Source organism: Bufo gargarizans, chromosome 11 (genome assembly GCF_014858855.1).
Source record: "Bufo gargarizans isolate SCDJY-AF-19 chromosome 11, ASM1485885v1, whole genome shotgun sequence".
In the NCBI taxonomy this organism is placed as follows: Eukaryota; Metazoa; Chordata; class Amphibia; order Anura; family Bufonidae; genus Bufo; species Bufo gargarizans.
Window position 1 is genome coordinate 7,580,905 of NC_058090.1, and position 122,543 is coordinate 7,703,447.

General features: G+C 45.6%; 1 protein-coding gene across 1 annotated transcript; it reads right to left on the reverse strand.

Moving 5' to 3' along the window:
• Nucleotides 1-22,846: 22,846 nt before the first annotated feature.
• On the reverse strand, nt 22,847-89,271 carry PPP4R3A (protein phosphatase 4 regulatory subunit 3A). Its single transcript, XM_044272109.1, has 15 exons — nt 88,478-89,271; nt 79,296-79,351; nt 77,070-77,168; nt 61,031-61,648; nt 53,759-53,836; nt 53,535-53,651; nt 50,325-50,441; nt 44,357-44,488; nt 41,361-41,463; nt 38,960-39,118; nt 38,429-38,598; nt 38,137-38,279; nt 36,441-36,631; nt 28,742-28,968; nt 22,847-23,790 (listed from the first exon to the last, which is right to left on the reverse strand). The coding sequence occupies exons 1-15, from the start codon at nt 88,617-88,619 to the stop codon at nt 23,674-23,676; spliced, it is 2,469 nt and encodes an 822-aa protein (XP_044128044.1). The 5' UTR covers nt 88,620-89,271; the 3' UTR covers nt 22,847-23,673.
• Between the last annotated feature and the right edge of the window lie 33,272 nt (nt 89,272-122,543).

A 122,543-nucleotide genomic window follows, 5' to 3' on the forward strand; every position in this document is an offset into this window, starting at 1 on the left:
TAGTTGGACTGATTGCATCCCTTTAAATTCCGCCCCATAATGCATTACTGGGCGGCTTATACTTCTTCCTGGAGTGTGTGTGCATGCTGATCCTGTTTCCCAGTCTGCTACTAAGTTAAGTGCTGTACATTTATCTGTTATCTTCTGTTTGCTGGATCCCAAGTGACCCTGACTCCCTCCGTGTCTGGTGTAGGGAGCCGGTGGTCGTGTCCCCTCACTATTGTAGGGTGTTCAGGGGTTATATAGTCGAGGTAGGTGGATATGCAACCATCCACCTTTGGGATCTTTGCATAGGCTGAGCAGCCAGGGAAAGTGCTAGGTCTTGTGCAGGGGTCTCCCTTTTGGTTCCTTAGCTTTGGATCCAGTAAGTTATATATGCATGTTGCTTTGTCTTGTTTCCTGTACACCGTCCGTGACAGGTGACTCGGATGAACTTATCCTCCGAAGCAGAGGTGACTCTTGGTCTTCCTTTCCTGGGGCGGTCCGCATGTGAGCCAGTTTCTTTGTAGCGCTTGATGGTTTTTGTGACTGCACTTGGGGACACTTTCAAAGTTTTCCCAATTTTTCGGACTTTATTTCCTAAAGTAATGATGGCCACTCGTTTTTCTTTACTTAGCTGCTTTTTTCTTGCCATAATACAAATTCTAACAGTCTATTCAGTAGGACTATCAGCTGTGTATCCACCTGACTTCTCCACAACACAACTGATGGTCCCAACCCCATTTATAAGGCAAGAAATCCCACTTATTACACCTGACAGGGCACACCTGTGAAGTGAAGACCATCTCAGGTGACTACCTCTTGAAGCTCAACAAGAGAATGCCAAGAGTGTGCAAAGCAGTAATCAAAGCAAAAGGTGGCTACTTTGAAGAACCTAGAATATGACATATTTTCAGTTGTTTCACACTTTTTTGTTATGTATATAATTCCACATGTGTTAATTCACAGTTTTGATGCCTTCAGTGTGAATCTACAATTTTCATAGTCATGAAAATAAAGAAAACTCTTTGAATGTGTGTCCAAACTTTTGGTCTGTACTGTATATAATTATATATAGGAGATACTCAGGTTATACCAGCATGCTCCATATCACTATAAACAAGAAGATGTATAACTTATACCAGCTGTACATATATAATTATATACAGGATTTACCCAGGTTATACCAGCATGCTCCATATCACTATATACAAGAAGATGTATAACTTATACCAGCTGTACATATATAATTATATACAGGAGATGCCCAGGTTATACCAGCATGCTCCATATCACTATATACAAGAAGATGTATAACTTATACCAGCTGTACATATATAATTACTACGCCAATGCATCGGCGATGCATTGGCGTAGTAAACAAGCTGAAGTTCAGTACGACTTCTCATGGTGTGACGTCCGATGTCCCTCTGGAGAATTTGATGCATGTCATTCCCATTTAAGAGGCTGTTATCGTTGCAGTTGTGCAAACGAGTAAAGACGTTTTAACAATGAGTGAACTTTAGGAGGAAGGCTTTGCCAAGTGTGGTGTAGATGTGGTATGTACATAGTTCACCGCTCCCTTCCAGCTCTTAGCAACGTACACAAGTGCTAAGAAATGGCGACATCAACAAGCGCTCACAGCAGTTCCTGCCTGCACGGTGTCAGATGGTCGGCTGCCAAGAAACTTCATTGCATCTAATTTTTTGAGAAATATGACAGATGAGATGAGAGCAGAGGCAAAGTATTAACGAAGTGCGCTCATTGACAAAAAAAAGTGTAAGTGATTACAATATCAGAGCGAAAAGTTCAAAACTGTACAATGAAAGGGAGGCTCTAGGACCCTGTTGGAAGTCTCTAGGCTGGATACAAGATGAGATATAGCCTCTAGCCTGGATAAGAGATGAGATATGGCCTCCAGCCTGGATAAGAGATGAGATATGGCCTCCAGCCTGGATACAAGATGAGATATGGCCTCCAGCCTGGATACAAGATAAGATACGGCCTCTAGCCTGGATACAAGATGCGCTATGGCCTCTAGCCTGGATACAAGATGAGATACGGCCTGTAGCCTGGATACAAGATGAGATACGGCCTGTATACAAGATGAGATACGGCCTCTAGCCTAGATACAAGATAATATACGGCCTTCAGCCTGGATACAAGATGAGATACGGCCTCTAGCCTGAATACAAGATGAGATACGACCTCTAGCCTGGATACAAGATGAGATACGACCTCTAGCCTGGCTACAATATGAGATACGGCCTCTAGTCTGTATACAAGATGAGATACAGCCTCTAGCCTAGATACAAGATAATATATGGCCTTCAGCCTGGATACAAGATGAGATATGGCCTCTAGCTTTGATGCAAGATGAGATACGGACTCTAGTCTGTATACAAGATGAGATACAGCCTCTAGCCTAGGATACAAGATAATATATGGCCTTCAGTACGAAATACACCTCCTTGCGCTCCCGGCCTGGGGGTCTGCAGCAAATCAGCCAAGCCTGGCTGATTCCGCGGCTAGGTGTCCGAAAGGAGCTGTTGTCCTCCTTGGAGTTAAAGGTATAATAGATAGTTATATCACCCGAAGGTGATGTTAGACACCAGCGCTGGAATGGCAGAACCCTCCTGTTATCTCCCTCTATGTAAGTAGATAGAGGGGAGGAAAAGGAGAAGGGGGGGGGAAAGAAGATACAGATGACAAGAAACCAGGGCCAGAAATAGACAATCCGTAGCGCTCGCTGTCTGCGCTAGGGATGCAGAGAAGGCAAGTACACACAAGTAATAGCGCGAGTATCCGGTGTGCAATATAGAATTTAACGTGTACCTGGTATGTTCCTGTTTGATAGAGTTCGGGGCTATGTCTTTTCCAAATTCTTTTTTCTTTTTTCCTTTTTCTAGTCCTGTAGAAAGTGCTGTAATAGGTCCGTCCTCCTTGCTCACCTACTAGCACGGACGCTGCCCCGGCCGGAAGCAAGCGTGGTGCGAGGGAGCTTGTTGTTACGGTCGTCCTGGAAACCGCTTCGGTGACGTCACCTCTGTGGATACCGTAGCCTCCGTGGGACAAAAACCTCCAACGCGTTTCGGAGCCTGTCGGGCTCCTTCGTCAGGGATCTTCAGCCTGGATACAAGATGAGATATGGCCTCTAGCTTTGATACAAGAAGAGATACGACCTCTAGCCTGGATACAAGATGAGATACGGTGGGGCATGGAGTCATATGGGTTTTGTATGGTATCATGCGGCACATTTGCGCACAGATGTTGCAGCTTGACCTGTAGGTCCTGCACACTTGTAGGCTGATGAAGCTGGCGCCCCTGCTGGTCCCATAAATCCTTGGTTGGCAATAATTCTGGTGGTGGAGGCCAGTGAAGTGTTGTAATTTGGTGGAGACATTCCTGGGAAACCCTCGCTGTGTGTGGGCGAGCATTATCCTGCTGATAAGTGCCAGTTGAAAGCCCTGCCATGAGAGGGACACATATGGCTGGCAGGATGTCTTGCATATATCGCTGAGCTGTCAGTGTCCCTCGTATCACTGCTAGGGGTGACAGACTGACGTACGCGATGGCTAGGCAGATCATCACACCAGCAGTGTGTCGCTCCACAGCAAGGGCAGGATTGAAGCGCCCACCACGCAGCCTCCACACTTTAACCTGACCATTGTGGGATCCCAAAAAGAAGCTGGATTTGTCCAGTCCGTAGCAGTCCCGGTTGGTCATTCACGACACTAAATGTGAAAAAAAAAAAAAGGCTTATAGTGGCTCACCCGTTTTAATTTCTGGATCTATGTGCACTGTTATAAGACTGCCCCACAGTCTATAGATAAAAATGTATTTCAAAAGAGTTAACAATACACATACATTAAAATATATATAAAAAATATAAAAAATAATAATAAAAATAAAAATAGAAAAATAAAGGTTAGTGCGGATACACAGATATCAGTTATGTGTTATCCTGTCCTATTCAGTCTTAAACAGCCAACTGCCTATACCGCAGAGGACTGTGACTGAGGAAGACAGGGACACATCCTGAACCAATATACACAATATAGTTAAATCCAAGTAGGGAGGAAGCTCAGTGTAATCCTAATTTATCTATTTCATCCAATAACCATGCTAATGAAATTAAATAGTCCTTTTTTATCCGAAAGAAGAAAAATCAATGTTCGTTAATTGCAAACAACTGTAAATAATGTCAATTCACTGTCCATGATTGGGTGCAATAAATGATTACTTGATCCAAATGATGTATATAATTTGATTTATGAATCAATACTCATTGTTGCAACAGTTACTGCTTAGTAGGTGATTATAATCTTCTCAAAATGCAGGTGGTATCATGACTAGTTTGATTTCATTCATAAATCAATGTACATATTTTTTTCTCCATTATATTCACTGAAGAAAATAAACTGTCAGATGGCATGCAGAATGTAAAAATAAATTCCCCATTAAAAGTGTCCTGTCGGACCCAGGAAGAAGTACATCAGCGACTTGAAAAGATTAAAATAGACAAATCGCCAGGACCAGATGGCATACACCCCAGTATCCTAAGGGAATTAAGTAATGTCATAGCCAGACCCTTATTTCTGATATTTGCAGACTCTATACTGACAGGGAATGTCCCACAGGATTGGCGCATAGCGAATGTGGTGCCAATATTCAAAAAGGGTCCAAAAACAGAACATGGAAACTATAGGCCGGTAAGTTTAACATCTGTTGTGGGTAAACTGTTTGAAGGTTTTCTGAGAGATGCTATCTTAGAGCATCTCAACGGAAATAAGCAAATAACGCCATATCAGCATGTCTTCGTCAGGGATCCTTCATGCCAAACTAATTTAATCAGTTTCTATGAGGAGGTAAGTTCTAGACTTGACAGCGGCGAATCAATGGATGTCGTGTATCTGGACTTCTCCAAAGCATTTGACACTGTACCACATAAAAGGTTAGTATATAAAATGAGAATGCTCGTACTGGGAGAAAACGTCTGTATGTGGGTAAGTAACTGGCTGAGTGATAGAAAACAGAGGGTGGTTATTAACGGTACACACTCAGATTGGGTCACTGTCACTAGTGGGGTACCTCAGGGGTCAGTATTGGGCCCTATTCTATTCAATATATTTAATAATGATCTTGTAGAAGGCTTGCATAGTAAAGTATCAATTTTCACAGATGACACTAAACTGTGTAAAGTAATTAACACTAAAGAGGACAGTATACTGTATATATACTACAGAGGACAGTATACAGCTACAGATGGATCTGATTAGATTGGAGGCTTGGGCAGATAAGTGGCAGATGAGGTTTAACACTGACAAATGTAAAGTTATACACATGGGAAGGAATAATGCAAGTCATCTGTACATACTAAATGGTAAAACACTGGGTAACACTGACATGGAAAAGGATCTAGGAATTTTAATAAACAGCAAACTAAGCTGCAAAAAACAGTGTCAGGCAGCTGCTGCCAAGGCCAATAAGATAATGGGTTGCATCAAAAGGGGCATAGATGCCCGTGATAAGAACATAGTCCTACCACTTTACAAATCACTAGTCAGACCACACATGGAGTACTGTGTACAGTTCTGGGCTCCTGTGAACAAGGCAGGCATAGCAGAGCTGGAGAGGGTATAAATATATCAGGGGTCAGTACAGAGATCTCTCCCATCATCTATTTATCCCTAGGACTGTGACGAGGGGACATCCTCTGCGACTGGAGGAAAGAAGGTTTGTACACAAACATAGAAGAGGATTCTTTACGGTAAGAGCAGTGAGACTATGGAGCTCTCTGCCTGAGGAGGTGGTGATGGTGAGTACAATAAAGGAATTCAAGAGGGGCCTGGATGTACTTCTGGAGCGTAATAATATTACAGGCTATAGCTACTAGAGAGGGGTCGGTGATCCAGGGAGTTATTCTGATTGTCTGATTGGAGTCGGGAAGGAATTATTTTCCCCTAAAGTGAGGAAAATTGGCTTCTACCTCACAGTTTTTTTTTTTTTGCCTTCCTCTGCATCAACTTGCAGGATGACAGGCCGAACTGGATGGACAAATGTCTTCTTTTGGCCTTATGTACTATGTTACATGATTGTCAACATGATAAGGTGGTTTGATCCAGGTATTATTAATCAATGTTCATGATTCATTCATATATTGCTTTTCAGATGATACAGTTAATAACACGGGTACTTTCACACTATTGGCAAGGAACTCCGGCAGGCTGTTCCAGCAGGTGAACAGCCTGTCGGATCCGTGCTGCCGCTAGTGCACGCGTGCCCACGGACTACCGCACTGGCCCCATTGACTATAATGAGGGCGGGCCGGAGTTTCGGAGGCAGCGCGGCAAACATGCCGAGAGGCGGCCGGAATGAAAGTACGACATGAGTTCCGTGCCGCTAGTGTGAAACTTGTTATCGTTATACTTTGGATATTTATATAAATAATGTAGTAGAGTAGGAGTAGGTCTTCTATTTGAGCAGTACTTTGCTCGTAGACCGAGTCCCCTGTTTCACGGCCAGTGCATCGCCTGTGTTCGGCGTCCCACGTGATGGGGCTGTTCGCTTGGTCTCAGATGTAGTGCGCTGTTAATTGGTATGTCTCGGATCCTTGTGTCAAGAATACTGATCTTGCACTCCTGTATCGGGCTGTGAGTACACCGAGGATATCTTTGGATTACTGTAATCGTATCATACGCGTTTCGGAGCAACTAGCTCCTTCCTCAGTGGCACTTATTTATATAAATATCCAAAGTATAACGATTAACTGTATCATCTGAAAAGCAATATATATCGTGAACCATGAACCACCTTTTCATGTTAACAATCATGTACATTGATTTATGAATGAAATCAAACTAGTCATGATATCACCTGCATTTTGAGAAGAATATAATCACCTACTAAGCAGTAACTGTTGCAACCATGAGTATTGATTTATAAATCAAATTATATAAATCATTTGGATCAAGTAATCATGTATTGCACACAATCATGGACAGTGATTAGAAAATGAAATGGAACCATGATGAGTTGACATTATTTACAGTTGTTTGCAATTAACGAACATTGATTTTTCTTCTTTCGGATAAAAAAGGACGTTTCAATTTAATTAGCATGATTATTGGATAAAATAGATAAATTAGGATTACACTGAGCTTCCTCCCCACTTGGATTCAACTATATTATGTACAGGTCCTTCTAAAAAAATTAGCATATTGTGATAAAGTTCATTATTTTCTGTAATGTACTGATAAACATTAGACTTTCATATATTTTAGATTCATTACACACAACTGAAGTAGTTCAAGCCTTTTATTGTTTTAATATTGATGATTTTGGCATACAGCTCATGAAAACCCAAAATTCCTATCTAAAAAAATTTGCATATCATGAAAAGGTTCTCTAAACGAGCTATTAACCTAATCATCTGAATCAACTAATTAACTCTAAACACCTGCAAAAGATTCCTGAGGCTTTTAAAAACTCCCAGCCTGGTTCATTACTCAAAACCGCAATCATGGGTAAGACTGCCGACCTGACTGCTGTCCAGAAGGCCATCATTGACACCCTCAAGCAAGAGGGTAAGACACAGAAAGAAGTTTCTGAAGGAATAGGCTGTTCCCAGAGTGCTGTATCAAGGCACCTCAGTGGGAAGTCTGTGGGAAGGAAAAAGTGTGGCAGAAAACGCTGCACAACGAGAAGAGGTGACCGGACGCTGAGGAAAATTGTGGAGAAGGACCGATTCCAGATCTTGGGGGACCTGCGGAAGCAGTGGACTGAGTCTGGAGTAGTAACATCCAGAGCCCCCGTGTACAGGCGTGTGCAGGAAATGGGCTACAGGTGCCGCATTCCCCAGAAACAGCGGCAGAAGCGCCTGACCCGGGCTACAGAGAAGCAGCACTGGACTGTTGCATGTCATTCGGAAATCAAGGTGCCAGAGTCTGGAGGAAGACTGGGGAGAGGGAAATGCCAAAATGCCTGAAGTCCAGTGTCAAGTACCCACAGTCAGTGATGGTCTGGGGTGCCATGTCAGCTGCTGGTGTTGGTCCACTGTGTTTTATCAAGGGCAGGGTCAATGCAGCTAGCTATCAGGAGATTGTGGAGCACTTCATGCTTCCATCTGCTGAAAAGCTTTATGGAGATGAAGATTTAATTTTTCAGCACGACCTGGCACCTGCTCACAGCGCCAAAACCACTGGTAAATGGTTTACTGACCATGGTATTACTGGGCTCAATTGGCCTGCCAACCCTCCTGACCTGAACCCCATAGAGAATCTGTGGGATATTGGGAAGAGAAAGTTGAGAGACGCAAGACCCAACACTCTGGATGAGCTTAAGGCCGCTATCGAAGCATCCTGGGCCTCCATAACACCTCAGCAGTGCCACAGGCTGATTGCCTCCATGCCACGCCGCATTGCAGCATCCTGGGCCTCCATAACACCTCAGCAGTGCCACAGGCTGATTGCCTCCATGCCACGCCGCATTGAAGCATCCTGGGCCTCCATAACACCTCAGCAGTGCCACGGGCTGATTGCCTCCATGCCACGCCGCATTGAAGCATCCTGGGCCTCCATAACACCTCAGCAGTGCCACAGGCTGATGCCTCCATGCCACACCGCATTGAAGCATCCTGGGCCTCCATAACACCTCAGCAGTGCCACGGGCTGATTGCCTCCATGCCACGCCGCATTGAAGCAGTCATTTCTGCAAAAGGATTCCCGACCAAGTATTGAGTGCATAACTGAACATAATTATTTGAAGGTTGACTTTTTTTGTATTAAAAACACTTTTCTTTTATTGGTCGGATAAAATATGCTAATTTTTTTAGATAGGAAATTTGGGTTTTCATGAGCTGTATGCCAAAATCATCAATATTAAAACAATAAAAGGCTTGAACTACTTCAGTTGGTGTGTAATGAATCTAAAATATATGAAAGTCTAATGTTTATCAGTACATTACAGAAAATAATGAACTTTATCACAATATGCAAATTTTTTGAGAAGGACCTGTATATTGGTTCAGGATGTGTCCCTGTCTTCCTCAGTCACAGTCCTTTGCGGTATAGGCAGTTGGCTGTTTAAGACTGAATAGGACAGGATAACACAGAACTGATATCTGTGTAGCCTCACTAACCTTTATTTTTTATTTCTCTTATTTTATAATTTTTTTTATATATATTTTAATGTATGTGTATTTTTTTGCTTGCATCGATTTTATCTATATTTGATACAATAAATATCAGTTTTCAGTACAGTTGCTGGTGACTGAGTGCCTGTTAACTCATTTACGACACTACTGCAATTGAAGGCGATGGTGGCTGGAAATGTCAAGGGCACTGTGACTCCAAAATTTCCTCCTGCTAAGCTCCTGGAAATGGCAGAGATGGGTGTAATGAAGGTGCCATCTCTGTCTGGATGGTGGACAATGAAACAGTGGGAGCCGCTCATGCTTGTCTCCAGATCACTGTCTTCTCTACTGGTGGTCTGTCTGGAGCCTATTCACCATGTGTGCATGACCTCACAGGACCACTGCTCCTAACAACCAGGTCAGGACAGCCTAGATGGCGGGCAGCCAGGATAAGGATGCTCCCTCTCTCAAAATCTATCAACTGGGCATAATGTCTTAAAAGCTCATCGCAGATGCATGTCTAGCAGTCAATGATCTCTCACCAAGAGGTACACTGCCCAAAAGTAGACTCTGAGAGCCTTTTTTATAGGGAAGTGAAGTAGGGTTGTTGCGATACCAAAATTTTGATTCGATTTCAATACCATAAAAAAGTATTGCGATACTCGATACCACGCAAAGAAATAAAAACACCAAAAAAGCAGCGTGCATTCCGCATGTAAAAAAAATGGCGAATCGCGCAGTTTTAATTTATTTATTTTTCTGTTCCGGCATTCACTGCATAGGAGATTTTTTAAATATTTTAATAGTTTGGACTTTTCGGATGTGGCGATATGCGATATGTTTATTTATTGTTTATATGTAAAATTGGGAAAGGGGGTGAGATTTGTACTTAATAATTTGGTGGGGTTTTTTTTTTCTTTTTATTTAATAACTATTAGGCCCCTTAGGGGCTAGAGGATCTTTTTATCCCTTTTCCTATTTACCCTAATAGAGCTCTATCAGGGTGAATAGGACTTCACACTCTCCCTGCTGCCCTGTGCATAGTACACACAGCAGCAGGGAGATTACCACGGCAGCCAAGGCTTCAGTAGCGTCCTGGCTTCCATGGTAACCGATCGGAACCCCAGGATTACACTGCTGGGGCTCCGATCAGAAGCTGCCACTACCACCAATGAGGAGGAGGGAAGGGGACCCTGTGGCCACTGCCACCAATGATTTTAATACTGGGGAAGGTAAGGGGGGCGCACTGCACCAGCAATGATAATTAACCTTTAATACAGGACATGGGTGCCGGCAGCAGAATCACATAGCTGGGAGCTGCGATCAGCGGCAGTTAACACCTTAGGTGCCGCACCTGTTAACTGCCGCTGATTGCAGCTATGTGATTCTGCTGCCAGCACCTGTATTTGTATTAAATATTAACTTTCATTGGTGGCGCAGTGCGGCCGCCCCTCTCTCTTCTTATTGGCTAGCGCGGCACAGGGGGAGGGAGAGAGTGACTCCTCCTTCCCTGTGCTGCTGAGGAGAACACGGTGCACGCTGACAGCAGTGCGCTCCATGTTCTCTGATGCTAGGCTGTGCATTAGCGCAGCCTACTATCAATAAATGTTAAATTTCGGTATCGTATCGATACCGGGACAAAAGTATTGATACAATCCGCAACAACCCTAGAGTGAAGGAAACCCTCTTGTGGAAAGACCCAGTGTCTAATCAGAACACCTGTAACCATTTACATATCTGACAGACATAACTACATGCACACTTTTGTAGCAATCTGACATTTCTATCTGGGTGCGGTATTATTATTATTATTTTTTGTCAATGTGTGTAGCTCAGGCACAGACGGCAGGTCTTAGAGGCTAACGCTACATGCGGCTGCACAGAGCAGCTTACAAAAACTATGAATGCATGACTCGTCCTGAACAGTCTGAGACTGATTTATCGACTTATTGTATTCCAGTTTTCTGGCCCTGTTACATTGCAAACAAGACCTAAAGTCCAAACACTGTATTTATTATGACCCCTCTGTGTGACGCTTCACACAAAGGCAAATCGTTTTTGAATATTTTCTGCTACCTCAAGTGCAAGAATGCAAAGTCAGGTCCAACCTGGCATTGTTTTTAGCCTTTGCTACTTGTACCTTGCGGATTAATGGGGGCTATTTAGAATAGTAAGGAGATTCGGGCCCACTTTTTACATGGTCCCCTAGAGTTCATATCACGATCAAGACAATTATGAACAGTTTAGAAAAGGACCACGCTAAGGACTCATGCATATGGGCGGGTTTCATGTGCGGGTACCATCACTGTTTAAAACAGCAGCTGCAGTGACCCATTAAGGTCAGTGGTTGAAGAAGATTTATCAAAACTGGTGCACAGGAAAAATTACTCAGCAACAAATCGATTGAACCTTTCATTTTCCAAATGAGCTCTGAAAAATGAAAGGTGGAATCTGATTGGTTTTTCACTTTTCCTATGCACCAGTTTTGATAAATCTCCTCCAGTTGTGTTTGTTTGTTTTTTTCTTACACAAGATCACTCTTGCAGCATTTTTCATGAAAGACTCCACAAAATGTAATTGGTCTGTGTGAAAAAACACAACCCAGTCCATTATGGAAGCGCTCACTAGTATTCCCTTTATAAGATGCTCTGCATCTTATAAAGGGAAAAGTACAGTACCCTCTGGCTTAGGGGCCCGACCCCTATAGCTACGCCACTGGTACTGACTACATACAGCATCAGGACGTAGTGCGCGTAGGCGCTCTCTATGACCTCATGCTGTGCGACATCAGGACACAGTGCAGCGCAAGCAGGAAGAAGTGGCAGCTTCATCAGGAACAAGCAAGGTGGTTATTTTTTTTTGTCTGATCTGAGGTTTGATGTGGGTCCGATCTGAGACTAATGGAGGTTGGGGGTCTGATCTGATGAATAATATTTTTTTTTATTTTCCTCCTCTAAATCCTAGGTGTGTCTTATAGTCCAGAAATGTGGTAATTTAATCTTCTGAGATACAGATTTTTGGGGTTTCATTAGCTGTAAGCCATAATGGGGAGGGTGCAACTGCTCTGGGGGAAAAATGGCTAGATGGCTGGAGGAGCTTTTAAACTAGGATATTTGGGTGGGGTGGGGGTGGGTCATATTAATAAGGGGGTAGATAGTGTAGATAAAGTGGGATATAGGAGGGGACAGTGGGGATTTAGCGGGGATTTAGCGGGGATTGGGGTTAGTGAGGAAAGTAGGGAGAAGACTGGGCAGAACTGCACGCCGATGAAAAATAGAGCTGCTGGTAACAAACATCAACCAAAAAATCCTGGATATTCACTTTACAGGTAATAGTAATCTAAAATGTATTTTCACAACTGCCAGAAGTCTAGCTAGCAAAATGGGGGAGCTGGAGGCTATGGTACTAGAAGAACACAGATGTAGTTGGTGTGGCATGGTTGGATTCTTTGCATGACTGAGCTGTTAATATTGAGGGTTTTTACACCATTTAGGAAATACAGGGTCAGTAGAAAAGGCGGTGGCGTGTACCTATATGTGAGGAGTGGTCTGAAGACAAGTGTGAAAGAGGCAATTGTGGGTAAGGATATTGAAACCTTATAGGCAGTGATGGCCAGTTCGCCAATGAACACATGAAGGCTGCCATCTTAACTCACCCGTCCGGCGATGCACAGGTAAGCCCTTACCTGTGCCTGCGCCTCGAGCCGGTCTGAAACAAATGCGGTCAGCGGGAGCAGGCAGTTCAGAGAACAGCCGTCAGGGGCCTTCATCGGGCTGTTCTCGGAACCTGCCTGCTCCCGGTGACCGCATTTGTTTCAGACCGGCTCGCGGCACAGGTAAGGGCTTACCTGTGCATCGCCGGACGAGTGAGTCAAGATGGCAGCCCGCATGTGTTCCTTGGCGAACTGGCCATCACTGGTTATAGGTGGAATTTCAAAGTGATAAAAACACTGAAAAAATAACACATCACAGAGGAGATAGAAGCTCAACTGTATAACCAAATAGAGCGGGCAGCACAGTGGTCATTATGGGAGATTTTAACTTCCCAGACATTGACTGGGGTCATAGTTCTGCCTCTAAGGGGAGAAGATTCCTCAACTTGCTGCTGGACCACTTTATGGGCCAGTCTGTAGAAGCTCCCACTAGGGGCGATGCGCTGTTGGATCTGGTAATTCTAATGATGCAGAGCTTGTTGGAAAATGTTACAGTTCGAGAAACACTAGGTAATAGTGCCCACAATGTCAATATAATTATATTCCCCCTACACTATAAGGGTCCATTCACACCTCTATGCGTTTTGAGGATCCGCAAAACACGGACAGCGGCAATGTGCGTTCCACATTTTGCGGACCGCACATCACCGGCACTCTCATAGAAAATGCCTTTTCTTGTCCGCAATTGAGGACAAGAATAGGACAGGTTCTATATTTTTGCGGAACGGTAGTGCGGATCCGCCAATGGGGACAGCACGTTCCAGCCCCATTGAAAATGAATGGGGACCTGAGATTGGACCCTTAGAAGCAAAATTCTGTCAGGCAGAGCAAAAACACAGAATTTTAAAAAGGCTAATTTCCCTGGGTTGAGGGCAGCATTTCAGGGCATAGACTGGAACCAGCTACTGTCACATAATAATACTGAGGATAAATGGGAGCGCTTTAAATCCACATTGAGCAATTACACCAAATTTTTTATTCCTTTAGGGAACAAGTATAAACGGCTAAAATGAAACCCCCCTATGGCTTACAGCTACTGTAAGAAGGGCAATAAATGACAAAAGGGCATTTTCAAAATACAGATCAGAGACGTCAGATGTAGCTTTTGAAGTTTACAAAGGGCTTAAAATCTGTAAAAAGGAGATACAATTAGCAAAAATACAACAGGAACAGCAGGTGGAAAAAGAGAGCAAGACAAACCCCAAAAAATTCTTAAATATATAAATGCTAAAAAACCTAGGTCTGAGCAGGTAGGTCCCTAAATAATGGTAAAGGGGGAAGGGGTAGTCACTGAAGAAAGGAAAAGGCAGTTACTAAATGGGTTTTTAGCTCTGTATATACAAAAGAATAGAAAGGAGCCTGGTATCTGTGATGCTGGGGCTGTTAGTACATCCAGCTGGGGCTAACTGTAGATACTGTATGGTCCAAGTTAAGTTAAATAAGGTAAATGTGAACAAGGCTCTGGGTCCAGATGGATTATACCGAAGAGTTCTTAAAGAGCTTAGTTCAGTCATTGCTGTGCCAGTTTATAATTTTTAAAGATTTCCTAGCTGCTGGTACAGTGCCAAGTGATTGGCGCAAGGCAAACATGGTGCCCAAATTCAAATAAAGGATCTAGGTCCTCCACGGGTAATTATAGACCAGTTAGTTTAACTTCTGTTGTAGGAAAAATGTTTGAAGGACTCTTAAGGGACTATATATAGGAGTATGTGACTGTAAATACTATTATAAGTGATAACCAGCATGGGTTTACCAAGGACAGAAGTTTCTAGACAAACCTGATTTGTTTTTATGAGCAGGTGAGTAGTAGCCTGGAAAGAGGGGCGACTGTGGATGTAGGGAGGTGAGTAGTAACCTGGACAAAGGGGCGGCTGTGGATGTAGGGAGGGGAGTAGTAACCTGGACAAAGGGGCGGCTGTGGATGTAGTGAGGAGAGTAGTAGCCTGGACAGAGGAGCGGCTGTGGATGTAGTGAGGCGAGTTGTAGCCTGGACAGAGGGGCGGCTGTGGATGTAGTGAGGTGAGTTGTAGCCTGGACAGAGGGGCGGCTGTGGATGTAGTGAGGGGAGTTGTAGCCTGGACAGAGGAGCGGCTGTGGATGTAGGGAGGTGAGTAGTAACCTGGACAAAGGGGCGGCTGTGGATGTAGTGAGATGAGTAGTAACCTGGACAGAGGGACGGCTGTGGATGTAGGGAGGTGAGTAGTAACCTGGACAAAGGGGCGGCTGTGGATGTAGTGAGGTGAGTTGTAGCCTGGACAGAGGGACGGCTGTGGATGTAGTGAGATGAGTAGTAGCCTGGACAGAGGGGCGGCTGTGGATGTAGGGATGTGAGTAGTAGCCTGGACAGAGGGGCGGCTGTGGATGTAGAGAGGTGAGTAGTAGCCTGGACAGAGGGGCGGCTGTGGATGTAGTGAGGCGAGTTGTAGCCTGGACAGAGGGGCGGCTGTGGACGTAGTGAGGTAAGTAGTAGCTTGGACAGAGGGGCGGATGTGGACGTAGGGAGGTGAGCAGTAGCTTGGACAGAGGGGCGGCTGTGGATGTAGGGAGGTGAGTAGTAGCCTGGACAGAGGGACGGCTGTGGATGTAGTGAGGTGAGTTGTACCCTGGACAGAGGGGCGGCTGTGGATGTAGGGAGGTGAGTAGTAGCCTGGACAGAGGGGCGGCTGTGGATGTAGTGTTTCTGGATTTTGCAAAGGCTTTTGATACTATCCCTCATAGACGTTTAATAGGTAAAGTAAGGTCTATAGGCTTGGAAAGTATAGTCTGCAATTGGATTGAAAACTGCCTAAAGGACTGTGTCCAGGGAGTTCCTATTCAGAATGGTGCCGGGTTATAAGTGGTGTGCCCCAAGGTTCAGTGCTGGGACCTCTGTTATTTAACCCGTAGGATACCAGCGCTGTACATGTACGGCGCAGAAAAGTGGGTCCGAAATCCCAGCGCTGTGCATGTATGGCACTGTGTACACCCGTTCCCTGAGCAAAAACGCTCGGTGACCAGGGTACGATGGCTGCTCTGCACGGCAGGCAGCCATTTTCCTACGGGCACAGGGAGGTTTTTTCGTGCCGATCACTGCCGATTTCTGCAAACCGGCCAATCGCAGCTCTGGATCATTCATGGAGCTGCAGGGGAGTGGTACAGGGGTGACTGGTGCTGAACTAGTCAGCACCAGTCTCCCCCAAAGTCAGGCAAGGGACACCAGTGTTTGGCGTCCCCTGCCAGCTCTGCGATTGGCTGGAACAACGCGCCAGCCAATGGCAGCGCTACAGCAGCACAGGAAAGGGCTGAACCTGTCTGCAGGCAGCCATGCTAGCTGGTGACCACATGCAGAGAGGTTCTGTGCTGCTGTTGGCTTGCTGGGACTTGTGGTGCACCACCACTGCTATTTAACCCTTTCCTGCCGGAAAAAAAAAAGTAAAGAACAACATCTGGAATTGCTGCTGATTATTTATTTTTTTTTTTGCATGTTTGCAGCAGTCCCAGACCCCTAAACCACCCTCCATCCCTGTCCCTTCCCTTGATTTAAAAAAAATACTTTTCTCTGAAGATTTTATAAATTTGATGGTAACGCAAACAAATGTTTACTCCCAGCAATTTATTTCCCAGAACCCCACAACGCCATACGGTAGACCCGAAGGTTGGACCCCAGTAAATGCAGCAGAGATGATGACTTATTGGGGCTCTTGCTGCATAAGATTAATCAGTATTGGAGTGCGGATGTCTTGTACCACAGTCCAATTTACAGTAGTGCCATGGCCCGTAATCGATTCCAATCAATACTTAAGTTTTTGCATTACAATGATAATGCACAGTGCCCACCCCAGAATGACTCCACATTTGACTGCCTGTTTAAAATTAGGCCCGTCCTTGACCACGTCAATGCAAAGTTTTCAGAAGTGTACACCCCAGAACAAATTGTCTACAAATTCAGGCATGTCCAAACTGCGGCCCTCCAGCTGTTGCAAAACTACAACTCCCAGCATGCCCTAATAGCTGTAAGCTATCCAGGCATGCTGGGAGTTGTAGTTTTGGAACAGCTGGAGGGCCGCAGTTTGGACATGCCTGGTACATAGACAAATCCCTATTACTTTTCAAAGGGAGGGTGAGATGCTTTGAGTACCTGCCCAGCAATGTATGGCAAAAAATGTAGTCTGTGAGACTTGCTCTGGGTACACTTACAAGTTCTGGGTTTTTGAAGGGAGGGACACCCAGATTAAACCCCCAGAATGCCCCCCCCCCCCCTTCCATATCCTAGGAGTTAGGCCTCTTGCACACGATCGTATGGCTTTTTCAGTATTTTGCAATCCGCAAAAAATATGGTTGACGTCCGTGTGCATTCCGTTTTTTGCAGAACGGAACAGCTGGCCCCTGATAGAACAGTACTATCCTTGTCCGTTGTGCGGACAATAATTGGACATGTTCTATCTTTGAACGGAACGGAAAAACAGAAACGGAAGGCATACGGAGTACCTGCCATTTTTTATGCAGAACCATTGAAATGAATGGTTCCATATACAGAACGCAAAAAACGGAATGTAAACTGGATTTTAAAAAAAACGTTCGCGTGCAAGAGGCCTCAGTGGGAAGATAGTGGGACTTACTGCACCCACTGCTGGATAAGGGTTACCATCTATACATGGATAATTACTGCACAAGTCTACTACAGTTCCGGTCACTAACTTCCAGAGGTACTGTGGCGTGAGGCCTCCTGCACACAACCGTATAGCCTTTTCAGTATTTTGCAGTCTGTTTTTCACGGATCAGTTTTTTTGTTTCAGTAGTGTTTTCGCTTCCGTTCGGTTTCAGTTTGTGATTAGTTTTTTTTGCAGATCGCAAACTGAAACGAAAGCATACAATAATGTTTAGACAGCAAGTACATAAAAAAAAATTGGGCTTGGCATAAAATTTTCAATAGATGGTTCCGCAAAAACGTAACGGATACAGAAGACATACGGATGCATTCTGTTTTTTTTAGCGTACCCATTGACTTAAATGGAGCCAAGTATCATTATTTGCGGGCAATAATAGGACATGTTCTATGTTTGAACGGAAGGCATAGGAGTACCTTCAGTTTTTTTTTTTTTTTGTTAATGGTTCCGTATACGAAACGCAAAAAACGGAACATGTGCAGGAGTCCTAAGAAAAGGAGACAGCCGTGCTCTCCTCAATGAGAACATGTTGGTGGTTAAGTACAAGAGGGATTTCCTTTTGCTGACCACCATTCACAGTAATGCCAGCTCCCCTGCCCCTGTACGTGGTACCACAACTACTGTCCCCAAACCAGACTGTATTCTGGAATACAACAGGCACATTGGGGAAGGGGGGTTGATCTTTCAGATGAAGTTCTGAAGCCCTACAGTGCCACACGAAAAACAAGAGTGTGGTACAAAAAGTTGTCCGTGCACATTGTACAGGTGCCATTTAGATCTAGAGGCCAGACAAGAACATTCCTACAATTTCAAGAGGGTGTGATAAAGGCTCTAATTCTTCCAAACCAAGCAATAGAGGGCCCCAGTACTTATGTAAGTTACGGCGCCCGTGTGTGTTCCAAAAAGGGGGATAAGGAAAGACACCATTTACCATTGAGAAACCTGCCCTGAAAAACCTGGCCTGTGCATCAAATATTGTTTCAGAATCTAGCACTCATCTATGGAGTAATTTCATCCTTTACCTGTACCCTGTAATTTTACCACCTTATATCTCCGATTTAGTCCGCATAGCTTACAGATCCACTTTTTACCAACCACTACATTTCATTTCTGTGAAACACCTATTAGGTCAAAAGTGCCCTTTCCACCCCTTAAAATTTTTGTGATGGGGTGCCCTTTCCAAAATGGGGTCACTTCTTTGGGTTTTTAATTTCTGGGACCTCAGGAATCTTTTAAATGCGACATGGCACCTAAAATCAATGTCTGCCAATTCAGGTCAGCAAAATCCATATTTTGCTGTTTGAGTCTAGAGCCCTGCTGTGCGCCCATACATCATTTTTTGAGCACATATGGGGTGTTGCTGTATTCGGGGAAAATGGGGAACAAAATGTGGGGTGCATTTTATTCTGTTACCCCTTGTGAAAGTGAAAACGGAGTGTAAAGCAACTTTTTCTTAAAAAAAATAAATAATTTTTCCTTTTCACAGCCAAGTGTTTCCTAATTCTGTGAAACGTCCGATGGGTCAAAGTGCTCACTTCACACCTTGAAATATTCCTTGAGGGGTGTAGTTTTCGGAATGGCGTAACTTTTTGGGGGTTTCCACTGTCGGGCCACCTCAGGGTGTCTTCATATGCGACATAGCTCCCAATTACCATTCCAGCTAAGGCTACTTTCACACTTGCGTTCGGGGCTCCGCTTGTGAGTTCCGTTTGAAGGCTCTCACAAGCGGCCCCGAACGGATCCGTCCAGCCCTAATGCATTCTGAGTGGATGCGGATCCACTCAGAATGCATCAGTCTGGCACCGTTTGTCCTCCGCTCAGCAGGCGGACACCCGAACACAACTGTATGTCCTAGGTGATGTAGCACTGGGAGAGTCACGTATAGGGAAGGATTTGAGTGTCCTTGTAGATCGTAGATTAAATTACAGCATACAGGCCACCAGGATATTCTCATGCATTAAACGAGGCATGGACTGGCAGGGCAGGGATGTAATATTACCACTTTACAAAGCGCTGGTGCGGCCTCATCTGGAATATGCAGTTCAGTTCTGGGCACCAGTCCATAGAAAGGACGCACTGCAGCTGGAAAGAGTACAGAGGAGAGCGACTAAACTGATGAGGGGCCTGGAGGCTTATAGGTATGAAGATTAAAAGAATTGAACTTATTTAGACTTGAGAAGAGAGATCTAAGGGGGGCATGATTAACCTGTACAAGTACACAAATGGGCCATACAAAAAATTCATGTAAAATGCCCTCAAAAGACAAGGGGGCGCTGAATCCGACTGGAGAAGAAAAAGTTCAGTCGTCTCCAGAAGCTCCAAAGCTTCTTTACTGTAAGAACTGTGAATCTGTGGAATAGACCTCCTCAGGACGTGGTCACAGCAGGGACACGGGACAGTTTCAAAAAGGGTTTAGATGAATTCTTTAAAGTAACCAACATTAATGCTTATGAAAACGTGCAGAAATCCGAGTCTCACTTCCTTCTGGGATTTACGTCCCCACCTATCCCTTGGGTGAACTTGATGGACTTATGTCTTTTTTCAACCGTATCAACTATGTAATCCTTAACATTAAAAGAAATAAATGCTTGAAATAGATCACTGTGTGTACTGAATCTATAGAATATACGAGTTTCACTTTTTAAATTGATCTACTGAAATAAATAAACTTTTTGATGATACTCTGCTCGTGCATGTCAATAAATTAGTTAAAAGGAATCGGTCATCAGTTTTATGGTCCCGTCACTAGTGACAGATGGGTGACTTTCTTTAACTCATCAACAGTCGCATTAAAATTGGAAAAACCTTTCCAAAAAGGAAATTTTTCGCCCTACAAGACTCACCTGCCCATAAGATGCACCTAGGTTTTTGAGGAGGAAAATAAGAAAAAAATATATTTTGAACCAAAAGGTGTGCTTTTGGTGGGGTTTGAACTAATAGTGGTCTGTGGATGACAATATTATGGGGGCATCTGTGGATGACACATATATAGCAGAGCAGCCAACCATTATAGCCATACCAGATGTGGGAACGTGACTCTGCCGCCGGCTCCACCCGACGCGATTTCGCCAGCCAGGCTTCTTCCGGAAGAAGCCTGGTTGGCAAAACGGCGTCGGCAGAGTCACATTCCCACATCTGGTATGGCTATAATGGTTGGCTGCTCTGTTTATTGCTCATTATGCACGACACAATATTGGTATATCTTGATGGTGCAATGTGTTCGGGACACTGCTGCTTACTACTTAATAGTTGAACATCGGGTATTTCTTTTGTATGGCCCCTTTGGGCCTCGAATACCATTATAGCTGTGTATCATTACCACATTGTGATAGCTACTGTCCTAAGTGAATACTGATTGTGATGGACAGATAATGCCGCCCCCTCCTTGTCCTCTCTAGGGGTTGATATTTGCTGCTAAGTTTTTAGGAATTTTCTTAATTTTTTTATTTGTATGTATTATACTCTATAAAGTTCAACTTATTTGTAACAATTGGAGGTTGATGAGAATTTTCTTTTTTTGGTGGGATATAATTGACATAAATCACCTCTGGTTTAAGGTTACATGACTGCTCATTAATCTTTTGGTGTATTTACCAAAAAATGAATTGCAAAATGTGGCATTTTTGAGAAACTGCAGATAAAAGTCACCCAAAAGGACCACTTTTTACCATTTCAGATGACCATCTTTTAATATGACAGGTAAAAAGAGTTATCTGGTAATTAGTATTGATTACTTATTCTCTGGATAGGTCAATATCAGATCAGCAGGGGTCTGACACCAGAGACCCCTTCCGATCAGCTGCTATAAGAGGCCGGTGCTCCATGAGTGCTGCGGTCTCTTCCTAGGCCATGTGATGTCACTATACATTGGTCACTGCAGTTGCAGTGAAGTCAATGAGGCTGAGCTTGTTAAGATGGCGGGAGCCGGCTGCGATCAACAAAGCTCCAGTGAGGGAGAAGACTATCTGTAACAGCTGATCGTCGGGTGTAGCAGGACTTGGACCCTCATCAATCTCATAAATGATAACCTATCCTGAGGGTAGGTCATCATTATATTTACCAGGATAACCCCTTTTATGGAAGTTTCTGATAGCCAATGGCAGACTGCTCTCTGCCAAAAAAGTGATATCTTATGTCAGAATCTTTCGTCCGTTCGTTCACTTGAAACAAGACATGTGTGGCATTGGCCACTTTGCACAAGAGCATTACATAATCCCTGTCAAGGGGTATTCCAAATAATAATTATTATTATTATAAAAAACCAGCACAAAGCACAGTGCCGACTGAAATAATGTGTTTCAAGCATGCCGGTTCCATTTGTCCCAGCAACATTGACGTCCGGTCCATCATTCCATGACTGATGACTGGCTGCAGTGGTCACGTGAATGATGGATGTGAAATGACTGCTGCATCACAAGCAGGATACAGTCCCTGTGCCAATTTTTTTAAAGCTCTTGGAAAAAAGCCTTTAAATGGCACGTCAACAGAGGACAGTGGGGAAAAAAAAAATAATCCATTGCAGATTTGCTGCAGAATCTGACAGACACTGACATGCTGTAGATTTAAAATCTGTAGTGCAGGTCAATGTGCATGCTGATTTTTTTTTCCCCCACAAAGTCCACATGATTTTCTGCCTGGAAAATACCCAGTGTGTAAACATTTGTAAACATATTGCTTTTCACTCCTGAGAACTGGAAATGTATCAAGCCATATGATATTTTTGGCAAATTCCACATATATACTGCATTACTGACACACTATTTCTATTGCCACAGCGGATGAGAACAACACATTTTAAGACAATTTTGTGCAAAACCAAAAGGGATCCATTGTGACGTTCCGGTGTCTGCTGGTTACAAAACATGGATCAATACAAAGACCAACGTAACATTTGTGAATGGAGCAGCGCCATTATGGTTAACACCCACAGTCTGGATGTGTGAGACTTAAAGGGAACTTGTCACCTCTACTATGCTACCCTCACTGAGCGTTTCTAAACGTTCATTGTGTTACCCTAAACATACAAATGACAATTTCATTTGCAGACAAATTCAATAACTATTATGCATTTTTGTGCTTCCCGCCTTTTATGCAAATTAACATAAAAAGAGTCATATCTTACTTGTGTGACCAGAGAAGAGTCATTTTCAAGCTCTGACTCATCTCATGCAATTTTTGCATATGTATCAAATCATTTTTTTCACACAATAAAAGCACACAGAGCTATGGGGATTGGGTATTGCGGATGGCCCATGTCCTCAGCTCTATACCCAAAATCCAGGTGACATGTTCCCTTTAAACCAGATTTCATTCTTCAACATCAAATCCTCTGCTACCGAAAAAACTGTGGAAAGCATGTAACCATCACAAAAAGAATCAAAGTACATGAAAAAAAAAATTTAATGGTCCCAAATATAGATTCAACAACTCAGCATACACCCAGGGTGGGGAAAAAGGAATATAAAATGATACATGACACGAGTTGACCACATCTAGAATTCCACTCAATTTTTTTTTTTTTAATCAACATGGGGGTTGAGATTTTCCCCTACACCTTCAAAAGAAAGCTGCAGTTTAAGGGCATATGGGGGATATAGAACTGGAAAAAAAAAAAATTGAGAAAATAAAAATATTGAAGAAAATGAATGATATAATCGGCTCACCCCACCCAAGGGTTTCTTTTAAAACCAGTTGTGGCAAATGCAATGACAGAAAAAGAGAAAAAAAAACAAAAACGTTCAGGATGTGTGAATCCTATAGAGGTGGAAACGATCCACCCAATCAGAAGTGCTGGCATCCATTGTATATATAGCTGCAGACTTTCCTCTTCTAAACGGCGCCATCTCAGAGCCTCTCTCCTCCTCTTGCGTTAAGCTTCGGAGCATCTGACCAGCCAATCGAGAGTTCAACAAGAAACTCCTGCCCTGTTGGCTTTTATTTTTATTTATTTTTGTTTGACTTTATTTCCTTCCCTGAGAAAAGGGCAATGTGTGGTCTGCGGGAGAGTACAAGGCGTCCAAATCCTTTCCAAATGTCATGTCTTCCCTCCCTCGTGCTCCTGGGAATTGGCACTTATGAGCAGATATCTACATGTTGGTTTGTGTCAGACCCGCTCACAGCGAGGTGTGCCCGGCTGCGGTGGATTTTCGGTTGTTGTGGGAGATCAGTTGTTTGATGGGATTTGTTCAAACAAATTGCTGGTATTAAGAGCCAAGCCTTGCTTTCTTACTGAGTTGTACAGTCTCTTCCTTCTCCTCCTCCTCTTCGTCATCTTCTTCCTCATCGTCATCTGGATAGTCTACTAGTCCCACAAGGCCTCCCTGTAAAGTTTGATAAGAATAACATTTAATTAGCACTAGCAGTCTGCCAATAAGTTGATAAAGAGTAATACCTTTTGGAGTGGTGGTGACGCAGCCCTGCTGCGGTCGGGCCACACTCAATGAGTCGTTTAGTTGGTATTGCGGACACAGGACGGCCAACAACAAAGCAGACAGATTAACCCCTTAACGCAAAATGCCGTGCATGTATGGCGGGGGATGCATTGCCAGAATGCATTCCGCCGTACATGCACGGCGGGCTGATCGGGCGGGTCGCGGAGCGGTGCGCGATCACTGCAGGAGCCCAGCAGTCCCTGGTAGCCGGGCCCCTGCTGTATCCACCGGCATCACTCTAAAAGCAGATGCCGGCAGATTAACCCCTTCTATGCCGTGGTCCGCGCTGACCGCAAAATAAAAGTGGTTTGCGACGGGTGAGTGAGCGCTGCTGTGGAGGGGACTCAATGTGTCAGAAGGCAGCCCAATGCCGTGCAGAGGCTGCCCAATGCCTTGCACGTCATCGGGACCTGCTTTCTACGGGTGCCAACCTGTTGGTGTACTACTTACTCACTGTAGTACACGAACAGGCAATGAATTACAATACAGATGTATTGTAATGCGTTGCAGAGGGGATCAGGCCCCCAAAAGTTGAAGTCCCAGAGTGGGACAGAAATAAAGTTAAAAAAGGGTTTTCAATAAAAAAAAATATTAAGTTTCAAGTTAAAGAAAAAAATCCCCCTTTCCCCTGATTTTATAATGAGAAATATAAAAAAAAAAAAAAAAAAAAAAAAACACACACACAAATTAGGTATCGCCATTTTGTTTGTCACCTTACTTTCATAAAAAGTGTAAAAGCTAGCCATCAAAAAGTCATATGCACCCCTAAATTGTACAAATCAAACCATGATCTCATCCCACAAAAATGATACCCTACATAAGAGAATCGGCCAAAAAATAAACTATGGCTCTCAGACTATTGTGACACTAAAACAGGATTTATTAATTTGTTTGTTTCAAAAACGATATTAGTGTATAAAACTTAAATAAATAAAAAAAAGTATGCATATTAGGTATCACCGCATCCGTAACAACCTTCTCTATAAAAATATCACACGATTTAACCCCTCAGGTGAACACAGTTAAAAAAAAAAAAAAAAAAAAAAGGGTAATAGCAAAGGGATCAGTCATACGCACCCCAAAATAGTACCAGTCATCTCATACTGGAAAAAAATAAATGAAACTATGGCTTTCAGAATATGGAGACACTACATTATTATTTTTTTCATCAATGCTTTATTAGTTAACACTGAAACAAACAACCCAAAAAAGTTGTCATATTTGGTATTGTCGTGTCCGTAACAACCTGCTCTATAAAAATAGCTCATGATCTAACTTGTCAGACGAACATTGTAAATAAAAAAAAATTAAAAAGTGCCAAAACAGCTATATTTTTTTTGGTTACCTTGCCTCACAAAAAGTGTAATATAGAGCAACCAAAATTCATCTGTACTCTAGGGGTGCAACAGGGGGTCTTCAAATGTGACATGGCAAGTTAAAATTATCCCAGTGAAATCTGCCCTTCAAAAACCATATGGTGTTTCTTTCCTTCTGCGCCCTGCCGTGTGGCCATACAGCAGTTTTTGACCACATATGGGGTGTTTCTGTAAACTACAGAATCAGGGCAATAAATATTGATTTTAGTTTGGCTGTTAACCCTTGCTTTGTTAGCGGAAAAAAAGATTAAAATGGAAAATCTGCCAAAAAAGTGAAATTCTGAAATTTCATCTCCATTTTCCATTAATTCTTGTGGAACACCTAAAGGGTTAACAACGTTTTTAAAATCAGTTTCTCATACCTTGAGAGGTGTAGTTTCTAAAATGGGGTCATTTTGGGGTGGTTTCTATTATGTAAGCCTCACAAAGTGACTTCAGACCTGAACTGGTCCTTAAAAGGTGGGTTTTGGAAATTTTCTGAAAAATTTCAAGATTTGCTTCTAAACTTAAGCCTTCTAACGTCCCCAAAAAATTAAATGGCATTCACAAAATGATCCAAACATGAAGTAGACATATGGGAAATGTAAAGTAATAACCATTATATAAAGGTATCACTATCTGTTTTAAAAGAAGAGAAATTGGGAAAGTTGCAAAATTTTCTAAATTTTGGGTAAATTTTGTTTTTTTTATAAAAAAAAATAAAAAATGAAATATTTTAATTCAAATTTACCACTATCATGAAGTACAATATGTGACAAGAAAATCTCAGAATGGCCTGGATAAGTAAAAGAGTTTTAAAGTTATCACCACTTAAAGTGACACGTCAGATTTGCAAAAATCAGTCTGGTCCTTAAAGGGCTTGTCCGAGTTATTTTTTTGTTCTTTCTATGTTCCTAACTAAGCAAATGTAACAGCTTTCCAATTAACTCACTTTATCTCCGGTGGCTGGTTTCTCAGATTTCACTGAGGGTCACATGACCTGTGATGTCCGCTTCTCTCCCTGCTCTGATAAAGGTCATTTACAAGCCTGTAAACGAGATGTCACTGTGCTGACCACGCCCCCTTCACTGCCAACTACTCTCTGCTAGGATTCTTAACCCCTTCAGCTGCACACACTGGGTAGCTCTGCAGGCAGTGAGGAGACAATGTGGGCACAGGATATGACAGACTAGAGAGAGCATTGCACAAGAAGGTAGGGGGAAGATCCTGTGTGTATCAGCAGTGTCATTATACAGATGGGACTTGTAGTCCTACACTTACAAGTTGCTGTTGATTCTCCAAGCATTTAGGGCAGCTCTTGTATCCACTCCCTTAGCAGTGTCATTATACAGCTGGGACTTGTGGTCCTACACATACAACATGCTGCAGAGACTCCCAGCAGGCAGACATGTCACTCAGGGCAGCTCTTGTATTCACTTCCCTTAGCAGTGCAGGGGGAGGGGCAGAGATTGTTTTTATTGCATGTAAACAAAGGGCCAGAAAAGAACCAGGGAAATGAGGAAATAGATATATATATTTTTGCATAAAACTTGCTTAGATCAGTTATATATCAGATTTTCAGTGCTATATTATTTTTTTTCATAACTCTGACAACCCCTTTAAGGTGAAAAATGACCCGGTCCTTAAGGGGTTAAACAATGTGGTCACCTTTAGTTTAATTAGGGCCTGACATGACCACTCTGGTGACATGACTACTTGGCGATATGCTATATATATATATATATATATATATATATTTTTTTTTTTATTCGTTCATACTTTGTTGTTAAAAGGTGAATCTAAAGGCATTCCGTTATGGTCCGTGGTAACTGAATCCATAATGCAATTTACCTTTAACCCACAAACGAAGTGTGAACTATATAATATATAAATAGAGATATATATATATATATCTATCTCTCACACACAAACACATATAGTATACATATACACACACACACACACTGTGCTGCTGCCAGGGAGTTAAGTGCAGCCAAAGAATAGCTGATAAAATGATTAGGGATGAGCGAATAGACCAGGGGTGGCCAACCCGTGGCTCCTTGCAACTTTATTTGCGGCTCGCAGGGGGATTTGTGTTATTGCGATACTAGGCTGCGTAGCCTAGTATCTCAAGAGAACATGGCGTGTGCCGCGCTCGGCCTTCTAAGCGGAGGAGGGAGGTAGGGAGTCCCTCCCTCATATGGAAAGCAGTGAAAAGAGCGGGCCCTAAAACTGCCCGCACCACTGCCACCAATGAATGTGCGGCTAATTAAAGGAGGAGGGACGGGGGAGGTAAGAAACTGTTGCGCCGTCTGAGCTACTGAGCTCGGCGAGCGGCAGCAGCCTCCTCCTGAGTGTCCTGTCCTCAGCGTCAACCCCAGAGTCGGTGTGCACTGAGCAGCCAGCATAAAAGGTACCCCACACTCACACAGTGCAAGAGTGATTAGCCTGCCTCAAAATAAAGGCAGGCAAAAAACATGTTTCAGGCAGCCAGCAAGAATGGTGTTAATGTGACTCATTAACCCCAATCTTGCCACTGCCATGTTTAATTATTTATAATGTCAGGCTGGCTACATGCTTTTGGACTGGACCCCATGTGAGATTAATAGTAAGTGACCCCCAAAGTACCATCTCACATAATGGGCAACATGGGGTTAATGTGAGTTACAGAATACAAGCCACTTATTAATATGAGGCACATGGATTGACTGTGCCAATACCAAGTGCCTGTTCATGTTTGTAGCTCATGCATTAACCCCATGTTGCCCATTATTTAAGGATATGGATAATTGATAGGGTTATTATGAGGCACATGGGGGTTATCACTAGTAACGGTTGGACCTGTGCCTCACATTAACCCCATCATGTATCACTTTGGCAGCTGCCGATCTGAGCGATTGCATCCAGGACGGTTACCATGGCAGCCAGGATGCTACTGAAGCCTTGGTTGCCATTGTGAACTCCCTGCTGCCCTATAGTTATTAAATAAAAAGTGAAAAATTAAAATTAAAAATTAAAACAAAAACACCAAAATATTGAAAGTTTAAATCACCCCCTTTCCCAATTTTACACATAAAATCGCCATGCCCGAAAAAGTCCAAACTATTAAAATATTTAAAAAATCTCCTATGCGGTGAACACCGTAACAGAAAAAAATAGTTACCTTGTCCCCCCCCAAAAAATAGGATAGGACTGTTCTATTATGGGCCAAATGTTCCATAAAATGTTTGAAAACTCAGTTGCAGTAATACTGTCGTGTGCACGCATATTTGTGTAAATGTATAGCTTGTGGCTCCTGGCAGTCATACGTTTTTTTTTTCTGGCTCTTTGTGTCTGTAAGGTTGGCCACCCCTGGAATAGACTTTGGATGAAACATTTAAAGTCGATTCGCATAAAACCTCGTTCAAATACTGCACGGAGCAGGAGCTCCATACAGTATTAGATTAATCGCTCAGTGGATCTCTAATATCTCTATCATTAAATACCTTTGTTGTAATAGCTGCCGTCTGGGGTGTGCTTTTGGAAATGGATCCAGGGGAATCAGGAGAACCAGGGGAACCGGGAGAGCCAGGTGAACCCGGTAAGCTGCTTGCTGTGGACTGGCTGGTGGGGTTTGTCTTCGTCCCTCCAGAAAAGGAAAGCTTAAAACTGGAACTCTGTCGGCCAGTGAGATTGGTCTTCAGAAGAACCTCTTTCTCTTCACTTTCCTTCACTGCAATTCAAGAGGAAAAATTGGGGTGAAAAAATGATCATATAACAGTCAGCAATAAATGCTGCAGCGATACACATGCCTTATTTCAGGAAAATGAATCACAGATAATGAAATTTCTTTGATATAAAATATACTGCAAAAAAAAAAAAAAAAGTTGCTTACCTTAACACCATAAATCAAATTTATGAAATAATTTTACAAGAATCTGCAGGTTAAACAGGGCACTTAGGGTAATTCATGTAGTTAGATGGCTACCAATGAGAATGTTGGCAAACAAGGAGATTTTTGTATAACTTACCAGTTAAATCTCTTTCTCGCTCTTCCTTGGGGGACACAGACCTTGGGTATAGCTCAGCTCCCTAGGAGGCGTGACACTAAGTAAAACTGTTAAGCCCCTCCTCCATCAGCTATACCCTCAGCCTGGAGATAGAGGCTACCAGTTGCGTGTCCAAGTAGTGAAAGGATAACAACCAATAACGGAAACAACCAGTCAGCAACCCAACGGGGCGCCAGACCATAACCCTGTAACCAAACACAGAAGGGTGGGTGCTGTGTCCCCCAAGGAAGAGCGAGAAAGAGATTTAACTGGTAAGTTATACAAAAATCTCCTTTTCTCGCCCATTTTCCTTGGGGGACACAGACCTTGGGACGTTCAAGAGCAGTCCAAGAAGGGAGGGACCACAAACCCAAGGCGGAACACCACCAGAGCATCAGGAAACCGCTGCCTGCAAAACCAGGCGGCCCAAAGCAGCATCCGCTGATGCATGCGTATGCACCCTATAGAACTTTGTGAAAGTGTGCAGAGAGGACCAAGTGGCTGCTTTGCACAACTGTTCAGCCGAGGCCCGATGCCTCTGCGCCCAGGAAGCTCCGACTGCTCTGGTGGAATGAGCAGTGACGCCGAAAGGCGGAGGTCTGCCCTTGGCTCGATAAGCCTCAGACACCGCCAGTTTAATGAAACGGGCAATAGCCACCTTGGAGACCGCCAACCCTTTGCGCGAACCCTCCGGAACCACAAACAGGGAGTCCGTGCGCCGAAAGGACCCGGTGACCTCCAAGTAAATCCTCAACGCCCTGACCACATCCAGACGGTGCAGTTCCCGTTCTCTGGGGTGGGAAGGAGAGGGACAGAGCGACGGAAGGACGATGTCCTCATTGATGTGAAAGGCGGAGACCACCTTTGGCAGGAAAGTCGGGACAGGCCGAAGCACAACCTTATCCTGGTGGAAGATCAGGAAAGGTTCGGAGCAAGAAAGAGCCGCTAACTCCGACACCCGTCGGAGAGACGTGACGGCCACAAGAAAGATGACCTTGCAGGACAGAAGGCGAAGGGAGACCTCCCGTAAAGGCTCGAAGGGGGCTGATTGGAGCGCCGAGAGCACCACATTCAGGTCCCAGGAAGGAACTGGAGGGCGGTACGGCGGAACAGAGTGAGCCACCCCTTGTAAAAAGGTCTTAATTGGCCCTAGAGGGGCCAGGGGACGCTGGAGAAGAATAGACAGCGCCGAAATCTGACCCTTCAGAGAACTGAGGCACAGCCCCAGGTCCAGACCCGACTGGAGGAAGGACAGGATTGTGGGAAGAGAAAACCGGAGAGGTAGGATGCTCCGGGACTCACAGAACCCCAGATAGGACCTCCAAACCCGATAGTAGATCCTAGAGGATACGGGCTTACGAGCCCGGATCATGGTGCGGACTACGTCCGCGGAGAAACCCCGTCGCGTTAAGACGGCGGTCTCAATAGCCACGCCGTCAAACGTAGCGAGCCTAAATGCTCGTGGAAGATCGGTCCCTGAGAGAGAAGGTCTTCCCTGGAGGGCAGTGGCCACGGTGCGTCTGCCAACAGCAACATTAGGTCGGCGTACCAAGACCGGCGGGGCCAATCCGGGGCGATTAGAATCGCGGGGACGCCCTCTGCCGCGATCCTCCGAAGAACCCGTGGCAGGAGGGGAAAAGGAGGAAAGACGTACAGAAGGGAGAATTCGCGCCACGGAAGGACGAGCGCGTCGGCGCCGTATGCCTTCGGGTCCCGTGCCCTGGCCAGGTATAGGGGGACCTTGTGGTTGAATTTGGAGGCCATGAGGTCCACGTCGGGGCGACCCCAGCGAAGACAAAGGGCTTCGAACACCTCTGGGTGCAGGGACCATTCTCCCGGGTCGATGGTGGACCGGCTGAGGAAATCCGCCGCCCAGTTGTCCACCCCCGGGATGTAAATCGCAGATAAGGCCGGCACGTGCGTCTCCGCCCAGAGGAGAATGAGGGTCACCTCTTGCATCGCTGCGAGTGCCTCCCTGATGGTTTATGTATGCCACAGCCGTGGCATTGTCCGATTGGATCCGAACAGGGTGGCCCCTCAGCAGATGGGTCCAGTGTCTGAGGGACAGAAGAATCGCCCTCAGTTCCAGAATATTGATTGGAAGTCTGGACTCCGATAGAGACCAAACGCCCTGGACGGACCGGGGAGGGAAAACCCCCCCCCCACCCCCGTAAGCTGGCATCTGTGGTAATCACCAGCCAGTTCAGTGGACGGAAGGACTTCCCCCTTAGAGGGATATGCAACCACCAGCCGAGGGAAGCCCGAGCCAGGGGAGGCAGAAGAAAGGTCCTGTCCAGACTCCTCTGTGATTTGTCCCAGGCCGACAGAATTGCCCTCTGAAAGGTGCGGGATCGGAATTGTGCGAACGGCACCGCTTCGAAACAGGCAACCATCTTTCCCAACAACCGCATGCTGGATCTGAGGGAAGGGCGGTGATGACGGAGGAGACTGCGAACCGACCCGCGAAGGGCCAGACGCTTGTCCGACGGAAGGCGGACCTCCGCCAACTCTGTATCCAGGAGCATCCCCAGGAAGATCAGCCGTCTGGAGGGGGTAAGGGAAGATTTGGGGTGGTTGATAATCCAACCGAACCGCGTCAGGGTCTCCAGAGTGAGTTCCACACTGCGGGATGTCTGAGAGAAGGAGGGTGCCTTGACCAGGATGTCGTCCAAGTATGGGAGAAGAAAAACACTTCTTGAACGTAGAAGGGCCAAGACAGGGGCCAGGACCTTGGTGAACACTCGAGGAGCCGTCGCCAGACCAAAGGGAAGGGCGACGAATTGGAAGTGATCGTCCCCCACCGCGAAGCGCAGGAAGCGGTGATGACATGGAGCAACCGGAACGTGGAGGTATGCATCCTGAATGTCAATTGAGGCCATGAAATCCCCTCTTTCCAGGGAGGCCACTGCGGACCTGAGAGACTCCATCCGGAATCTCTGCAGTCGGAGAAAACGGTTCAGGCGTTTTAGGTCCAAGATCGGACGCACTGAGCCTTCCTTCTTGGGAACCACAAAGAGGTTCGAGTAGAACCCCCTGAACCTTTCCGTCGGAGGCACGGGGGCGACGACACCCTTGTCCATTAGAGAGTGAATGGCCGCGAAGAAGGCGGCCACTCGTACGGGATCTCGCGGAGGACGGGATCGGAAGAAACGGTCTGGCGGAATGGACGCAAATTCGATTTTGTATCCGCAAGATACAATCTCGAGCGCCCATGCGTCTGAGATGTGGGCCCGCCATACGTTCCTGAATAGGAGAAGGTGGGGGCGCACCTTCAGGCAGAGGGCTGCTGGCCTGTGGGAGCCCGTGCAGGCTGGGACTTGCGCCAGGTAGGTTGCGTCCGAAAAAACGGCTTCTTGCGTCTATCCTGGGCTGGGCCAGAGGAAGAAGAACTGGCCGCGGGTCTAGACCCGGTGGGCTTGCGAAAGGACCGAAAATGGGACTAACCAGCGCGACCACGGGGGGCGCCCATTGGCCTGGACTGGGGGAGGTGAGTACACTTCCCACCCGTGGCCTCTGATATAAGTTCGTCCAGACGGGTTCCGAACAGGCGGGAACCCGTGAATGGTAGGCCGGCCAAAGAGCGTTTGGAAGCGGCGTCCGCCACCCAAACCTTCAGCCAGAGTTCCCTCCTGACAGAAACTGCCAGGGCAGAGGAACGGGCAATGAGGGCACCCGCATCAAGGGAGGCCTCACAGACGAATTTTCCGGCCTGAACAATTAGTTGGGCTAAGGAACGGAGGTCCTGAACAGGGACGTCCGACCCTAACTCCCGTTCCAGTTGCAAACCCCATTCAGAGACCGCTTTGCCAACCCAGGCGGAGGCAAAGACCGGTCTAAGGGCCGAACCAGAGGCAGTAAATATGGCCTTGGAGAGGGATTCCGTACGACGGTCCTCAACAGACTGGAGGGAAGATCCGTCCTGTACAGGAATAGTAGTGCTTTTGGACAGGCGAGCCACGGGAGGATCAACCTTAGGCGGGGATGTCCACGTGGTCACAGAATCCGCTGGAAAGGGATAACAAATGTCCAGCTTTTTGGGTGTAATAAAGCGGACGTTAGGCCGAGTCCAAGCCTTGGATACCACAGAAGAAAAATCAGCGTGTATGGGAAAAACCTTGGAGGCCTGTTTGGGGCGGAGAAAGGACACGCCGGCCTGTTCAGAGCTGGGGGGGTCATCGTGTAGCTGAAAGGTATCACGGATGCTAGTGACAAGATGCCCCACCGCGGACGCCAATTTGGACGGAAGCTCTGAGTCCATGTCCACGTCCGAATCAGCCAGTCCTCCCTCAGAAAGCGTATCCCTTTGAGAGGATAGACTTGACTGAGCTCGCACGCATGGCGGAGAGAGCGAAGCATCTGGAGAAGATGTGCGCTCAACCCTTGAACGTTTCTGAGTATGCCGGGCCCTGGAAGATTCGCTGGGAGGCAGGGAACCAGTGGGGGCGGCAGAAACGGTAGTCCCAGCGGGTGCGACAGGGATTGTGGCAGCCTGCGGGAGAGGCGGTCTATCCACGAGACGGCCCACTACGTGTGTAAGGCTTTCCACCGCCTGAGACAGAGACCTAGCCCAGTCAGGGGGTTCAGAGGCACCGGGGGGCGCAGCGGGAAGCGGGCCCTGCACCGGGGCCTGACATGCAAGGCAATGCGGCTCAGATTGCCCCCGCGGAAAAAGTTCCTTACAGGCGGTACAGGCATGGTACCAGGGTTTGGGGGCACCTGTGGGATCTGACATGCTGAAGTGTGGTTGTACTCTAATATAGAGACCACAAAGGGTTATAGCAGCTATGACCAGGAGGGTTAGGAGAGGGTTAACTGTCCTACCAGTGCCTCAGAAGAACGTCAGGAGATGGCCCAGATCAGCAGCAGCAGAGAAGCAGTGAACAGCAGTGAGCAGCAGAGAGCGCCCACAGAAGCCGAGCGATGTACACAGGAGGTTAGAGTCCCCCACCGTGTCCCAGCTTCCTGTCAGGAGTGAGGAAGCGCGGGAAACCTCAGCAGAAAGCGCGGGGAACAAGCTCCGCCCCCTCCAGCGCTTGAAATGTCTCCTGTGAAGGAGAACGTAGCTCCGCCCCCAAAATGACGCGCGCGTAAGCCCCGCCCCCTGCCGGGACCGCTAAGCCCCGCCCCCCGTTCTCGGCGGGAAGGGGGAGAGAGAGAAGAGAAAAATGGAGTCAGCCCCGAATGAGGGGGAGGGGGGGGAGAAAGATAGCAGCGTGGGGGGGAACGGCGTGGGGGTGCTGAGGATGCTGCTGTGCTGCATTGTCCTGCAGATGAGCGCTCAGAATGAGCGACCACGGGTGCCCCCCTTACCCAGAGGGGTAGATGCTGCAGATAGGGACGGGGTATGGGCTGGAATAGCCATCTCACCGTCCGACGTCTTCACCCTCAGTCCTTTCCAGCAGGGTCGCCCCTTCAGCCACTGGCACCGCAGTGGCAGGAAGCTGGAAGAGGGGCTTGGCGTGCGGGCGACCCCCTAGCTGGCGGGATGTAGGGGAGCCATTGCTGCCCAGATCCTCCTATTGCTTCTGTGGGGGAGGCAGCAGTGCAGATAAGTTGGCACTGGCGCAGCTCAACCCCGGGAGAGCAGAGAGGTCTAATGCGTCTCTGGTATCCCTAGGAAAAAATAAAATAACAAAATTAGAAGAAAAAGTAAAAATAACAAGGAGAAAACAGCCCTGCAGTAGCAGGGAGTGTCTTGCCTCCTTGGACACTAAGCTAAAACTGGTAGCCTCTATCTCCAGGCTGAGGGTATAGCTGATGGAGGAGGGGCTTAACAGTTTTACTTAGTGTCACGCCTCCTAGGGAGCTGAGCTATACCCAAGGTCTGTGTCCCCCAAGGAAAATGGGCGAGAAAATTACTTTTTGGTACATTTACTCGGTGTGGTCAGCTTACACTGTAAAGAGACACCAAAACTTCATACCTTTATTCATTAGTTAAAGGGGTTATCTTGGAACAAATATTCATGAACTATCCTCAGGATAGGTCATCAATATCAGATCGGTGGGGATCCTTCACCCGGGACCCCGGCCAATCAGCTGGTAGAAGAGGATGGGCGCTCTGTAAGCTCCACGGCCTCTTCCTAGGCCATGTGACATCACTGTACATCGGACACACAGCCTAATTGAAGTCAGCCCATTCAATGGGGCTGAGCTGCAATACCAAGCACTGCCACTATATGATGTACAGTGCTGTGCTTGGTAAGCACCCAGTAGACTGCCACGCTCAACCAAGCTCCGGTGAATGCTGCAGCTTCCCGAAACCGCTGATCAGTGGGAGTGCTGGAACTCAGACCCCTTCCAACGTGATATAGATGAACTATCCTGAGGATAGGTAGTCAATATTTTTCCCAGATAACCCCTTTACAGGGGCTGTCTGGAATACAGATATTCATGACCTATCCTTCAGCACCCCCACCGTCAAACTGTTTCGGGCATATTGTATACAGAGCGGAACACAGGTTCCCACGCCAGCATACTTGAATAGGAGCTCAGCTGCAGTACCACAGCACAGCCACTACACTGTGTATAAAGTTTCTTTATGTGCTGCACACTGTATATTTTCCAAAACTGGTGACTGCCTAAAACAGCCGACTGGTGAGGGTGCTTGATGTAGGCCCCCACTGATCTAAAACTGATGACCTATCCTAAGGATCAGTCATCAATATCCAAATCCTGGAAACCCACTTAAAGCTAAAAGTGGTTTTCAGTGCCACTTGGTGACCAATGTAAGACTGACCCCTCCCCCTTTAATACACCTTTCCGCATGCTCAGAAAGTAAAAAAAAAAAAAAAAAAAAAAAAAAAAGGTTTAAATCTACGGCTATACAGTAGTGGAGAGCATGCACGTCCATTAATTACCTGTCATGCTTTCATTTTTCTGCAGCAGAAACCTTTTCCTTAAGTTCTTATCACAAATTCTGACCAAACAAAGATCCTTGTTCCACAGCATGCGTTGTCTTGATATGAGCCAAACGAAGCCACAGGAATAGGAGCTCATATTTGAAAGCCCTGACTGAACAGTCCATGCTCCAATTCATTCCTTGCCACGTTGAAAGTTACTAACATATAGATCACCGAGTGTCCTTGATGAATATATGGTCTCAAATCCACCCCAGTGGATAAAATGGGTGATAAAGAGTTTCAAACCAAATACTTACATTTTTTTCTCTCCATGAACTTGCTGATGGGATCCATCAGATCATCACTATTTTTTATTTTCTCAGAAGGTAGCACCATTGGATCCCCATCCTCCAGGTCATCCTCATCGTTGTTAAACCACATCTCCTCCTCATCCTCTATAGAGCGAGCATCTCTCCGGTACCTGTGATTTCTGAGGATGGACCGCATGCTGCAGAGCAAATAAATGCTAATGCATTATCTATGCGTGAAGGATGTGTAATTAATAAGGTAAAGATAGGGGATGGACCAAGCACCGAGTCAAACTACAGTGTTTTAGAAGTCAGTTACATCACTCCAAAAGGTATGGCCCTGGATTGCAGCAAAATCTGCAACAAATCCACGTAATATTCCACATGTGGATTCTGCTGTGTTTTAATAAGATTTTCTATAATTTTATCCATTTTGCTGGTACTGTAATACACTGAGGATTTTCACATGGAATTTAGAGTGGGAAATCAGTAGCGTATCTGCCACGTACAAATATACCCTTAAAAGACGAACAACCCAAAAATGGCTTGCCATATAGGTCAGAAAGCTTTTGTTTACGCTTGCACTCTCTCACCGTCTTAGACTCCTACAAAAACTATGCCTATTGGTGCACTGCGTGAACCATTTTACAACATGCTAACTTGGAGAACTCCAAATAGGGCCAAATATTCCATTACAGGATTCCTTGTCGCTTCATGCAGAACTTTACTTCTGGGTTCACAAGAGCAAAGAGGATGCTACACATTGTATTCAAAATACTACTGACATTTATCGAGCTCTGGACTTCTGGGTTGCAAACAAATGCATCTCATGTTACATGATGAAAAAATATAATTCAATAACTGCATTAAGCTCAGACAGAAATTAATGGATTGTGGAGACAAGACAAATTAAAAGTGTTAGTAATAAACAATCAATCAAACCTAGAAATACTTAACAGTCAGCAAATATCTTTAGCCATTACTGGGTGCAAGTATTTTTTATAGGTTTAATGTGATTGAGATGCACACAATGCATACTTGTAGGCAAGGGTTAAACGTACTACACTGGTGGCAGTGTATGCCACACGGTGAGAACTGGTGAACCCACTGTTTAGCTTTAACCATATTAGCTGTTCAGTGACACTGGGCTGATACTCAATTTAACATTTTTTTTTAATAGTACTCTTAATGTGATTTAGTGATAATATTGAAAACATTCCTACTCAGCCAACACTGCGCTCTCTGGTGTAAATAGGTTACGGGGCACTGTGAGCAGTCAATGCCTAAAGCCTTGCAAGCCGCATACATTGGGTTGTAAAAAGGCTAAGATCCTCTGCTAAACATACGGCACATGATCCAGGAAGTGCCAACAACCCAATTACACCGGGGAGCGTAGCCCTGGCCCAGTAGGAATGTTTTCACCATTATCATTGAATCACATGAAGGTGGTACCATCAAAAAAATTGCAGATAACCTCTTTAAGAAGCTATATCTGTTTAATTACTATTAGCTATGGAAGTCACTCTAACAGATTCCTAAAAATTAACCCTAGTGTTATACACGCTGATTTCTACACGCCAAACTACTTAAAAACCTAAATCAGAAGGTATAAAGTGACAGAAAAAAATTCTGCAGGTTACAATGATACCGAGATCAACACTAAACTATACCCAATCCTCAGTAACTTGACTCTCAAGACACAAACCTGTCAAGCTTGGGATTGTCCTGTCTTTCACGCTGCTGATCATATCGCAATTTAAGTCCTTTGAAGGTCTGTACATAATCCACATCCTCTAAAGCTTTCCAGTAATTCTCAATGATATGGGCTGTTAATGATTTGATATCCTCCTGTAAGAGACCGGAATCGTGTCAGTCAACGGGGTTGAGGGGAGCCTGGATATACATAAAGGGATGACTATAATTAAGAGGTACCATATTTTCTTTTGATTTTTACATTCATAAATAGTTGAATTGATTAAATAAAACATGGTACTCACCACTCGGACATATTCGAAAATCTCGATGATGGCAGAGTTTAGAAGGTTATACCGAGAACCATTATTGAGAAATGCTTTAACCACAGGCTCAAAAAGGAAGCTTTTCACTATATATCTGTTGTAGAATTCATCCTTCAGACCGACTATTTTCCGCATGAACCGCAGGGCACCTGCAATAACAATACTGTTGTAATAGACAGGCACTCTGTCTGTCTTAGTAGATGAACAGTAGGGAAGGGTGAACAACAAATCAATGACGTAACATGATATTACTTAACACCGATGAGGCTGCTACAATCAACAGAAGCAACAAAACTCTAGACTTGGCAATTCTATACAATGTGACTAGCTCTAAATAAATAAAATTGGCTGCATTCTTATGAATACTGACCCTGCACACAATGCATGTCTTTATCATGTGCAGCAGCAGCAGCTTTGCCTAATATTGCAGTATAACATCAAGAAAGAGCCTGGTTGTGTTGTCCCAGCACAAGTGATCAGAACATAATGTAACGTGTCTGAGATACTCACACAGGGCTAGAAAAGAGTGCATCGAGGACATAAGTACCAGAACTCTACGCAGGATGTCCTTGTTGATGATGTAGTTCTTTATGTGATACGTGTGATGTTCAACACAAAACGTCAACAGTTCCAAGATCAGTGCCAACAATTGAGCTGTCTGAAAGTCATCTAAAAGTAAATAAATTGTTAATGGGGATGTTCAGTTTTTGTGTTTTTTAATTTTCCACTCTAGTCTGCTGTACCTGTTGAAAAATTCACTCACCATCTCCCCGCTGCTCCATTTTGGCCCCTCTGACTGGTTTTCCAGATAGACAAGGTCACATGCACTGCTGCAGTCAATGACTGGCCTCAGCAGTGATCCGCCCATAAGTGGCACATGACCCAGCAGTGATGTGCCGCTTGCAAACATGTCACTGCTGAACCCAGCCATTGAAAGGTGATGAGTCGGGGACCAGAATACCAATGAAGAGAGCTGGAACAGAGCGGAGCGTAGGGCATTTTCAACAGGTAAAGCTAGCTGGAGTGCAAATTTAAAAAAAGTAAAGCAAAGTTGCACAACCCCTTTAAGGAAAGTAAGAAGAGGTTTCTAGTTTGCAAATAAAACCCACATCTTCCTATTATCCAAAGCAGCTTTTCCAATAATCTGAACTTTTCGACTATATTTTACATTTTTTGACTTTTAAACAGAAATTAACCTTTAACTCAAAATCTTTGGGACAAAGTACCAAAAAAGTTTGTTACCGTAAATGCATTTTATTAATTTGCCAACAATAGGCACGTTTAGAAATTGCTGATTAAGAGTGCAGAATTAACCCTATTATAATAGGATTCATTAGGGGCAGTTGTATACATGCACAGAATACAAAGTGGCCTCACAGGCAACACAACCAAAGACGTTTGCAGTTTCTTAGGTCTGATTCACACGACCGTGCTCAGTCCGGGACTCACAGGCCTGTTTGTCGGCAGCATCTCCCAGAATGACAGTGGCACCGCTGACCCGAACTGACTGCATCAGTGATTTATGATACATTTAGTTCCTATCTGATAACGGGTCTACTGTACATTAAATGAGCACAGTAGAATAGATCAGCGATCAGATAGGAATTGACTGTATCATAGATTACTATGATGCAGTCAGTTTGGGTCAGGGGTGCCACGATCAGTCTGTGAGAATAGGCCACCACACACAGGGCCGTCTTTACCAAGGGGCAAAAGGGGCAGCTGCCCTGGGCCCAGTTGCTCCTGGGGGGCCCAAGGCAGCTGCCTTCTTGAGCCCTGCTAGCTACTGCCTCGGGTGTCAGGCTGTCGGCTACACAGGCATCATGATCGTACTGTGTTAATGATCTTAATTCTAGGACCTTAATGAGTTTTGCTCTAGGACCTTAATGACATCATTACCATGTGACCAGTAACCTAGCAATTACTGGTCACATGGCTATGAGGTCATCACAGGTCCTACTGAGTGTTGCAGAAGTTAACTGTGGAGCTTTTTTGTGTAAAGATTACATCAGAAAAAGGTGACAGGGGCTGTTATGTTAATATACTGTAAACTACTGTATAGTGGGGTGCTGTATACTGTGTGGTGGGCTGTATATTGTGTGGTGGGCTATATATTGTGTAATGGGCTGTATATTGTGTGGTGGGCTGTATACTGTGGGGGGGGGGGGTGGCCTGTATACTGTGTGGGGGCCTGTATACTGTGTGGTGGGCTGTATACTGTGGGGGGCCTGTATAGTGGGGGGGGGGGGGGGGAGTGCTATACTGCTGTACTGTATAGTGTGGGGGGCTGTATCGTGTATAGTTTGGGGTGCTGTATACAGTGAGGAGGTGTTGTATACCGTGAGGTTCTGTATACTGTGGGCTGCTATACTGCTCTACTATATACTGTGGGGTACTGTATAGTGTGGGGTGCTAAACTGCATACTGTGTGGTGCTGTATACTAATAGGGTGCTATACTGCATACTGTGGGGTGCTGGGGTGCACTGTAACACTAGGGTGAGCCGAGCCCTGGTCTCCTTCCTGCAGAGCGGTGCCCACTTCCAGCCCAGAGCACTGATCCTGAGCCGCTGGAGTCTTCAGAACTGGAAGTATTTACAGTCATTCACTGGACTTTACCAGATGTGTGGATTTTTTGTGTGTGTGTTGTGGTGGAGGGCGTGATTGCCTGCTAAGGTGTGGGAAGGCGGGATCCAGGGGGCCCAAGTAAATTTTTGCCCAGGGTCCAATCAATATTAAAGACGGCCCTGACCACACAGCCCCATTTCCAAGAGCAAGCGCAGTCGTGTGATCTTAACAAATTTCAGTGGTTGCCCTAAAGTACCCCTTTACTTCGGCCAGCCAAGGGATAACTCATTCTCTCCAGTGCATAGGGAGAGAGAGATATGACAATACCCCTTTGGGCTTGCTGACCTTTACTGGGTTTCTCCTCTGTAGTGTTAGCCAGTAATGGAGCAGTGAGGACGTGCATGCAATGCTTGTAGAAGAAGCCTAAGAATTCAGTCTTCTCTGTTTTCTACAAAAACAAATAAAACAAAGGAGTTTGTTCCCAATGTACAGTTTGAATGACTTCAACAATTACGTCACTGGTCTTAGAATACACTACATACTTTTCAATACAGGCAGTGTACAACATACAAATAATTGACAGTGAAGAAAAAAATAAAATAAATGTACATCAGATGGAAAAACAAAAGTAGATTATAACAAGTTAAAGCAGAATGTCAGCCCTAAGAGAAATGTGTGGTAAAGGAAGGCAGACAATAAACTTATTTGACAGTGCAGAAAAGTAATGAATATTAAGATTATGTAATAGTAATGGGAAAGAAATGGAATATAAAAAAGGTTTGCCAATTTATACTTAGATTTTTAAAAACGCCAGTCATGGAGCAACCATACACTACTCACAAAAAGTTAGGTATATTTGATTTGTGGGTGAAATTTCAGGATGAACCTAAAATGCCCTCTCACCTTTACAGGAGAACTTAATGTGACCTTCTCTAAACTTTTTTATTGTACATGTCCAACTGTTCAGCTTTTCAACTTTTTTTTGCACAACTTGCTGTTCTCTAACAAGGAGCTTAACGGCAAAATTCACAACAGGGGTTTAAACCATCAATAGCCCCAAAAATTTCCTGGTTCAATTAGAATTGGTAATTAAACAGTCCTCCTCATCATGCTGTTCACATTTTGACATCATGAGACCAAGACGACACCTAACAATTGATTAACAGTACCTCGCCGTTGCGAGGCTTCAAGCAGGATGTTCTCAGACGGAAGTGGTCACTGAGCTTAGAGCGTCACATAGTGTCATCAGCAGGTTGTATCAAAGATACAGAGAGACTGGAAGAGTCACAGAAAGGCAGAGAAGTGGACCTCCTTTTGACACATCCCACACTGATGATCATTTCATTGCGAACAATGCCCTGCGGAACTGGATGATGAATGCCACACAACTCCAGACACATTTAAGGGAGGCGAGAGGCATCCAAGCGTCACGTCAAACCCTTTGAAACCGCTTAAGTCAGCGTGGTTTGCGTGCTAGACGACCTGCAAGGGTACCTGACCACACCGCCAGGCACTGAAGGCATTGTCTTGCATGGGCCAGGGAGCATCTACCCTGGAAGAGGGATTGGTGGGCCTCAGTGCTGTTCACTGATTAAAGTATTTTCGCGCTGAGCAGCAATGATGGCGCCAACGATGTTGGAGACTTCAAGGAGAGTGCTAACTGTTGTCACCAGACGAGCCTTTGGTGGTAGTGTTACAGCGTGGACAGGTTGTGTCTAGTCAATACAGAACTGCCCTACACTTTGTGAATGGTACAGGGACAAACCCATACTACTTAAATAACAGAATTAATCCAGTCATTGTGCCTCTGCGTGAACAACATAGGCCTAATTTTATCTTCATGGAGGACAATGCTTCAGCTCATCAAGGTCATATCATTAGGGAACGGCTGCTGGAGACTGGGGGACCTCAAATGGAGTGGCCTGCACTTTCTCAAGACCTGAATCTCATTGAAAACCTATGGGATCAACTGTGTCGCTGTGTAGAGGTTTGTAACTTTGTACCCCAGAACCTCAATGACCTGAAGGCCGCCTTCAACAAGAGTGGAATACCATGCCTCGGCAGACAATAAGTCGACTTGTGAACAGCCGAGACGTCATTGTCAAGCTGGAATTGATGCTCAAGGCTACATGACAGGTTATTGATACAATGACACTTTGTAGGGCTATACCTACCACTGGTTTTGGCTTCTGTTTAAATAAATTGTTTGAGATGAAGAAATCACTATGGCTGCTTCTACTTAAATGTCCGACTTCCACGATATATCATCACTGTAGCGGTAACCTTTAACTCAAAAGCCAAATATTTCTAATTTTTTGTGAGTATTGTAAATGACATTGTACTGAATCCCAGCTGAGACAGTGAATGCCCCCAGGTGCCCTGGTATAAACAAACAGAAACTTACATCCTCTGTGTTCATAGAACGAAAGCTGTAGGGACCGTTTCCTTGGGCTGTTTCTAGCTTCCTGTACTCTGGCGCAGGAACTGAACGGTAAGTGGAAGTGTGTACAGCATGCACAAATAAAGGTATTCCGCTGCCTGTATATGTGCATGCAATTGATGCATTCTGTTACTGTTCAGCGCCTGCACTGACCTGAAGTAGACGACAAGAACAGCCCAAAGAAAACAGTCATGGGACCACCGCCATCTTTCATCATATGGATGCAGAGGATGTTAGGTCTCTTGGGGAAGCCAGTCACTGGCACAGCTGGGGTACAGTACAAGTTATTTATGCTTGCAATGAATAAACATGACTGTTTATGGCATTTTGTTTTTAGAAATTAAAAGGTATAACTTGGCCAATCTCTTTAACTTCCTAACAGTTTTGTTTGAGTGCTCCTGCAGTGGGGGCTGCTTTTGCCACTCATACTTTTTAATTGGTAGCAGCTACAGATATTGGTCATCTTGTTTGAAAGCAGGCATTTATAGCTGTCAAAAAATACCATCGGAAGATATCGCTGTTAGAAATCGGGATGGCAGTGGATGCAGTTGAAAGTAAATGCAGATTTTAAAGCGTTTATTCCCAACTCTATTTCTGTGATATCTCCTGCTGATGTTGTGCTAATGCTGTAATTAGTATTGTATGAAAGCTGGACTGTCCGCTTTCAAACAAGACCAGGCTCATGTCTCTAAATGCTACAAATCCAGAGTTATGAGCAGCTAAAGCAGCCTCCAAACCTTCTCTTTGCTGCCCAAGCGGTGGTTACGTTGGAAAATTAAAGCGTGAAAATTGTCACAAAACTATAGAAGTAAAGACAGAGCATTACACAAAAACTACACCGATGTACAGAAAGACAACAGACCACCACACACAATCCAGAAATAGCAGAGCATTTTCTTACACTCGTCGTTGCCAGCATGTTATCTGGATCTACCAAAGTTCTCAGAAGTCCTGTCAGCTGCACGGCTCCTCCCAACTCAGGATCAGTGTCACAAATCATGTGTTCAATGATTAGGTTAATCAGCAAGATGTCCTAAAAAAACAGATAAAAGGTTTACAGGTTAGGGAAACTTTATATCAGTTTTCTGTTCTTCTGATCTTTTAGAAGAAAAAAAACGGAACCTGTAAAAAAACGTGCAATTCGTTTGAGCAATTTCCGTCAGAGATCCATTATTTTACATGGAAAAAAAAAAAAGTTAAGTATCTGTTTTTTTCTTTATCTGATGGATTCAAAGAACGGAAAAATAAGGCTACTTTCAAACTGCCGTTTCTGGGTCCGCCTGTGAGATTCGTTTCAAGGCTCTCACATGCGGCCCCAAACAGATCAGTTTGCATTCTGAATGGATAAGGATCTGTTCAGAACGCATCAGTTTGGCTCCGTACCGCCTCCATTCCGCTCTGGAGGCGGACACCAAAACGCTGCTTGCAGCGCTTTGGTGTCCGCCTGGCGATGCGGAGCCAAACGGATCCGTCCGTACTTACAATGTAAGTCAATGGGGACGGATCAGTTTACATTCACACAATATGGTGCATTTGTAAACGGATCCGTCCCCCATTAACTTTCAATTTATGTCAGGACGTATCCGTTCTGAACGGATACCAGTGTTTGCATTTATAGGTGCGGATCAGTCAGTGCAGATACCAGACGGATCCGCACCTAACGCAGGTGTGAAAGTAGCGGTGATGTTTTTACTGCAACATCCAAATAATAAATCTCCATGAGGGTGCTGATACACGTTCAGATTTTTTGATGCAGTTTTTTTAAGCCAAAACCAGGAGTGGATTTTTTAAAAAGTCAAGAAGTTGTATCTGTCAATACTTTTTTTCTCCTTTTATGATCCACTTCTGGTGTTGGCTGTAAAAACTGCATTAAAAGCTGAACGTGTGGCAGCACCCTAAGGCCCCATGCACACTGCCGTGTTTCACAGCCGTGTGTGGGCCGTGGAACCGCGGCCTGGATCCCTCCTGAGAGCAGGAGCGCACGGCGTCACTGGTTGCTATGACGCCGTGCGCTCCCTGCTGCCGCCGCAATACAGTAATACACTGGTATGATCTATACCAGTGTATTACTGTACTGTGCCGGCAGCAGGGAGCGCACGGCGTCATAGCAACCAGTGACGCCGTGCGCTCCTGCTCTCAGGAGGGATCCAGGCCGCGGTTCCACGGCCCGCACACGGCAGTGTGCATGGGGCCTAAGGCTGAGTTCACACGGCGAGATTTCCGCGCGGGTGCAATGCGGGAGGTGAACGCATTGCACCCGCACTGAATCTGGACCCATTCATTTCTATGGGGCTGTGCACATGAGCTGTGATTTTCACGCATCACTTATGCGTTGCGTGAAAATCGCAGCATGCTCTATATTGTGCGTTTATAACGCAACACAGTCCCCATAGAAGTGAATGGGGCCAAGTGAAAATCGCAAGCATCCGCAAGCAAGTGCGGATGCGGTGCGATTTTCATGCATGGTGGCTAGGTCTATTCACTGTATTATTTTCCCTTATAACATGGTACAGAATACAGAATGCTTAGTAGGTGATCAATTGAGGGTTAAAAAAAAAAATAAAAGAAATTAACACCTTCTCCTCTTGATCGCGTAGTTCCCGGTCTCTTCTGATTAGCTGTCGGCTAAAGGACCTTTGGTGACGTCAGATCACATGCTCCAATCACATAATCCATCACCGTGGTGATGGATGTGATTGAAGCATGTGATCTGACGTCACCACAGGTCCTAGCCGGTAGTTCATCATTAAAGGAGTACAGAAGAGACCGGGAACTACGCGATCAAGAGGAGAAGTTAATTTTTTTATATTTTTTTTTTAACCCTCAAATTGATCACCTACTAAGCATTCTGTATTCAGAATGCTATTATTTTCCCTTATAACCATGTTATAAGGGAAAATAATACAATCTACACTACAACTAACCCAAACCTTAACTTCTGTGAAGAAGTTCGGGTCTGGGTACCACAGTCGGTTTTTTATCACGCGAGTGCAAAACACATTGCACCCGTGCGATAAAAACTGAACATCGGAACGCAATCGCAGTCAAAACCGACTGCAATTGCGTACCTAATCGCACGGGTTTGCCGCAATACACCGAGACGCATCCGGACACACCCGTGTGAACCCAGCCTAAGGGCTCTTTCACACGAGAGGATGCAGTGCGTGGAATCCGCTGTGTGAAAGAGCCAAGCCCTGTTCTGGACAGCAGAGACACTGAGCATTAACATGATTGATAATGCTCTTTGCTTCTCTGTGATTTTTTTACTACAAAATCCCAGCGAGATAAAGTTGTCACCGTGATTTTGTAATAAAAAGATCACCGAGAGGCCCGGAGCATTATCATTCATGTTAATGCTCCGTGTCTCTGCTGTACAGAACAGGGCTTGGCTCTCTTTCACGCAGCGGATCCCACGCACGGCATCCTCTTGTGTGAAAGAGCCTTAAGGTCTCGTCCACATTAACGTGTCAGTTTGATGTCCGTGAAGAAAAAAAAAAAAAAAAAAAAGCATCCGTGTTTCATCCATGAAGGATCCGTGTTTGGTCCGTATGTCAGTTTTTACCATCCGCATGTCATCTGTAATCCACCAACGCTGCTCTCCTGAAAACTAATTTCGAAAGCATGTCCTGCGAAATACGGAAACACAGTGCATGCCTCTGTGATTTTAAAAAAAAATGACCCACAGTCAGTAAAAAAAAATACTGATGTGTGAAATGACACCTTTAAATCAATGGGTACGTGTGCCGTCGGACAGCAAACGTAAATTTGGACGAGGCCTAAGGCCAGGGTCACACGTGACCCATTAGCTGCGGATCTGTAGTAACGGATTTATGTGCGGAACATCTGCACAGTAACCAGCAAACTGGATGAGAATTTCTGAATTCTCATCTGAAAACGATCTTAAAAGAAAACAAAAATTGTACATACATGTGGTTTTGTTTTCGCAGCAAAAAAAAGGCAGCAGATTTTTCATCACATGTGTCACTGGCCTAAAGGTGCTGCCACACATCGCGGCTGCGCTGCATTTTTGGTCAGACACAAAGCAGACTTAACTTACTGGTAAATTACTTAATGTAACTATTTTGTAATTAATGTACCGTATTTTTCGCTTTATAAGACACTAACCAAAAAAAAAAGTGTGTGGGGGGGGGGGGGGAATGGCAGTGCGTCTTATAAAGCGAACACTGCCATGTTTACTTTGGTGACGCTGCTACATTGCGGCCTGCTATGTATCAGAGGGGTGGGAGGAGGGGACGGAGGCTGGAAACACTCGAGGCGGGGCCTGATGCAGTCACTGTACTGTAATACATCGGGCCCCGCTCACAGCAATTTTCATATGTACAGTCTATAATCTTCAAGCAGTATCTCTGCTTTAAACTAGGGCAATCCTCTGTAGTAGTACAACTCACTATGAAAACGGCAGGAAGGGCGGCAGCGTAACCTCGCGATTCTCACTCATTCACACTCCTCCCACTTCATTCATGAAGGAAGAGCGTGAATGAGTGAGCATCGCCAAGTTACGCTGCCGCCCTGCCTGCCGCTTTCATAGTGAGTTGTACTACTACTACTACTACTACTACTACTACTACTACTACTACTACTACTACTACTACTACTACTACTACTACAGAGAATTGCCCTAGTTTAAAGCAGAGACACTGCTTGAAGATTATAGACTTTACATATGAAAACTGCTTCATTACACTCTGCTTTCTTCTATAACAGTACTCACTATGAAAGTAGCGGTCCAGCCGGCACGTGACGTCACTCACTCGGTCATGCTCCTCCCACTTCATTAATGAAGCTGGCAGGAGCGTGACTGACTGAGTGAGTGACTTCACGTGCTGGCCGGACTGCTGCTTTTATAGTGAGTACTGTTATAGAAGAAAGCAGAGCCATTAAAATATTTTACATATAAAGTCTACTGTGTGGCCTGTGGTGTAATGGGGGTCACTATTCACACAAGGACAATATACTGTGACACATATGATACTGTGACCAGCATAAGATCATCTTATGCTGGTCACAGTATCATATGTGTCACAGTATAATGTCGCTGTGTGAATAGTGACTCCCATTACATAAGATGCTATATGTGTATCATCCACAGGTCCCCCCATAACAGTGCGTCATCCACAGGTCCCCCCATAACAGTGCGTCATCCACAGGTCCCCCCATAACAGTGCGTCATCCACAGGTCCCCCCATAACAGTGCGTCATCCACAGGTCCCCCCATAACAGTGCGTCATCCACAGACCACCTTTATTTTTTTTCTTATTTTCCTCCTCAAAAATCTAGGTGCGTCTCCATCAGGTGAGTCTTAAAAAAGCAAAAAAATACGGTAATTCAGCTTTGCAGTGCGTTTTCCTTTTGCTGGAGGAAAATGCACCATAAATGCAGGTATGTTGTTGCAAAAACAGCATGTTTTTTTAAACCTGTTTTTTGCTGCAGCAAAAACACAGCACAGACGCAGCATGTGGCAGAACCTCAACAGTATGTCAGTATGTTGTAATTCCCATTTTAACCCCTTAGTGACCACCGATAAGTGTTTTTATGGAGGTCACTAAGGGACCTTAGGCTGAGCCGCCGCTTTTTTACGACATGAGAGCCGCGGACCTGCTCTAAGAGCCCGGACCAGCAGGAGTGCCGATGTGTTTGAAGGCTACCTGGCATCTGTTGTAGGCCCTGGACCCGGTTGTAGTAACTTCCAGCAGGCTGCACCAGAATGTTAAATTAACATTGCTATTAAAATGCAATGCATTATAGGGATCATGCATTGCATGTTAAATGCAATCAAAATACTGTCTGTCATAGTCCCCTTGTGGGACTATTAAGTGGTAAAAAAAAGAAAAAAACAAACCTTTATTAAATTTAATAAATTCCATAAAAAAATAAAATGACAATTTTTTCCGTTGATATTTATCTAGTCCGGGTCGTTACGGACGCGGCAATACCAAATATACGGGGGAGATTATTAAAAAAATTTGGCAAATTTTTTTTCATTGAAAAGTGTATCTAAATAAATAAAAATCTCCCCCGTATATTTGGTATTGCTGCGTCCGTAACGACCCGGACTACATAAATATCACATAAATTATCCCCTACAGTAAACGCCGTAAAAAACAAACAAACAAAAAAAAAAAAAACAGAATTGCTAATTTATTCTTAGTTGCCACCAAAAAAAAAAAAAAGGGATTACAGGTGATCAAAAAGCGCTAGTTACTCCAAAATGATACCAATGAAAAATACAAGTCGTCCTGCAAAAATAAAACCCTCACGCAACTCCATAGAAATAAATAAAAAAGTTGTGTGTCTTGGGAAGCGGCAATGTAAAAACATTTTTTTCTTTTTGAAAAAAAAAAATAAGAAAAAAAAAAATAAGAAAAAAAAAAGGGGGGGGAGGTTATTGCAAAAAAAAAAGTAGTAAAACCTAAAAATAAAAATATATGCATTTGGTAATTTGGTATCACTGTAATCGTACTGACCCAGAGAATAAATATATTATGTTACTTATACAGAAAAATGAACGCCGTAAAATTTATAACGGAAAGACGCAGCGGCAGTATTGACGTTTTTCCCCTATCTCCCTCCCAGAAAGAGTTAATAAAAGTTAATCAGAAACGCCAAAACAGCGCCATTAAATACTACAACTTGTCCCGCGCAAAAAAAAAAAAAAAAAAAAAAAAAAAAAAAAACCCTCAGAAAGCTATATAGACGGAAAACTAAAAAAGTTATAGCTCTTGGAAGGACACGATGAAAAAAAGAAAAAAAAACGCTCGGTCAGTAAGGCCCAAAACAGGCTGGTCACTAAGGGGTTAAGAAAACTGATGTGAAAACAATCAACAAGTTAATCCAGAAAAGGTGCTCACATCATCGTTCTGCTGCGACTCCTGCATAACAAACTCCCGCACCATGGATGGATTGTACTCCACAAGGTAGGAGAAGATATCGGTGGCCGCACTGCGGACTTGTGTATCATCCATACCCTGGAAGGGACACACAGAAAACAAAGACATTTTATAAGGTCACATCCTTGTGGTGGACTATGTGGAAAACTAAATACTCTAGGACTAAATAACTATGTGGCAGTAACAGGACAAATTGAATACAGAATAATTAAAAACCTGCTATATGTCATTTTATTCAATTACAGTAACTGTATACAGTTCAAAGGAATATGTCCTCATAATACCATATTGTTTAAAACTGGATTTTTGTACTCGCCGTAAAATCCTTCTCTCATTGGGGGACAGCACCATGGGTAAATGCCCAGCTGCCACTTGGAGGCCGACACTAGAAGTAAAAAATGTTGGCTAATCCTATCTGGGCTATACCCACTGCAGATGCAGGAGCAAACCAGTATGTAGAAAAGCAGTAGGATCACAAGATAAAACTGTAAGCCAACAAGTCCTAAACCAGATATGTATAAACTGAAATGAATGGCGTGGTATTAAACAAGCAGGAAGTGCTCAAACCCACATGCAGTTGTGCATAAAATACATACACATATATATATATATATATATACACACACACACACAGGGCCTGCACTTGTGGCCCGTTGCTAATGACGATCCGCAGCAAAAGTGCATTCAGTGGAGGATGCCCGCAGCGAACCACAAGTACCACAATAGACATCCTACACAAGATAGCAATTATGTGGCTGTGATAATCAATATAACAAAATAATAGCAAAGACAGGTGCACTCTGCAGTCTTACTAAACCCTTAAACTGATTTTAAAATTGAGAGATTAGGACATGTCTGAGCCTGAGCACCGCGCCAAGGTTTCTCAAACTCCAATTTAAATGTGCCTGCTATCCATCTACAGGCTACATTTAGGTGCATCTGTGAGGCCTGGGCCATACCAGCCAGTCTTGAGTGGGACTCACAGACTCCTCCCTCCTCCTATTGCTAGCATGGTTACATGCTGGCGGTACGGTAACTGGTGAGTTGTTTGTGAGTCGGCCTCATGCTCCTGTAATTTGCCCACTGGCTCCTGGTATTGCCCACATGGCACAGGTAGGTGAGTGTTAGGTCCCGAGCTACTTGAGAAACCTTGGCGCGGTGCTCGGGCTCAGACATGTCCTACGGTGTTGGCTAATCTCCTAAACCAGAGATGACCAACAGAAAAAACTTGGCCCCCAATGCATCCTACGAGAAAACGATTTTACGGCGAGTACAAAAATCCAGTTTTCTCTTGAATGCATTGGGGGACACAGCACCATGGGACGTCCTAAAGCAGTCCACAAGGGAGGGCAGAAAAACAGCCATGCAATGCAACTAACTCACGGCTGCTTGCAGAACCCTGTGACCCAAACTGGCATCAGCAGAAGCCAAGGAGTGGATGTGATAGCAGCAAGACCAGCAGGAAAAAAATAAAATCAGGTCGTGTCTGCCTCCTATAGACCCTAGAAAAAAAAACTGGTTTGCTCCTGCATCTGCAGTGGTTATAGCCCAGATAGGAGGAGCCAACACTTTTTACTTCTAGTGTCAGCTGGGCATATACCGATGGTGCTGTGTCCCCCAATGCATTCAAGAGAAAAAGCATTAGACTGTGCAGATGTGCAGTGGTCAGATGAAAGAAATGCACTTGGTCCCAAGTTGTTTTACAGACCCAATTTGGAAAAATAGAAGTACGACCAAATAGCACAATCATTTTAATGGTGTGACGCAGCCATGCTGTGGTCGAGTACTGTTGCATTTGCCTTTGGTTAAACTAACGAGACCCACCAAACAGTTTATTTAGAGGCAGCAGCACTCATCCGTGGTTTTCACGGACCCATAGACTATAATGGACCCGTGAACACGGACAAAATAGGGCACGCCTCCGTGCTGAAAACACTGACCCATGGACCGTACTAAAGTCTGAATACACAAATTAAAATGAATGGGGACATGTGCTGTCCGTGGAGAACACGTACAGTACACGTCCGTGAAACACTGACGCGTGAATGAGGCTTAACACAACTGTGTCATTTGGTCGTACCCCAAGGCATCTATCAGAAGAGCATGTCCAGTGCAGAAAACATGCTCCGTGTGGGAGCACGATTTCTCATTATGTAAAATGTTTGTTTCACAGGATCACATGGCATTATAATGCTGTGTCTCTCTGATGTTGCTTCTACAGATTTATACTGACATAATGCTGCCAGTATAATTCAGTAGATGCAAGACCAACCACAGACACACAGTATTATAAATCGTTATAATGCTGTGCAATCCTTTGAACTGAGCAGTGTCTATAATGTTAAATCACCGAGCGTGTTTTCCACACTGGACTCATCTGAAAGAGGCCTAAGCCTTTGCAGATAATGCATATGAGCCCCTAGGTGCAACAAGGGTGTTGCAGATGCACCTGAAGCTCCAGCCAGGTTCTGTGCTGGATGTGTGCCCCCCCCCCCCCCACCCCCTACTTTGACTAACTAGTAACTACTTGCATTCCCCATGTAATAATTCAGAAGCATCTATTCTTAGGACTCTGTTGTGTTATTTTTTGATTATTCTTTACAGAGGTTATGAATGAACTGCTAGCGTTTTGCAATTAAGGTCCAGCTGGGTGTTACCAGCTGGAGGTGTGTACCTGCTCAGTCGGACATGATTGGATATTGTCAGACTGTGCTGTGACAAACCTACAACACCCATTTGGACCTTCACTGAAAACTGCTAACAAATCATTCGTAAATGTCTAGCAGGATTAATAAAGGAATGGCGCAACAGTGTCATAAAAATAGAATCTCCAGAATTGTTCTTACAAGTGGTATGCAAGTAGTTGCTAAAACAGACTTGTCTGGAGAGGCGACAGCTAATCTTTAGGGCTCATTCACACAACTGTATCCGTTTTTGCATTCTGCATTTTGCAGAACATCCAGCCCTATGATAGAAATACCTATTCTTGTCCACTGACAAGAATAGTACATGTTCTATCTTTTTTGCGGGTCCACGGAATGGAAGTACCATGCGGACGGTGCACAGTGTGCTGTCCGCATCTTTTAAAAACCATAAAACATAAATGGCTTCTGAATTAGAGTCTTACACCAAGCAAACCAATTTAATACAATTGTATATAGTACTACTTACCAGAATTACTTCCAGGGCAGGCAAGATGCCCATGTTAGATAAGGTCTTGAAGAAAGCATCTCTGTTCTGAGGTTGTAATGTTTGGGAGAAAGCACAAAACTCTTTCAGGAAGTTCACCTGAAAAGCAGAATAGAGTGATACATGTTTAGGTGAATAAATCATGGATGTGAATAAATCAACAATGTGAGGGATTTCAGCATACAATTCAGAAAAGCTATACATACCAGCTCCTGGCGCTTCTCATCATCTGTCGCTTCATCTGTGAGGTGCGCAAACAATTCTGTTAGAAATTTCTCATCCTCCTATAGCGGGAGACAGAATTTAAGTTAGAGGCTTGCAGTGTGAGGGTAAATTCATATGTGGAAGCTTTGCTGCAAATTTTCAGAAAATCAATTCCTTAAAGGGGTTGTCCGTGATCAAATTATTTTTATTTTTTTAAACGGTTTACTCACTATTACTAGCCAAGTCAAGGTTCCCCAGATGTATTTAGGTAGTTTTTACACTGCTTCATGGCTCCTTACGGTCCCCAATAGATTGTTGACATAGTTTTTTATCTGTGTGATGACTTCCTGTCGCACTGCACCTTGGGTCCCAGTGCAGAGCGGCATCTCCTGGTTTCTACAGTCTAACGTCTCGTCCCTGCACCCGCCCCACCTCATACATATTCAGCCTCCTGAACATCGTCCACTCCTCCATCAATGCCTCCATTCATTAGACAGCTACATGACCGGTGACGTCACAGGACCGAAGGGGCGTGGCTTAGCGATATGTCAGCCAGCCTAGTTACCGCCCCTCCTTCCACTTTGCACAATTACTTAGGCTGCCGGTGACATCACCGGGCTCCCCAAGCAGCCGGAAAAAGAGGCTTTGATGGCCTGCAAGGAACCCGGTACGTCACAGAGTCTAAGAAAACAGTCACTTCTGGCTACTAATTTCATATATGAAAACTGTGCTTCAGAAATATATGTGTCAAGGGTAGGACATGCATGTATGTAATATGTATGTGACTATAGTACTATTGCAACAATGTCCCCAATCCTGGACAACCCTTTTAACTGTGAATGGGTTATGTGAAATTTTTCTGGCAAGTCCCACAGGACAATCTTGGAAATTTCTATAAAAATCTGTCACTTGTGAATTCACCCTTAAATGTAAGCAGCAACGTTATAGCTAACAAAACTAACTTTAGGGTCACGTTTGGTGAACATTTCTCCATGTGGGTATCCGCATCCACTACAGATGGCTCGGCTCACAAGAACTCCCAATCTGAAGCAAGATTTACAACAAATGAACAATAATGGACAAGGCTGGAAATGTTCTGCGTTCTTAAAGGGGTTATTATCCAGGATTTCTATATTAATAAGCTATCCACAGGATAAGCCATCAATATCCAAAAGGCAAGGGTCTGACACCTCACACCCCTGGCATGGGAAACAGGCCCCGGAAGTACAATGCTCTGTCTACTGCGTAGAGGACAGTGCTGGGAGTAGCGCTGCAGTAATCAGCTCAATCAGTATAAGCAGACGCCCAAGCTACTTGGAAGAGCTGATCTGGGGGGTAGGTACTTGGTGTGGGATCCCACCCAACAGATATTGATGGCCTATCCCATCATGAAAACAAGAGACGTTGAGTTATGCAAATAGACAAAATCATAAACTAACAGTAACACAAATCTGTCATACAGAGAATATGAAGCAGTGAAGAGGTTCCTGCTCTCAGGAGCTTACAGTCTTAAAGGGGTTGTCTGGGTTCAGCGCTGAACCCGGACATACCTCCATTTTCACCCAGGCAGCCCCCCTGACTTGAGCATCGGAGCAGTTCATGCTCTGATGCACTCAATTGCCCTGCGCTGGATAGAGCAGGGCAAAGGTTCTTTTGTTTACAATAACACACTTCCCGGCTTACTGGCTAGAGCAGCGCTAAATCCGCCCATCAGTGCCGGTGAAGTCATTGGGCTCCCTGAGCAGCCGGAAGAAGAGGCTTCAGCTCTCCTGCAAGGGACCCGGTACTTCACAGAGTTTAAGAAAACTTCACTTCCGGTGAAGAATTTCCTTTAAGAAAACGGGGCTTGAGAAACATGTGGAAAAGGTAGGACATGGATGTATATTTTTTTTTGTTTGTCTGTCTTGTACTAATGTAACAAAGTCCTCAATCCCGGAAAACCCCTTTAACTCTCTAAAGGTATAATAAATTGGTCAGTGCAGAATCATTAAGGCCAAATGCACACGGCCGTGAGCGGTCCGTGGAACCGCGGCCTAGATTCCTGCTGAGAGCAGGAGCGTACGGCGTCATTGGTTGCTATGACGCCGTGCGCTCCCTGCTGCCGCCGCAATACAGTAATACACTGGTATAGATCATACCAGTGTATTACTGTATTGCGGCGGCAGCAGGGAGCGCACGGCGTCATAGCAACCAATGACGCCGTGCGCTCCTGCTCTCAGCAGGAATCCAGGCCGCGGTTCCACGGACCGCTCACAGCCGTGAAAAACGGCCGTGTGCATTCGGCCTTAGTCTAATACTGAACACATCAACATGCTCAAATACATGGAGTTCAGATACCTGATGGATTAACACAATTTTCACTCTGGTCTTATGTAAATAAATCTAGAAAATGATGATCACATATATTCTCCAATTAACTGCATCAATAAATGGGAGTAGTTTTCAGGAAGGATAACATAGCTGTCCAATGGCCCCCATCTTTTTTGTAATGTGCTGCCATGCATGTTACTTCATGCAATGTTTGTTGCATTCACATCCCTGCATGAACGGGTCCGCATTCGTTCCGCAATTATGCGGAACGGGTGCGGACCCATTCATTTCATTAGGGTCGAAAAAGATGCGGACAGTACACTATGTGCTGTCCGCATCCGCACTTCCGTTCCGCGGACGCGCAAAAAAAGATAGAGCATGTCCTATTCTTGTCTGCAGCCACGGACAAGAATAGGCATTTCTATCATAGTGCCGGTCATGTCCGGACCGCAAAACACTTGCGAGACCATAGGGACAATATTTTGTACGATGATTATCTTATACTGTTTAAAATAATAAAATATTGCATATTGCAATCAGTCTTGTATCAGCATACACAATGACGGTATATTGGCATGGCTGGAATACCACTTTCATTATTGCACAAAAATAAGTTCAACAATTTTTATTAAATGTACTGCACTGTTTGCTGCCAGGGAATAAAAACATTTTTACATTTGTGACAGAAAGAAAAAAAGCTTTAGCATATACGAGGTTGTTGCCACACTACCTAATTTCCTTGGCATTTTTGGTCTAGTGTAGAAAAAAAAAGCCATAAATTGGCATTTTTACAAGCTTTTTTTGGGGTGGTATTTTTATAGTCAACTTTTTCATATAGAGAATTCCATCAGAAACATCTGAAAAACGCCACAGTGAAACATTCTCAAAAGCATTTGATAATTTTCTATTGGCCAGCATGTAACATTTGGCCAGGGTAGGCTTTTACTCCAAAAATAAATAAAAAATGCAGTTTAAAAAAAAATATTTTTTGTTTTTTTTCATAATAAAAAGGACAGTGTGAAACCACCTCGTAACAAAGCTCATTACTTCAACTACACATACATTCAAAATCTATATATACACACACTGATTTCAGTGTGCTGCCAATGATGAGCTAATATTAGGTGATAGTCATCACACCCTGTGCCCAAAAAGTGTCATTGACTGCCTGAGAAGAGAAGATTGTTAGGCCCCTTTCAGACGAGCGAGTTCCACACTCCAGACTGAGTATGCAGCAGCACCCGTCCTTACCTCCCAGCAATGCCGGGGTCGCATAGCATTATATTGATTTATGATGCTATGTAACCCTTAGAGTTCTGGAATGTATTGGATAACACTCACATAATGCTGCTATTGTTATTAAATTCATTCCAGAACTGTAAGGGTTACATAGCATCATAAGTCAATATGATGCTATGAGACCCCGGCAGTGCTCCGGAGTTCAGATGCGTGGGACTCGCTCGTGTGAAAGGCTATCGGGAGCAAACTAAACATTCCCGATAATTGCCTGATCGTCAGTGGAGATGGGGGGCTTGAAGACAAGAGCGATCGCTTGCAACCAAAGAAAATTCTTGTTCCTCGGCAGCAGATCACTGTTTATACAGTACAATCTGCTGTCCAGAATTTTTTATTTTTTTTGGCTGCCTGCGAAACACGACACTTTTTAACAGGCAGATTATCAGGAATGAGTTCTTATTCAAACTCTCCTCCCCAATTAAAGGTCTTTTTCCATGGACCGATATTTAGGAGTTCCTGCTCTCCCCACCCACACGCTGATGACTGACAGCCGTCTTATAATTTTTCTACCTAGAATAAAACTGTCCATCATCAGTAGCTGGGTGGAGAGAGGGAGCTCATGAATAACTATGACTTCCGTCAGGCAGCATGTGACTCTTCTCCGGCATGGGTTGCGATATTTACACATTAAAGGGGTATTCCCAAAATTACTAGCTGCCTCTACCTTCTCACCTAGACCCAGACCTCCCCAACTGCTATGGTCTTCCGACAGCTCCAACAAATTGGCCCCCTTTATATTGACAACTGGCCTACCCCTTCTTATTGTCTTAGGGACTTTGCTCATCTAAGGCCTCTTTCACACTTGCGTTGTCCGGATCCGGCGTGTACTCCACTTGCCAGAATTACACGCCGGATCCGGAAAAACGCAAGTGTACTGAAAGCATTTGAAGACGGATCCGTCTTCAAAATGCTTTCAGTGTTACTATGGCATCCAGGACGCTATTAAAGTCCTGGTTGCCATAGTAGGAGCGGGGAGCGGTATACTTACAGTCCGCGCGGCTCCCGGGGCGCTCCAGAGTGACGTCAGAGCGCCCCATGCGCATGGATGACATGCCATGCGATCACGTCATCCATGCGCGTGGGGCGCCCTGACGTCACTCTGGAGCGCCCCGAGAGCCGCACGGACGGTAAGTATGCTGCTCCCCCGCTCCCCGCTCCCCTTTACCATGGCTGCCAGGACTTTAGCGTCCCGGCAGCCATGGTAACCATTCAGAAAAAGCTAAACGTCGGATCCGGCAATGCGCCGAAACGACGTTTAGCTTAAGGCCGGATCCGGATCAATGCCTTTCAATGGGCATTAATTCCGGATCCGGCCTTGCGGCAAGTCTTCAGGATTTTTGGCCGGAGCAAAAAGCACAGCATGCTGCGGTATTTTCTCTGGCCAAAAAACGTTCCGTTCCGGAACTGAAGACATCCTGATGCATCCTGAACAGATTTCACTCCATTCAGAATACATTAGGATAAAACTGATCAGGATTCTTCTGGCATAGAGCCCCGACGACGGAACTCTATGCCGGAAGAAAAGAACGCAGGTGTGAAAGAGCCCCAACTTCACCATACCAGATGCAGTGATACTGCCTTGCCCATATATATGTGATCCAGGACATGTGTTTTTTGATTATTGTTTATTTTTTTGTTTGTTTGTTTAAATGCCTTTATGCATTATAGCCTTTCCAGTTGTATCAGGCATATGATGTACAGGGAAGTAACATTGTCTTGTGTGATGTTATATTGTTGTGCTGTATGTACACAAACTGGAATGTATACCCTGTACAAACTTGTCTTGCTTCAATAAACAAAGATTTGAAAGAAAGATAGGGGTATTCCCATCTCAGACAATGGGGGCATATCGCTAGTATATGTCCCTATTGTCTGATAGGTGCGGGTCCCAAAGGTGGGACCTGCACCTATCTGGTAAACGGAGCAGGCAAAATGAAAGAGGCCATCTGCAGTGGCCGCAAAAGTGCAGTGCGCTCCCATTCATTTCTATGGGGCTGATGGAAATAGCCCTACTGCAGGGGTGTCAAACTCAAATTCATCGGGGGCCGCATCAGCAGTTTGGTCATCCTCAAAGGGCCGGTTGTATCGGACTTATGGGGGATCTGTGGGATCTCTTGGTGACACTTATGGGGGATCTGCCCACCCCTAGGACCGCCCCCTAAAACCGCCCCTTTAGAGAACAGGGATGCAAGTAAAATTTGGGGGGCCTATAAAAGTCCAGCCCAGCAAAGAAACCCCCCAGATGGGGATGGCACTGTTAATGGGGGATCTGGGGATGGCATCCACAGATCCCCCATCCTATAACAGTGCCATCCACAGACCCCCCCATCCTATAACAGTGCCACCCACAGACCCCCCCACCCCATAACAGTGCCATCCACAGACCCCCCCCCCCCACCCCATAACAGTGCCATCCACAGACCCCCCCCCCATAACAGTGCCATCCACAGACCCCCCACCCCATAACAGTGCCATCCACAGACCCCCCACCCCATAACAGTGCCATCCACAGACCCCCCACCCCAAAACAGTGCCATCCACAGACCCCCCCCACCCCAAAACAGTGCCATCCACAGACCCCCCCCACCCCAAAACAGTGCCATCCACAGACCCCCACCCACCCCATAACAGTGCCATCCACAGACCCCCACCCACCCCATAACAGTGCCATCCACAGACCCCCACCCACCCCATAACAGTGCCATCCACAGACCCCCACCCACCCCAAAACAGTGCCATCCACAGACGCCCACCCACCCCAAAACAGTGCCATCCACAGACCGCCCACCCACCCCAAAACAGTGCCATCCACAGACCCCCCCCCCACCCCAAAACAGTGCCATCCACAGACCCCCCCCCCACCCCATAACAGTGCCATCCACAGGACCCCCCCCCCCCATTGCCGCTCCAGTACAGACTAGTTATACAATGATTACAATTAATAAGGATTCTATTCATGAGGCCCCCTCTGCAGTAGAACATTCAATATAGCCACATCCTACTCACAGGGCTGTTATCTTAATGCTGGCCGGCCGGCCAGACGAGCGGCAGCGTCACGACTGACGTCACATGCCTGCGCCGCCTCCTTCATTCAGAAAGTAGGCCGGGCACATGACGTCAGTCGTGACGCTGCCGCTCAGTCTGCTCAGTGAACCGGCCCCCAGCTCCTCTTTCCAGTCCCTCCCCGCTGATACATCGCAGCCTGCGATGCTGGAGCATGGCAGGCTGCGATGTCAAAAGGTGGCGGAACGCCGTTCCGGTGCGTTCCGCCAGAAAAAAAGCCCTGCCGCTCATTATGCGATTTATTATCACTTCCTGCAGGGGCCGCGCTGCAGGAAGTGATAATAAAAGGTGAAGGCTGGCGGCCGGCGGCGGCTACGCGGGCCACATGACGAGGTCTGGCGGGCCGGATTCGGCCCGCGGGCCTTGTGTTTGACACCCGTGCCCTACTGTGAGCACCCCGGCCTTCTCCATGCTCACCAAGCACAGTGTACATTGTATAGCGGTTGTGATTGGTATCGCAGCTCAGCCCCATTCACTTCTATAGGAGTGATTTGAGAACCATTCTTACATACAGAAAGTGTCAGACCATGGAATGAATCACAAACACCAGGATTAGTCGATGTTCTCAGGTCAGCCGCTAGGTGCTGAGAGGGAAGAAAACTCACCTGTAACATCCCAACTATCTCCACTTTATTAAAAAATATGAAGGAGTGGAGGGTAGACAACATGTTTTCTTCAAAGACAGAAGGGGTGGGCAATACCACATCTTGTATGTACTGCACTCTGTACGTCTGGTGGATTTTCTGCTTCAGTTCAGGGTCAGATATGGGGATCACCTCTTTAAACTTAGCAGTTTTTGTAAGAAACTCCCTGTGTTTGCGCTGTACAGATAAAGAGGGGTCGTACTCCAGGCAGCCAATGATGTCCATGATGCAATCTTCAGAAAACATGACTTCGAAGAGTGCAGTTCGGTTTAAAAGGAAGATGCCCTTGATAATTTCATACAAGTGGTGTAATCCTTCTATGTTCTCCAGGTCTTCACACACATGGAAAAGTTCAAGGAGCTTTTTAATGTACCCCTCATTCTCTAAAGACAGAGACAATTTTTCACGACGAAGCGGAGAGGGCAACGAAGACGCCACAACTTCAGCAATCTCTTCTAACCGACTAAGTTCACACGATGGTAATTCCAAGCCTGGAGAGGACATATCCTCGAAACGCTCTTCTTCCGATTCATCCACCAGATCCTGAGTGATGTCCACGGAAGGGTCTTTCCCTTGTACCTGTAGGAAAAAAAAAACATTTTTTTTTTTGGGAGGTTTCTTGCGTTAACACATAGTGTGCTAGACATTACAACATTTTACATAACATGAAACTAAGGCCTCATTCACACATCTGTGAGGACATCAGTGACAAGATAGTCAGTGGATTATATGCGAAGAGGTCGGTGAATGATCGGTTTATTTTTTTGCCCTCCACGTGTAAACTGGCACTGCTAGGCTGAAACTTTCTTTCCAGAGCATCTACTACCAATGGTCATTGAAAACCACGGACCAAATATGGATGGGCATCAGTGTTGTGTCATGGTTTTCACTAATCCATAAACTATCAATGGGCGTGAGAGATTCGTAATCATAGACAAAATAGGGCATGATTCCACAGTATCCCCACAGACCCACATGAAACCACTGATGTGTGAATACACACATGAAAGTTAATGGGTACGTACGCAGTTCGTTATTTACCGACGTGTGAACAAGGCCTAGGGATACCCTTTGATTAGAGATTAGCAAATTTCCGCTTATGAAATTCGTTCACACTACGTTTGGTGGAAAAGGTGAATTGCGGTATGGATTCCGTTACCACGGACCATAACGCAATTGCTATGACAGAATGCATAACAGAATGCCTTTAGAGGCATTCCGTCATAACAGAAGTCTATGTGCTGCAAAATAGATCCGTTCCGTTTCCGTTATGCAGGAGAGGACTCCCCTGCATAACGGAAACTGTAATCCAAACTGGGCTTTGGTACGTTCTGGTACCTCAGTACCAAAGCCCAGTTACGATTGTTATTTTGAATTGTTTTTCCAACACGCAGATATGAATACAGTAGTAATTCTCATGCAGCTTCAGGCGAGAAGAACTTTGGCTCCACGGAGCCAATACAATTTAATGGTGTATGGCAACCGCAAAGTATTTGAACGAATCAACTTCAGATCTATGATCCGAAGGTTGATTTGCTCAAGCCTAGTACTCATAATTGTACAATTTGGAAAATAAGAATTCCATGACCATGTTTGTATCGTCTTTTTTTTGTTTTTCTGTTTCTATGATAGAAGAGAAAAACAAAACTGACAGATTTGAAGCCTTATGTAAGCACTAGATCTGCTTCACTTGTCAGTTTTCAAACCCATTAACCATTTCATTTCCTTCCTTGCATTCAATACCTACACCAAGAGCCTGTTCATACATTCAGATTCCATCTTTTTCAATACAATGGGTGAGGTTCATTGTATTTCCGCTGGGAATTGACAAGACAGTATTATGTGGAATGGAGTGCACATGAAGTTTTCTAAAACTATAAACATATATATCCATATGTTGGGTAGGGTTTTGATGCAGAGTTCATTTAGGGCTCTTTCACACTTGCGTTATTGTCTTCCGGCATAGAGTTCCGTCATCGGGGCTCTATGCCGGAAGAATCCTGATCAGGATTATCCTAATGCATTCTGAATGGAGTGAAATCCGTTCAGGATGCATCAGGATGTCTTCAGTTCCGGAACAGAATGTTTTTTGGCCGGAGAAAATACCGCAGCATGCTGCGCTTTTTGCTCCGGCCAAAAATCCTGAAAACTTGCCGCAAGGCCGGATCCGGACTTAAGCTAAACGTCGTTTCGGCGCATTGCCGGATCCGACGTTTAGCTTTTTCTCAATGGTTACCATGGCTGCCGGGACGCTAAAGTCCTGGCAGCCATGGTAAAGTGTAGCGGGGAGCGGGAGAGCAGCATACTTACCGTCCGTGCGGCTCCCGGGGCGCTCCAGAGTGACGTCAGGGCGCCCCAAGCGCATGGATCACGTGATCGCATGGCACGTCATCCATGCGCATGGGGCGCTCTGACGTCACTCTGGAGCGCCCCGGGAGCCGAGCGGACTGTAAGTATGCCGCTCCCCGCTCCTACTATGGCATCCAGGACTTTAATAGCGTCCTGGGTGCCATAGTAACACTGAAAGCATTTTGAAGACGGATCCGTCTTCAAATGCTTTCAGTACACTTGCGTTTTTCCGGATCCGGCGTGTAATTCCGGCAAGTGGAGTACACGCCGGATCCGGTCAACGCAAGTGTGAAAGAGGCCTAACATGGTCACATCCATTAGTCTATGGATGTGAATGGGCATATGTAGGGGTAAATTAATAGCGCAGTTCTACGCTGGAACAAGGGGTAAACTAGAAGGATAATTAACTTTAAATTAAATTGGATGCACTACACAAAACACCACATTATTATTTTTTTAAAGGTAGGGAATATAAAAATAAAAAAACCCTACAGCAAACCCCTCCGTAGACTCGCACCTATCCTAACCAACGCTGCAGCCAAAAGAAGATGTCATGCTCACAGTGGCATGGAGGAAAGGATCTGCCAGGGTTCAGCAAAAACGCTTCCGTTACTGATAATACAGCCATCTACAGCCGTTATGAACGGATCCCGTTGTATTACCTTTAACATAGCCAAGACAGATCCGTTATGAACACCATTGAAAGCCAATGGAGGATGGATCAGTTTTCTATTGTGGCAGAGAAAACTGATCCGTCCCTATTGACTTGCATTGGGGGCCATGCCGAATCCGTCTTGCTTCACATCCCAGGACAGAAAGCAAACTACAAAATGTTGCGGTTTGCTCTCCGGTATTAGGGATCGACAGATATTGATTTTTTAGGGCCGATACCGATAATTTGTGAACTTTCAGGCCGATAGCCGATAATGTATACCGATACTATGGGAATTTTCATTTTTGAAAATAAAATAAAAAATTCCTATACAAATCTGCTGAAAATTAATGTTTATTGTTAATGTGTATATTTTTTTTTTTTGTAAATCTTTTTTTCATTTATACTTAATAATTATACCAAAAACATAATATTTTGGTGTTTTATTTATTTTTTTTAACTAAATTTTTTATAATTTTCTAACTTTTAGCCCCCTTAGGGACTAGAACCCTTGTCCTATTCACCCTGATAGATCTCCATCAGAGTGAATAGGAGCTCACACTGTCCCTGCTGCTCTGTGCACACAGCATGGAGCTTATCATGGCAGCCAGGGCTTCAATAGCGTCCTGGCTGCCATGGTAACCGATCGGAGCCCCAGGATTACACTGCTGGGGCTCCGATCGGAGGAGCAGGGGAGAGGGGATCCTGTGGCCACTGCCACCAATGATTAATACTGGGGGGCTTGGGTGGGGGGGGGGCGCACTGCGCCACCAATGTTTTTAATGTGGGGGTGTGGGGCGCACTGCGCCACCAATGATTTATACGGGGGGGGGGAGGGGGGGCGCACTGCGCCACCAATGATTAATACTGGGGGGCTTGGGGAGGGGGGGGGGCGCACTGCGCCACCAATGAAGTTAAATCTCTCATTTATTCATATACAGGAGGCGGGAATGCATTTTGGAGCATTTTCGTTCTGTTTAGTCCCCATTGACAATGAATGGAGACAAAACTGAAGCATTTGACAGATCTCAATACCGGAAAACTAAAACGCTAGAGTCAAAGTAGCCTCAGAGGTTTAGGGTAGGGATGAGCGAACTCGAACTGTATAGTTCGGGTTCGTACCGAATTTTGGGGTGTCCGTGACACGGACCCGAACCCGGACATTTTCGTAAAAGTCCGGGTTCGGGTTCGGTGTTCGTCGCTTTCTTCGCGCTTTTGTGACGCTTTCTTGGCGCTTTTTGAAAGGCTGCAAAGCAGCCAATCAACAAGCGTCATACTACTTGCCCCAAGAGGCCATCACAGCCATGCCTACTATTGGCATGGCTGTGATTGGCCAGAGCACCATGTGACCCAGCCTCTATTTAAGCTGGAGTCACATAGCGCCGCCCGTCACTCTGCTCTGATTAGCGTAGGGAGAGGTTGCGGCTGCGACAGTAGGGCGAGATTAGGCAGATTAACTCCTCCAAAGGACTTGATTAACTGATCGATCTGCAGCTGTGGATCATTGAGCTGCTGATCCTCAATTGCTCACTGTTTTTAGGCTGCCCAGACCGTTTGTCAGTCACATTTTTCTGGGGTGATCGGCGGCCATTTTGTGTCTTGTGGTGCGCCAGCACAAGCTGCGACCAAGTGCATTTAACCCTCAATGGTGTGGTTGTTTTTTTGGCTAAAGCCTACATCAGGGTGAAGCTGTCACACCAAGTGCATTTAACCAGCAATAGTCTGTTCATTTTTTGGCCATATACAAAATCAGGGGCAAGCTGCGCCTGTCACCAAGTGCATTTAACCCTCAATGGTGTGGTTGTTTTTTGGCTAAAGCCTACATCAGGGTGAAGCTGTCACACCAAGTGCATTTAACCAGCAATAGTCTGTTCATTTTTTGGCCATATACTAAATCAGGGGCAAGCTGCGCCTGTCACCAAGTGCATTTAACCCTCAATGGTGTGGTTGTTTTTTGGCTAAAGCCTACATCAGGGTGAAGCTGTCACACCAAGTGCATTTAACCAGCAATAGTCTGTTTATTTTTTGGCCATATCCCAGTCTAATTCTGTCACTAAATCCATACCGGTCACCCAGCGCCTAAATACTAGGCCTCAAATTTATATCCCGCTAAATCTGTCCTTAGTGCTGTAGCTGGGCGAGTTATTTAGTGTCCGTTCAAGCACATTTCTTGTTCTGGGTTGAAATACAATTCCCAATTTAGCAATTTCATAATTTAGTGGTTTCTGCTATATCAGAGCTATTTGAAATCTATCCCTAAAAGGGTATATAATATTCAAGGTGCACATTGGGTCATTCAGAATAACTTCACACACACCCGCTACTGTGTATTTCCAAGTCTAATTCTGGCACTAAACCCATACCTGTCACCCAGCGCCTAAATACTAGGCCTCAAATTTATATCCAGCTAAATCTGTCCCTAGTGCTGTAGCTGGGCGAGTTATTTAGTGTCCGTTCAAGCACATTTCTTGTTCTGGGTTGAAATACAATTCCCAATTTAGCAATTTCATAATTTAGTGGTTTCTGCTATATCAGAGCTATTTGAAATCTATCCCTAAAAGGGTATATAATATTCAAGGTGCACATTGGGTCATTCAGAATAACTTCACACACACCCGCTACTGTGTATTTCCAAGTCTAATTCTGGCACTAAACCCATACCTGTCACCCAGCGCCTAAATACTAGGCCTCAAATTTATATCCCGCTAAATCTGTCCTTAGTGCTGTAGCTGGGCGAGTTATTTAGTGTCCGTTCAAGCACATTTCTTGTTCTGGGTTGAAATACAATTCCCAATTTAGCAATTTCATAATTTAGTGGTTTCTGCTATATCAGAGCTATTTGAAATCTATCCCTAAAAGGGTATATAATATTCAAGGTGCACATTGGGTCATTCAGAATAACTTCACACACACCCGCTACTGTGTATTTCCAAGTCTAATTCTGGCACTAAACCCATACCTGTCACCCAGCGCCTAAATACTAGGCCTCAAATTTATATCCCGCTAAATCTGTCCTTAGTGCTGTAGCTGGGCGAGTTATTTAGTGTCCGTTCAAGCACATTTCTTGTTCTGGGTTGAAATACAATTCCCAATTTAGCAATTTCATAATTTAGTGGTTTCTGCTATATCAGAGCTATTTGAAATCTATCCCTAAAAGGGTATATAATATTCAAGGTGCACATTGGGTCATTCAGAATAACTTCACACACACCCGCTACTGTGTATTTCCAAGTCTAATTCTGGCACTAAACCCATACCTGTCACCCAGCGCCTAAATACTAGGCCTCAAATTTATATCCCGCTAAATCTGTCCTTAGTGCTGTAGCTGGGCGAGTTATTTAGTGTCCGTTCAAGCACATTTCTTGTTCTGGGTTGAAATACAATTCCCAATTTAGCAATTTCATAATTTAGTGGTTTCTGCTATATCAGAGCTATTTGAAATCTATCCCTAAAAGGGTATATAATATTCAAGGTGCACATAGGGTCATTCAGAATAACTTCACACACCCGCTACTGTGCATTTCCAAATCTAATTCTGTCACTAAACCCATACCTGTCACCCAGCGCCTAAATACTAGGCCTCAAATTTATATCCCGCTAAATCTCTCGTTACCGCTGTCCTGTTGTGGCTGGGAAAGTTATTTAGTGTCCGTCAAAGCACATTTTTTGTTCTGGGTTGAAATACAATTCCCAATTTAGCAATTTCATAATTTAGTCGTTTCTGCTATATCAGAGCTATTTGAAATCTATCCCAAAAAGGGTAGATCATATTGAAGGTGCACATAGGGTCATTCAGAATAACTTCACACACACGCTTCTGTGCATTTCCAAGTCTAATTCTGTCACTAAATCCATACCGGTCACCCAGCGCCTAAATACTAGGCCTCAAATTTATATCCCGCTGAATTTGAATACAATACATTGGGCCAAATAATATATTTGTTGTTGTGGTGAACCATAACAATGAGAAAAACATCTAGTAAGGGACGCGGACGTGGACATGGTCGTGGTGGTGTTAGTGGACCCTCTGGTGCTGGGAGAGGACGTGGCCGTTCTGCCACATCCACACGTCCTAGTGTACCAACTACCTCAGGTCCCAGTAGCCGCCAGAATTTACAGCGATATATGGTGGGGCCCAATGCCGTTCTAAGGATGGTAAGGCCTGAGCAGGTACAGGCATTAGTCAATTGGGTGGCCGACAGTGGATCCAGCACGTTCACATTATCTCCCACCCAGTCTTCTGCAGAAAGCGCACAGATGGCGCCTGAAAACCAACCCCATCAGTCTGTCACATCACCCCCATGCATACCAGGGAAACTGTCTCAGCCTCAAGTTATGCAGCAGTCTCTTATGCTGTTTGAAGACTCCGCTGGCAGGGTTTCCCAAGGGCATCCACCTAGCCCTTCCCCAGCGGTGAAAGACATAGAATGCACTGACGCACAACCACTTATGTTTCCTGATGATGAGGACATGGGAATACCACCTCAGCATGTCTCTGATGATGACGAAACACAGGTGCCAACTGCTGCGTCTTTCTGCAGTGTGCAGACTGAACAGGAGGTCAGGGATCAAGACTGGGTGGAAGACGATGCAGGGGACGATGAGGTCCTAGACCCCACATGGAATGAAGGTCGTGCCACTGACTTTCACAGTTCGGAGGAAGAGGCAGTGGTGAGACCGAGCCAACAGCGTAGCAAAAGAGGGAGCAGTGGGCAAAAGCAGAACACCCGCCGCCAAGAGACTCCGCCTGCTACTGACCGCCGCCATCTGGGACCGAGCACCCCAAAGGCAGCTTCAAGGAGTTCCCTGGCATGGCACTTCTTCAAACAATGTGCTGACGACAAGACCCGAGTGGTTTGCACGCTGTGCCATCAGAGCCTGAAGCGATGCATTAACGTTCTGAACCTGAGCACAACCTGCATGACCAGGCACCTGCATGCAAAGCATGAACTGCAGTGGAGTAAACACCTTAAAACCAAGGAAGTCACTCAGGCTCCCCCTGCTACCTCTTCTGCTGCTGCCGCCTCGGCCTATTCTGCTGCTGCCGCCTCGGCCTCTTCCTCCGCCTCTGGAGGAACGTTGGCACCTGCCGCCCAGCAAACAGGGGATGTACCACCAACACCACCACCACCACCTCCGTCACCAAGCGTCTCAACCATGTCACACGCCAGCGTTCAGCTCTCCATCTCACAAACATTTGATAGAAAGCGTAAATTCCCACCTAGCCACCCTCGATCCCTGGCCCTGAATGCCAGCATTTCTAAACTACTGGCCTATGAAATGCTGTCATTTAGGCTGGTGGACACAGACAGCTTCAAACAGCTCATGTCGCTTGCTGTCCCACAGTATGTTGTTCCCAGCCGGCACTACTTCTCCAAGAGAGCCGTGCCTTCCCTGCACAACCAAGTATCCGATAAAATCAAGTGTGCACTGCGCAACGCCATCTGTGGCAAGGTCCACCTAACCACAGATACGTGGACCAGTAAGCACGGCCAGGGACGCTATATCTCCCTAACTGCACACTGGGTAAATGTAGTGGCAGCTGGGCCCCAGGCGGAGAGCTGTTTGGCGCACGTCCTTCCGCCGCCAAGGATCGCAGGGCAACATTCTTTGCCTCCTGTTGCCACCTCCTCCTTCTCGGCTTCCTCCTCCTCTTCTTCCACCTGCTCATCCAGTCAGCCACACACCTTCACCACCAACTTCAGCACAGCCCGGGGTAAACGTCAGCAGGCCATTCTGAAACTCATATGTTTGGGGGACAGGCCCCACACCGCACAGGAGTTGTGGCGGGGTATAGAACAACAGACCGACGAGTGGTTGCTGCCGGTGAGCCTCAAGCCCGGCCTGGTGGTGTGTGATAATGGGCGAAATCTCGTTGCAGCTCTGGGACTAGCCAATTTGACGCACATCCCTTGCTTGGCGCATGTGCTGAATTTGGTGGTGCAGAAGTTCATACACAACTACCCCGACATGTCAGAGCTGCTGCATAAAGTGCGGGCCGTCTGTTCGCGCTTCCGGCGTTCACATCCTGCTGCTGCTCGCCTGTCTGCGCTACAGCGTAACTTCGGCCTTCCCGCTCACCGCCTCATATGCGACGTGCCCACCAGGTGGAACTCCACCTTGCACATGCTGGACAGACTGTGCGAGCAGCAGCAGGCCATAGTGGAGTTTCAGCTGCAGCACGCACGGGTCAGTCGCACTACAGAACAGCACCACTTCACCACCAATGACTGGGCCTCCATGCGAGACCTGTGTGCCCTGTTGCGCTGTTTCGAGTACTCCACCAACATGGCCAGTGGCGATGACACCGTTATCAGCGTTACAATACCACTTCTATGTCTCCTTGAGAAAACACTTAGGGCGATGATGGAAGAGGAGGTGGCCCAGGAGGAGGAGGAGGAGGAGGAGGAAGAGGGGTCATTTTTAGCACTTTCAGGCCAGTCTCTTCGAAGTGACTCAGAGGGAGGTTTTTGGCAACAGCAGAGGCCAGGTACAAATGTGGCCAGCCAGGGCCCACTACTGGAGGACGAGGAGGACGAGGATGAGGAGGAGGTGGAGGAGGATGAGGATGAAGCATGGTCACAGCGGGGTGGCACCCAACGCAGCTCGGGTCCATCACTGGTGCGTGGCTGGGGGGAAAGGCAGGACGATGACGATACGCCTCCCACAGAGGACAGCTTGTCCTTATCCCTGGGCAGCCTGGCACACATGAGCGACTACATGCTGCAGTGCCTGCGCAACGACAGCAGAGTTGCCCACATTTTAACCTGTGCGGACTACTGGGTTGCCACCCTGCTGGATCCACGCTACAAAGACAATGTGCCCACCTTACTTCCTGCACTGGAGCGTGATAGGAAGATGCGCGAGTACAAGCGCACGTTGGTAGACGCGCTACTGAGAGCATTCCCAAATGTCACAGGGGAACAAGTGGAAGCCCAAGGCCAAGGCAGAGGAGGAGCAAGAGGTCGCCAAGGCAGCTGTGTCACGGCCAGCTCCTCTGAGGGCAGGGTTAGCATGGCAGAGATGTGGAAAACTTTTGTCAACACGCCACAGCTAACTGCACCACCACCTGATACGCAACGTGTTAGCAGGAGGCAACATTTCACTAACATGGTGGAACAGTACGTGTGCACACCCCTCCACGTACTGACTGATGGTTCGGCCCCATTCAACTTCTGGGTCTCTAAATTGTCCACGTGGCCAGAGCTAGCCTTTTATGCCTTGGAGGTGCTGGCCTGCCCGGCAGCCAGCGTTTTGTCTGAACGTGTATTCAGCACGGCAGGGGGCGTCATTACAGACAAACGCAGCCGCCTGTCTACAGCCAATGTGGACAAGCTGACGTTCATAAAAATGAACCAGGCATGGATCCCACAGGACCTGTCCGTCCCTTGTCCAGATTAGACATTAACTACCTCCCCATAACCATATATTATTGGACTCCAGGGCACTTCCTCATTCAATCCTATTTTTATTTTCATTTTACCATTATATTGCGATGCTACCCAAAGTTGAATGAACCTCTCCTCTGCCTGTGTGCTAGGCCTAAATATATGCCAATGGACTGTTGCAGTGGTGGCTGACATGAAGCCTGATTCTCTGCTATGACATGCAGACTAATTCTCTGCTGACATGAAGCCAGATTGTCTGTTACGGGACCTCTCTCCTCTGCCTGGGTGCTGGGCCTAAATTTATGACAATGGACTGTTGCAGTGGTGGCTGACGTGAAGCCTCATTCTCTGCTATGACATGCAGACTGATTCTCTGCTGTCATGAAGCCAGATTGTCTGTTACGGGACCTCTCTGCTCTGCCTGTGTGCTAGGCCTAAATATATGCCAATGGACTGTTGCAGTGGTGGCTGACATGAAGCCTGATTCTCTGCTATGACATGCAGACTAATTCTCTGCTGACATGAAGCCAGATCCTCTTTTACGGGACCTCTCTCCTCTGCCTGGGTGCTGGGCCTAAATTTATGACAATGGACTGTTGCAGTGGTGGCTGACGTGAAGCCTCATTCTCTGCTATGACATGCAGACTGATTCTCTTCTGACATGAAGCCAGATCCTCTGTTACGGGACCTCTCTCCTCTGCCTGGGTGCTGGGCCTAAATTTATGACAATGGACTGTTGCAGTGGTGGCTGACGTGAAGCCTGATTCTCTGCTATGACATGCAGACTGATTCTCTGCTGTCATGAAGCCAGATTGTCTGTTACGGGACCTCTCTGCTCTGCCTGTGTGCTAGGCCTAAATATATGCCAATGGACTGTTGCAGTGGTGGGTGACGTGAAGCCTGATTCTCTGCTATGATATGAAGACTGATTCTCTGCTGACATGAAGCCAGATTGTCTGTTACGGGACCTTTCTCCTCTGCCTGGGTTCTGGGCCTAAATTTATGAAAATTGACTCTTACAGTGGTGGGTGACGTGAAGCCTGATTCTCTGCTATGATATGAAGACTGATTCTCTGCTGACATGAAGCCAGATTGTCTGTTACGGGACCTTTCTCCTCTGCCTGGGTTCTGGGCCTAAATTTATGAAAATTGACTCTTACAGTGGTGGGTGACGTGAAGCCTGATTCTCTGCTATGATATGAAGACTGATTCTCTGCTGACATGAAGCCAGATTCTCTGTTACGGGACCTCTCTCCTCTGCCTGGGTGCTGGGCCTAAATTTATGACAATGGACTGTTGCAGTGGTGGCTGACGTGAAGCCTGATTCTCTGCTATGACATGCAGACTGATTCTCTGCTGACATGAAGCCAGATCCTCTGTCACGGGACCTCTCTCCTCTGCCTGTGTGTGTGCTGGGCCTAAATATATGCCAATGGACTGTTGCAGTGGTGGCTGACGTGAAGCCTCATTCTCTGCTATGACATGTAGACTGATTCTCTGCTGACATGAAGCCAGATTCTCTGTTACGGGACCTCTCCTCTGCCTGTGTGTGTGCTGGGCCTAAATATATGCCAATGGACTGTTGCAGTGGTGGCTGACGTGAAGCCTCATTCTCTGCTATGACATGCAGACTAATTCTCTGCTGACATGAAGACAGATTCTCTGTTACGGGACCTCCCTCCTCTGCCTGGGTGCTGGGCCTAAATATATGCCAATGGACTGTTGCAGTGGTGGCTGACGTGAAGCCTCATTCTCTGCTATGACATGCAGACTGATTTTCTGCTGACATGAAGCCAGATTGTCTGTTACGGGACCTCTCTCCTCTGCCTGGGTGCTGGGTAGTGTTGAGCGCGAATATTCGAAAAGCAAATTTTTTTCGCGAATATCGCAACTTCGCGATTTCGCGAATATTTCGAATATAGTGCTATATATTCGTAAAAACGAATATTCGTTTTTTGTTTTTTTCCCCCCCCCCACAAAATCACAGTACACATATAATTGATTGTTTCCCAAAGGTCCAACAGCTCAGATCTTACTCACATTGCCTAGAAAGTGATTGAGGCGCGAATCTTCGTAAGGCGATTTTATTAGCGCACATGCGAATATCGGCACGTCCCAGAACAGAGGCAAAGGGCTTTGCATTCATACATTAGTGAATTGAGTTGCGAATCTTCGTAAGGCGATTTTATTAGCGCACATGCGAATATCTACACTTGTCCCAGAACAGAGGCAAAGGGCTTTGCATTCATACATTAGTGATTGAATTGAGCTGCGAATCTTCGTAAGGCGATTTTATTAACGCAAATGCAAATATCTACACTTGTCCCCAGAACAGAGAGGCAAAGGCCTGTGCATTCATATAGTATAGCACCATATTCGCGAATACGTAGAACTTCGTAAAATTCGATTAACGAAAATTCGTATTTTTTATTTTACTTTCCACCTTACAGATTACATTGATCTGTACTCTGTCAACTACTGTCATCACCCCCCACTGTATCTCGATTGATTCCCAAAAGTCTCACATTCCCTAGAAAGTGATTGAGGTGCGAATCTTCGTAAGGCGATTTTATTAGCGCACATGCGAATATCTACACTTGTCCCAGAACAGAGGCAAAGGGCATTGCATTCATACATTAGTGATTGAATTGAGTTGCGAATCTTCGTAAGGCGATTTCATTAGCGCACATGTGAATTTTGCATAGCATATGTATTATGCGATGCGAAAATTCGAATTATCGCATATGCGAAATAATAACGAATTTGAATAATCGCGAATATTTTACGAATATTCTTTCGAATATTCACAAAATTTCGCGAATTCGAATATGGGACATGCCGCTCAACACTAGTGCTGGGCCTAAATTTATGACAATGGACTGTTGCAGTGGTGGGTGATGTGAAGCCTGATTCTCTGCTATGACATGCAGACTGATTCTCTGCTGACATGAAGCCAGATTGTCTGTTACGGGACCTCTCTCCTCTGCCTGGGTGCTGGGCCTAAATATATGCCAATGGACTGTTGCAGTGGTGGCTGACGTGAAGCCTCATTCTCTGCTATGACATGCAGACTAATTCTCTGCTGACATGAAGCCAGATTCTCTGTTACGGGACCTCTCTCCTCTGCCTGGGTGCCGGGGCCTAAATATCTGAGAATGGACTGTTCCAGTGGTGGGTGACGGGAAGCCAGATTCTCTGCTATGGAACCTCTCTCCAATTGATTTTGGTTAATTTTTATTTATTTAATTTTTATTTTAATTCATTTCCCTATCCACATTTGTTTGCAGGGGATTTACCTACATGTTGCTGCCTTTTGCAGCCCTCTAGCTCTTTCCTGGGCTGTTTTACAGCCTTTTTAGTGCCGAAAAGTTCGGGTCCCCATTGACTTCAATGGGGTTCGGGTTCGGGACGAAGTTCGGATCGGGTTCGGATCCCGAACCCGAACATTTCCGGGATGTTCGGCCGAACTTCTCGAACCCGAACATCCAGGTGTTCGCTCAACTCTAGTTTAGGGCACAAGACCGCTAAGGCCTGTAACTAGCCACAGCGGCCATGTGGAGTATACGGGAACATCATCACAGCAGTCAGGAAAACAAAGATCAACAGGGAAGACAGAAGATCGGAAACGCTGGAACCGAGGGTATGCATAGCAGTAAGAATAACTTTTTTTTTTTTAATTAATATTATAATAATAGGCTCCCTGTCTTTATAAAAAAATAAATATATATATTTGAATTGCACAAGCCCCTCCAAAATATAAAGATGTTGCCACCCTAGAATTACTTAAAGGGAACCTGTCATGTTTAACATGGTGACGGAGTTGAAGGCAGCAGGTTATAGAGCTGAGCAGACTGATGTATAGTTTTTTGGGGGGAAAGATTCTGTATAAGTTGTATTTCATTCATTTAGGTTCCAGCTCATTCTGGGCTTGGAAGTCGAGGAGGAGGACCTATCAATGATTGATAGCTACCTCTGTATGTACAGTCACTGATAGGACTGCCAAGCCCAGAATGAGCAGTGTTGTGGAAATTTTATTAGGATGCGTTTCTAATATATTGTGTATTGTCATCATGTCTCTCAGTGTCAGGGTAAACCATTGGAGTGGATATCTTCCTGTGTATGTCCTGTCACAGCTGCTGGGCGAATGGTCCATGTGCTAAGCACTGGGCTGTGGGCCGGGGAAGACCGATGTGTTCAGCAGAGCAGTGTTTTGTTGGCTGATGTATGGACGCCGGCTAGGGCCCGCGCGAAGACGTGGATTTATTGGCTTGGCGTGGATGCATTTGTTAAGAGAACAATATATGAAAGGAACGTGCGTTTGTTGTCTCTAGTGCACCTGATCAGCCGCTGGAGATAATGACGTTGTCATGCATGAGGATCATAGTAACTTTATCTGGCATTGATCACTGAGCAAGGCTGGATAAAGTTAACGCCAGTGGTTATAGGATACATGTGTTTGTTAGCTGGCTATGTTATTCTAAATGATGTTGTCTTGTCTTCCTATTTCATCACTTCCTGCATGTCATTTCATTTGGCGAAACCAACCTCACCACTGGGTTTTGGAGGGGCCTGGTTGCCAGGCTCTTGCCCCAGGATAATGGCCCATACTAACTTTGAAGGAGAAGACAGACCGGCCGCACAGCTTAAATCTGTGGAACAGTTTTGGACAGAAAAGCCATGAGTACAGCCAGGCCCAAGAGACTTTTACAACTAATTTGTGCTATGTTTCGATATTAAATGTCTATGTCTATTGTAAAGGGTGGGACATTGTATACGTTGAGTAGTGAGGTCTGTTCCATTGTCTCTCTGTGTGTATTGGCGATTGCCCTCTGTCCTGAGAGATAATTGAATTACAACTCTGTTGTCTCCAGGACAGAGGACATTGTGTATTCTCCTGCCTGTGATGATTATGTTAACCATGGTGTACCATGATTATATCACAGGCAGAGGGGAGGATTCTATGTGGGTTGTAGCCTTTGTGTTATTGGTAATTGTATTTTGTTGTTGCTGTTTTAAATTCAACATAGAGCCTCGTCTCATGTGTGTGGGGATTGCTATACGTGTATACTCTCCTGGCTATTACTTCTAATGTTCCTGGCTCCTGTGGTGGTTTTGATGTAGAGCGGAGTGCTTGGAGCCTCGGGAAGCACTGGGAGCATCCATCAACGGAGGTACCTGGTAGGGGTGCTAGGAGATCCGTTACAATCACTAACTGCATCCTTGTTACATGAAGTAAGTGGTCGGGTGATGGGCCAGCCCCTTTTCTATTGTTACACCTTTTGTGAGTAAACAATAAAAGGTGAGCAGACTGTGGAGGAGGGGCAGTTGCTCAGAACTCAAAATGGTAACACCTGTGTCTGACTGACAGCGGTTGAGAGATTTGCCTGTCCTTACACAAAGTTTGATATGAGCGGATTTCAACTATTAATATTTCTACAACAGCAGGAATGTTTATACTGAATCTTTCACCAGAAAATACCGTATATATCAGTCTCGTCAGCTCCTCCTGCTTTAGTACATGCTGATTGAAGATTAATTAGCATTTTCATGGTGATGAAATACCTTTAAATAAGAAGGATACTCGAGATCTACACATAGTCTCATTACGTACCTGACATATTTTCTCCCAAATCTCATCACATCCAGCTTTTTCCTGAAAACTCAAAGCCAAGTCGTAGTTTTCAGCCTCTGACCAAACAATCAACGTGTCCTGAAGAATAAAAGACTGGTTATTTAAACAGCAGAAAAAGAGAACCCACATGGAAAATCCACTGTTGTGAAGATCTCAAACTCTGTGTTTATAAAGGAATTATCCATCACTATTTACCCCAGACGCCTATCTTTTTTATACACTATCGAAGCCCTTGTACAGGCCATTTCCAGTGAAGAACCCAGGGGCCGCTCTGCCAGATGCAGTGATAGTGGAAACCCCATTTAAAATAAAGAGGTGTTTTGGAACAATATATTACAGAATTCTCCAACTAGAAATGTCCTAAGGCAATCTTACTAAGGAAACCCTCTCTTTTCAAGTAGAAGTGATCCGATAACATGGCAGGGCTTTCAGATTCTCTGCAGTTTATCAACGCAGCGTAGACACTACAGATGATGACTGGGTCTGTAGTGCACTGTACGGAATACAGGCTTCAAGCATTGAGTGAAGTAAATAAAAGGAACAATACAAAAATGTCTTACGCATTTTGGCAGTATACCTTCTTCATAGCCTGCTACAAAGACCCCCTTAAAAACACCTGAGAAGTCACATGAACAAGTAGGAAAGTGTGAAAATCTATTGCAAACCGTTGGGTTTTCATGAGAGTCCAGCACTCTACAGGACCCTTTTTTTTTTTTAAAAGAAGCACACCCGCAAAAGTTTTTATTCTTTGACCTCTTACAAATGTGCATGATGTAAACTGTAGTGAAGGTAATCTTACCAGTGACTGTATTTGTGAGTTATAACCTCCTTTCTGATCCTCAGCTGTGTCATGTGACCAGCAATCAGACTCTCCAGATAACACAGCATCTTGTGTGGACAGGAAATCTGTTTCTCTATGTATTCCTATGGGAGCCTCAATGTTAGTCTCATAGGAATAAATAGAGAAGGAACTGACTTCCTGTCCTGTGTCATTTGGAGATCAGAGTGTTGGTCACATGATACAGCTGAGGATCAGGACTGAGGTTATAACTCACAAATTCTAGTAAGATTTCCTTCACTGCAGATTAAGTCACGTACCTTTCTAACAGGTCAGAAAATAATTTTTGTGAGAGTGGTTGTGTGGGCGGGTAGTTCAGCCCTGAAGAGGCGCGCTTGGGCTCTGATGGAAGGCGGGCTGGGCACTGGAAGGGGGTTCCTAGGCACCATAGAAAGATAACACCGCTCTGGGCACCTTACTGACTAATTAGCATAATATAACAAGTGGATTTACGCAAAAATGAAAGACAGAAACTAAGAATGAAGGGTACATCAAGAAAGAAGCTATTTTACTGGAAACACACAGTAATCAAACACACAGCAAGGAAATATGTGTGAAATTTCAGCCCACGGCCATGTGCAGGTGGCCTAAGGGAGCCTCTGACGCAGAAGTGAACGTCCCCTCACATAGGCATTTTCTGCAGATTTTACTTTTTTCATTGCAAAGAGACTAAAATACACCACATGTGAATCCAGCTTAAGGCTGGGTTCACACCTGAGCGTTTTACAGCGCGCAAGAACCAATGATTCCCTACGGGCATGGTTCTCACCTGAGCGTTTTACAGCGCGTACGAACGCGCTGTAAAACGCCCTATGCCCCAAGAAGTACAGGAGCTTCTTTGGGGCGTAATGTCGCGCGTTCCCGCACATAGACTTCCGGGAACGCGCAACAATGGGCGTTTGCTTGTTTCCGGAGCCGCGTATGTAAACGCCCGATACAATCGTGCATACAGAGCGCAACAGAGTACACCTAGATGTGAACCCAGCGTCAAGAGAACCTGTCACCAGGATTTTGTGTATAGAGCTGAGGACATGGGTTGCTAGATGCCGCTAGCACATCCGCAATACCCAGTCCCCATAGCTCTGTGTGCTTTTATTGTGTAAAAAAACTGATTTGATACATATGCAAATGAACCTGAGATGTGTCCTGTCCCTGACTCATCTCACGTACAGGACTCATCTCAGGTTAATTTGCATATGTATCAAATCGTATTTTTTTTACACAATAAAAGTACACAGAGATATGGGGACTGGGTATTGCGGATGTGATAGCGGCCATCTAGCAACCCATGTTCTCAGCTCTATACACAAAATCCAGGTAACAGGTTCCCTTTAATGTTATATATATGTAGATGTCTGAGAGTTTACCTGCTGTTTCTGGTAAGCAGTGTTTGGGTTAATTTTTGATTCCAAAAGTAATGACCCTAAAAAGCAAGAAAGAAAAACAAATATATGTATTATTAAATTCATCATGACTGCAATACGACAGATAACCCCAAAGTTGCCTAAAGTCTTGTCACAAGTGGGTGGTATTGAATGGAAAAATGCAAAAAGAAAAACAAATGTCACTTAAGACCCCCGATTCAGAAATGGAAATGTGACAGGTTTATTGTATAAGACTTTGGTTCTATTGCAACTTCTATGACTGCAGAGTACACTGCACTGTACATAGAAGGACGGCAGCAGCAGAGGCTCAATCATTAAATGGGTTGTCTCACCTCCAACACTGGTGGCATATTGCTAGGATATGCCACCAATGTCAGATAGGTGTGCAATCCCACCTTTGGCACCCGCAAGTATAAAAGAGGGATGATAATAGCTGAGCAGCATGCTCTGCTTTTTTCAGAAGTGCCATAGAAATAAATGGAGAGAACGCTGTGCAAGCGTGGCCAGTGCTCCATTCACTTCTACAGAGCTGCCACCTAGTAATATGCCACCAATGTCGGAGGCGACACAACCCCTTTAATGATGTAAATCGGCCACTAGAGCCGTTGAGAACAAGTAAAATCAGTTTTAATATATTTCCCACTCTGTACGAGCTGTCAATGAGTAGAAACTTTCCTGCTTACATCCAGAGAAAACTTAAGATCAGGCCAGAACCATATCTTGGTAGATTGTACAAAGACGACCTGATGCAGGTGTAACAGGTTGCTCTGACTGCACACACCTACTTTTCTCACCCATTTTTCTTTTTTGGAGTAAGTATACACCCACGCGGTCAGGTTTCTGCATGCAATCATATCTATCTTTATAGTTTCTCTCCTTTTATGATCTACTCCTGATTTTGGCTTTCTAAGGGTACTTTCACACTTGCGTTTTTCTTTTCCGGTGTTGAGTTCCATCCTAGGGGCTCAATACGGGAAAAGAACTGATCAGTTTTATCCTAATGCATTCTGAATGGAAAGCATTCTGTTCAGGATGCATCAGTTCAGTCCCTCTTACGTTTTTTGGCTGGAGTAAATACTGCAGCATGCTGCATTTTTCTCTCTGGCCAAAAATCCTGAACACTTGCTGGAATGCCGGATCCAGCATTAATTTCCATTGAAATGTATTAATGCCAGATCCGGTACTAAGTGTTCCAGAAAACCGGATCTGGATTACCAACCTGCGCATGCGCAGACCTTTAAAAATGAAAAAATAAAAATGAATATCAGATCCATTTTTCCGGATGATAACCGGAAAGACGGATCTGTTATTGCAATATATTTGTCAGATGGATCTGCATCCGGATCAGTCTCACAAATGCATCCATTTGCCGGATCCAGCAGGCAGTTCCGGTGACGGAACTTCCTGCAGGAATCCTCTGCCTCAAGTGTGAAAGTAGCCTAAGGCCTCATGCACACGACAGTTTATTTTCACGGTCCGCAAAAACGGGGTCCGGAGGTCCGTGACCGTTTTTTCGTCCGTGGGTCTTCCTTGATTTTTGGAGGATCCACGGACATGAAAAAAAAGTCGTTTTGGTGTCCGCCTGGCCGTGCGGAGCCAAACGGATCCGTCCTGAATTACAATGCAAGTCAATGGGGACGGATCCGTTTGACGTTGACACAATATGGTGCCATTTCAAACGGATCCGTCCCCATTGACTTTCAATGTAAAGTCTGGAGTTCTTTTATACCATCGGATTGGAGTTTTCTCCAATCCGATGGTATATTTTAACTTGAAGCGTCCCCATCACCATGGGAACGCCTCTATGTTAGAATATACTGTCTGATATGAGCTACATCGTGAAACTCAGATCCGACAGTATATTCTAACACAGAGGCGTTCCCATGGTGATGGGGACGCTTCTAGTTAGAATACACTACAAACTTTGTACAAGACTGCCCCCTGCTGCCTGGCAGCACCTGATCTCTTACAGGGGGCTGTGATCAGCACAATTAACTCCTCAGGTGCGGCACCTGAAGGGGTTAATTGTACTATCATATCCCCCTGTAAGAGATCAGGGCTGCCAGGCAGCAGGGGGCAGACCCCCCCCCCCCCCTCCCCAGTTTGAATATCGTTGGTGGCACAGTGTGCGCCCCCCATCGGGCCCCCTGTCCTCCCTCTAGTGTAATAAATCGTTGGTGGCACAGTGTGCGCCCCCCATCGGGCCCCCCTTCCTCCCTCTAGTGTAATAAATCGTTGGTGGCACAGTGTGCGCCCCCCATCGGGCCCCCTCCCTCTATAGCAGTAACAACATTGGTGGCCAGTGTGCGGCCTCCCATCTCCCCCCCCCCCCCACCCCGATCATTGGTGGCAGCGGAGTTCCGATCTGAGTCCCAGTTTAATCGCTGGGGCTCCGATCGGTAACCATGGCAACCAGGACGCTACTGCAGTCCTGGTTGCCATGGTTACTTCGCAATAGTACAATAGTAGAAGATTCATAGTTACCTGCTTGCTGCTGCGATGTCTGTGTCCGGCCGGGAGCTCCACCTACTGGTAAGTGACAGGTCTGTGCGGCGCATTGCTAAAGAACTGTCACTTACCAGTAGGAGGAGCTCCCGGCCGGTCACAGACATCGCAGCAGCAAGCAGGTAAGTATGAATCTTCTACTATTGTACTATTGCTAAGTAACCATGGCAACCAGGGCTGCAGTAGCTTCCTGGTTGCCATGGTTACCGATCGGAGCCCCAGCGATTAAACTGGGACTCCGATCGGAACTACGCTGCCACCAATGATCGGGGGGGGGGGGGGGGGGGTGAGATGGGAGGCCGCACACTGCCACCAATGTTGTTACTGCTATAGAGGGAGGGGGGCCGATGGGGGGCGCACACTGTGCCACCAACGATTTATAACAATAGAGGGAGGAAGGGGGGGGGGCGATGGGGGGCGCACACTGTGCCACCAACGATTTATAACAATAGAGGGAGGAAGGGGGGGCGCACACTGTGCCACCAACGATATTCAAACTGGGGAGGGGGGGGGGTCTGCCCCCTGCTGCCTGGCAGCCCTGATCTCTTACAGGGGGATATGATAGTACAATTAACCCCTTCAGGTGCCGCACCTGAAGGGGTTAATTGTGCTATCATATCCCCCTGTAAGAGATCGGGTGCTGCCAGGCAGCAGGGGGCAGTCTTGTACAAAGGTTTGTAGTGTATTCTAACTAGAAGCGTCCCCATCACCATGGGAACGCCTCTGTGTTAGAATATACTGTCGGATATGAGTTTTCACGAAGCTTTTAAAAGCTTTCTGAAAAAGCTTTTATGCAGACGGATCTTCGGAGCCGTCTGTATGAAAGCAACCTACGGCCACGGATCACGGACACGGATGCCAATCTTGTGTGCATCCGTGTTCTTTCACGGACCCATTGACTTGAATGGGTCCGTGAACCGTTGTCCGTTAAAAAAATAGGACAGGTCATATTTTTTTTGACGGACAGGATACACGGATCACGGCCTCGGCTGCAAAACGGTGCATTTTCCGATTTTTCCACGGACCCATTGAAAGTCAATGGGTCCGCGAAAAAAAACGGAAAACGGCACAACGGCCACGGATGCACACAACGGTCGTGTGCATGAGGCCTAAACCACATGCAGAAACCTGACCACGCGGCCGCACCCTTAGGCCCCTTTCACACGGGTTGAAAAAAAATAATTAAAAAATAAATAAAATAAATAAAAATATATTAAAAAAGCACATAAACCCGCACTTATTATCAAGTTTTTTTAAAATATGGTTTTAGGTGCAGATTTGATGCAGATTTTCCACAAATCTCACTATTCCATTGAAAAAGGTGAACTCTGCACAACAAAAATGCAACTTAGGCCTCATGCACGCGGCCGTGTTCCAGTTGAGAGCAGGAGCGCACGGCGTCATTGGTTGCCATGACGCCATGCGCTTCATGCTGCCGCTGCACTACAGTAATACACTCGTATAGCGTATTACTGTAGTGCAGCGGCGGAATGAAGCACACATAGTCATAGCAACCAATGACCCCGTGCGCTCCTGCTCTCAACAGGAATCCAGGCCATGCTACCACGGACCGCTCTCGGCCGCGGAACACGGCCGTGTGCATGAGGTCTTAGGCCGAATGCACACAGCCGTGGAACATGGACGTGAGCGGTCCGTGGTATCCCGGCCTGGCATCCTGCTGACAGCAGGAGCACACAGCGTCATTGGTTGATGATCTATACGAGTGTATTACGGTAGTGCAGCAGCGGCATGAATCGCACGGCGGCATAGCAACCAATGACGCCGTGCGCTCCTGCTGTCGTGTTCCACGGCCGTGTGCATTCGGCCTCAATGATGTGCCGCAGATCTTAAAATCCGCACGGCAGATTTCTGTACCTAAGAAAAGTGGACATTGGTCTAATCTCATACACTTTGCTGGTACTTTATGACGCTGCAGTTTTTCTATGCGAAAATCTGCGCAGAAAAACTGCACGCAATCTGCATTATGTGCAGGCTAGCGTCTCACTTATTTTTTTTTTCCCAGGAACTGTGGGGGATATTTATCAAACTGGTGTAAAGTAGTACCGGCTTAGTTGCCCATAACAACCAATCAGATTTCAACTTTCATTTTCCAAAGGAATCTGATTGGTTGCTATGGGCAACTAAAGCTACTTTCACACTAGCGTTTTAGTTTTCCGGCATTGAGATCTGTCATAGGGGCTGGATACCGGAAAAAAAACACTTTAGTTTTGTCCCCATTGATTGTCAAAGGGGACAAAACTGAACAGAATGGAGTGCTCCAAAATGCATTCCGTTCCGTTTAGTTGTGTCCCCATACCGGAGAGCAAACCACAACATGCTGTAGTTTGCTTTCCGTCCTGGGATGCGGAGCAAGACAAATCCGGCATAACCCCTTATGCAAGTCAATAGGGACGGATGCGTTTTCTCTGCCACAATAGAAAACGGATCCGTCCCCCATTGACTTTTAATGGAGTTCAAAACTGATGCAGATGGTTGTATTATCAGCAATGGAAGCGTTTTTGCTGAACCCTGCCGGATACAGTAAAAACGCAAGTGTGAACGTAGCCCTAGCCGGTTCTACTTTACACCAGTTTGATAAATATCCCCCGGGTTTTTTTTTTGCACTATGTCAGAACAATTCAGTAGATTCCAAGATTCAGGGTTAGAGCTCATGCACAAGAACGTATTTTCTTTCCATGTCTGTTCCGTTTTTTTTTGCAGACCATACGTGGAACCATTCACTTCAATAGGTCTGCAAAAAAAATAAAAAATAAGGTACTCTGCATGCATTTCATTTCCATATGTTTATATTTCCATACCGCAAAAAATAGAACATGTCCTATTTTGTCCGCATTACAGACAAGCATAGTACTGTTCTATGATGGGCCAGCTGTTCCGTTCCACAAAAAATACGGATGACATCCGTGTGCATTCCTTATTTTGCGGATCCATTTTTTTGCGGACTGCAAAATACATACAGTCGTGTGCATGAGCCCTAAAGATGTGCCATTCTGTCAGAGGAGGGAAGGTCAGAACTGGACCTCACACTGACACACGCTGCGAGTTCCTTGCATTGAACTCAGTCATGTGTATCTGGCCTAAGGCCCCTTTCACACAAGGGAGTTTTCCCGCGTGGGTGCAATGCGTGACGTGAACGCATAGCACCCGCACTGAATCCTGACCCATACATTTAAATTGGTCTGTGTACATGACCGTTTTCTTTTCACACATCAGTTCTGTGTTGCATGAAAAACGCACCCTGAACGCTTCCGGACCTAATCAGTCACACTTGTGTGAAAGAGGCCTAAAGGTGAGCGCAAATGCAGCAGAAAATTCAGAGACTTAAAATCAGTTCTATTCATTTGAATGGGGCAACAAGCACATGGATTTCTGCAAGTCCGATTTAGATGAATGAAAGCAATTCTCAGGCGCGGAAACAAAATCCAGTGTGTGAGTGGACCCAAAAAATAAAAAATGTACTTTGAAGGACTCTGCATGCCCAGGTATTACATTGGCCTTGTGCAACACTACACTTTAGGCCTTAAGCACACAACTGTAGTTTTGGTCCGCAATCGATCTGTGTGTGTGTGTGTATGTGTATATATATATATATATTATATTTTTTTTTGTATCGGATCCGCAACCATTCATTTCGATGGGGCTGCAAAAGATGTGGACAACACACCGTGTGCCGTCTGCATCCGTCCGTCCGTTCTGCTGCACAGCAAAAGATACAAGACACGCTTTATTCTTGTCCATTTTACAGAGAATAGGCAGTTCTAACAGAGGACAGGACCGGCTGACCCTCAAAACGCACACGGCATCCGCAAAAATGGATAAGACTTTGTGCACAAGGCCTTAGGCCTCCTGCACACGACTGTTTTTAGTCCGCATCCGAGCCGCAGTTTTTGCGGCCATCACTTCAACGGGGCCGCAAAAGATGCGGACAGCACTCTGTGTGCTGTCCGCATCGGTTGCTCCGTTCCGTGGTCTGCCCAAAAATATATAGCCTGTCCTATTCTTGTCCGTTTTGCGGTCAAGAATAGGCAGTTATATTATTGGCTGTCCGTGCTGTTTTGCAGAATGCGGAACGCACGCGGACCCCATCCGTGTTTTGCAGACTGGAAAACACACAACGGTCGTGTGCATGTAGCCTTACGCTGAGAAAACAATGACACTGGTAACTTTCCTCAGTGTTAGGGTCCATTCACAAATCTGCAAAATTTTGCGGACCCATTCATTTTCAACGGGACCGGAAAAGTTATGCAAATAGACAGATAAATTCATAAACTAACAGTAACACAAATCTGTCATACAGAGAATATGAAGTAGTGAAGAGGTTCCTGCTCTCAGGAGCTTACAGTCTTAGGGCTCATGTACATGAACGTATTTTATTTCCGCATCCGTTAAGGTTTTTTTTGCAGACTGTATGCTGAACCATTCACTTTAACGGGGGCTGTACAGAACTTACTCCGTGTGCATTCCGTTTCCCCGCATGTCCGTTCCGCAAAAAAGTAGTGCATGTCCTATTATTGTCTGAAAATATCACGGTCCGAGGCCACAATCAAGTCAATGGGTCCACAAAGAATACGGAACGCATACGGAACACATTCATATTTTGCGGATCCATACTGTAGAAATGCTATGCCCAGCCCATATTGCTCATGTGTTTGGTGATTAATAAGTTACGTATCTGTATACGATCCGCAAAAAAATGATTAAATACGGAAACCGTACGGATATGTTTTGTGCAATAACGGAACGGAAGAGGATTCAAATCAGAGGGGGGAAAAAAAAACTCTGATATGGAACGGATCTGTGAAAAACGGACCGCAAAACAACAACGGTCGTGTGCACGAGCCCTTAACTCTCTAAAGGTATAATGAATTGGTCAGTGCAGAATCATTTAGTCTAACTGAACACATCAACATGCTCAAATACATGCAGTTCAGAGACCTGATGGTTTAACACAATTTGCACTCTGGTCTTATGTAAATAAATCTAGAACATGATATGAGATGATCACATATATTCTCCAATTACTGCATCAATAAATGGTAGTAGTTTTCTGGAAGGATAACAAGCCCCATTTTACCATAACTGTCCAATGGCCCCCATCTTTTTTGTAATGTGCTGCCATGCATGTTCCTTAGGGTCCATTCACATGTCCGCATGAACAGGTCTGCATCCGTTCCGCAATTTTGCAGAACGGGTGCGGACCCATTCATATCAATAATGTCGCAAAAGATGCGGACAGTACACCATGTGCTGTCCACAGCCGCTAAAAAAAAAAAAAAATAGAACATGTCCTATTCTTGTCCACAGAAACTGACAAGAAAAGGCATGTCTATCAGGCATCCTGAACACGACCGTACGTATCCCGTTGCCATATTGCGGAAAGCATATGCGGATCTGCAATACACGGGCACCGTTCCGTGTGCATTCTGCATCACAGATGCACACCCATTGACTCGAATGAGTCCGCAAATCCGGAGATGCGGAATGGAACCCTACGGAAGCACTACGGAGTGCTTCCGTGGGGTTTCGTTTCGTACTTCCGTTCCGCAAAATGATAGAACATGTCCTATCTTTTTGCGAAACAGGAGGATCGTGGACCCATTAAAGGCCCCGCAGTCGGTGTTCGTGCATTGCAGCCCGCAATTTTCGGGTCGCAGAACGTGCCACAGAGCGCACACGAACTGGCCTTATAGTGCCTGCCATGTGCGGTCTGCAAAATGAACACACATGGCCGATGTCCGTGTTTTGTGGATCCACAATTTGCGGACCGCAAAGCACTTGCAGACGTGTGAATGGACCCTTAACCTCATCAGTTGGACCCCCGAATATCAGATCCCATGTCACAAAAGTTATGTGGTCCTAGGTGAAAACCAATTTTACATATAGAGTTCTGCAATTTAAATGGGGGAGTCCATCATAACAACTTGTGCCTGATCTGCGGGGTACAACCACCGCTCCCCCCAAACACGAAAACAGGGGTCCGTGTTAACGCAGTGACGGTCACACACGCCGTTCAGCTTTATGACACTGCTGGAGACAGCAGGCGCTCAGCCATCTCCGGCAGTCCCACAGAGATAAATGGACGACACGCACGTCTGCCGCTCTATTCTAACAGGGAGCATAGCATGACTGACAGGGGCCCCAGTAGTCGGGCCCCCACCAATCAGACACTTATGCCCTATCGACATAGGGGTAAGTTGTTGTAATGGGACAACCACTTCCATTCTAATATGGTCAATGTCTCTGCTTGCCGTTGGAGAACTGGATCTTGTTTGTTTGTTTACATTTAAAGGGTAAAAACATAACCAGTGAATCAGACCAGTTTTCTACAAATAATAATATTATAATAAGTTACTAAGTAATAATATAGTCGGGAGATCTTTGCTGTTTTCAGCTCACAGAGGATTGCCTGCGCTTACACATTGTAACAGATCCTGTATAAATGATTAGGTAAGAACAGAGATGTTTCCACTCACTGACAGCAATCAGAGCTCTTGTAATTGAAGCAAGGTCTATTAGGAAGTTGCAGAACCTGTCATTTTGATAGATAATGACATCCGGACGATATCACACACGTGACTATGGCGGCAACACGTTATTATCACCGGGGTCATGTCCAGGGCCCTGTGCCCGCCACTCACCGTCGCTCTCCGCCCGCACCAACAGGGACATGCCCTTCAGCCGGTCCACGTAGCCGGAGGACACATGGCCGGTGCCCCGGTCGTCCCACTGTCGGTCTTCGTTCAGTGTGTAGACCTTTACCCGCCGCCGGGTGTCAGTCATCCTGGCGGCTCCTGGCTCCGGGAGGCCCGATCCCCGGGCTGTCGTGACTCCCGTCCCCCGGTCAGCAGGGCCCGCTGCTCGGGCTTTCCTCGAACCGGTAGACCGAAAAGTAGGCCTCAATCTCCGGGCTCTCCTGAAGGCCGCAGTCCGGCCCGTGTATCGTACTGCCCCGGGTCTTTGGCTTCTCCTCACACTCCCAAAGCGGCCCGCCAGGCCCAATCCCCGGACTTTCCTGACACCCGTAGCGGCTTCTTTCTCCACCGTTTTCCTCAGACCGGATCTTAGGCCCGATCCACGGGCTTTCCTGACACGATAACCACGGCTGTCTCCTATCTTTCTTCCTGCAGGGCCCGGGTTGCCGGTGTGTGGTGTCGTCGTCGTCGCCACCGAGCGCTCTTCACCTCAGGCCGGCTTCCCGCTCTTGGCGGCGATTAACCCTTCACGTTCCTGGTAGCGGTAAAGTGGCCCTGAGTCCCGGGAGGGTTGGCACTCTCTGCTGTGATGGCGGGAAGAAGAGAGGATAAGCCCGGGCCTGTCCACAGTGTCCCGGCCGCTGCTCTCCGCTCACTCCCGGTGTCCCCGCCCTCTTTGCCCGCCGTGCCTGGCCCAATGTGTCCGTCACAGCACCGCCGCCATATTCTCTCGTCCCCTCCCTCCTGCGCTCTGTCAACCTCTCCGTGAGAAAGCAGGGGGGAAGGGGGCGCGAGATCACCCCCCAATACACTCCTCATGTAATACATAATCACCGGGAATCAGCCATGTTCGTTAATCTCCCACAAATTATATGAACCCCAATACCAGAGGCTGAATATTACCTCATATTCTCACCTCACGAGGGGCCATTGACTGAACCCCAATACATATTTCTATATATTACCACAAAATATACCTGTGTCACCCCAATATTACCTCACAGAACATGTATTTACCCACACACACGAAAAAATGGGGGGTAAAATTACCTCTGACAGAATCCTAATCATTTTTTTCTATATATTCCCCCCAAATCACCTCAGTGTTACCTCAGAAAGTGGGCCCCCCCCCCAAAAAAAATAATAATAATATAATATATATATATTTGGCATGACGTAAAATAGGGGGGAGGCTGTAAGTATCATTACCTCAGATGGGTCTGAAGCTCAATATTTACCTCAGAAGAGGCACCTCATAGGGGCCTAATTTACTGCAAAGGACTGTATTCCTGCCAAATATTATAGGGGGCTCTATAATATGGGACACCTCAGAGGAATCTGTGACTGAACCCCAATACATATTCCCAGATAATTTAAGTTTTTGACCCCGGTGTCACCTCATAAAGCTTATATTCACCCCAAACTCACAGAGTACAGGGAGACATGTAATAATGAAGGTGGGGGGGGGGGGTGTAGTATTATCTCAGGCAAAATGTAATAGAGATTTTCCACATATTTACCCCAAATCATCTCTGTTTTACCTAAAAAAAAAAACTAGATGCCCCCCAAGTTATTTATTTACCGTGACACAAAATATTGGGGGGGGGGGGGGGGCTGTAAGTATTATTACCTCAGAGGGGTCTGTGACTGAAGCCCAATACATATTCCCCGATAATTTACATTTCTGATCCTGGTATCACCTCATAAAGCTTGTATTCGCCCCAAAATCACAGTGTACAGGAAGGCATCCAATAATAGTGGGGTGGTATTATCTCTAGTAACATTTAATAAAGATTTTGCACATATTCACCCCAAATCACCTCAAGATGACAGGTGCCACGAGACGCGAACTGTTGGGGGGCCTATACAAGTCAGTATCATCATGGAATGCGGTAACTGATCCCCAATAAATATGGCGTCTACTTTCCAGAAATTTATATCACCTCTGCCCAATGTTACCTCAGAAAAGTGTTATTTACCCCCCAAAATCACAAGAATGTGATGTGTGATATCAAATAGGGTGTGCATAGGGGGGTACTATCAACTCTTATATTTGCCACATACTACCCAAAAATCACTTCAATGTTACCTCAGAAAAGTGACATGAGGTATTGGGGTGGGGCGGTGTAATTTTATTACCTCAGAACGGCCTATGACTGAACCCCTACACATATTTTCACACAGTCAGTGAAAATACATGTGTTCTCAGTATTACCTCAAAAATGTATATTCACCCCAACATCACAGGTAGCGTGAGACGTCAGCTATTGGGGGGCAGTATTACCTCAGGGGCATCTTTGATTGAATCTTCAAAAATGCATCTAAATCGCGTTAGTGTTACCCTAAAAATGCGTATTCACCTCAAAATCAAAGGAACAATGCATGATCTGATAAAGTAGGGTGCGCTATATCTGCAATACTAATGCAGATAAGGGAGCGCATCATAAGCAATAAGAATAGATTGTTATTACATGGATGCAAGTATTTAATAGAACAGCGATGGCAGGAGAGGGGCCAGGTCCTCTTTATACATCCATTTCACCCCAGGATCAGAGGTGTCAAGTAATTTGGGGGAAGGGGAGGTAGTATTATATCTTTGAATAAAATACTAATAATTATTTTACACCTATTCCACCGAAATTCAACCATATATCGGTGTATTATCACCTCAGGGGAAGGGGGAGGTTGTGGTTGAACCTTCACTAATAATTTTCATATGTTCCCCCAAAATGATATGTATATCACTTAAAAAATGTATATTCACCTCAAAATAACAGGTACAGTGTGATATCAGCTGGGGGAAGGGATAGGTTGTATTATGTAATATCTCTGATAAATATTTGACGCTTATTCCCCAAAAGTGAATTCAAATCCCCTGGTGAAAATGTATACTTACCCCCAAATCACATGTACAACATTGGGGCCTATATAATATCTGAATTCCCTCAAATATTTTCCACACGTTCCCCCCCAAAGTCTCCTCAGCATTGCCTGAAATAAATGTGTATTACGCCAAGACTTTAAATAATGGGGGGCTGTTTATTACGTTATTATCACCTCAGAGGGGTCCGTGACCAAGCCTCCATAATATTTACCACATATACGTTCACATACATGTATAGCACCTCAAAACATGTATGTCCATCCCAAAATCACATGTACAGATGTATGTCCATCCCAAAATCACAGGGACATCAAATACCAAGGGCCATATATTAATATTATTACCTCAGTCTGTGACTGAACCGCCATACATATTTCCCAGGTATTCCTATAAGGCCTCTTGCACACGACCGTATAAATTTTTCATTATTTTGCGGTCCGCAAAAAACGGATCCGCAATATGGATGACATCTGTGGGCATTCCATTTCTTGCGGAACGGAACAGCCGGCCCCTGATAGAACAGTACTATCCTTGTCCATTATGCGGACAATAATAGGACATGTTCTATCTTTGAACGGAAACGGAAAGTATACGAAGTACCTTCCGTTTTTTGTTTTTTTTTGCGGATCCATTGAAATGAATGGTTCCATATACGGAACGCTGTTCCGTTAAAAGATAGAACATGTCCTATTATTGCCCGCAAATCACGTTTCGTGGCTCCATTCAAGTCAATGGGTCCGCAAAAAAACAGAACACTTACGGAATGTACTCCGTATGTCTTCCGTATCCGTTCAGTTTTTGTGGAACCATCTATTGAAAATTTTATGCCCAGCCCAATAATTGCTGTATACTGTATATGCCATAAGGAAAAACGGAAGGGAACCGTAAAACATGTACTGCAAAACACTGAAAAAGCCATACGGTTGTGTGCAGGAGGCCTTTTTCAGTGTTTTGCGGTCCATTTTTCATGGATCCGTTTTTTTTTTCCGTTGTGTTTCTGTTCCGTTTTTCCGTATGGCATATACAGTAATTTCATAGAAAAAATTGGGCTGGACATAAAATTTTCAATAGATGGTTCCCCAAAAACGGATACGGAAGACATACGGATGCATTTCCGTATGTGTTCCATTTTTTTTGCGGACCTATTGACTTGAATGGAACCACGGAATGTGATTTGCGGGCAATTAGGGTCCATTCACACTTCCATAACGTGTTTTGCGGATCTGCAAAACACAGACACGGCAATGTGCGTTCCGCATTTTGCGGACCGCACATCGCCGGCACTAATAGAATCTGCCTATTCTTGTCCGCAATTGCGCACAAGAATATGACATGTTGTATTTTTTTCGGGAACGGAATTGTGGACCCCGAAGTGCGGGTCCGCAATTCTGTATTCGGGCAGCACATTGTGCTGCCCCATAGAAATGAATGGGTCCGCAATTCCGTTCCGCAAAGTGCGGAACGAAATTGTGGACGTGTGAATGGGGCCTAATATGACATATTCTATCTTTCAACGGAATGGAAATACGGAAACGGAATGCATACGGAGTACATTCCGTTTTTTTGCGGAACCATTTAAATTAATGGTTCCGTATACGGAACGCAAAAAACGGCCTGTAAACGGGGGGAAAAAACTGTCGTGTGAAAGAGGCCTAAGGCCTATATGATAGGCTATAATACTCTCAGGCTGATTTAACCCCCATATGTAATTTTACATATTATTCAGAAATTACCTCAGTGTCATCCCAAATATTTTATATAGTCATAAAATATAGGACACGTATTATTTGGGAGCCGTATGTTATCGCTTCTGAAACAGCGTCTACATATTTTCCAGAAATGTATCTAAATCACCTCATAATATGTCTATCAGTGTGACATCAAAAATACTGGGGGTTCATGTAATATCTCAGATGAGTCTGTAAAGGAACCCCCCCCCCCAAAAAAAATATCTCCACATACTCTGCAAGACTTAGGCTACTTTCACACTTGCGGCAGGACGGATCCGACAGGCTGTTCACCATGTCGGATCCGTCCTGCGGCTATTTCGCCGTGCCCGCGGACCGCCGCTCCTTCCCCTCTGACTATAATGGGGACCGGGGCGGAGCTCCGGCGCAGCACGGCAGTGCACGGAGAAAGCCGCCAGACTAGAAGGCCTAACATGCAGTCATTTTAGTCCGGCGGGCTTTCGCCGTGCTGCACCAGAGCTCCGCCCCCGCCCCCATTATAGTCAATGGGGACGGAGCGGCGGCACGGCGAAATAGCCGCAGGACGGATCCGACACGGTGAACAGCCTGTCGGATCCGTCCTGCCGCAAGTGTGAAAGTACCCTTAGGCCTCTTTCACACGTCCGTGATGACATCCATGATCCGTGAAGGATCTGTGTTGGTGCGTGTGTCCGTGTTTTGCCCTTCACATGTCATCCATATTTCACGGAAGCTTCTAGGCTGAAAATTAATTTCAAGCACATCTCCTACCAACGACCCGTGTACACTATGGACCAAGCACAGATGGCATTCCTGTTTTTTACGGACCCATAGACTACAGCGTGTACGTAATCATGGACGAAACACGGTGAATACACACATTAAAGTTAATGGATGCATGAGCGGTTCACAGAGACCATGTGGAGACAGCACCTGCCGACAAATTCTCAGCAATTATTGTTTTATACACTTTTTACCACAAGGGGGCGTGCTGCAAATGGGGGCGGAAAGGGGCATGGGTTTCATGCGACACAAATGTGCCAAAAGTTTTGTCGCAAAGTGAGCTAAGGCTGGGTTCTTTTGATAGGTCAGAAGAACAGAAAAAAAAACCGGATGCACATTTTGCATCTGTTTTAGCCATTTCCATCTGAGATCCATTTTTTTTTGATGAAAGAAAAAGTCCTGCATGCAGGACTTTTTCTCCCTTCAAAAATAACTGATGGATCTCTGATGGAAGCGACATAAACTGATCATAACTGATGCTCAAAACAAAGAGAGCTCAGTCATTTTAAGTGCAAACTGAGCATAAGGCCTCTTGCACACAACCGCGTTTCCCCCGTGGCCGTATTGCGGCCCGCATACGGTGTGTCCGCAAGGGACACCGGCCGTGTGCATTCCGCATCACTGATGTGGACCCATTCACTTCAATGGGTCTGCAAATCCGGAGATGCGGTGAGGAACGGAACCACGGAACGGAAGCACTACAGAGTGCTTTCGTGGGGTTCTGTTCCGTGCTTTCATTCCGCAAAAAGATAGAACTTGCCCTATCTTTTTGCAGAGCGGACAGATAGCGGACCCCATTCAAGTGAATGGGGTCGCAATCCGCATGCTGGCTAGCCCACGGTCGGTGCCCGTGCATTGCGGACTGCAATTTGCGGTCCGCAGCACGGGCAGTACACGTTCGTGTGCAAGAGGCCTAAGGGTTCATGCACACAACCTTTTTTTTTTTTTTGTCTGCATCCGATCCACATTTCTTGTGGATCGGACGCCGACCCATTCACTTCAGTGGGGCCGCAAAATATGCGGATAGCACACCGAGTGCAGTCCACATTCGTATGTCCATTCCATTGCCCCACAAAAAAGTAGATATGTCCTATTCTTGTCCGTATTATTGTAACAATGCCTATCCTTGTCTGCAAAGCAGACAATAGTAGGACATGTTCTATCTTTTTTTTGCAGAACGGCCATGCGCACATACAGAAACAAAATGGACATGGATTAATTCATTTTTTTTTGCAGACCCATTGAAGTGAATAGTTCCGCATATGGGAGGCAAAAAAAAAAAAATGGAACGGACACGGAAGAAAATATACGTTAGGGTACTTTCACACTAGCGTTTTTCTTTTCCGGCGCTGAGTTCCGTCCTAGGGGCTCAAATCCGGAAAAGAACGGATCAGTTTTATCCCCTTGAATTCTGAAAGGAGAGCAATCCGTTCAGGATGCATCAGGATGTCTTCAGTTCAGTCTTTTTGACTGATCAGGCTTTTCAGAAAACCGTAGCATGTTGTATTTTTACCTCCAGCCAAAAATCTGGCGGAGCACTTTGACTGAACGCCGGATCCGGCCTTTTTCCCATTGACTTGCATTAATGCCGGATCCGGCACCGTGTGTTCCATCAAACCGGATCCTGCTTTTGCATGTTAAACGCAAAAAATGTGAAAAAAAAAGTTAAAGTCCATAAATGGCGGATCCGTTTTTTCCAATGCATTTTTTCATTGTGATCAAAATCCTGATCAGGACTCAAATGTAATCAGTTTTCACACGTTTTTCCGGATCCGGCGGTCAGTTCCGGTGACGGAATTGCATGCCGGATTCAAACAATGCTAGTGTGAAAGTAGCCTAAAGCTGGGTTTACACCTGAGCGTTTTACAGCGCGTTCCTACGCGCTGTAAAACGCTCAACAGGCAAGAACCAATGATTCCCTATGGGAATGGTTCTCACCTGAGCGTTTTACAGCACGTACGATCGCGCTGTAAAACGCCCGACGCCCCAAGAAGTACAGGAGCTTCTTTGGGGCGTCTTGTCGCGCGTTCCCGTACATAGACTTCAGCGGGAACGCGCGACAATGGGCGTTCGCTTGTCTCTGTATGCGCAATTGCAAACGCCCGTACAATCGCGCATACAGAGCGTACGTTCAGAACGCTCAGGTCTGAACCCAGCGTAACGCTGGGTTCACACCTGAGTGTACGCTCTGTATGCGCGATTGTACGGGCGTTTGCAATCGTGCATACAGAGACAAGCGAACACCTATTGTCGTGCGTTCCCGCTGAAGTCTATGTACGGGAACGCGCGACAAGACGCCCCAAAGAAGCTCATGTACTCAGGTGAGAACCATTCCTATAGGGAATCATTGGTTCTTGCCTGTTGAGCGTTTTACAGCGCGTAGGAACGTGCTGTAAAACGCTCAGGTGTGAACCCAGCCTTAGTGTGATTGATACCTTACATGTATTTTGCCTGTGTGAATGTCCCCTTAGGCTGGGTTCACACCTGAGCGTTTTACAGCGCGTTCCTACGCGCTGTAAAATGCTCAACAGGCAAGAACCAATGATTCCCTATGGGAATGGTTCACACCTGAGCGTTTTACAGCGCATACAATCGCGCTGTAAAACGCCCGACGCCCCAAGAAGTGCATGAGCTTCTTTGGGGCGTCTTGTCGCGCGTTCCCATACATAGACTTCAGCGGGAACGCGCGACATTATGTGTTCGCTTGTCTCTGTATGCGCGATTGCAAACGCCCGTACAATCGCGCATACAGAGCGCTTCATCGCGAACGCTCAGGTGTGAACCCAGCGTAAGGGCCTGAAATTGGCATTAGAATTCTGAAGTGGTTTACGTGTCAAAATTCTACCAGTGGCCAGTGACCAGTTGTTTGCAATGGGAGGCAGGGCCGCCTGTTGTGTAACCCTTTCCGAATATTCTGGTAGTATGTATACGGTTAATGTCAGATCTTTAAAGATGGCACCCGCTCAGCTCCTGACGTGCCATAGCCATGTCTTTCTGCTTTATTACACAGCAGACATCCGGAGGCAAAGTCCATGATTAGCGATAATGCCGATCGCATACTTTTAACCTCTCAGATGCCGTGGTCAATTGCATACACAGCATCCGAGAGATCTCTCCCCAATTAGCTCCCCTGCATGGAGATCGAGGGAGCTGTTCGTTCGCTGTGGTAGTCTCAAGCCTTATAAAGGATCTGAGGCTTGTCATAGTTAGCGGCAGGTCTCTATAGAAACATAGTGAATCTCCCATGAACTGCAATGGTAATTTATTGCAGTCTATGGGAGAAGCGATCAGATGATCGCATGTTGAAGTCCTCTTAGGTGAAAGAAAAATTTGAAAAAAAAAAGCATTTAAAAAATATACAAAAAAATCAAAAAATTCAAATGAACCCCTTTTCCCATATAAAGAAATAAATAAAAAATAAACATTATTGGCATTGCCTCTTCCCAAAATGCTCGAATTATTAAAATATAACAGTATTTGGCCTCATGCACACGACCGTGTTGTTTTTTGTGGTCCGCAAACCGCGGATACGCAAAAAACGGAAGATGCCCGCGTGCCTTCCGCAATTTGCGGAACGGAACGGGCGGCCGTCAATATATGCCTATTCTTGTCCGCAAAGCGCGGACAAGAATAAGACATGTTATATTTTTTTAGCAGGTAGTGAACCATTGAAGTGAATGGGTCGGCGGCTTGGATGCGGACCCAAACAACGGCCGTGTGCATGAGGCCTTTATCCCATATGGTGAACGCATTAATAGAAAAAAAATCTAAATGGCCGATTCCATTTCTTGACGCTCCACCTACAAAAAAAATGGAATAAAAAGTGATCAAAAATTCATATACAGTCCAATATGTTATCATTAAAAACTACAGATCGCCCCGCGAAACACTATATAAATGTGGTATCTCTGTAATCGTACTGACCCGGAGAATGAAAGGAACAAGTCAGTTTTACTGCATAGGGAACTCAACCCATAAGGCCCCCTGCGCCCGTGGTCGTGCTGCGGGCCGCAATGCACGAACACAGTCCGTGGGACAGCCACAGTGGATCACTGACCTATTCACTTGAATGGGTCCGCGATCCGGCCGTTCCGCAAAAAGATAGGACATGTTCTATCTTTTTGCGGAACGGAAGTACGTGACAAAACCCCCACGGAAGCACTCCGTAGTGCTTCCATAGGGATCTGTTCCGTACCATTCTGCATCTCCGGATTTGCAGACCCATTCAAGTGAATGGGTCCGCACCCGTGATGCGGAATGCCCACGGAACGGCACCTGTGTATTGCGGATCCGCAAATGCGGTCCGCAATACGGCAACGGGAAGCACACGTTCGTGTGCAGGGGGCCTAAAACTGTGTCAGAATTGTGTTTTTTTTCCAATTCCACCCAATTCTCGCTACATTGTTCGCAATATAAAATTGTGTCATTAGGAAGTACAACTTGTCCAGCAAAAAACAAGGCCATGTGAATGAAAAAATTAAAAAAAGTTCTGACTCCTGGAAAGTTGGAGGTAAAAAATTAAAACGCAAAAACTAAAAACTGCCCAGTCTCGAAGGGGTTAAAGCTGTGCCCGCTCCAAGAAGGCCACTCACGGTTTAGCTCCATTCAATGGTGCGAACAGTTCTGCAGTCTTGAAAGTAAAAAAAAAAAAAAAAAAAACGCACCAGCAACCACAGTGGCTCAAAATCTCTCATGTGAACATACCCTGAGGGTGCTGCCACACATTGAGGTTTTTGATTCAGTTTTTGGAAGTCAAAATCAGATGTTAAAAGGGAGAGAAAGTGTTAAAGTGGTATTCTGGTTGTTTCACCTTGTCCCCTATTCACAGGATAGGGGATAACTATTAGATCGTGGGGGTACTCTCTGCAGCCCCCCCCCCCCGCCCGAAATGAATGGACATGGCTGCTATATTAATTTCTATGGGAGTTCCGGAGATAGGTAAGCGCTGTACTCGGCTATCTCCGAAACTCCCGTAGAAATTAATGGACTGGCCGCTCTGTTCATTTCAGTGGGGCTGCAGGTGGTACGGGGCCCCTGTTCTCGTGATCAGTGGGGGTCTCAGCAGTAGGGGTTGGGCCATCTCACACATAGGTGGCATAATGCCACAGTGATAGCTAACTCCCCGGCCTTCCGGCACTCCAAGCTCGACTCCCAGCATGCTCCATTCATTTCTAAGGAGTTCTGAGAACAGCCAAGCAAGGGGCATCTTGGCAGTCGTAGTTTTACCACAGCTGGAGTGCCAGAGGTTAGCCATTACAGCGCTAGGATATGCCACCAGTGCAAGATAGATAGAGGAGGGACCTGCACCTATCTCTAGAACAGGGCCCCCAAAGCGCACTTCTCTCCATTCACTTCTATGGGAATGCCCCTTTAAGGATATATACTACTTCTCTTTGGTCCCCTTCCTGGTTTTGGCAGCAGTGTTCGGTCAGTGATTTCCAGCCAAAACCAAGTGCGGCTCTAAACACAGAACAGGTGCAGATCTTTTCCTTGACTGGGCCCCACAGCAAGTTTTTGAATGGGGCCCCACAGCAAGTTTTTGAATGGGGCCCCCCCTCCCCCAGTAATTTTTTCACAACCCCTTCCTTTCATGCTGCCCTCATTCCTGTGGCTAGTAAAGATCGCTCTCTCAGACCAGGCCCGGCAGCTGTGCCATCCATTTTCTACACGGTCTATACTGTCACTGTATATAATTTTATTGTGTAATACTGTTGAGGGGGCCCTGACAAAATCTTTCAGTCCTCCTCCTAGATGGGCCCCTTCTGGGTCAGGGCCCCAAAGCAGCTGCTTCCCCTATAGCTACGCTCCCTACCTTATACCTCATGTCTGTGGAGGCTCCAATCCTGGTTTTGGCTCACAATCACTGATGTGTAATATGCAGCACCTGTCAGTCATCCCTTGGTCTTGTGTCTCATCATGTTGGCCAGAGTTGGTGTTTTTTCAGCATTAGAAAACCAAGAAGTGGGAGTCAACTAGGAAAAAGAAGATGATGACTGAGGAAGGCTTCATCTGCTCAGGGGTGACAGTCCCTGAGTCTGGAGATCAGTGCTGATAAAGGATCTGGCTGTAAATCAATGAAACATGCAGCATACAGGTTAGTGCGAACTGCAATACTCTGCAATCTGGATTAATGCATAGGTTTGGTTTAAGTTGCATCTGTGTGCTGTCCGCATCCATTCCAGTCACCATAGACAATTAATGGGTCTGCACCCGTTCCGCAAAATTGCAGAACTGATGCGGACCCATTTGCGGAAGTGTGAATGGAGCCTTAGACCGCACGATCTGCTGCCCAGAAACAATAGTTTACTTGCATACAGGAACAACCGTTTCACCCGATGAACGAGCATTTTGCTGGGGTGATTGGCTTCACCTTTAGGGCTCTTTCACACGGGCAGATGCTGTGCGTGAAATCCACTGCGTGAAAGAGAGCCAAGCTCCGTTCCGGACAGCAGGGACACGGAGCACTAACATGATTGATAATGCTCTTTGCCGCTCTGTGACCTTTTTACTACAAAATCACAGTGACAACTTTATCTCCCTGTGATTTTGTAGTAAAAAGGTCCCAGAGAGGCACGGAGCATTATCAATCATGTTAATACTCCGTGTCTCTGCTGTCCGGAACGGGTTTGGCTCTCTTTCACGCAGCAGATTACCCGCACAGCATCCGTTTGTGTGAAAGAGGCCTTAGACGGACAGATTCTTATGTTTGTGTCTATCTGACCATGCAAACCCAGCATTATTCACATGTCAGTAGTGTTGAGCGAACTTGTGGTTTCAAGTTTGGCGTACAAGGTTTCGCATTATCTAAGAATTCCGTAATGGATTCCACACGACTAACCTTCAGGACTGCATGGCTAATAACACCTACAGACTCGATGAGCAGGTGCGGTCTTCATTCGTTTAATAAGAGCCCACTGTTGCCCGTACGGTACTTGAATGCAGCACGGCTGACTGAGTCACAGTTTCTGATCCATGTAGTCATGCCCTTATTGTTGTTTTTTTTTGTTTTCTAATTGGCTGTAGAAATATTTGCTCTTTGGTTTCTGGTTAAGTTGTCCAGTTAAAAAAAAAAAAAAGAAAGTGTTGAATTTCATTAGTAGCAATGCACCAAGTGGTTGCTGCAGCAACCAAACCTCACCTCTGGGCTACACTTCAAATTCTTGAAATTTGACTTCAGAGCTGAAATCTTCCCGCGTTCCCTGCTTGTTGAGTCTATGCACAGAGCGTACTTTGTTGACTTATGTTCTAATGCCTTATTCACACAGTCACTGTTCGGTCAGTGATTCTGAGCCAAAACCAGTTTCGGGTCAAAAACATAGAACAGGTGCAGATCTTTCCATTACACCTCATCTCTGTGTAGGCTCCATTCCTGGATTTGGCTCACAATCACTGATGGAAATCACTGACCAAAGCATTAAAGTGTGAGCTAGGCCCAGTGTCGGACTGGGGTGTCTAGGGCTCACCAGTAAAAATTATTTTGGGGGCCCACCATACAGATACATTCAAATATTATCTGCTCACACAGCATCAAGATGCTACCAGATGAAAGAATATGGGGGTCCTGGGGAAGAGGATACTAGTAGCTCTCCTCTATACCTAGAAGTGATCTCAGCTCTGATCGTGTCTATAATAATAAACTGGGGAGTTTCTTTAATTATCTATCAAGTTTTTTTATATAAACATAGGCTGGTTGAGGTGCTGCACATTGAATGTAGTGCAGTAAGTCTACTGTGTTATGTGCCACTTGTGCAGGGGTGGGAGACTAGGGGCCCACCGGGGGATTCACCTGTACCCCTGTGGGCCAGTCCGAGCCTGGCCAGGTCTTAAAGAGGACCTTTCACTTGTAAAAACAATGTGAACTAAGTATGCTGACATGTAGAGCGGCGCCCGGGGATCTCGCTGCACTTACTATTATCCCCGGGCGCCGCTCAGTTCTCCCGTTATGCCCTCCGGTACCTTTTGCTCTGTAAGTTATAGTAGGCGGTGTCTGCCCTTGTCCTGTGGGCGTCTCCTTCTCCTAGGCTGCAGCGCACAGCTCACAGCCTGGGAGGCCGGGCGCTCCTCCTACTGGTAAGTGACAGGTCTGTGCTGTAAGCAATGCGCCGCATAGACCTTTCACTTACCAGTAGGAGGAGCTCCTGGCCGGTCACAGACATCGCAGCAGCCACAAAATTGCTAAGTAACCATGGCAACCAGAACTGCAGTAGTGTCCTTGTCGCCATGGTTACCGATCGGAGCCCCAGCGATTAAACTGGGACTCCGATCGGATCACTCCGCTGCCACCAATGATGGGGGAAGGTGATTTTAACTAGGGGGGGGGGGGAGGTGAGGCGAGGCTGCACTGGCCACCAATGATGGGAGAACGTGATTTTAACTAGGGGGGTGGTGGGAGAGGTGAGGCCGCACTGGCCACCAATGATGGGGGAAGGCGATTTTAATTAGGGGGGGGAGAGGGGAGGCCGCACTGCCCACCAATGAATATAATATTGGGGAGGGAGGGGGGTCTGCCCCCTCATGCCTGGCAGCACCTAATCACTTACAGGGGGCTATGATCCGCACCTGAGGGGTTAATTGTGCGGATCACAGCCCCCTGTAAGAGATCGGGTGCTGCCAGGCAGCAGGGGGCAGTCATGTACACAGTTCGTAGGATATTCTAACTTGAAGCGTCCCCATCACTATGGGAACGCCTCTGTGTTAGAATATACTGTCGGATCTGAGTTTCACGATCTAACTCAAATCCGATGGTATATTCTAACATAGAGGCGTTCCCATGGTGATGGGGACGCTTCAAGTTAAAATATACCATCGGATTGGAGAAAACTCAGATCCGATGGTATAAAAGGGACTCCTGACTTTACATTGAAAGTCAATGGGGGACGGATCCGTTTGCAATTGCACCATATTGTGTCAACGTCAAACGGATCCGTCCCCATTGACTTGCATTGTAAGTCAGGACGGATCCGTTTGGTTCCGCACAGCCAGGCGGACACCAAAATGTTTTTTTTTGTTTTTTTTTTTCCTTCATGTCTGTGGATCCTCCAAAAATCAAGGAAGACCCCCGGAAGAAAAAACTGACACGGATCACGGAACTACGGGCCCCGTTTTTGCGGACTGCAAAAAAAAAACGGTTGTGTGCATGAGGCCTAAGGGAAAAATCTGCTCCTGTTATGTGCTTAGAGCTGCACCTGTTTTTGGCTCACAATCACTGACCAAAACACTGACATGTGAATGAGTCAGTTTTTGGTAAGTGATTTTCATCAGTAATTGTGAGCCCAAAACAGGAGCGAAGGCTACACAAAGATAAGGTGTAATGGAAAGATATGTACCCATTATGTGCTTTTGATCTACACCTCGTTTTGACTTGCAATCACTGATGGAAATCCCTGACTAAACACTGAGTGTGTGAATAAGAGCTCAAGCTCACGAACGTTTGCCACCTGTGCTGTGCATTGGGGACCGCAAATTGTGGTCGCTAATGCACGGGCAACAGCCATGTGGCCGGTGCTGGCGGATTCAGACCCATTGAACTTGAATGGGATTGTGATGTCTGCACGGACCGAAATGCCACGGAAGTGCTCTGTGGTGCTTCCATGGCCTTCCGCTCTATATATCTTCAGGATTGCGGAGCCATTCAAGTGAATGGGTCCCCATCCGTAATACGGTGTGCACGTGGCCGGTGCCCGTATATTGCGGACCTTCTGTTTGGGGCTGCAATATGGACACGGGTGGAAATTTATTAAAGAAGTTTTCAATTTTTCTGAAGTTATCCCCTATCCACTGGGTCTCCTAGGCAATTGTCAGCGCCAGGACTCATGCACACAACCTTATGTATTTTGCGGTCCGCAAAAAAAACACGGATGACGCTGTGCGCATTACGTATTTTGCGAAACGTAACAGCTGGCCCTTAATAGAACAGTACTATCCTTGTTCGTAATGCGGACAATAATAAGACATGTTCTATTTTTCTGCGCAACGGAAATACAAAAATGGAATGCACACGGAGTGACTTAAGTTTTTTTTTCATGTTCAATAAAAAACAGGCATTAGTATAACAGCGGCTGATGTGCACCGCTGTTCCTCTGCTTACCGCAGTGGTCCCAGGCGCCATGTTCAGCGGTGATCTGCTGCCAGTGTTTCCTTTCAGCCCTGGCCACAGCATGCTTGCTGCTTGTTTCCTGCAGAATTTCCTTAACCCCTTTGCTACCAGCGCCGTACATGTACGGCACTGGAGCGATGTGTAAACATGGCGCCCGCTCACACGTGCAGAGGGCGCCATGGCCGGCAGATCTCTGCTGTTTCAAACAGCAGAGACCTGCGGCTAATTACCGTGACCGTCATTTTCAAACCCTCATAAATTCTGTGTAAAACTAAATTTTTGATAGATATATATACAGAATATATAATGGGCCATGGTCACACACGGTGGCCATGAGCTTGTATCTGCGCTAATCAGAAGCAGTACTGACTCTAGACAGGAGATGGCAGTGGAACATAAATGAAGATAAAAAAAAACTTTCACACAATTTCCAGATTGTTGACCGTAATGCTTTTATTCACACAGTGCAGGTTTTTTTTGTTTGTTTTTTGCAATATTTCATGGATTTTTCCTAAACAAATTGAAGGACTCCTGAAATGACTTCTAGTAATCTTTGTTGTATCAAGTCCTGTTTTTAATTATAGGATTAAGGGGAAAAAAAAAACTGGTTCTCGCAGTTTCCTTTTGACTATACCGTGCACAAAGTTTTTGTTTGGTTCCTGCAAACAGCTGATGGACAGAGGTGACGGGAGTCAGACCATTGCCCATCTGATACTGATGACCTCAATATTAAAATCCCAGAAACCCCCTGCAGCCCCATAGATTCCCTTAGGTTTATTTCAGTTGCAGAAACAAAATTGACCACTAGATGTCAGTAGAGCTGTAAGATTCATGAAGGACCTGCTGCTGTAACCTGAATGTCATGAATGACCTTTTAAAATAACAAGGTGTGATTACATATTTACCTAATTTCTTATGTTCTGGCTCATGTCCGAAGGCTTGTACCTACAGTACAGACCAAAAGTTTGGACACACCTTCTCATTCAAAGAGTTTTCTTTATTTTCATGACTATGAAAATTGTAGATTCACACTGAAGGCATCAAAACTATGAATTAACACATGTGGAATTATATATATAACAAACAAGTGTGAAACAACTGAAAATATGTCATATTCTAGGTTCTTCAAAGTAGCCACCTTTTGCTTTGATTACTGCTTTGCACACTCTTGGCATTCTCTTGATGAGCTTCAAGAGGTAGTCACCTGAAATGGTTTTCACTTCACAGGTGTGCCCTGTCAGGTTTAATAAGTGGGATTTCTTGCCTTATAAATGGGGTTGGGACCATCAGTTGCTGTTGTGGAGAAGTCAGGTGGATACACAGCTGATAGTCCTACTGAATAGACTGTTAGAATTTGTATTATGGCAAGAAAAAAGCAGCTAAGTAAAGAAGCTGGCCATCATTACTTTAAGAAATGAAGGTCAGTCAGTCCGAAAAATTGGGAAAACTTTGAAAGTGTCCCCAAGTGCAGTCACAAAAACCATCAAGCGCTACATAGAAACTGGCTCACATGCGGACCGCCCCAGGAAAGGAAGACCAAGAGTCACCTCTGCTGCAGGGGATAAGTTCATCCGAGTCACCAGCCTCAGAAATCGCAGGTTAACAGCAGCTCAGATTAGAGACCAGGTCAATGCCACACAGAGTTCTAGCAGCAGACACATCTCTAGAACAACTGTTAAGAGGAGACTGTGTGAATCAGGCCTTCATGGTAGAATATCTGCTAGGAAACCACTGCTAAGGACAGGCAACAAGCAGAAGAGACTTGTTTGGGCTAAAGAACACAAGGAATGGACATTAGACCAGTGGAAATCTGTGCTTTGGTCTGATAAGTCCAAATTTGAGATCTTTGGTTCCAACCACCGTGTCTTTGTGCGACGCAGAAAAGGTGAACGAATGGACTCTACATGCCTGGTTCCCACCGTGAAGCATGGAGGAGGAGGTGTGATGGTGTGGGGGTGCTTTGCTGGTGACACTGTTGGGGAGTTATTCAAAATTGAAGGCATACTGAACCAGCATGGCTACCACAGCATCTTGCAGCGGCATGCTATTCCATCCGGTTTGCGTTTAGTTGGACCATCATTTATTTTTCAACAGGACAATGACCCCAAACACACCTCCAGGCTGTGTAAGGGCTATTTGACCATGAAGGAGAGTGATGGGGTGCTGCGCCAGATGACCTGGCCTCCACAGTCACCGGACCTGAACCCAATCGAGATGGTTTGGGGTGAGCTGGACCGCAGAGTGAAGGCAAAAGGGCCAACAAGTGCCAAGCATCTCTGGGAACTCCTTCAAGACTGTTGGAAGACCATTTCAGGTGACTACCTCTTGAAACTCATCAAGAGAATGCCAAGAGTGTGCAAAGCAGTAATCAAAGCAAAAGGTGGCTACTTTGAAGAACCTAGAATATGACATATTTTCAGTTGTTTCACACTTTTTTGTTATGTATATAATTGTACATGTGTTAATTCATAGTTTTGATGCCTTCAGTGTGAATCTACAATTTTCATAGTCATGAAAATAAAGAAAACTCTTTGAATGAGAAGGTGTGTCCAAACTTTTGGTCTGTACTGTACTTTTTATTTCAGTATGTTGGACGCATCAGTTTGTCTCCGATTAGTCTCCATTCCGCTCTGAAGGTGGACACCAAAACACTGCTTGCAGCGTTTTGCTGTCCACTTGACAAAACTGAGCCAAACGGATCCGTCCTGGCACACAATGTAAAGCGGAGAAAGCTGGCGCATGCGTGATTACACTACTTGAGGCTGCTGCCAGGACACCGCATGGTCCCGGACGTGAGTAACATCAGCGCTTGCGCGAGACTACAGCGCACTTAGAAAAAAAAAAAGACGAGGACAGCAGTGAATAATTAACAGCGGGACGGTGGTGGGCTTGTCGATAATGGGCGCGGCTGGGCACAAACGGCCGGAGGGATAACCTTTTGGGCACGTTAGGAAGGTAATTTGCATATAAATAAAAAAGATTAAACTTGACTGACACGCTGTCGGGCGCCGGACCGCTTGTCAGCCCGGGCCCCGAAGCAGCCGCTTCCCCTGCTTACCCGGTAGTTACGCTACTGGCATGACTGTTAATTCCATAACATATACCTATAACTGCATTGATACTTTTATATTTGCTTAATAAAAACCTCAAATCGGCCCCATGTTGTAGGCAGGTCCAAATTGATAGAAGGCGGAGCAACACAAGTAGGTGGGGCCAGCAATACCACAGCACAAAATACTGTCCCAGCAGAACCATAGACCACAGTGCAGCACAATATATTGCCCAAAAGCTGTCCCTCTGTGGTGGCCATCAATAACTGACTCCACCAGTTGCCTCTAAGATATGGAGCAGGGGTCTTAATTACCGCTGTCAGCGACAGAAAGGAGGGCTTGGTCGATTAAACCATACGGCGCCCCATAGTGAAGGACCATCAAACATTGGTATCCGATGAAGGAGGCAGCATGCCTCTGAAATGCGTTATACGTGATTTTATATATTTTATTACTAGTTTTAATTTAAAAAAAGTTCTACATTGGTATCCTGCTCTGGTGGGAGCTTGCTTTTTTCCGTTTCTGCTTTAGTGCATTTCACATTTTGGGGCACATTTTAACAAAGTTTTGTGTTTGCCTCGTTTATCCAGGAGAGCACTAGGAACTTAAAGTGACCCTGGGAAAAAAATAAAATAAAAGTGGCCTCACATTGTAGGCGGGTCCAAGTTGACAGAAGGTGGGGCCAATATAAGTATGCAGGAGAAACATAAGACGTAGGTGGGGCCAGCAATACTGTAGAGCAAAATATGCCCCAGCCAAACCAAATAGACAGTGCAGCACAAAATACTGCCACCCCCGCTGCAGCATTCAACTCGCTGTCCTGAGGACGCTAATACAGTTGAATGCAGGAGGACCTTCTTCTGCCAGCCAGATGCTCCTAGCAATAATTAAAGTGGTTTTCCCAGCTTTTAATATTGATGGCCTATCCTCAGGATGGGTCATCAATATCGGATCGGCGTGGGTCCGACACCCGGCACCCCCGACGATCAGCTGGATGAGGGAGCGGCACGCGCAGTGTGCGCGTGCCGTCACCCTTCTCTCTTCCTATATGCTGCTGCTTTGCTATAGACAGCAGCGGTGAACAAGAAGGGAGATGGCGCATGCGCACGCAGTCTCCTCATCCAGCTGATCGTCAGGGGTGCTGTGTGTCGGACCCGCGCCAATCTGTTACTGATGACCTATCCTGAGAATAGGGCATCAATATTAACCCCTTAAGGACACAGGGCGTACCGGTACGCCCTATTTCCCGAGTCCTTAAGGACCAAGGGCGTACCGGTACGTCCTGACTTAAAATCGGCATTCCGGCGCCGCGGGGGTTAATCGGAACGGGATTTCGGCTGAAATCATTCAGCCGGCATCCCGTAACAACGCAGGGGGGGGTCATTTGACCCCCCCGTATCGGCGATCGCAGAAAACCGCAGGTCAATTCAGACCTGCGGTTTTCTGCGTTTCCGGTCCATTCGGGTGTCGGTGACCCGATGAACCGGAAAAAGACTGCGATCGGTGGCGTAATTATACACCACCAATCGCAGTCCGAGGATTTGAGGAGGCGGTGCTGGCCCTGGTGCTGAACACTGCTGTCCAGGGTGCTGATTGGTGCAGGGGAGAGAGGCGCGAGATTCAAACTTCCTGCGCTCCTCTCTCCCCTCCTCTTCCTGTTCTGCACGAGCACCCGGCAGCATCGTCCAGCACCAGCTCCTGTGTCCCCCTAATCGCCATCCATCACCCTCCTGCACCCATCGCCACCCAGGTAGGTTAGGGTCAGTGAGGGAGAGGCATCGTTAGGCAGGGAAAGAAGGGAAAAGTTAGTTAGGAAAAAAAAAAACTTTTAACTTTTACACACAACTTTTTTTTGATCCATCTATCAGACCCCAGACCCCCCCTGCCACTTGCCCCCCCCTACCAGCCCCCCACCACCACCAGCCCCCCCCCCTCTCCACCCATCCCCCAACCCCCCCCCCCCCACCACCACCACTAGCCCCCTCACCACCACTTTTTTTTCTGCGTTCGCTGACTGGTCGGCACTTTTTAGCGTCCGTCCACTGTTAGCGCATCGCCTGCCCCACCGCTGATCAGCGTTGTACCGCTAATCAGCAACTTTTTTTTTTTTCCTAACACTTGCCCTTTTTTCCTTTTTTTAGTACGCGAACACCCGTTGCCCCCACACACACGCACATATAATAAAGTTTTACACACACGCACACCTACACGCACACACACCCATGGCCCGCCGGGTGTTCTCGGCCGAGGAGGCATATGCCCAGATTGCCTCCGACTCCGAGAGCCCCAGTGAGGATGAGGATGACCCCACATTCCTCTTATCATCAGCATCCTCCTCATCATCATCGGATGACGATGAGCCACCAAGGCGGCGGAGACGCCGCCAGGCGGAGCCAGGGGCCGCACATGCTAGGGATCCTGTGGCCCACCCTAGTACGAGCCGCCCTGGGGTTCGTACTGGTTTCCCGGCCCACCAAATAAGTTCACCGGAGACCCCTGCCGATGAACTTAGCTGGTGTCCCCCAGTGGACTTTGAGCCTGAGATTCCGGATTTCGCTGGCAATCCTGGAATCCAGATTCCCACAGTGGGGTTTACTGAAATTGACTATTTTAGTTTTTTTTTTCAGTAACCCACTGGTGAATTTGATGGTGGAGCAGACGAATCTGTACGCCCAACAGTTCGTCGCTCAAAACCCAGGCTCAGTTTTGGCTAGACCCGGTGGCTGGACGCCGGTCAGTGCAGCCGAAATGAGGACATTTTGGGGCCTCGTGCTGCATATGGGTCTAGTCCAAAAACCCAGTGTCAGGCAATACTGGAGTGGGGACGTCCTGTACCAGACCCCACTGTACAGTATGGTCATGACACGCTCCCGGTTTGAGGCCATCCGGAAATGTCTGCATTATTTCGATAATGCAGCATGTCCACCCCGAGGTGATCCTGCCTATGACCGGCTGTATAAGATACGGCCTGTCATCGATCACTTTGGGGCCACATTTCAGCAGGCCTACGTACCTGGAAGGGAGGTCGCGGTTGATGAGTCGCTCATTGCGTTCAAGGGGAGACTCAGTTTCCGCCAATATATTCCCACAAAGCGAGCGAGGTATGGCGTGAAGCTATACAAAATTTGTGAGAGTACCTCAGGGTACACTTACAAATTTCGTGTGTACGAGGGGCGAGATTCCCGTATTCAACCCCCAGAATGTCCCCCCACTCTGGGTGTTAGCGGGAAACTCGTGTGGGACCTTATGTACCCACTGCTGGATAATGGTTACCACTTGTACGTGGATAACTTTTATACCAGCATTCCCTTGTTCAGGTCCCTTGCCGCCAGATCTACGTTCGCTTGTGGGACCGTGCGGAAAAATCAGCGCGGCCTCCCTGCCTACCCCCTCCAGGTACCTATCCCCAGGGGTGAGACCCGTGCACTTACCAGTGGAAACCTGTTGCTGGTCAGGTATAAGGACAAGAGGGATGTCCTTATGCTGTCCACAATCCACGGTAACGGCACCACCCCAGTCCCTGTGCGAGGTACCGCGGCAACGGTCCTCAAGCCCGATTGTATCGTCGACTACAATCGGTATATGGGAGGAGTTGATCTCTCGGATCAAGTCCTCACGCCATATAACGCCATGCGCAAAACCCGGGCATGGTACAAAAAAGTTGCGGTCTACTTGGTGCAGGTTGCCATGTACAACTCTTTTGTACTATCCCGAAGCGCTGGCAGCACAGGGACATTCCTCCAATTCTATGAGGCAGTCCTCAAGGACCTGATCTTTTCGGACCGGGAAAGAGCAGGCCGGAGTACCTCGGGAACTGGAGGCGCCCGGATCGTCCCTGGCCAACACTTTCCAGGTGTGGTCCCCCATACTGGAAAGAAGGGACGAACCCAAAAAAAGTGCAGAGTGTGTCGCAGGAGGGGGATACGGAAGGACACCACCACTCAGTGCGACACGTGCCCCGATCATCCGGGCCTCTGCGTTATCGATTGCTTCAGGGAGTATCACACTTCCATGGAGTACTAAATTTTTATAATCCCCAACAGTTCACTAGAGAACATAAAACACTATGGCTCTCAGACTTTGGAGACACGAAAACTATTTTTCTTTCCCCCAAAAATATTAGTTTTAGTGCAGGCATCCTCAAACTGCGGCCCTCCAGATGTTGTAAAACTATAACTCCCAGCATGCCCAGACAACCTACAGCCATCAGCAGGGCATGGTGGGAATTGTAGTTTTACAACATCTGGAGGGCCGCAGTTTTAGGATGCCTGCTTAGTGTCTCCAAAGTCTGAGAGCCATACATATTGGGCATCGTCGCGTGCGTAAAAGTCGTCGCTATAAAAATAACTTTTGACCAAACGCCTCGGATGAACGGTGTTAAAAATATAAAATAAAAACGGTGCCAAAACACCTATTTTTGGGCAAAATTTCAATTTAAATCCATTTTGCCGGTAATAAAGCAAGGGTTAACAGCCAAACAAAACTAAATATTTATTGCCCCGATTCTGTCGTTTGCAGAAACACCCCATATGTGGTCGTAAATGGCTATATAGCCGCACGGCAGGGCATAGAACGAAGGGAACGCCATACGGTTTCTGGAAGGCAGATTTTGATGGACAGTTTTTTTTTTGACACCATGTCCCATTAGAAGCCCCCCCTGATGTAGCCCAGACTAGAAACTCCAAAAAAGTGACCCCATCTAAGAAACTACACCCCTCAAGGTATTCAAAAGTTACTTTACAAACTATGTTAACCCTTTAGGTGTTCCACAAAACTAAATAGCGAATGTAGAAACAATTTTAGATTTTAATTTTTTTGTTACATTGCCTCAAAAAAGAGTAATATAGAGCAACCAAATATCAAATTTACCCCAAAAATAGTCCCAAAACAACAACCACCTTATCCCGTAGTTTCCTAGATGGGGTCACTTTTATGGAGTTTCTACTCTAGGGGTGCATCAGGGGGCTTGAAAGGGTACATGGTGTAAATAAACCAGTCCAGCAAAATCTGCCTTCCAAAAACCATATGGCGTTCCCCTTCTTCTATGTCCTGCCGTTTAGCCAAATAGTAGTTTACCACCACATATGGGGTGTTTCTGCAAACTACAGAATCAGGGCAACCCATTTTGAGTGTTGTTTGGCAGTTAACCCTTGTTTTACTCCTAGAAAAAATTGATTATATTGGAAAATTTTCCAAAAAATTGAAATTTCATAATTGTTTCTCCATCTGCCATTAACTCTTGTTGAACACCTAAAGGGTTAACAAAGTTTGTAAACCCAGTTTTGAATACCTTGAGGGGTGTACTTTCTTAGATGGAGTCACTTTTTTGAAATTTCTATTCTAGGGGTGCAACAGGGGGCTTCAAATGGGACATGGTATAAACAAAACCAGTCCTGCAAAATCTGCCTTCCAAAACCCATATGGTGTTCCCCTCCTTCTATGTGCTACCGTTCGGCCAAACAGTAGTTTACGACCACATATGGGGTGTTTTTGCAAACTACAGAATCAGGGCAACCCATTTTGAGTGTTGTTTGGCAGTTAACCCTTATTTTACTCCTGGAAAAAATTTATTATATTGGAAAATTTTCCAAAAAATAGAAATTTCAAAATTGTTTCTCCATCTGCCATTAACTCTTGTGGAACACCTAAAGGGTTAATAAAGTTTGAAAAAACAGTTTTGAATACCTTGAGGGGTGTAGTTTCTAGAATGGGGTCATTTTTGGGAGGTTTCTATTATCTAAGCCTCACAATATGACTTCAAACCTGAACTGGTCCATAAAAAGTGGGATTTTGAAGATTTCTCAAAAATTTCAAAATTTGCTTCTAAACTTCTAAGCCTTGTAACATCCCCAAAAAATAAAATATCATTCCCAAAATGCTACAAACATGAAGTAGACATATGGGGAATGTAAAGTCATCACAATTTTTGGGGGTATTACTATGTATTACAGAAGTAGAGAAACTGAAACTTTGAAATTTGCTAATTTTTCAAAATTTTTGGTAAAAAATGTATTTTTTTATGCAAAAAAAATAACTTTTTTGACCCAATTTTAGCAGTGTCATGAAGTACAATATGTGACGAAAAAACAATCTCAGAACGGCCTGGGTAAGTCAAAGCGTTTGAAAGTTATGAGCACTTAAAGTGACACTGGTCAGATTTGCAAAAAATGGCCCGGTCCTTAAGGTGAAAATGAGCCCGGTCCTTAAGGGGTTAAAAGCCCGGACAACCCCTTTAATGCTGAGAGCATCAGATCCCTATGTACCCAACCAGCGGCCGCAATGAGGGCCTGGGCATCAGCCCACCTGGAAATTTCCCTGTAGGGTATATGGCCGGTCCGCCTCTGCATTTATCCATTGCTGAAAGTGGAATGCGCATTTAGGATGTGTGTCATATTCTTAGGAATGGTGCATGGACATACAGGATTGAGGCACAAGTCTTCCAGAGATTAGACCCATGGGCATTACATACTGTTAAGTGTAAGCCATGCACACATGCAGAAAATATTTTCTACTGCAGGGGTGGCCTAACTTAGTGTTACAGTTTTGTAAAATTTGAAGTTTACCGCAAAGCAGAATAAGAATGCAATCAAGTGCAGCAAATAAGACAGGTGTGAACATTTCCTTTAGACTGCAGTCAAAGCCGGAGACTCCTTTTATGCATTTTAAAACAAAAAAATCTTATCTAATTGTAATGCGTTGTAAATGACATTAGAAAAGTAGAGTGAACGCCTCCTCCAAGGGTATTGTGCAATGTACCATGTCACTGTGAGGAGAGCCTCCGTTACGTGGCAGACAAGAGCCTGGACTGACGTCAGTAACGTCACCGACTAAGAAGCTGTTAAACAAACCACTGGAACCGTTTCCACAAGGCTAATACCGATATGACTGTTTGTGTCATAACGTCTCTGGGATCACAAGCATTTGGCACAAGGACCTTTGCTGATAGCTGCAATCTAAATAGAATTATTTCTTAGCCTGGCAGGAGACCAGATGGCATAAATTGTAGATTAAACACACGCAGAGCATAATGGCACCTTTTATATCAGATGGCAAGCATGTGAGAAGGGGGCAGTGACAGAGTGTGCTGTTACCTGCTCAGCGTCTGACAGCTTATCTCAAATTTGGAAAATTCTATATATTAAAGCAGCTCTGTCACCTAGATCAACTCTATACAACCAGGGATATAGCCTGGTAGAGTTACTGACGCTGATTTAAAACAATACCTACCTTTTATCTGTAGATGGTAATGTTATGGAGAAATTTGAACTTCTATAAATATGCTAATAAGCTATTGGAGCACCAGGATGGCGGGCTTAGGCTACTTTCACACTTGCGGCAGAATGATCCGGCAAAGCGTATGACAACTGAATGCATTTTAAGACTGATCAGGCTCCTGATCCGTCTTACATATGCATTGCAAGAACGGATACGTTTGTCATACAGACAAACGGATCCGTTATGATTTTTTTTTTTTTTCCACATTTTTACCGGTCTGCTCATGGGCATACCAGAAGGACGGATCCGGCATTCTGGTGTTTTGAATGCCGGATCCGGCACTAATACATTCCTATGTAAAAAAAAATGGCATTCAGGCAAGTCTTCATTTTTTTGGGCCGGAGATAAAACCGTAGCGTGCTGCCGTTTTCTCTTTTTCCTGATCAGTCAAAAAGACTGAACTGAAGACATCCTGAAAGGATTGCTCTCCATTGAGAATGCATGGGGATAAAACTGATCAGTTTTTTTCCGGTATAGAGCCCCTGTGACGGAACTCTGTGGAGGAAAAGAAAAACGCAAGTGTGAAAGTACCCTTATGTGGTTCACGCACCGCTCCAGCAACGCCCCTGGTGCTCAATACTGATGCCCTTCTCCTTCAAATCACGCCCCCTTCCCTTTAGATTGACAGCGCTAGACCTCTGGTCTGCGCACCCGCTGTCTAGAACGGCACGTGCGCACCACATCTTTAGGCCTCTTTCAGACAGGGGTTGCGGGAACATGCGCGGAAAAATCCTGCAAGTGCAAAACATTGTAATGCGTTTTGCAAGCGCGTGAGAAAAATCGGCATGTTTGGTACCCAAACCCGAACTTCTTCACTGAAGTTCGGGCTTGGGATCGGTGTTCTGTAGATTGTATTATTTTCCCTTTATAACATGGTTATAAGGGAAAATAATAGCATTCTGAATACAGAATGCATACACACAATAGCGCTGGAGGGGTTAAAAAAAATAAAAAATAATTAAATTCCCCTTAATCCACTTGCTCGCGCAGCCGGCATCTCTTCTGTCTGTCTTCTGTGCTGTGTGCAGGAAAAGGACCTGTGGTGGCATCACTCCGGTCATCACATGGTCCGTCACATGATCTTTTACCATGGTGATGGATCATGTGATGACCGGAGTGATGCCACCACAGGTCCTTTTCCTGCACACAGCACAGAAGACAGACAGAAGAGATGCCGGCTGCGCGAGCAAGTGGATTAAGGCAAGTTAAATTATTTTTTATTTGTTTTAACCCCTCCAGCGCTATTATACTATGCATTCTGTATTCAGAATGCCATTATTTTCCCTTATAACCATATTATAAGGGAAAATAATAATGATCGGGTCTCCATCCCGATCGTCTCCTAGCAACCGTCTATGAAAATCGCACCGCATCCGCACTTGCTTGCGGATGCTTGCGATTTTCACACAGCCCCATTCACTTCTATGGGGCCTGCGTTGTGTGGAAAACGCACAATATAGAGCATGCTGCGATTTTCACACAACGCACAAGTGATGCATGAAAACCACCGCTCGTGCACAGCCCTATAGAAATGAATGGGTCCGGATTCAGTGCGGGTGCAATGCGTTCACTTCACGCATTGCACCTGCGCGGAAATCTCGCCCGTGTGAAAGGTGCCTTACCTTCATCCTGATGAGCAAAGGTGCATACTGCGCACGCCTTGTTCACGTCACTGAACATGGAAGCGGCGGCGTGGTCAGCTTGAAGAGATCTAGCGCTGTCAATCTAAAGGGAGGGGGGCATGATTTGAAGGAGTATGGAACAGCAGGGGCGTCGCTAGAGTGGTGCTCCAACCACATAAGCCTGCCTCCTGGTGCTCCATTAGCTTATTAGCATATTTATAAAAGTAAGAATTTCTCCATAACTCCACTACCTACAGATAAAAGATGCGTATCATTTGAATCGGTGTCAACAACCCTAGCAGGCTATATGCCTGGTTGCATCGGGTTGATCCAGGTGACAGGAGCTGTTCAAGGGCATTTTATTTTTTTTAAGCATATGTGCATCTGAAGACTGTGGTGTGTGTGTGATTATTATATATATTTTTTTTTTTTATCATTTTCATTCAAAATTACAATATAAAATTATTATTTTAAATTCCAAATAGCCACCCATTTCCCACCCCACCCTACCCTTACGATGCATCTCAAAGACCCTCTATCATCCCACTCAAACAGCAAAAGGGAATCCCATATCTTAGTCCACTTCTCCTGACTATTTTTTTGCCTATAGAGGACATTCTCATAATTTTTAACCCTATTAACCAAGTTTATCCAAGTGTTCAAATTTAGAACATCTCGTGCGAACCAGACTCGAGTAATCAAAACTCTCGCCAGGAACAGTATTCTATTCAAAAGTGTCTTCTTATCTTTATTGCAATTTACCTTAGAGAGATCACTCAAAATGCAACATTCAACCATAAATGGAATCGGGAGTCTCAATTTATGAGTTATAAAGTTATTAATCGCAAACCAGTATTCTTTTAATTCTGGGCACAAGCAAAGCATATGTAGATGGTCAGCCCCAAAAAGGCCACACCGTGGACACTTAGAACTATCTCTTAACCCACATTTATTAAGCCATAAGGGCGTAACATATAATCTATGTAAAATATTAAATTGTATCCCCACGTGATTAAAGTTATGTAATCTTGAACTCAAAATTCGCTAATATATTTCCCAATCCCTCTAATTGGATCCTTGGGCAGTCAACTCCCCAGGCCCTTTGTCCTGGTGATTGTGTTTTAATAAATAGTGCCCTGAGTAATACTTTATTCAAATGTGCAATCTTAACCTTGTGATCTAAATTTCCTAACAAATCATTTAAAGAGGTAAAAATATCTACCTCCAACAGTGATTTATTCTTTACACTAGAAAGTGCCGAACGTAATTGAAAATATCTAAACCAAGACAGACCACCCATAGTCTCCCTTTGTGCTAATACCGAGAACGAAAGTATCTCTCCGTTGTTCACCACTTGTGCAATATATAAAATATAATTTTCCCTTCCCCACAACAAATCATTAATTATTCTCTCAATAAGCTTAAAGAACGTATCCTCTATCCATATAGGTGAATTCCTAAGGATATAGAGGAGCTGGGCCAGAATCACCATCTTAATCAAAGAGACTCTCTGTCATCTCTGGATAAGGGAAGTCGGAGCCATATCCCAATTTTTATCTTCAATTTAGTTCATAATGGAATCCAATTAAGCTGTAAAAAATCTTCGATCTTAGGAGATATAGTCATGACCTAATATTGGAAAGAGTTAGAAACATTCAACATAGTCAAAATTTCCTCAGTAGAGAGTACAAAACTATCCACTGGCATAAGGGTGGTTTTTGACCAGTTTATATCTAGGCCTGAAACCTTACCAAAGGAATTAACTATATGGATGAGTCTTGGAAGAGTTGTATTAATATGATCTATAAAAAATAAGACCTCATCCGCATTTCAAGAAACGCGGTCCTCCACCCCTATTACTCCAAACCCTTCAATCTTAGAATCCTGCCTAACAGCTAGAGCTAAGGGCTCGATATAGATATCAAATAGTAGTGGGGAGAGTGGACAGCCTTGGCGAATGCCCCTATTCAAGGCAAAGCTCGTTGTCAAACTCCCATTAATGTTTAGTCTTGCCAAGGGGGACCTATACAACACTTTGATCATATCTATAAATCTGTCTCCAAACCCCATCCTACCCAAAACCTTTCAAAGGAATCTCCCCAGAAGACTGAATGTTCTTAAACAACCGATGAAGATTACCGTATTTTTCGCTTTATAAGACGCACCTGATGAGAAGACGCACCTAGGTTTTTGAGGAGGAAATAAGAAAAAAATATTTTGAACCAAAAGGTGTGCTTTTGGTAGGTTTTGAACTAATGGTGGTCTGTGGATGCCGCACTGTTATGAGGGATCTGTGGATGACGCGCTGTTATGGGGGGATTTGTGGATGACGCACTGTTATGGGGGGGATTTGTGGATGACGCACTGTTATGGGGGGATTTGTGGATGACACTTATATCATCCACAGATTCCCATAAGTGTCATCTACAGATCCCCCATCAGATGCATCAGTGTGGAGGGAGGAGGCGGAGACACTCATGGCGGGGCCCGGTGCAGTAATTCTACTCTAATACACCGGGCCCCGCAGCTGTTAAGTACATTTAATCCGATCCATATCTTAATGTATACCGCACTGTTCTGTACTTACTGTAGTACCTTATGTATAGCATTAAGACGGCGCAGACCGGCAGCTCCCTCGGTCATGCGCCGCCTGCCCCAACTCCCTCCTCATGCACTTATTAATGTTATTACAGCTTCTGTCATTGATTTCGGCAGAGTCCTATCTTTTAATGAGTCATCAAACACCTTCAGTAGACTAGGGAGAATAACCTCCTTATATCTACGATAAAATTCATATGGAAATCGTCTGACGCGGGGGAAGAGTTACTAGAGCATGCTTTAATTGCGGCCTCTTATTCTTGTAGGGAGAAATTTACATCAAGTGATTCCCTTTTAAGTATCTGTAAGAACTGGGAAGGAAATAGCATCCAGGTAGGAATCCATAATTTCATCCGTAATATTGGTATCCGCTTCATATAAATATGAAGAATATGTTGAAGTTTACATATAGATCCCTGTATACATAAATTACTTATCCCATATTATACTCCAGAGCTGCACTCCTTATTCTGCTGGTGGAGACAATTTGTACGTAGATTACTTATCCTTTATTATACTCCAGAGCTGTAGTCCCGATTCTGCTAATAGTCAATGTGTGTGTACATGCTGTAATGATTCTGAGTTACATCCTGTATTATACAGAGCTGCACTCACTATTCTGCTGGTGCAGTCACTGTGTACATACATAATACATTACTTATCCTGTACTGACCCTGAGTTACATCCTGTATTATACTCCAGAGCTGCACTCACTATTCTGCTGGTGCAGTCACTGTGTACATTACATTACTTATCCTGTACTGATCCTGAGTTACATCCTGTATTATACTCCAGAGCTGCACTCACTATTCTGCTGGTGCAGTCACTGTGTACATACATTACTTATCCTGTACTGATCCTGAGTTACATCCTGTGTTATACTCCAGAGCTGCACTCACTATTCTGCTGTTGCAGTTACTGTGTACATACATTACTTATCCTGTACTGACCCTGAGTTACATCCTGTATTATACTCCAGAGCTGCACTCACTATTCTGCTGGTGCAATCACTATGCACATACATTACTTATCCTGTACTGATCCAGAGTTAATGCATACTGGCATTCTTTTGTTCTATGTTGGGGGCTTATATATTTACTTAAAGAGAATCTGTCCTCCAAAAAATACCACCCAAACTACAGTAAGTGGTGTATAGTGTAAGTGACGCTGAGTCTGATTATGTAATTTGTGTATCTTCATACTAGGTTAGGCTATTTTCACACTAGCGGCGGGGGACTCCGGCAGGCTGTTCTGGCGGGATCCATCCAGCTGCTAGTTCTTGTGTGCCCCCGGACTGCCGCTCCGTCCCCATTGACTGTAATGGGGGCGGAGTACCGGCGGCAGCGCGCGCCAAGAGGCAGCCGGACTAAAAGAACTGCCACTAGTGTAAAAGTACCCTAATTCTGTTGTTGTTGCTGAAGTTTTTTGATCCTTTAATCCCATGAGCTAATGTGACTCATATCTGCACTGGAGTAAACAGATTTGCTGCCATGTACTAAAGCTACATTCTCCTCTGCTTCTGCTGCCGTAGAAATGCAACGTCTACATGCGTGTCACCCAGTCATTGGTATCGTATGCAGTCATGGCATATCTCCACTGCCACCAGTGAGTCCGCTGGCTGGCCTGGAGCTGTGCCGTGTGTGTGCCGTGTGTGTGCCGTGTGTGTGCCGTGTGTGTGCCGTGTGTGCGTGTGTAGATGGCACATCACACTTCTGGTCCAGCAGGGACCATAAGTGGAGTAGAAGGGAGCTTGGTGCTGGAACCAGAGCACCAGTGACAACTGAATTCATATTTTTTTTAACCCCTGCACCCTGTCTGCACATATGAAAAAGGGTTCCCAGTCTCCAGAGAACCCCTTTGATGTAACTAGGGTTAATACCCTTTTTCCCTGGAAATTGTGCCCTCACACGAAGCTTGGTAAAACCAATAATGTTTAAGAAGTGTATCTGCACATGAGGAGGATCTTGGCCTTTCAGAGATCTTCAAGGCCCAGTCACCTGGCTGTATATTAAAGATCACTCCACATCGGGTATTCGTTTATTATCAGGAAGGCGCTTGCTATGAAGGTTCATAGGGAGCCATGAACTGGAGTAACGTGCCACAGTAGGACCACTTGGAAGGAGAGTGGGCGTTGTGGTCAGGATTCCCCTTTCCAATCATTTTCATGTGGTGTGTTTTTTTGTTTTTGTTTTTTTTTGTTGATTTTCAGAGATCCACTTTATACTTGCAACTTTTGTAGTTTGCCCTCAAGCAACCCTTCAAGTTTACTCTTCAAGTCACGTGGAGCAGAACAAGCTCAGGTTGGCAGTATGTGAAGAACTATAAAAGGCACGCGGAGCCTCCGGCATTGGCACAAAGTCATATGGTCCCGGGCAGGTGATGGGTCTCCTGGCTCGAACGTCGTCACTGAGCAGGAACTTCTGGGTGCATAGAAGCAACATCAACTGAGCAAATGACTACAAGGCAAATGCTGCTCCAGGCTTCATGTGGTTGCCCCGTTTGTTTTTAATGCTTATACAAGTCTCTATCATTATGAAATGTATCTCTATACCAGTGATTCCCAAATGTAATACCACCGGGAAACCCCTTAGAAATGTTTCCACGCCTGAGGACCCCATAATTTTAATCCTGCCTCTATGAAGCTTGGTGTAGTGGTGGGTAAAAGGTTATTTAATTCTTGCCCAGTGCTGTAATGTGGATTAGATCTGTTTAGTGCTTTGCAAAGTATTTTTGAGCTGTAATCAGTTTCCTTTCCCTTTTGTAAAAGTGGCAGGTGCCATGTCCTGGGGAACCCTGATTAGGGTTCAAGGATCCCTGGTTGGGAAATGCTGGCCAATACTTTACTATAGCAGCACCTATACCTCTGTTCATCCTGAGCTCTCCAATTCATGACTACAATGACAAAACAACAATGGCATATGGCACATATTGCAGGAATGGAGAAGTGAGGGGGCTGGCGGGTGTAACACTACATAAAAATTCAGACTTATATACAGTGTCGGACTGGGGTGGCTAGGGCCCACCAATAAAATTTATTTGGGGGGCCCATCGTACGAATGCATTAAAATATAATAAATAACAAATTTTTTCTCTGAACCTAGGCTGGTTGAGGACGTTGAATATATGTATGTTGTGCAGTAAGTCTACTGTATTATGTGCCACTTGTGCAGGGGGTGGGAGACTAGGGGACCACAGGGAGATTCACCTGTACTCCTGTGGGCCAGTCCGAGCCTGCGTATATACAGTTCAGGGACTATAGAAAACACTGACGATACATATTGGCACTGTAATAGAGACCGATAGCGGTGGTAACTCATGTAGGTTGCCAGGTATTTCAGAAATAGAATAATATTAAAGGGGGTTGTCTAAGGTATTTTTTAAATGTTCCCCACCGTCCCTGTTCAAAAAAAACTTATTTCCCTGCCCCTCGATGTTTCGGCTTCCGTACTTTCTTCACTGGACTTCTGGTCCCTTTTTGTCAACTTCCGAGCAGACAGTCACATGTGCCGCTGCTCCAATGACTGACCTCAGCGGTGACGTCTCCCGAAGCGGCATGTGACGCAGTGGTATGCCACTTGGCCACGTTACCACTGAGGCAAGTCATTGGCTGCAGTGGCGCCCGTAATCTCATCTATGCGGAAGTGGACAGATTAGGACTGGAAGTCCAATGAAGCAAGCCTGTGAACCATGGGACAGCAAAGAATATTATTATTATTATTATTATTATTATTATTATTATTATATATATATTTTTTTTTTTAGTAGGCATCACTGGCTAAGGGCACATTTAAAAAAAATAATGGACGACCCCTTGAAGAGCTTTAAGGTTAAGTGAGGACTTAGAAAGTAATTTATTTTTCTATTACTTTCTATCCTTTTTCTTTTACAGGATAAATCCACTTTAACATCTCACTGAAGTCCGTATCTTGTAAAAGGGTAGAGGAGACTGGTGTTCTCTGTGGTTTGCGGAGGGCGAGTGAGGGCAGCCATTGTTTCTT

Bases quoted from the DNA above. Each gene is read 5' to 3' on its own strand.
- PPP4R3A (XM_044272109.1), bottom strand. From the start codon at position 88,619: ATGACTGACACCCGGCGGCGGGTAAAGGTCTACACACTGAACGAAGAC. The intron at 41,464-44,356 runs GTAAGAAAATGC...TTGTTTTTGTAG, and splicing joins ACATGCTGGCAACGACGAGT to AAAACAGAGAAGACTGAATT. The intron at 23,791-28,741 runs GTATTTAATGAT...CAAACTTTACAG, and splicing joins CGGCAGCTATTACAACAAAG to GGAGGCCTTGTGGGACTAGT.